The sequence below is a fragment of the Acomys russatus genome, chromosome X, assembly GCF_903995435.1.
Source record: "Acomys russatus chromosome X, mAcoRus1.1, whole genome shotgun sequence".
NCBI lineage: Eukaryota > Metazoa > Chordata > Mammalia > Rodentia > Muridae > Acomys > Acomys russatus.
In genome coordinates, this window is record NC_067169.1 from 41,420,020 (window position 1) to 41,564,198 (window position 144,179).

Consider the following 144,179-nt stretch of genomic DNA (forward strand, 5'->3'; position numbering starts at 1 on the left):
GGTATCCTGGGAGATATTTACATGTGAACAGATGCCTCTGGAAGTTAAATGAAGTGTAGAAATTTCACAGCATGCTGTAGTAGAAAAGCTAAATTAATAAAATGATCACATCTCCAGTTGTATGTTATATGAATATTTTACATATTTTTAACATTTTTTTCAGAAGTAAAAGACAGGAGAAAGTGTCAATTTTGGATAAGCATTATCAGAAAAAGTACCAACCCAAGCAAAGATACTTAATTTTAGTACCAAAGAAGACATACTACACATACTTAGATAACAAGAACAGGAATAATGGATAGCTATCCAAAAACATTTGTGTGAGCATTGTCTGTCAGATAGTAGTAAAATGTGGAGGATATGCCACAAAACATTTTCCGCTCATTTTGAGGTAAGCTTTCATACATACACTTAAGGGGAATGATAGTATAATGTTTGCTAACATCAGGCACTTCTTGGACTGTACTATGTTAAAAAAAAATCTGGGATTCCACCCATTCTTCTGATCTGTTTTCAGATAAGTGGTGCCATTTGAAAAATCTAGTCTTACCCCTATGATACTGACCTGCTGTATTGTCTCTAGTTTATAATACCTTGGATAGAATTTAATCCTATACTATTGGTTAACTTTAAATGCTCTAATTAGCCATTCACAATTTAGATAATTAGCATTTGAATGGTCTACTTAGAGTATGATTTTCTAATTAGTGTATGTTTTGGCATCTTTGTCTGAAAACAACAGAAAAAGTTGAATAATTTGCATATTACCAACTGGACATTATTTTTCTTGGTGAGATAATATTTTAATATAGACATGGGAAAATGAAAATGGATAGGCATCCTGTTCTTCTATAATCAAAAGAAATGGATTAGTCTCTTCCTAGGAGTGTTTGGCCAAGTGGAAGTGTGCTAGCAGCCTTTGACAATCTATGGTCTTTTCCCCAAATTTGTTCAACGTGGCCACCAGAGTGCAGTTTCTATGCATCATGTGAATCTTGCATGCATCCTCCTTGTGAAGGAAACTAAAAAGAGACAGAACTGGAACTTGCTGAATTTGTATGGGCAAGCCATATCTGATTGTTACTAAATGTTTGCATGTCTGGAAGAATTTAGTGACACAAGTTTTGTAGCAAGGCCTGAGAATCTAACTGAAAATGGACAAACAGGAAAAAAAAAAAAACACTCTGACTTAATCTAATGTTTTCTAATGCACACAAGAGTTCTTGTAGAAAAAAAAAGAAGTAAGGATGCAGTGAGAACTGAGATTTTATATACCTTTTAAAGCTAGAAATGACAAATGTTTGGAAAAGCAACAAGACAAAGAGATTTGGGCTAAGAGAAAAAAGTGTGAACAATTAGCTAGAAAACATATGAAGGAAACAAATGGAAGATAAGAGGTTTTATTTTTTCATAGGTTTGTTTGTGCAGTTCTATTTCAGCTCTATCTCCCAGTCTCGAGTCCCCTGAGATAAGTGTTCTTTTCCTGGTACTGAGGCAGGGCACTTTTCTTCACAGGAAATTTATTGACCTGCCTTTAGGTAGAAAGGGGTAGGTCAGACAGTCCTCCTTGTGTCGGGTGTTTCTCAAGTGCTTTCAGCTCAAAATAATCAATATACTAGAGCAAGATATTTGGGGCCAGAATGTTCTGACCTCCCTCAGAGACTGCTTTAATTGTTCTATGCCACCTGCAAGTGAAGATGCAGAAGAGGAAAGGCTGGTATAATCTTGCCATTTTTAACCATCTTCAGATTTTCCTTTATCACTCATAGGTTCATATAAACTTCATCTAAAACAACAAAGAATAAAAACCTAGGGAAAAGAGTAACATAAAATCATCTAATAAAAATCAAGGTGGTGCCTGGCATGGTGACACGCGCCTGTAATCCTAGCACTCAACGAGGCAGAGACAGGCGGAGATCTCTAAATTTAAGGCCAGCCTGGTCTAAAACTTGATTCCAGAACAACCAAGGCCACACAGAAAAACCCTGTCTCTAAAAACAAACAAATAAACAAAAACCATAGTAGTAAGTAATGGCTTCCCACCTCCTGCAACAATATGTAACAGTTAAGAAAAACCCACTAAATGAGTTGTGAGTTGTGACAATGCCCTCATTAGTGCACATGCTTTACTTAGATGCTGTTACTTCGATGTTTACTTAGATACTTAGATCACTACCTCTTTAGTGATGATAATGGATTGAGTAACTATATTAATTTTAGGATCTTCTGAAACACAATACCACTAATTGGTGATGTAAACTAACAGCAAGTTATTATCTCACAGTTCCAGAGGCCCATGATTTAAAAATTGAAGAATCACCATGGCAGTGTCCCTGTGGAAGCCTGTCACTCATAATACTTCTTTGCCTCCACCACTTTCTGTTTTGAAGCAATACATGACACTACTTTGTATGATAGAAACATTCCTCCAATCCAATCTTATATCTTTCTTTTGTATCTGAGTGTGGTGCTATAGGCTCCTTCACTTTGTATATATGCTACCAATATTTTCCTTATAAATACACTGCTCATAATGGATTAGGATTCACACTAATGACTTAGGTTCATACTAATGGATTATGGCTCACACTATTTTATGACATCTTTATACCTACAAAGATCTTACTTTCAAACATGGCTGCATTCACAGGTACTGGAGGTAAAAGTCAAAACGTTTCCTTTTAGGAAACAAAAATCTTGACTACAGTTTCCCTCCCTTGTTTGATAGCAGTCTCCCCTTACCATGATCCCTCAACCACTCCTCCTCCATTTCTCGTCAGAAAAGGACAGGCCTGCCAGGGATATTATCCAAGCCTAACACACCAAGTTGAAGTAAGATTAGACATGTTCTCTTGTATTAAGACTGAATGGGGCAACCCAAGATGAGTAAAATGGTCCCAAAGAGACAACATGTAGAGTTCAGATGACAACATTTTTTAAATTAAAAGTTTTTGTGGGAAAGACTAAGCTTTGTCACAGGTGGAAGCAGTCTTCGCGGGCTTTATCCTTGGGCACCCCATGAATACCTTGTGACAGACTGAATGGAGCCATCCTGGGCCTGGAATTCAGGAAGCAGACCTGGGGACTCCACCTGGACTATTGTCTTTCTGATCGATCCTCAATGGGAGAAGGAGACCGCCCTTCCCAGGTGACACAGGCAGGCAGGGAGGAGAGCAGCAGCAGGTTCAGACCAGGCTTGAGCGCACATGGATCAGCGAACAGGCTGGACCAGCACACAGGCCAGAGACACCTAAGAACCCGTCCTGTCGAACAGATACCGGAAGGTTCACTCTTTTTTCCCTTTAACCTTTTTTCCCTCTTGTGTAACTGTTAATAAACAGAGCCTACAAGTTTTTTCATTCATTGTGAATATTTTGGATTTGTGAGTACCTAGTGTTGTCTCATGCACATTGCAAAATGATTCAAGCCAGACAGTTTCTTCATTGCCTATTCTCATGTCCTACACATTGTATAACATCTTTTCTGACAGTGCCTTAGCATACTTTAGCATACTTTTACTGCAAAGGGATAGGGAGTAAATATTCTAAGTATCCTCTGTCTCAATTACTCCATTATAGACAGTACATGGACAAATAGGGATGATTGTGTCTCAATCATATGTTATTCATAAAAAAATGGTACCATATGTTTTGGACCCAAGGGCCAAAATTTGGTGATGATTTCTCTGGCCATAAAAATGCTATAATTCTAGAAATGGAGGAGATTATTGGCATATGGAAAGATTAATTATTTCTTTAAGCTCTATGCAGAATTGTGCCTTCCACCACAATATGTACATTGAAATCTCATGTTACTAGCTTAGAGGGGACTGAATGTGGAGACTGCTCTTTAAATTGGTAAAGTGAAATTGGTTAGTCTCTGATCTTCTAAGGCTATACTTCTTAGAATAAGAAGATATTAGAAGAGAAACCACAAAAAGAACCTTGTGAATATGAAGAAATGTTAGAAGGAAGACCTTCTGTTAGTTGAGAAGAGATAACCTCAAAGAAACTCACTCTAATGATGCATGGACCTTGGATTTATAGCCTCTAAACTATAAACAAATATCTGTTGTTCAGATCATCTACTATATGGTATTTTATCATGGAAGCACTATCACATTGAAATATTTAATGTGTTATAAACTTAAATTTGACCTGATAATAGTTACACCTCATATGAAATATTAACTATAGGTTAAATTTTATATTCTCACATTGTAATCATGGCTTTTACTACTTTTCTTTGAATATTTTTATCATTAGTTTATAATTTCATTCTTTCTATTACCATAATAAAATTATTAAACTTACATTGCTATCTTTTTCAGTACACATCTTCTATGGTTTGTTTCTCCACGTTGCTTTCCATTTTAAAGAAGTTTGTGTACATATTGATCTTACTTATATCATATTTGTCTTAGAGAAAACCACCACATTATATGCCAAAATTGTATATAATTATTTTTGTCAGTTATTTTTGTTCTCTGTATCTAAAATAATATTGTACTGAGGACTAGAAAGTTGGCTCGGTGGTTAAAGACATTGGCTGCTCTTTTAGGTTATCTGGCTTTTATTTCCACCACTCACAAGGCTGCTCAAATGGCATTTGTAGCTCCAGTTCCAAGGGATTTAATGTACCTGTCTGGTCTTCATGTTGCCCTCAAATGGTGCACTGACATACTTACAAGTAAAGTATTCATACACATAAACATAAAATAATTTAAATAAAAACAATTACTACTTTGTCTCACAAGTATTAGCTGCTTTTCAAATAATTTTTCTTGGACTTTTCACATATAGCATATCATCAAAAATGATAATAATTGTAACTACAAGGTTTTTTTATAGTTTCTTTGTAATGGTGATAGCTCCTATAAAATTAAATTTAAAAAGAGCAAGAGTTGATCCTGAATTTAGTGTGAATTTCTGTGGTTTGTCCTAATTGTTTTGTATGATGAGCTGAGATATATACAATAAATATGAACACATCAATTGAATAGTAGGTGATGTCTTAGGTTTTTTCATGTTTTTCAGAAAACACTAAATAGAAAATTCCTGAATGTTTGTTTAATCCTTTCATTATAGTAGAGTGTTGAGGTAGAGAGTTACTGTTTTCTCTACTTAGAGAACACTAAATTTCCCCACTATCTTTACTGTTAAGCTCAACTGTTAGAATGAACTGGATATATATCAATGGAATATAATCATAAATGACATTCATCACTCATAACCCAAAGCAAATAAGACACAAGAACCCAATTTATTTCTGTTTACTCACTGGACAGCTAAATATAGAGGTCTAGAAATGTATCCCATGAATGTCCCAGATGTAAACACTTTTTAAAAGCTAAGATTTCTGGGTTCTTGCCTGACACATAGACTTAGAAAGTAAAATGTGTATATGAAAATTAACAATGTTCAAAGGATGTATAAAAGCAACAATTTTTCTAAGCAACACAATATGTAATGTGTGTCAAAAGTCCACAGCTGATGATCTCATAAGTCTTAGGGTAGATCCTGCTATTGTTATTTTGCCAAATGGTCAGGATGTGGAATTGCCTTATACAAATTAATACTCATAGAACTGAGAAGCTTTCAACCTTGATCAGAGAAGTTTCTTTTTGTAGGGGACATCAGTCAATGGAGAGATGCATAACTGATGAAACTATGAGAAAAAGAGACTGATTGTTCAGCCTTAAATCTATATTAATCCTGACAACACCAAGGTTTAGAGAACACTGTAGAAAAAGCAGACAGAAAGAATAAAAGAGCTGTAGAATAAGGAATACTGTGAAATGTTATCTTCCAAGCAGGACATGGCTATATCAATCATAGACTCACTGCAGCTATGGTTTGCTATATAAAACCTACTCCATGCCAGGTCAGCTAAAATCCTGCCATAGATGGTGTAGATGATCTCTAAGCCTTACCTCATACTGAGGAGCTATTAGCAGTTGATTTTTGTTAGGAGAAAAAAAATCATTCTTTTTGTTTGTTTGTTTTGAGACTTGGTTTTCTGTGTAGCCCTGGCTGTCCTGGATTTTTTTTTGTAGATCATCTCACACCTGCCAGAATGGCTACTTTCAGAAACACAAATGGCAGTTCATGCTGGTGAAGATATGAAGCAAAAGGAAGACACCTCCACTGCTGGTGGAAGTACAAACTTGTAAAGGTACTTTATAAATCAATATGGCGGTTTATCATGGAAATCATTCTACTTCAAGACCCAACTATACCACTCTTGGGCATAGTCCCAAAGGATACTCCATTTAACACAAGGATACTTGCTCAACTATGTTGTTCATAGCTGCTTTATTCATAATTGCCAGAAACTGAAAACAACCTAGATGTCCCTCATCTGAAGAATTGTTAAAGAAAATGTGGTACATTTATACAATGGAGTATTACTCGGCTATTAAAAACAAGGATATCATGAAATTTGTAGAGAAAGGGATAGAACTAGAAAAAATCATCCTGAGAGGTAACTCAGACACAAAAAGACAGACAGGGTATGTATTCACTTATAAGTGGATATTAGCTGTAAAATAAAAGACAATCATACTACAGTTTACAGACCTAGAGATGCTAAGTAACAAGGAGGGCTACACAGACAAATGCTGTATCAAAAAAAGTATATATTCAGATCAACTTTCTCAATGGTGAGGGATATATGAACTAAAGTAAGATCTCTAATTATCCTAAGTGACAATAGGCTATATCAATTAATAGCCAGCCACTTCTTTAATGAAGTCAAGTAAAGTTTCAGGTATGCCAGCAATACCCCACCATCTACCCTGAACTTTCCAGGCCAGGGGTTGGGCTACCCTTCCCCCAGAGTCTCTTCCCTATATAATATTCTCCCTAACTCTCTTTTGCTCCTTTTGTGCATTTGGCCTCTTGGATGCTGTATTTACTCAGTTTGCTCCCTCTATCCCTTTTCCTCCCGCTCTTCCCACATGGTTCAAGGTAATGACCACTTTGGATTCTCCCAGATGTGTTTCCTCCACCATGTCTCTGGCTATGCTGTCCAACATATCTATAATAAACTTTCTCATCCACTATATCTAGAAGCAGTTATGCACTTTACTTTTTTACTTTCTTTTTTTTAATTCAGTACCCAAAACCACAAAACTCTAGCAAGAAAACCAGAGATTTATTGGACCTTACACAAAAACTTAAGCTGCAAAAGCAAATTAAAGTATCAAACTAAAAAGTTTGCTTTTATGTAACAAAGCCAAGTACCTATATAGAGTCTAATTAATTTTATTATCACAGATAAAAGAGGAAGAGCTAAGCTACTTCATCCTCAGAAGTTTAGGATCCAAGTGGGATAACATTAAGATTAGGGTATATATGTTTTGAGACAAAGACTACTGAGAGTCCACATAAGAAGTCCACATAAGAAGCAGAAGGTATGGATGAAATTTGTAAATTATCCTACATCTGCTAACCTAGGGAAGAGGAGGATTCTCACTTAAAGAAATATCTACACAGATGTGGTCAATCATTGACCTCCTAGGTGTATCTCATTTAATCCACGTATTTGTGACAGTGCCTATGTCATGAAAGTTCTAAGAAGACAGAATGAGCAAGGAAAGTAAACTATTTACCACAATGTGTAGTACCTAGGGCAAAATAGGTCCACAATGCTCCTATTTTTTTTCTATTACTGATATAGAAAGGTTGTCGTCAGTTATCCTGTGTCCATTTGACAATTTAACTCACTTGCCAAGCTTATGTATTTCATAACATGTCACGAAAATGTGTTTTTGTTTTGTGCTGCATAATAATGGGAAGTAAAAGTTGAACTTGGAATTAACTTCTTCCATTTGTCGAATATTTATTCCAGTAATGCCTGGCTTTAAAAGCTTCTTATATTAAAGGAAAAGGTAAATTCTAGAGGAATTTACTAAACTTATCAGAGAATGTGGTTGAAAAGGTTCTATTCTTTCTCAAGTTGTGTGGTTTTTTTTATTTTTTTTAAATTCTTTGTGAACAGAGCCTATGTATGTGTGAAGGTTATTAAGGAGCTTGCAAGAGTCAATTCTCTTTCTCTTCCTTGTGAGTTTCAAGGATGGACCAAATCAACTTTAGCCTCTGAACCATCTCCCTGGCCCCTTACGAGGATTATCACAGTGCATAGGACTGGTTTATGATTGGCAGGAACCTGGATATCTCAGATGTTGTTAGCAATGGTATAACATTGGAGTACAATAAAATTTCCAGGGCAAATATTGGTGTCAGCTTGTTTTCAATCCAATCAAATCAACCCACAGGAAAAGATGTACAATAATTTTGTTATATTTAAGTGGATTCTGCAATAAGCACTCCAGAAAAATGTTATTCTCATCTAACATAATTCTCTTGCATTTCGGTACATTTTGGTTTACTGCTGGATGCACTGAATCAAGATGCTGTACTCCAGAATTCATATGTTAAAAGCTAGTAATGCATCATTCTTTAAATGAAAGTACATTCAGTTGTGTAAGTCTACTATCTTTATTTTACTTCATAGAACCAGTTTCTTGAATTTTTCAGCCATCTAAGGGCTTTGATTTCTATTTGAATTGGGTTGCAAGTTGTCTAGGCATCAACAGCTTAATCCTACAGCTTAATTTCACCATTTTGTCGAATGTTTGTTCCTGAGGTCAAATAACTTAGAAAGAAAAGTAGCTTTTATGAAAAGTCTAATAAAAATCACAGGGAGAAATACTTAAGAAATTTGACTGGATTCAATTTGCTCCTTTTATTTGCATATCTTCTTTTTACCTCTAGCCCTCCTTAATAAAATTCATTTTCCTCTTCTGACAGATAAGAAATATTTGTGTTTGTGTGTGTGCACGTATTTTTATCAATTCTTATGTATTCCATAGGCACAATCTTCTTGTATAATTTCCAACATTTCTCCCTGCTTATATTTAAAACAAGGTTTTATAGATTAATACAAAGCCTCTGACTATCTTTAGAGATGCTCTTCTGCAGCTTTTGATTTGACTGTCATGGAAATAAATAAATATGTAACTCTGCTGGTGTAATAACTGCTATGAGGAAAAGAGTCTATTAACTCTCCTGGGCTTAGGAGATAGTTTCACTGTATGTAGGAGAGGATGAAAATGAAAGTGGGGAATTTCATAGGGACAACACTGAAATAATGAAGATATAAAAATAACTTCAGTGTGAAGTGACAATATCCATCCTATTTCAGCAAAATTGAAAATAAAATTACCAATGTATTTTTGAAGTCTAAGGATTTAATGATTAAAAGGAGTGTTATTAATATACCAACCCAAATGAAGACAAACCACTATCTTCTAAGTTTAAGTCAGTATCAAATTAATGTACATCTAAGTATATTATGATTGGACAAATGTCATTTAATGATCATATGACATTAAATTGGTGCTAATATAATATATTTAAGTAATTAAATGATTGGTCCTGGTAGTTGATATCTTTAATGCCAGCACATAGGAGGTAGAAATATGAAGATCTTTGTGAGTTAAGACTAGTCTGGTCTATGTAGTGAATTCCAGGTCAGCTGGAGCTGCCGAGTGAGGACCTGTTTCAAAAAACTTAAGTAAACATTTTATTCAAATAGATATTATCATAGAGAATATATATATATGTATATGTATATATATATATATAAACCAAACTAGTTTTACATCAATTATTTAAATGTTTGTATTTTCATTTAAAATCAAGAATTGGGTAACAATTAAGAAATCTTTAGAAATAGATAAATAGATTGGGAAGATTGCTCTGTGGCCAAGGCAGTTACTGCACAAGTGAAGGGATCACATCTTGGACACCTCGTACCCATTAAAATGGTGCAGCTGACCTTTAATTCCAGCCTTGGGTGGCAGAGAGAGAGAGAGAGAGAGAGAGAGAGAGAGAGAGAGAGAGAGAGAGAGAGAGAGAGAGAGAGAGAGAATTGAAATATTACTTGGTGGATTTTCCTTTGATGAGAAAGAAATGTCTTTCCCTATCTCTTTTGATTCATTTTGGTTGAAAGTCTATTTCATTAGATATTAGAATGGCTTACAGAAGCTGGCTTCTGGGGTCTGTTTTTTTTTGAAAAAAAATTTGCCAGCCCTCTGCTTTGAGGTAGTATCTATCTTTGTTGCTGAGGTGTATTTCTTCTATGCAACAGAATGATGCATATGTTTTTTCATCCATTCTGCTAGCCAGTATATTTTTATTGGGGAATTGAGTCCATTGATATTGAGAGATATTAATGAACTATGATAATTAATTTCTGTTAATTTAATATTGGGGATTTTAGTGTGTGTGCATGTTTTTGTGTGCTTCCCTTCTTTTGTTTTTGGTGGTGTGGACTTATTTATTTTCTCTGTTTTCTTGGGTGTAGGTAACCTCCTTTGGTTGAATTTCTCCTTCTAGTATTTTATGTACTTCTAGTGTTTTGCTTGGTCATGGAATATCTTGTTTTCTCCATCTATGGTGATTGAAAGTTTTTCTGAACATAGTACTCTTGGTTGACATCTGTGATCTCTTAGAGGCTGCAAGACATCTGTCTAGGCTCTTCTACTTTTGGAGTCTCTGTTGGGAAGTCGAGTATAATTCTGATAGGTCTACATTTGTAAATTACTTGACCTTTTTCCCTTGCAGCTTTTAATATTATTTCTTTGTTCTATAGCTTTTGTGTTTTGGTTACTATGTAGTAGAAGGATTTTTTTTTCTCATACAATTTAAGTGGTGTTCTGTAAGCTTCTTGTATGTTTATAGGCATTTATTTCTTTGAATTGGGAATTTTTCTTCTATGATTTTTTTGCAAATATTTTATGTTCCTTAAAGGTGGGATTCTTCACTTTCTTCTAGTCCTTTTATTCTTAGCTTAGGTCTTTTAATAGTATCTCAGATTTCATGGATGTTTTGTGTGAGGAATATTTTCCTTAATTAATATACCAACTCCTTGTATTGTATCTTCTTTTTTTTCTTAAAGATTTATTTATTTATTATTATGTGTACTATGCTCTGCCTGCTTGTATACCTGCAGGCCAGAAGACTTCAGTTCTCATTATAGATGGTTGTGAGCCACATGTTGTTGCTGGGAATTGAACTCGGGATCTTCAGAAGGGCAATCAGTGCCTTTAACCTCTGAGCCATCTCTCCAGCCCCCTCTGTTGTATCTTCTATGTCTGTACTTCTCTTTCCATCTCTTGTAACCTGTTGTTGATGACTACATCTATTGTTCCTTTTCTGTTCTCTAGGTTTTCCATCTCCAGGATTCCCTCAGTCTGTGCTTTCTTTTTGGCTTATGCTTCCATTTTCTGGTATTGAACATTTTTATTAATATACTTCATCTTTTAAATTGTACTTTCATGTATTTCTTTAAGAATTTTATTCACTTTCTCTTTAAATGCCTCTATCATCTTCATTAGTCTGGATTTAAGGTCATTTTATTTGTTTTGGTTCCGTTAGGATATCCAGGGCTTGCTGTAGTGGTATATCTGTGCTCTGAAGGTACCTTATTGCCCTACCTTTTGTTGATTGTGTTCTTACACTGTCTTTTAGCCATCCAGTTGTCACTTGATATTTCTGGTGGTGCAGGAATCAGGAAGTTGAGCCTAACCTGTATATTCCTAATATAACTGGCATCCTGTAGGCAGCCTTGTACTGGATATTCCTGATGCCTGGTGCAGGCCTGGATGTTCCTGAAGTATCAGGATTGGTTAAGGGGGCTGAAGTAGTGGCCTGACAATGGAGATCAGGGGAAATCATGCAGCTCAAGGTAGCTGGACATTTTTTTAATCACTTGTGCATTTGCCATAAAAAGATCTTTCTGGTTTTGGTCTGGGCCTGAGGAGAGTATGTGTCTGCCCCAGTCATAAATACAAAATTTTTGTTTTGCAACTTATCAGTGTTAGTTTTTGGGTTTTGACACCACAAGAAATGGACATCTAAATTAATTCCATTTTCTTGAACAAAGATGTGCAAGTATCTCTGAGTCGGGATAGAGAATCATTTGACTATACATTCAGGATAGTTGGGTCATCAGGTTTAAATTTTAAGGCTCATATTATCTATTATTCATCTATCATCTATCTATCTATCATCTATCATCTAATGTTGATTAGTGTTTTGTCTGCATGTATGGATGTATGTGCACAAGTACATGCTTGGTTCCCAGGGAAGTCAGAAGAGGTCCCAAAATCCTGAGGTTTAGGCTGCTATGTGGGTATTGGGAATCCAACCTCCGTTCTTGCCAAAATCATAAAGTGTTCTAACCTGCTAATTCATTGCTCTAGCATCCTTATTTTATTTTATTTCTTTGATAAGCTTCCACATAGATTCCAACAGTGACTATACCAGAATACACTCCCACCAGTAATGGGTTCCTCTTTACCACATTGTCACTAGCATCTGTTTGTATTTGTTTATTCATGGTAACCATTATGGCTGGGGTAAAAGTAAATTTCAAAGTGTTTTTAATTTTTATTTCTCTGCTGATGTTAAACACTTCGTTGTTATTTATTTATTTACTTATTTTACCTCTTTTATTCTTCATTTGAGAACTATCTCTTAAATTCATTAGTTCATTTATTGATTGGCAGTTTGGGTTCTTTTTGTAGTTTAATTTTTGCTGTAATACTTGTTTTTATTCCCTTAATTCCTCTTTGTAATTGCATAGTTTATTCTTCATGACCTGAATTTATACTGCTTTAGAGCTTGTGCTGACCTATGATATACAGTTAAAAGTCGTTGGTACCAGTCCTGAGATTAGGCTTCAAGAGCCGTCACGTATTTTCACTTGCCTTACTTTTTATATTAGTCATTCATGTAAGAACAAGCCCAAACTATGAAGCTGGAAAAGTGCATCAGCTACTAAAAGCACTACTTGCAGAATAACTAGGTTCAGTTTCCAGCACCAACATGGTGGATAACATGGGTCTGTGACTCTAGTTCCAGAGGATCAGACAACATCATGTAGTCTCTGTGGGTATTAAATACACATGATATATAAATATATATACAGTCAAAACGCCTATGCATATTTTTAATTAAGAAAAGGTATATACAGTCAGGCACAGTGGCACATGCCTGCAATCCTAGTACTCAGGGAGGCAGAGGCAGGCAGATATCTGTGAGTTTGAGGCCAGTCTGTTCTGCAAAGAGAGTCTGGGACAGCCAAGGCTACACAGACAAACGCTGTATCGAAAAATCAAAACAAAAATGTATATACTCAGACCAACTTTCTCATTGGTGAGGGATATATGAACTAAAGTAAGAGCTCTAATTATCCTAAGTGACAATAGGCTATATCAACTAGTAGATAGCCACTTTTTAAAATGAAGTCAGACTTGGTGTATGTCTAAACATTTTTATTAATTTATTCATATTACATATAAATAGTTATCCCCTCCCTTGTATCCTCCCATTCTTCTCTCCCTCCCATTTTCCCCTTACTCCCCTCCCTTATGACTGTGACTGAGGGGGACTTCCTCCCCCTGTATATGCTCAATTTTCATTGTAAGATTTCATGATTATAGGCCACCGAGGCTTGTTTGTATGAAGTGTTGTCTTTAGAGCTAACTGAGCATAGAAATAAGAAATTTAAACTTTTATCCTTATTTGGAACAGCCTTCCTTCCAACTTGATCTAAACATTTGTTCCTTGATGAAATTAACTGATAGGATCTCCTACCCAGCCTGGCAACTGTAGAGGTAGGTTTTGAAATACCCTTTTGAGAATGCCCAAAACAACTTTTTTTGTTGTTTTTTTCAGAGTGAAAAAGATGTTGGTTGATTGCCACTTCATATAATGGGCTGATTTAAATTGATGGAAGACATTAAGACAGTGGATCTGACTCAATATTTTCGTGACATCTTCAGAATTCTAAAAATATGGTAACATAATTCTTGAATGAGTAACAAAATCCAAGCACCACGGAACAGGAAATTTTCTTAGGACTCCGTAGTCACCATTTTTTCCTTAGAGACAGATTGGGATTTGACTATAAGTCTTTAGCTAACTTTAAAGATATGTGATAATTTAAAGCCTAATCGTCTGTGGCTTACCCTTCTTGAATTCAGCTTTTATGTCTTGGTCTTCTTACAGTCAAAGCTGATGAAATCTGTCTTCTCTGTGAATAATACATTTCAAATTATAGCAATGACAAATCCTGAATAGTACTTCCAAAGTAGGCAGAAATGCATTTTATCCAGCTTTCACCTCACAGTCAAAGAGAAATCTATTTTTTAATTAAACTCTACATTTATTCTTCTAAGATTGACAAAGCTCATCATTAGAGATTGAATATTTATTATGAAATTGTATCAATTTTTATAGTCTTTAAAACACCAAGTACACAGCACTGCACAGAAATATGTTTTGATGATAATTTAAACCCCATTGTTCTTTTTCTTAAATTTGAATTACATTCTAAATGGTATGCTAATTGTCTTAAAGAGTTCTTGGAGTTTCTAAAGGTACAGAACTTCAGTCTAAGTTGCAGCTGAAATACTAAGAAAATCACCTTCATTGTGAAACAACAATTCTTAGTATTTGAAGGTTTTCAGTAACCTTCCAGATGACAGAGAGTTCTGGTTCCTTCATTCTACCTTCCGAGATTATAATTTAGGATTTAGAGTATGTCTAGATTTTTCATATATAAACGGAGGCTAAGGTATGTCCTTCAAAAAGTTTTTTAAGCTATTCATACTGTTTTGATTTTCTAGGATACCTACCATAAAATGTAGTATGTGATAAATAGATAGGACCATTTTTAAGAACTGATTAATCATATGCTTTTCATAAAAAATTAAATCATCTTCTAGCTATTGTGGTAGATTCCCTAAAGGAACATAACTAATATAAGTCAGATCACCAACAATTTTATGAAGTTCAAATCCATGCTGATGTTTTTAAACATGGGGTCACAGCCTGTGCCCAAAACCAGGTTTGAGCATCCATCTTCATTAAGTCAGTTAAAACAGTCATATTAATATACAAAGCAGAAAAAAGAGATTTGTTTCATGTGGCTATACTGGGAAGAACAACAACAAGCACATGAACCTCCTAACTGTCCTGGGGGACCTGACATGGGATTAAAGATTAGAGGACCATGAATATCACATCTAATCAGAACTAGTCAAAGTGTGGTCCTATTTTGTCCCGTCCAGCATGACCAGTAATTACGGGGTCGTGAGGGGAGCCATACCTGTGGATGAGACGGGAAAGAAAGAGGAGAGACCAAGTAGCATTCCTATCAAGGTCCGTTTATTGAATCAAAAGCAAAAGCTTATATGGGGTGGAGGCAGGAACTAAGCAGTGGGGGGGGGGGGGGGCCGAGAATGTCTCTAGATGATACCATCAGGGGAACATCCTGTGGGTTTTTTCGGAGCAATTTCTATCTTATCTTAGCTAACTATCTCTCAGAAAGTCCTGAGCTAACCTGCTAAATAACATCTGCAGGGGATGAAAGGAGGAAGTTATGCAGAGGCTGAAAGAAGGAAGTTATCTAACCTGCTAAACATCTGCAGGAGCTGAAAGGAGGAAGTCAGCTAACCTGCTAAATATCTGCAGGGGCTGAAAGGAGGAAGTCAGCTTTGGAATGGGGCATCAGTAGTTTTCCATAGCCAGTAGACTCTTTTAACCTTCAATGACCCCAGGCTGGCTCCAAACATCTCGCCCTTCCTTATTAAGTAGAAGCAGAGTGAGAGAGAGAGAGGGAAAGAGAGGGAGGAGTAGAGGCCTAACCCCCCTCGAGATGGGCGTTGCATTAAGAGGTCAATGCGTGGCCATTTTTCAGGTCACACATGTCCCCAACCTCCCAGACGCGTTTGCAGGGGACAGGAAAAGGATAGTAACATCCTTTATGCGTGTCAGCCTGTATGCAGTCAGGCGTGCTCCTCAGGAATCTACTGAGCTGTCTGGCATGGTTCCCTGCAGTGCTTAGCCTCGCACCCTCTCAAATGAACAATCGACTCAAGCCTCAAGTCTCAGCTAGTTGAAGTCGAGGCCACTTTTAGCCGCATTATCAGGGGCGGCATGGTCATCCGCTTCGGGATCGAGTCATTCGAGCCTGTGGTAATGAACTTCCACATGGGTGGGTCCCTTTATGGCAGAGTCTATCTGGCATTTGACAAAGTCAGTAATATTTCTGAAATCCCACTGTCCAAAAGCTATTAGTAGCAAGAACCCTATAAGAGGTCCCAGCAGTGAAGGGAGGAGGGTAATCCGAAGAGGAGAAGCAGAAAACCAGTTTTTATACCAGGATTCAGCTCTATCTCACTCCTGCTTATGATATTCTAACCTTTCTCTCACCTTTTTCATGCTATCTTCTACGATCCCGGTTTTATCGGTATAGAAACAGCATTCTTCTTTGAGTGCTGCACATAATCCCCCTTGTTGTAAAAACAGCAAATCTAGCCCTCTCCTATTTTGCAGTACCACTTCTGCAAGGGAGGAAAGCAAATCCTTTAAAGCTGCCATAGCGACCTGTATTTCAGCAATATCCTTATCTATGGCTGCACTAAGCTGGTGATAGTTTTGATTGGAGATCACTAAAGAGGAAATGCCCTTCCCGGCTCCAACAGCCCGAGCCCCAGTAGAACCACGATGGTTGCGGCCATAATAGGCTCGCGTTTGATCCTGGATGGTGTACCCGGAGGAGTCCAGAATTTGAGAAATTTATCTGTAGAATAAACTGTTAATCGAGGAAGTAGCTGAACAAGCACACAGTAATCATATTGTTGTAGGAAGGGCTGTACCACAATAAACGGGGTTAGGCCAGTGGAACATGCCAAATAAGTATCATTTGGGGCTACCAGGTAGGTGGAGCCGCCACTGACCTCAAGGGTCTGATTACAAAAAGGGGAAATAATGGAGGGTAAATGCATCCTGGGTCCCCTGATGCAGAGCCCCATGCCTGAGACTTGGGCCAGGGTCGTGCCTTCCCTGGCTTTCGGGTTTCAGGGAACCAGGGAGGAGTCGTTAGTAACGGTAAGATCGCCAAGGATAGCAATGCCCTCATAAAAGGGGGGGGGGAGCATGGTAACATAACCAACAATCATCTGCAAGGTTGGGATGAACAGAGTGCAGGGCAGACCAGGATTCATTAGCCATGGTCAGGATAATATTAACAGAAGATGAGGGACCGGGAGGTATGGTGGGTTAAAACAGGGTGGTATGGGGTGTAACAGTGGCTGTTGGGTGGCGTGCACCCATAACAGACTGCTGGTTCTGTAAGACCTGATTTGGGCCAATAGCCACTGGTTTTAAATGGGGAATGGTCTTGAGTAGTTTAATTTTAAATGTGATGCCAGGATCATATCCAATTGTATATAACCTAAGTCTCCACTCTAGGCCTCGGTCCTCCCAGGTGGCCTTCCTTCCTTTGTCAGTAAAGGTAATCACAAGGGGATTACATCATTTACTACAGTCACGCGTGCCAGAGGGGTCCTTTCTTTTAACAGTTATATAATCCCAAGAAGATGAAGGTTTCTAATAGGTATCTCCCATGGTCTCACATCCTCAAGCGGCACAGTAAAAGTCACTAGAGAAGCCACATTTGTGACCAAGAGACACACCCGGGACACACATAAATGGGTATTAGTCCCAAAAAGCGCCTGGGCACTTGTCCATTACATCCTGGTTGGACACTCTTAGGCTGGAGATCCAATGGCTTATCTTGGGGCACATAATGGGAGGGGGTTCCCCAGGCCTCGCTGGCCCCCAATGCCAGCATACATAAGTCCACTTCCAAAGTAGACCAGAGTGTTTGATGAGTGGTAGAGGAAGAGGAGTTAACGATGTCCCCTGCCCCATTCATAATTACCCAGGTATAGTTGTACATCTGATATGAGGCAGACAAGGCTGTGCGTCCGAGGCAAGCCAGGAGCAGGAAAAGGCTGAATGAAGTCATATTTCTGTAACAAGGCACAATTAAAGCCTTTCCTCAGGGCGTTTTTCCCTGGGTGAATCAATCTGTTGAAGTAGGCGCTCAGGTAGCCAACGGGCATTCCCCTCCTTTGAGTCATAGACACCGGCATGTCCCTTTCCCCAAATAAGAATAGGGTTGGGACCCTGCCACTGGGAGGTGAATGGATCTTTCCATAAGGCTTGAGAATAAGTCTGATAGGTTGTAGAGTGCCACAAGCGATCCGCTGCTGATCTGTGATTTTTGTCTAGGGTAAGGAAATTTAGGACAAAAAGTGCATGGCACAGAAGTGTTTTGTTATTGCCCAATGTGGGGAAGAGTATTCCCCCTGTACCTTGTAATTTAAGCAGCATATTTTTAAGCGTTTGGTGAGCACGCTCAACAATTCCCTATCAGTGTGGGTTGTAGGGAATGCCAGTAATATGTTTGATGTTTAATTGGGCACAAAATTGTTTAAAATTGGAGCTGGTATACCCAGGTCCATTGTCTGTTTTGATAGTTCTGGGCTGTCCCATGACGGAGAGGCAAGTCAGTAAATGGTTGATGACATTTTTTGTGGTCTCTCCCATTTGAAGGGAGGCGTAAAGAAAACCACTATACATATCAACGGTAACATGGACATATTTTGGTTTTCCAAAGGAGGCGACATGGGTAATGTCCATTTGCCACAATTCACCTGGGACCAGTCCTTGAATGACCCCGGACTGGCTCCGAACACTATTTGTCAATAACCCATTATTGTCTGGGCTTCACATTCCTGCAGTAAGTTGGTCTGACATGTTATTTGAACTGTTATGTAGTCTCTTCCAGGGAAACAAGTGCTGCCTCTCGCTGGGTCCTCCTATTTTTCTCCCAGCATGTAATACATAAGAAATTCCCATTTCTTTGAGATTTACGATTTCAATAGTCTTATTGTCAGATTGCAAAACAGAAATGTGTGTTTAGAATATCTTCATTCCTGCCAGGTCAGTTCCTCTGTGAGACATCTAAAAGGGCTAGGAAGGTGCTACAAATCACATTTGTTTATATTTTTATTTCTCTTATAGCATATATGTCCAATGAGATAAAATATATTTAAGATTGCTTTTAAGCTCAAAGTTGCTTGCAAATGCAAGTATTATTTTTGAACACATAGATAGGGCCTTCAAAGCAATTTCTTTATCATAAATTTTTTGATATGTAGGTGTTGATATAGATAAGGTACAATTGGGATTGATGCAAGTAAGATATTAAATGGCAGTAATTTCTGAGAAATCTAACAGAATGTCTTTCTAAGTTAGGTGTCAGGGCAGATCTAACATAGCTGTGAAATGATAAGTAGCCTGAGGCAGTTACTTTTTTAAAATTCTGAAAGCATTACCCCATAGAGAATCCTTGATATCCTGCTATGGACTGGGTTACAAAGACTGAACTGTCAATGAAGAACCCAAAGAGAAAAAAGGTTATAACATGTGAAAAAAAGTGTGTAAGAACAAATTTCATACTAAGCGACTATCAGAAACCAAATATGAGATAACATACATGAATATTCTTTAAATATTATTAAGTACTAAAAAAAATCAGGGATGGTTACAAATGAAATTATTATTTTCAAATATTTCACTGGCAATATGGATTCATTTGCCTGTGCAACGCAAATGAGCTACTGCACCATAGATTGGCATTCTGTAAACTAATGCCTTTAGACTAATTTTTGTTTATTTAAAGTATGTATCACTGTAGTGTACTGAGGCTGATTGTTGATACCCACTTAAATTGTGTACAAACACCTAATTAATACTATGTTTTCACTGAATAGGGGTCAGAGGCAATTATAATGTATTTAGGATCATGACTCACATTTTCTTTTGGTCCTATCTTTATTTGGCCCGAGGAGACTACTTAGTGAAATCTTATCATATGGGTCAAACTCTCAAACTACTTCTAATTTTCAAAAATAATTTTCCTATTCTACTAAGCTGGAACTGTATCCTTTAAAATTCGTAATGCTATCAGAGTGTTAGCTTAGTTGTAACAAAGAAAATAAACATTTAGATGGTTGTTTGGTTTAAGGAAAATGGTTGCTTACATTTTTTTATAATTCCTTTTTTTTTTTACCCCTCATTACCTTCTTTTGTTCCCTCTACTATTGGAATTCTTATTTTGGGAAATTATTTCTTAAAACGGGTTGCATTATTTAATAGAAGACAGACAAAATGAGTGGAAATGACTATAATTTTAATATTAAGGCAGTTATAGTAAAAATAAGGAGATACAAACAATGACATAGAGAAGGCCACAAAAATATATTGAGCACATAGGATTACACAGTTTCTCTGTTTCATTTTTTAACTCATGGAGTATGTAGGAATGATGTGAATCTGGTTAATTGTGTCACTTATTAGCATATGAGAAGTAGGGCCCAATTTAACTTTTTTACATTTTCTCTAATTTCATTTACTCAGCCTATACCAGTGAGTTGCTGTCCTGTACCAAGATGTTACATGTTAGTATATAGTTGATATGCAGACAGATATTAATAGTTGGAATTTATAAGTAGACTGACACATTGGTACATTTTGTTGTTTACTCTGATGCAAGACGATATCAAAATGTATCTGAGACCTAAACCTAAAAACCACGACCATAAAATTCTTGGAAAAAATAGAAGTAAATCATTGTGATCTTGGATTAGGAAACAGTTTCTTAGCTATGATGTAAAACAGCAAAAATAAATAAATAAATAAATAAAAATTTAAAAAGGTAAAATAAATAGTTTTGGTGGGGAGTGTAGAGATTAGCCTTTGGAGGACCACAGAGAATGGCAAGTGACCCATCTGCTGTTCCTAAGACTTCTCAAGCAGTCCTGACTCATTCACTAGGGACTCTTAAATGGTGTTGATCTACTTGGGACTTGTAGCATGTTAGTGAAGTTTCAAAATGGATTCGAGGCTAGGGCAGTGACTCCTTCCTCTTTCTTTTTGGAAGTCTCCTAAGGTGACCTTCCGTCCCCCCCAACATCCCCCACATTCCTCAAAGCTACACCAAGCTGACTGATTGCTATTAATGCTTGAAGCTAGTAGGGGATAGTCTGATTGGCCTTTAACCTTTTAGAGGCCTTACACTGGATAATAAAGTTAGATCTGCATCTTTGAATCTGTCTCCAGAGTCTGATTCCTGGGGTTCTGTGTGGGCTCCATTGCCCTACACACACACACACACACACACACACACACACACACACACACACACACACATACAAACACAGTTCCTGATCTCGGTATATGGTAGTTTTAAAAATAAACACAGGAAACACCAGAAGTTTTGTCATGGCCATGTGTTATCCATGATTGAGAACTAGCATTTTAGTAAAGGTGTGGCAATATCCACTAACTCTGGGCTTTTCAATGTGTGTTGCCATTTACAAGACAGTGGCAAGCAGCATATAAACAGAGATTTGAAAGGTGCTTGGTCACTGAAGCTTGTCTTCGCTCACGCTCTGTGGAATCCCCAGTTTGTTACATGAAGAAGTCTATGCAAGTATTTTTGAAGCCAAATAAGCATGTGAAAGGAAGCTGAGATGAGCCATTAAAATGAAAGGGCACTAGAACTACCTTGACAACTACCAGCTACATGTAAACTCCACCATATGCTTCTTACTGTTAAAACTGCTTCAAGTTTAATACAAAGATAAGGCAAAATAACAAAAGTCATAACTTCCCTGAAGACCCATTGACCTGTAAAATATATATGGCTGTTGTTATGAGCCACTAAAATATTTGGTCAAAAGTACAAAATCTAACCAGATAGTCTAGTTGGCTTTCTTTTGCTGGGATAAATACACTCTCACCAAAAGCAACTTCAGGAAGGAAATGGTTAATTTGGTATACACTTTCAGGTCATAATCCATCATTGAAGGATGTCAGGATGAGAGCTTAAGAAGGAACTTGAAACAGAAGTCATGAAGGAAGGTTGCTTACTGGCTCTTCCTCAGCTAGCTGTCTTCCACCACCTATGCAAACCTGCTTAGGGATAGCTTTGCTCACAGTGAGCAAGGTGTGTCCATTTGAATAATAAGTCAGGAATATTTCTCATAGATATGACCACAGGTCAGTCTGATCTAAATAACTCCTTAATGGAGGTTTCCTCTTCCCTGGTGACACTAAGTCATATCAAGTTGACAATGAAAATTATTCAGTACACCAATGTTATCCACATACAAAAAATAAAATTAAATTGGATTGAAACTTAGAGAGATTTGCCTGCCTCTGCCTCCCAAGTGCTGTGATTAAAAAGTGCACATCATTCCTAGCCCTAGAGAAATACATTGAAGAAAAAGCACTGCAACAGGGAATAATCTAATAAGATATTGGATATCTCAGTGGATCCAGGCTATGAATGTTTCTTCCTAGATGACAAATGGAGCAGGAAGAATCTTTAAGGAACTACAGAGAAGACAAGAAGACTTATCTCATCCTATGGTAAACCAGTTAACAACTTACAGTGAATACAATCCAACAAAGAATGATAGCTTTTTCTAATAATTTACACTGTAGCTCTACTCTTGGGAGAGTTTAGATAGTCCTTGTCTGTCACTGACAACCCTACCTTCTAATAGGCCACCAGTGAGTCATAGTAAGTTTTACAATTGTTACATTAAAGGTTAAACATAATTGGTGGTAGTTTAACTTTCTTACCCACTACAGCAGATTCTGTTATAAGTTTAGATGTAATAGTTTTTTGAGTTCATGATTTTAGCACTTATTTAGTACCTAAAAGGGTAATTCCAAGTTGATTTGAATAAAAATCTTAATGGGTCCATAAAATGTCATGAAGAAAAATGTCACCTAGGAGAATCACAGTACAATGAATTAAATGTGCATAGTTAATTTTCATTATTTTATTTATGAAGAATCTTTCTCTTAGGAACATAAAATTTGGTGGAGGTTTTATCTTTGTCTGCTTTAGTCACTATCTTGGTGTCACTGTTTTGACCATACAAATTTCATAAGCAGTGTAGGATTGATTTGGATGAGAAAGGAAAAAATGGTCTGTCTTTGTGCCCCTCGCACTTGTAAGTCGATATGGCATTTTTGTTATATAGGGTTATTTCATTACTATCTTCATCAGGTGAGGTAGTGACTGCTCCTTCAAAATCACTACTTTCTGTTTTTCATACTTGTGTAGTATTTTTTATAACTACTTAATTGTTTAAGTGTATGAAATGGCTGTTGATTTTGATTACTTTGTAATTTAATTTAGTCAAATAAAATCAGATTAATTTTATTTATGTTCTCTCATAAGTTTTTATGTCAAGGTTCTATAAGTTGAAACTATGATTATCTAGTGTTTCTGGTTCAATAGACTCTATGGGTGGAGAGTTGAACTCCATTCAACTAAATGGAGTTCTCTGGCTCTTTGTCTTGTATAACACATGATAATAATCTGCACTAGTAACTAGTTTTTAGCCATATGACTTGTTATGGCAATAGACTGTAGCAGATACCACACAAGCAAAATGTGAATGTACTTTGGAATTATGACCTATACATGCACTGCTGCTATTGTCATGAAAATAATTTGGTCCAACAGCAACTATCCATCTAACCCGAACCCCATAATGGATTACCCCCAAACTTAACCAAAATCTTCGATCAAAACCCATAAACTTCCAGTCTGAAGGGAAAGTACACTTGACAATTTATAAATATGTGAATGAGGGAAGAAGATGCTTAATAAGTCTCTAAGGTTTGTGTATTAGTTTGTGTATTAGTCTTGTTGCTGCATTTAAGAAAAAAAAACACATAATCAAGGCAACTTATAAAAAGTTCCCAGTTTTCTGTCTTACAGTTACATAGGGATAAGCATCCATAATGATTGAGTTGTATAATTGTCCATGGACAGCATGGCAGCAGGATTAGAAAACTGAGAGCTTACATCCTCAGGTAACACATGAAACAAAACCAGTGAGTTGGAAGTAGGGAGAGGCTCTATTGTAGTCTTTTATTTTTCAAAACATACTTTAGGGTTCTTAACGCTTCAACCCCACTTCTTACCCACCAACCAGAGGAAGGATAGAAAGAATGTTAATAGGAAAAAGGTTCTGTGGACCTGTTTAGACATAGTTCCTTGGGCCAGTTCCACTCTGTGTTGTCAGCATACCAGCATTCTAGTGCAATAGCAAACACCAAATTGCAACAGGAATCCATAGCAATGGCACAATGCAGCAGAAACAGCAAGGGTACACTGAATCAGCATGAGTCAGCGGAAACATCCAGAATCAACCCAGTACCATGAGAAGCTGTCTAGAACTTTTCTCTCTGCAAAGTTAAGACTAGCTGGGTCTTGAGGTAGCCCTATTCCCAGTATTCTGAGAAAGTGCCAGGTTGATTTCCAAAGTGTTCCTACAAGTTTACACTACCACAAGCAATGAAGGAGTGTTCCCTTTTCTCCAGATCCTTACCAGCATGTGCTGTCACTTGACTTTTTGATCTTGGCCATTCTGATGGGTGGATGATGGACTCTCAGGGTCGTTTTGATTTGCATTTCTCTGATGACTAAGGACCTTGAGCATTTCTTTAAGTGTTTCTCAGCCATTAGATGTTCCTCTGTTGAGAATTCTCTGTTTAAATCTGAGTTTCATTTCTCAATTGGGTTATTTGGTTTGGTGGTGTTTAATTTCTTCAATTCTATATATATATATTGGATATTAGACCTTTGTCAGATGAAAGGTTGATGAAGATCTTTTCCCAGTCTGTAGGCTGTTGCTTTGTTCTCTTGACAGTGTCTCCTGCCTTACAGAAGCTTCTTAGCCTCATGAGGTCCCATTTATTAATTGAGTGAGTTATCATATTGAGTGAGTTAACCCAGACTCAGAGAGACTCACATGGCATATACTCACTTATAATTGGACACTAGCCCAAAAGGGATGCCACATGAAAGTCTTCATTTACCAGGAGATTGGGATAGATGTGGGGACCTCCTATTGGGACACTAGGTGAGAGGAGTATGAGAGAATAGGGAAATAGAAGCATCCAGAGGGTCCTCGAAACTTACAAGAAGAACATCATGATGGGAAGATCTGGACCCAGGAGGGTCTGTTCAAACTACTGCACCAACCAAGGACAATACATGCAGTAAAATATTGAACCCCTACTCAGATCTAGCCAAGAGACAAGAGGTCCCCTTTTGTCACAGACCTAGGGCATGGGAATAGGGTGAAAGAGGGAAGGAGGGAGGAACAGGAGGAGACAAGCAAGGGGAGAAAATTTTATATATATTCTGAATAGATTAATAAAAAATAAAAATTTAAAAAAGAAAAGTAAATGGTTTCTTACTACAAAAGACCAGTGAAGTGTTGTATGGTGGATTAGCAATGTAACAGTGTTCTGTAACTATCTGTTGGGGTTATATTTATATTCTTTCTAAGCATCATGTGCCCTTTCACAAGACAGTTTGGAGAAAAACATCACATGACAAAACTGAGTTTTTATAGAAACCAGAAATTTTCACTTTACTATATATTTCCAAATCCTGCTTAGTGACACAGTTTCTACACCAAGGTCACACCTTCAAAAAGCAAATTGTATACTTGTAACATATAATGGTTCAGAATATGTTTTACCATTCCAAAAGAGAGGCATAGGATACAGTGAGGAAATTCTGGACCAATGCAATATCAGAACCCAGCAGCGCAAACACAAAATTCTGTAGCCCTATGTCCAGTGTCAAAGGGTTTTGATGGCTCTGTCTCATCAGTTTTTCTGCCTGTAACATACATATATACATCTCTTTGGCTGGTACCAATCTCTGCATGCAGAGCATGACAGATATTCCACAGTTCTGACATCTCCAAAGTCTTGGGTGGGGAGTCTCCACTACAACCCATGATTTGCTTTCACAGCTTCATACAATGGCATCTCAGAGTCTTCTTCACACAGCATTCCACCTGTTGACTGACCTCAGTGGATCTATGAAACCATAAAAGAAGACTATATATAACCCTGCTCCAGTTAAAGTATTATTGCTGTGATGAATCTCCATGAACAAAAATCAAGTTTTGGAGGAATGGGTTTATATGGCTTAAACTTCCAAATCATTGTTCATCATTTAAGTAAGCCAAAATAGGAAAACAAAACAGGGCAGAAACTTGGAGGTAGGAGTTCATGCAGAGACCATGGAGGAGTGCTGCTTACTGGCTTTCTCTTCATGCTTTGTTCAGCCTACTTTCTTATAGAAACCAGTACTAAGAGCCAAGAGATGGCCTCATTTCTATTTGCCTGGGCCCTCTTCCATCAATCACTAATTATGAAAATGCTCTACAGGGGTGCCTCCAGCCTGATCTTATGGACGTTTTTTCTCAATACAGGTTCCCTTCGCTTAGATGAGGATAGCTTGTACAATATGCACATAAAATTAACCATCACAAATTCCAAAGCTATCAACGCATGTTAATATATCACCAAGTTCCACTCCCAGCTTGGGATGGGTCCTCACTTGCTTGAATCACCTTAGCAGCAAATTTCATTTGCAATTGCTTTCATGGAGAAGAAAATATCTTAGGCCTTTTCCTAGCATAAATCTTTCCCTGAGCCCACCCTTCCCTTTCTTCCCCCACAGATCACACCTCTCCTAAATGGACCTACTCTCCTTAACAATTACAACACTTGGTCCGGCACAGCCCTTGGCTCTAATAGTTTAATATAATAGCAGATTAATACAGCTATATACTTACTTGTTGTATACAAACTGTGCACCTTTGAAAAGCACATTATAACAAGAAGTTAAATTCTACCTCCTCAATTCCAAACAAAAATATGGACACAAAATAAGCAATAATTTTAAAATAAACTGCTGAAATCTGAGCCTCAACCATACTGAACTCTTCAGCAACATATCTATTTGTGCTTTGAAATTCCTTTGGGATTCTTGATATATTTATACACTGAACTACCAATTAGGCTTAAAGAGAACGCTTACTAATATGGAAAGAAAAAATATGCTCAAATACACTGAAGGCAATTGTTCTTATTGTCTAGAATATGAAACATTAGTAAACTTAGATTTTTTTTTATCTTCTGCAGACCTGATTTCCTTCTATAATTGAATAGAAGGAGAAATGCTTCGATAGCATTTTATTTGAGACTTTAGGCAAAATATGACACTGGAATGTCTATGTATTTTTAAAAAGCATGAAATCATCAAACATGAGTACATTTTCCATAGATATGGTGAAATAACTGTTTCATGGTGTCCAGTTAAGTATATGCTTAGCAACACAAATCAAATCATTTTATTTTTGTCAAGCTTATAAGACAGGCCAGATCTCTTGCCATCTGAATTTGTATTTCACTTCCTGCGGGTGAGGTTGACACATTTCCATACAAATGTACGATGACAGAATGCCTACTTTGAAATTATACTACATCACTAAAACTGGAATTATAACTCATTATATAAAATAGACTGAATATCTTGTGCCAATGTGTATTCATGGAGAAGATGTTGACACCATGAGACATTTATTTTAACCAGATTCTCTTTGAGAAAGCTGATCATGTATCCATGCTGTGAATTATTGAAGACTGAGAGCAACAGAAAGAAAAAGCCAAGAACAGTACTTGATATAATATACACATTTTTGTATTTAGTCTGCTTTTGTATGTATTTTGCTGTGTCTGCAACTAATGGCCTGTAGTGATTTTCCTACATTGGCCTCCTAAGCAGCTGAGACTTCATGTGCATGTCACTATACCCAGATCAAGCACAAACATATATTAGAAAATGATTGTCTATAAATATCAAATCACTTCTCTTAGTGTTTCTGTGACACAAAGAGAAAGATAGAATGAGTAAATGAGACAACAGTGTAGGAATCCCTGAGACAAAAGATGTAATGTTACAGGAAGAAGTCCAGTCCAGAGGAGAGGTATTGAGAATATAAAAACAGAACAGAAGTAGTATGCATGGTATGTGAATCACAACCATAGCAGATCCATACACTAGAGAATATTGAAGCCTTGCTATATAGATGCACAAAAGTTAGCCTGGTATAAAGAGCAGCAAAAATAAAAAGTTCTTGCCTCAAATAGATGGAGGTATGACACCTGAGGATACTTTCTGACCTCTACACACGTACGCCAAGACACATGTACAAGCCATATTAAACTGCATACATGCATAGATAATGTACATAATAAAACCACAACACACACAGACACACAGTCAGGGGGCAGAGATACCCAACCAGACTCTGATTGCCTTTGAATTGTAATCAGTCACATTCAAGAAGCCTTTCTTCATGTCTGAGATAGAATCTGCTTTTCTACCTTCCCTGAATCTCCTTACAAGTATGTAAACCTTTATTTATCCTTTGAACAAGCTAAAAGAAAGTCTAACTGATCTGATGATGCATCTCAGATTATCTGCAGATAGAAAAAAATTGTTTTGTTGTTACTGATAATAAAACTAAACCCTCAAATGATACTTTAATAAATGAAGTTTCAAGAAAGAGTTTCATAGAAATTTATTGTCACTGCTGAAAAATAATAAAGAGCTACCAAATGTATGACTTAGTAATTGCTGTCCTTATTAATGTTATTTGTATCTCCATATAACTATGGAGATAATAACTCAGTGCTTTAATCTTACTATCTAAGACTGTGAGTTTTTCTTGGATGAGATGCCAGAGAAATAAAATTTTGAGGAAACCTGTTTATATACAGAAAACAAATTTCTCTCTATTCTTATTTATTTGTCTATTAAATATACACAATTAATAGTGCCATTAGCCTATTACCTTTTATCCTTAATGAAATAATAAATTGTTTTAAATTAGAATAGATATTATAATTGTAAATATTAAATATTCTATCATGGTTGCCTTGTAGGATCACTGATTTTTAAAAAGTATTCAAGATAAATGAGGCTACCACAACCACTAATAGTAAGATGAGTATTGATGTGGTCAGTTTGCACTAATCATTTTCAAACTGATGAATAATAAAAAATTATAATGTTCACTAGTTCATAAGAACCCTTCTATCATAAAGGCTTGAAATTCTATGAGAAAATAGTTTCTAAAAAGCATTTGGCTGTATTCCTATTCATTGAAGCATTGAACTCATAATACCATAAAACAATTAGTCAGACTATAAATTAACTAAGGAGCTTTACTCCCACTTTACTGTGTTTAATTCCAGAAACTGGCTCTAAAAAATAAGAGACTTGTTATCAGGGATCATAGAATAAATGGATCCTTGAACATTTTATTCCTCTATGGGGTATGTATAATTCCAACAACACTCTCAGTTCTTATTAATCATCTAGTTGCATTATTTTTGTCATAAAATAAAAACATAATTTGAGTAAAAGGTAAGCATCCACTTTGAAAGGATATTATAGACAAATATACTAGCCCACAGTGATTATATAGTTATGAAAATTATGAAATATAAGGAATGAGTACAATTTCATCATTATGTTTTTTTGGCAGTGTTGAGGATGGAACCCAGAGACTTGGTACATCTTTGAGGTAAGCACCCTACACTTAGGTATATTTCTACCTATAAAAGTAAGTTTTTATGTCCAAAGTATTTACAGTTCAACACTTACATATTAGAATAAAATACTTCCAAATTAATAAATTTTTCCTGAATATGGAGTAGATTCAAGCATATACTTCATAAATAGAAGAAATATAGGTCAAATTTGTTACATTATGATTCATAATACAATTTTTGCAGTTTTAACAGTGTTATTATTAATTTTATTCCTTCTCAAGTTGCTGATGGGCTTGAAGACCAGATAGTCTAGTTTTACAATTAAGCTTAGTTGTTTAGGACTTAAGATATTTTTAGGTCTAGATAGATATGTTCAGCTGATAATGATGATATATGATAGATACTGGTTTACATTCAGAATTTTAGACTCATCAAGAAAATTTCTAAATTAACTTGAGTTAATAATGGCTTGTATTCCTTTCAGTAAATATTTTTTCATACAATTCATTTTGTAAAACTCAAAATTATTACATCATACTATGTCTCTATTTTATTTAAATATAGAAGATGAAAGGGGGATTTTTCTAGAACAAATGGTAATGTGTTCATGTTTCTTCCTTGCAATAATTTTGGTCCATAGCAGTTTCCACCATTTTATTCCTAATATTGAGGGAGAATGTGTTACAATAGTATTCTGTTTAGTAATGAACAAGAGTTGGTGAAGATCTTTTTTCAGTCTGTAGGCTACCATTTTGTTTTATTCACAGTGTCCTTTGTTTGACAGAGTAAGGGGATGAAGACTATCCGGAAGAAATCTGATAGTCTGTGGTCGGGTGGTAGGAGAGGAGGGCCCCTTCCCCTGTCAGAGGACTAGGGGAGGGAAACAAACAGGCTGGTAGGGGAGGGAGGGAGTGTGGAAATGGGGGGGATACAAGTGAGCAGTAACAACTGATATGAAATGTGAATAAATTATAAAAATTAAAAATAATAAAAGTATAGAAAAATTAACAAGAAAGAATGTCTGGCAATTTTTTTCAGTATTAATAGAGATTTGTTCTGGGGTCTGAGAGTTTGAGGAAAGCCAATTTTGAATAGACTTCTACAATAACCCGCCAAAGGAGAAATAATTTTCCTGACTCTATTTTACTACTTTGTTATGTCAAGTAAAAACAACATGAGTTTCCTCCCTAGAATTGCTTGATCATATATCTTCATTTGTATTTTTCTGTTTTGTTTATAAAGTTCAAATGCTCTTACCCACTAATCCATTTCTCTAGCCCTTACATCAATGGTAAGTTTATTCTGACATTTGTCAAAGTATTTATAATTTTCAAAAATCCTGATTAGCATTAAAAATTTTAAAGTTTGGTCACCTTGCTTTTAAAATACTTCTCATCATTTTAATTTACATTTTAAGTGGAAAAGTTATGTATCTCTTTATTCTTCATTACTTACATTCTTATGAATTATCTGACAATTTATTTTGTCCATTATTCTATAGTAACACCCTTTTCTTATTGGTTTATATTGTGCTGAAATAATTTATGTGTAACTTGTCATGTATGCTTTAAAATTTTTCATTTATGTTGTTGAGAATAAATATTGTAAATATAGCAAGTGTTATGTATTAACTATATAACTTCTAGTAATTGTGCTTTAATTGGGTTATTGTTGTATGTGCACAATAAAGTATAAAAATCATATTTTCAGAAAATAAAAAATTAACTTGTAAAATTGTTAGTTGATACATAAATATTTTTTATATTTTATTAATTTATTCACATTACATTCAATTGTTATCACATCCCTTGTATCTTTCCATTCCTCCCTCCATCCCATTTTCCCCTTACCCCCCTCCCCTATGACTGTGACTGAGGGGGACCTCCTCCCTCTGTATATGCTCATAGGGTATCAAGGCTCTTCTCGGTAACCTGCTATCCTTCCTCTGAGTGCCACCGGGCCTCCCCATCCAGAGGACATGGTCAAATATGGGGCACCAGAGTTCCTGTGAAAGTCAGACCTCATTCTCCACTCAAAGGTGGAGAATGTCCTGCCCATTGGCTAGAGCTGGATCTTGAAGAACCCCTATTCCCATTTTTCTGAGAAAGCACCAGATAGATTTCCAAAGTCGTTGTACCAGTTTGCATTCCCACCAGCAATGAAGGAGTGTTATTCTCTCTCCACATCTTCACCAGCATGTGGTGTCACTTGAATTTTTGGTTTTAGCCATTCTGATGGGTGTAAGATGGAATCTCAGTGTCGTTTTGATTTACATTTCTCTGATGACAATTGAGGCTGAGCATTTCTTTAAGTGTTTCTCAACCATTTAATATTCCTCTGTTGAATATTCTCTGTTTAGTTCTGAGCCCCATTTCTTAATTGGGTTATTTGGTTTGGTGGTGTTTAACTTCTAGAGATCTTTATATATTTTGGATATTAGACCTTTGTCAGATGTAGGATTGGTGAAGATCTTTTCCCAGTCTGTAGACTGTTGCTTTGTTCTGTTGACAGTGTCTCCTGCCTTAGAGAAGCTTCTCAGCCACATGAGGTACCATTTGTTAATTTTTGACCTTAAGGCCTGGGCTGTTGTTGTTCTGTTCAGGAAGTTGTCCCCTGTGCCAGTGTGTTCCAGGCTCTTCCCCATTTTTCCTGTAACTGACTTAATGTCTCTGGTTTTTACACAAATCATAAATGCTGGCAAGGAACTATGTGATGCATTTCACAGTAATATACAATATATTCTTTAAATTGGGTTAAACATGTTTTTCTCATTTATAATTTATGACAATTTATTTTCCAAATACTATCATGTTTAAAATTTCTTTCAAAAGGTTATGTGATGATATTGCCAATTTTTTCCTCAAAAATTTTATTATCTGTGTGTAATTATTGAAGGGGCTAGAGAAATGCCTCAATGAGCACTTGCTATAATTCCAAAAGACCCAAGGTTTGGTGGCTCACTGATGCCTCAGATGCAGACACACGCAATCTTATGCATACTCACAGGCAAAGACAAACACAGATACACATAATTAACAGGGAATAAAATCTTTTTAAAGAAAAAATATTCATTTATTCATAAATTGAGTTGTCACTTTATTATATGTTATGTCTCATAATTCTTTTTCAGGCAGCACCTGAAACAAAGTAAATACTCATCAAGAATATTGTTCAATAACTGAAGAAACTTTGTAAAGTAGTCCTACAAAACCTGTTGCTGTTTTATCAGGTATAAGAATGCATTTAAGGATGACTATATAAACACCTTACTATATAAAATGTCATGTATGGATTCCTAACTAAAAATAGTATTTATTTCAATATACTTGCATGTCTAATACTGTCCTCTTTTAATGCTGCTTCATAAGAGTGTGCTTTTTAAGTTTATTTCCCCATTTTTTATTTTGTTTTATTCACTTAATACATTTATATTCTTTTGTTGCTTCTGTATCTTGCATCTCATGCATCTTAAATATCTTCAAATCCATAAGACTCTCAATATAGAATAAATACATAGAGAATATCTCGGTTTGTAAGTCCTGTGTTTCTTTACAGACTGAATTGTAAAATTCAGGTAAGAAATTGACTCAAAATCTGTCAGATCCAGCTTAACATTATGACGGATTTTCAAGCTAAACACAAACTTCACTGAAAGTTTGCATTTTTAGAAACTTCTTCAAATTCTTTAAAATATCATATATTCATATGAGATTTACTGCAGAATTCCATTCACTTAGTTTTGTTATTACTTAAATATTGTTATTGCTACTTCATTTAAGAGAGCTGCAAAATATAGTAGAGTTATACAATAGTATTTTTCATGTCATGTCTTATTTTGGAGCCTCAACAGCAACTCACAAAACAAGTAGAAACAACACTAGACAGAATTCACTAAAGCACTAAGTTCCTCCCAGAAAAGAAAATTTAAAGAACAGAGATTTTTCCAGCATGGTGGTGCATGCCTTTAATCGCGGCATGCAAGAGGCAGAGGCAGGTGGATCACTGTGAGTTCAAGGCCATCCTGGTCTACAAGGCAAGTCTAGAACAGCCAAGACTACACAAAAAATCTTGTCTCAAAAAACAAAAACAACAACAACAACAGCAGCAACAACAAAAGACTTCAAACTACTTTTCATGCCATAGATTTCATTACAATAATAGTCTCAGAAAAGTATAAAAGCAATAGTGACTCAAGTATTTAGAATTTTTTAAGGGATAAGTTGGCATTGTGACTGGTTTTATGTACATTATAAATTTAATCCTAAGTATCAGTCAGAGATATCACAAGAATTACATTTTACTTTATATTTTTAAATAAGAATGGTTTAATGGAAGAATAATGTAAGGAACATGTAAAGTCCTGAGTGAAGGTATGTTATTGACATAACCATGCCAAGGACTCTGATACCTCACATGCATGGGAGTGGTGGAGTGTTCCTTGAGTGAGGCTCAGAGGGATAGAAAAACCTTAAAGTCTTAGTGCAGATATTGATTGTTGTGTGAGAGATGTTCACTGTATGTGTTCCCACCTCTGCCCCTTGATATTTGAATATTTACCACTGAACACTGCTTCCTTACACAGGTGCTATTGAGATTAACTAAGCCTACCTCTTTGTTCAGCTGCGTACCTGCTTCCTTGTTTATCTGTATGTAACAACCTTGCTTCCTGTTCAGATGTCGGCAATAACCTCACCTCCCTGTCTAACTATGCAAAAGAAGAACATTAAGTTTTTGAGGCACTGAATCTTTTCCATTAGAGAACCCAGTCCAACTGATTCCAGCTTTTCTATCAGTGAGTCTGTCTGTCTTTTCGTTGTTCCCTTATTTTCCTCTTATGTCAGTCTCTGGAGACATGGAAGGTATGGCAAGTTGTGCCTGAGCAGGAACAGAGACCGTAGAGACGACCATAGATGGCAGACTCACATCAGTCAGCTGGGGGAACACTCCTAAGAAAATTATGCTTATATGTGTAAAGGAATAAAGAAATGAAAGAAATAATGACAAAGAAACAGATGATGGAATAGAGGAAGACATTTCAATTTGTCTGATGTAAAATATTAGAAAAAAGAGTCTAGAGATAGTTATATATAAGTACTTTATTTGTGGATGTATTAGATATTTTATTGTATTTTGTAAGAAATAAAATGGATCAGCTGTAAACTTATTTCAGAAGAATAATCAATCACCCAAATTATTTTCAGGATGCGTCAATAGTAAAATATTTCAATCAACTATTTTCAGCTCAATTATTATTGTAAAGCACTTGAAGGCTAAGGACACTATTTTTTATTTAAATTTTTATGAAATATTTTTTATTCATAGTTCTGCTTGCTGTAGGTATTCTAGTGTATATATCTGTAATAATATAAATATATATGTAAAAATTATAAGTACTTTAAATGAGATCCGAAAGAGATGTGATAGGCCATGATCATATGGTGGGTGAGGAGGTCCACTTCTGTCACAGGACTATGGGAGGGGAACAGGGTGAAAGAGGGAGGGAGGGGGAATGGGAAGATACAAGTTAGTGGATAACAGTAAGGATGTATCTGAGTAAATTATTTAAAAATAAAAACTTAAAAATGGAAAAAAGAAACATTAAATAAAATAATAAATGAGATCTCATTTTAAAAAGAGAGAAATTTTGGGGACAAGAAGAATCTAGAGATAGGTAGTTAAACATCAGAGCTTTGGGTGAGATTTGGGTGAAATTGTGGAAGCTGAGTAGAACATTGCAACTTCATTGGCCCTTGGGCCATGCTGAGTAGACATGCCTTTTGTTTTCATAGAAGTTTGTGATGAAGTTGTTACTCAGAAAATATTTAAGAGGATCCAAGATGGCGGCGAGCAGTGTGGACTGCGTTTGGAGGCTCCAGTGAACAATTCAGGGAATTGCACAGATTTCTGAGCCAGGAACACCGAGGTCCGAACATCAGGGCAGCGGGAGTGCTCCACGGTTCGGAGGGACCAGGGTGCGGAGGACCTGCGTGCCTCTGCACACAGGAGGAGCATGGATTTTCTTTGATCGGAGCGGCAGCGGCAGAGGCAGCAGCACCAGCGGCACCAGCAGCGGTGGCTGAGGTTTGCAGCTCATAGCCTTCCGGTGGAGGTGATTGGTGTGGTGGCTGGTGGGAGTTGCTGCGGGAGAGGGGACTCGGGGCAGGGTTTGGGTCGCGTGGAGCCTTCGGACCCAGACTGGACTCAGTGGACAGCTCGGCCCCAGAGTCCCGGGTACTGGCTCAGCCCAGCAAGCAATTCTGCCTGAGGCACTAACTCAGCTTCGGCCACAGGTCCCCTGCTGTGGCGCAGGCTTAGTTGAGCACGCAGCTCCACACTAGGCACCACCTCAGCTCAGCCGCAGCTCCCCTGTGGTGACACAGTCTGGGCGGACCACTTGGTTCCACCACTGGTGATAACTCAGAGCAGCCGCAGTTCTCCTGCTGCGGCGCAGGCTGGACAGAGTGCTCGGTTCCACCAGTTCTAAGACTCTGGTTGGACACAGTGTGCAGTTTGAATTCAGAATTCCTGGCTGAGATTGGTGGTCAGTTCAGGCCCTGAGTCAATAACTGACCACAGCACGCACTTTGGGCCAAAAGGCCCTAGCTGAGCTTGGTGCGTAGTCCCAGCCCAAAAATTCTGGCTGGACCCTGTGTGCATTTTGGGCCAAAAATCCCTAGCTGAGCTTGGCAGACGGTTCAGGCCTTGAGAATCTAGCTGAGTTCAGCCCGTGGTTCAGGCCCAGTGTTCCTGGCTGGACTTGGCAGGGAACACAGAAGGCTGTGTATACCTTGTTCTGACCCAACGCTCATTAAGAGACCCAGAACAATTGCAGGATCCACAGCACAGGGGGGCTGAAGATCACTGGCTGTGAGAGACCAGAACAACAGGGCTAACCTCCTAACATCCACACCAGTGAAGCTTTGAGCTCACAGCCTAGGGAAATCGTGAGAAAACAAGTGAATCTATCGTCAGACACCCTCCATCCAACTCTGGAAGCTACCCAACAAAAACAAAGATGGCAAGATGTCTAAAGGGCAACGAAAAAGCATACGCAAAAAAACCCAAAACAACATGGCGTCTCCAGTTTCCAGCTATCCCAAAGAAAAAAACCCAGAGAACTCAAATACAATGTAAATACAAGAAAATGACCTCAAATCCTTAGTAATGAGGATGATAATGGAGGAAACAAATAAAATTTGTAATCAAATGCAGGAAGATGCAGACAAACAGGTGAGAGACATAAAAGAAGCACATAGAGTGGAACTGGAAAAATTGCAGGAAAATGCAAACAACCAGATGAAAGAAATAAATAAAACGGTTCAAGCTCTGAAGACCTATAAAAAGGCAATGGAAGAAACTCAGGAATATACAAAAAAATCAGATGAAAGAAATCAAAAAATCAGTTCAAGATCTGAAAATGAAAATGGATTCAATGATAAACACACAGACAGAAGAAAAACGAGAACGTGAGACCTCAGAGAAGAAGGCAAGCAACACAGAGGTGAGATTTTCTAACAGAATCCAAGAGATGGAAGAACGAATCTCAGGGCTAGAAGATACAATCACAGATATTGAATCAACCATTAAAGAAAATGCCAAATCTGGAAAACTCCTGACACAAAACATCCAAGAAATTAAGGACACCATGAAAAGAAGAAATCTGAGGATAATAGGCATTGAAGAAAGAGAAGACATCAGACTCCAGGGCCCAGAAACTATACTCAACAAAATCATAGAAGAAAATTTCCCCAATCTAAAGAAAGAAATGCCTATAAACATACAAGAGGCCTACAGAACACCAAATAGAATTGACCAGAAAAGAAAAACTGCCCGCCACATAATAATCAAAACACAAAACATACAGAACAAAGAAAAAATATTAAAAGCTGCAAGGGAAAAGGGCCAAATAACATTTAATGGTAAACCTATCAGAATTACACCCGACTTCTCAGCAGAGACCATAAAAGCCAGAAGGGCCTGGACAGAGATCCTGCAAACCCTAAGAGACCACAGATGCCAGGCCAGACTACTTTACTCAGCAAAATTATCAATAACCATTGATGGAGAAAACAAAATATTCCATGACAAAAACAAATTCAAACAGTACCTATCCACAAATCCAACTTTACAGAAGGTACTAGAAGGAAAACTCCATCCCAAAGGGTCAAGCTACAACCAAAACTACCCAGGAAATAGATAACTATCCCATGACAAAAACACAACTACACAAACGCTGGACTGGAAACAACATCAAAATTAAGACTCTTAACAGTCATTGGTCATTAATATCTCTCAACATCAATGGCCTCAATTCTCCAATAAAAAGACACAGACTAACTGAATGGGTACATAAACAAGATCCAACATTCTTCTGCATTCAAGAAACACATCTCACCCATAATGAAAGGCATTACCTCAGGGTAAAAGGTTGGAAAAAAATATTCCAAGCAAATGGTCACAAGAAGCAAGCAGGCGTAGCCATTTTAGTATCGAACAAAATAGACTTTCAACCAAAATTAATCAAAAGGGATGAGGAAGGACACTTCATTCTCATCAAAGGTAAAGTCAACCAAGATGACATCACAATTCTGAACATTTATGCTCCCAATACAAGGGCACCCACATTTGTAAAAGATCTCCTAAAAAGCTTAAACCACACATCGATCCCCACACAATAATAGTGGGAGACTTCAACACCCCACTCTCACTGAAGGATAAGTCATTGAAACAGAAACTAAGCCGAGAAATAACATCATTAACCAATGCCATGGATCAAATGGATCTAACAGATATCTATAGAACCTTTCACCCAAACAAGAAAGAATACACCTTCTTCTCTGCACCCCATGGAAACTTCTCCGAAATTGATCACATCGTAGGTCACAAAGCAAGCCTCAATAGATACAAGAGGATTGAAATACCTTGTATCCTTTCAGATCACCATGCTCTTAGGCTGCAATTCAACAACAACAGAAATAACAAAAAGCCTACACGTACATGGAAACTAAACAACTCTCTGCTAAATGACACCTGGGTCAGGGAAGAAATAAAGAGAGAAATCAAGGAGTTTCTGAAATTCAATGAAAATGAAGAAACAACATACCCAAATTTGTGGGATACATTGAAAGCAGTACTAAGAGGGAAATTCATAGCACTAAGTGCCTTTAAAAAGAAATTGGAAACATCGCATATAAGCATCTTAACAACACAACTGGAAGCCCTAGAAAAAAAAGAAACAGAAACACCCAAGAGGAGTAGACGCCTGGAAATAATCAAACTCAGGGCTGAAATTAACAAATTAGAAACTAAGAAAACAGTCCAAAGAATCAACAAAACCAAAAGCTGGTTCTTTGAGAAAATCAACAAGATAGACAGACCATTAGCCAAACTAACTAAAAGGCAGAGAGACAGTATTGAAATCAACAAAATCAGAAATGAAAAGGGAGACATAACAACAGACACTGAAGAAACTCAAAGAATCATAAGATCCTAATTTGAAGGCATATACGCCACAAAATTTGAAAATCTAAGGGAAATGGATGAATTTCTTGATCAATTTCACTTTCCAAAGTTGAATGAAGAACAGATAAACAAGCTAAATAGTCCCATTTCCCCTACAGAAATAGAAGTAATCGTCGATGGTCTCCCTACCAAAAAAAGCCCAGGGCCAGATGGTTTCAGTGCAGAATTCTACCAGACCTTCAAGGGCGAGCTAATACCGATATTCTTCAAGCCACTCCAAAAGATAGAAATGGATGGAATATTACCAAATTCATCCTATGAGGCCGTAGTCTCATTGATACCTAAACCTCACAAAGACTCAACAAAGAAAGAGAATTTCAGACCAATTTCTCTTATGAACATAGACGCAAAAATACTAAATAAAATACTTGCAAAACAAATACAGGAACACATCAAAGATATCATTCATCATGACCAAGTAGGCTTCATTCCAGGCATGCAGGGATGGTTTAATATATGGAAATCCATCTATGTAATCCACCATATAAACAAACTGAAAATAAAAAACCACATGATCATCTCTTTGGATGCAGAGAAAGCATTTGATAAAATTCAACACCCATTCATGTTTAAAGTTTTAGAGAGATCGGGGATACAAGGCACTTTCCTCAACATAATAAAGGCTATATACAGCAAGCCAATAGCCAAAATCAAAGTAAATTGTGAGATACTCAAGGAAAGTCCTCTAAAATCGGGAACAAGGCAAGGCTGCCCACTCTCTCCATATCTCTTCAATATAGTACTCGAAGTTCTAGCCAGAGCAATAAGACAACAAAAGGAGATCAAGGATATCCAAATAGGAAAGGAGGAAGTCAAATTATCCCTATTTGCAGATGATATGATAGTGTACATAAGTGACCCTCAAAACTCCACCAGAGAACTCCTAAAGCTGATAAACACCTTCAGCAAATTGGCTGGATACAAAATTAACTCAAAAAAGTCTGTAGCCTTCCTATACACAAATGACAAACTTGCAGAGGAAGAAATTAGGAAAACCACACCCTTCACATTAGCCACAAGCAAAATAAAATATCTAGGAGTTACCCTAACTAAGCACGTGAAGGACTTGTATGAAAAAAATTTCAAAACTCTGAAGAAAGAGATTGAAGATGTGGGAAGGGGTTTAAAGTTTACCTCCTGTATTGTCCTTGGCTGGTGCCTTAGTTTGAGTGGGACCCCTGGGCCCAAATCTGCCTTTCATATTGTTCTACTTGTAGATTTCTAGGACCCTCTGTATCCTTTTATTTTGCTATTCTCCCATGCGTCTCTCATTTAGAGTCCCAATAGGATGCCTTCCCCTCTGTCCCAGTTTCCTGGTAAGTGAAGGCTTTCGTGGGACATGCCCCTTGGGCTAGTATGCAGATATAAGTGAGTATATACCATTTGATTCTTTCTGCTTCTGGGTTAACTCACTCATTATGATCATTTCTAGCTCAATCCATTTATCCACAAATTTCGGGAATTCCTTGTTTTTAATAGCTGAGTAGTATTCCATAGTGTATATGTACCACAGTTTCTTTATCCACTCTTCTACTGAGGGACACTTAGGCTGTTTCCATGTTCTGGCTATTATGAATAAGGCTGCTATGAACATGGTTGAGCAAATTTTCTTGTTGTGTGCTGGAGCATCTTCTGGGTATATTCCAAGGAGTGGGATAGCTGGGTCTTGAAAGAATTTCATGAAATTAAAATTGACATCAGGATTGGTTTTGTTTTCATAGTTCAATAGCCAAAGTCAGATGTGGAAGTGATTTTTCACACTAAAATGTGTGCTCTTGTCCTGGAGAATGTAGGTCAGTTTACAGCAGCTGCTTCACATATATTAGGTCCTTGTTTCCACCCATAGCACCTCAAAGAATTGACTCTCTGGTGCTTTCTGACATCTCAGTTATATCAGTTTCATTTTATAAGAAATAGCTTGTGCTTAAGGAAAATATTAAGTGATCTTTGTTCATATATATATAATATAGTATATTTCTAAAACGGATATTGCATTTCTATAAGCAGTATACAAATGATTGCAGTTAAATCAGCGACTGTTTCATCAGAATAAATCCTAATCTTAGTGATTTTCATTTAAAATTTTGTGTATGTGTATGTGTGTGGGCACATGCATGCTACAGCATGTGTGTGGAGATCAGAGGATAACTTGCAGAGTTGGTTCTTTCCTTCTACCATGTGGTTCTGAAGGATAGATGGCTGGTTGCCAAACTTGGCAGCAGGCACCTTTATCCACTGAGCCATCTTGCTGGCCCTATTTTCATCCTCTTTGTCATCTAAGTTGTGAAGTACTCTTCTATATAGGTCTAGGACAAATGCATCCTTTTTCAAAATCTATTTCTGTGTGTATAACCCAGGTTAGGAACACGAAGGAGGGAATCAAGATGGCAGGAACTAATTGTTCTGAGGAAATGTTGGGTTACTTGATGAGTAAACTCTTACTAAAGCACTTGATTAGTAAGCCCGATAAGTTTCAATAATCATCAAGGCAAAAGTTCTGAGAGAAAAGTTTTGTTCACTTTAATAATTATAGAAATAAAAAGAGTAAGCAGATACTTACAGCTTGTTTCAGGAAGGCTTCATGGAAACTGTGATTCTAAAAGGATACCCTCTGACTCATGAGAATCATCCCGGGCAGGCAGAGCAAGATGAGAAGAAAAAAAATTACCTAGGGAAAAGATTAAGAAAGGAAGTATGTTTAGTCATAGAGCAAGGGGGAGGAGAGTATCAGAGGCCTAGAGGAAGCAAGAGAAGCATTGCTAATGGGAGGAAGGGATGAAAGAGCTGGAAGATGAGGGCTGGTCTGGATTCCTTTGAAAGGCAATGAGAGGAGGTTAAGTGATTTGCTAAAGGTCTCCTACTGAGTCACTGGCACCAGTGCTTCCATCCCTCCTATTTTGGGTCTTCTCTTTAGCTTCTTGTCTCTACACTGAAATAGACGTCCTATGTGATTTTCTCTCATTGCAAATCTTTTATACTTTAACTCAAAAAGCCATGTTTAGAGGGCTGTGTAGGTGGTTGTTTTTAATGTTGAATTTTTTCCCCTTCTTTGGGAAAACTGCTGGTATAGAAAGCTTCCTTGACTCAGTATTGAGACAAAGACAAATGTGTTATTCTTCTGAGACTCAAAATGAAAGTTTGCTTTGAAGTAGGATACTAGAATACATATGAGAGAATCTCAGGTTTTGTCATAAAAACTGGCATCGGAGCATTCTTTGCCCTCTCAGAGAGAATGACAATCTAATGGGGCCAAATGCAGACTGAGAGAATAGGTTTATTTTTCTTTAATCACTGACACAACTGTGGTCAGAAAAGCACAAATGTTAGAGCTACAGTGTCAAATCAGAATCTGGAAGATACAGAAAATAATCACAAAATAATTCATGTATGTTTCAAGAATTCAAAATACTATTACCTACTGATAAGAGTATATTATTAGTAAGTGTTCCTAGTTCTTAACACCAATCTATTGATTTCATCATGACATCTTTGACATATAAAAGTTAGACTGAGCAGAATCTTCCTATCTTTAGAATGCTGCTGCTTAAACCCATCCATCTGGAGCCTGATGTTTGAAGCAGTTATTTCTAGAAGTCGCTGTGGATGCAATTCAAAACAATATAACACACACACAAAAAAAACATTAAAAATGAAAACAAACACATTTTTAGATTTTTTTCTTCATAAATAATACTTCTCTTAATTAATTTTACTGACTTGGATTATTAACAGTTGCTCAAAGAAAAATAGTAGATATAAGCTACAAAATCATATGAAAGCGAGGTCAGCCCCCTGCTGCTGCATACCACATAATGTTCCCTTCATGGTCAGGTGGCACTGCGCTGGCAGTTTCCTAGAAGCATGGGACAGCAAGACCGGGCGCTAACTTAGATGAATCAGATCTATATCTAGTTATTGAGAAACCTAAAGACAGGAGGTCTTCTGGAGAATTTTCCGAGAAGTCACCGGAAGGGAGGGTCAGGAGAGGTTTTTGTCAAGCAAAACAGAGGAGGTCCAAATGGCCATATTTGCTGAAAGTGCCCCCCATCACAGTTCTCATGCCAAAACAGTGTGGGGCTGATCAAGGATCTCGCCTTCCACCTGTGCTTGATAGGTTTCAGGTGGTCAAGAGGCATTCCTTATCCAGACTAGTGACTCTGGTAGTAGTAGAATCTAGTAGTGAACTAAAGCTATTTCTTTTCCCAAGATCAACAAGACTTAACCATGGAAGTGCAAGTTGCAGCCCATATCCACTTGATTGTTTCCCCAGTCCTTAATGTCAACAGGGCTCAATACAGAGCTAAGATTTTGTCTTTATCCAGCATCCAAGAAAATGAATGGAATGGTCGAATGTGGGGATGGTTTTGAAATCTCTTTCAAAATAGTGAAGTGTGTAGAGAGTGAGCTTCTGGCCCCTCACAAAATGGTCTGAGTACATCCTCTACTCTTACATTGGATAGTAAAAGCAGGATCCAGTGGGAAACTGAGCTTATATCACACATAGCAAATAAGGTGGATGAGCTTGTGACCTATTTTTACCAATATCATCTCTACAGGACTAAGGTAGACGTTACATCTACACCACACTCTCATGAAATGAGACAGTTTTAATTATTTGTGACCACATGGCATTGGTGGGGTGCAGTAAGAAAAAGAACATGCACAGTGCACTGTTCTCATACTATACTGGAACAGGCGATTACTTTCTAAAAGAGGTGACTAAATAAGATTCAGTGTCTCATAATATCTACAATGTCTACAATATAATAAGAAATCCTTTGTCATGTTAATAGCCATGAAAATTGCAGCATGAATGAGAAAAAAAAGACAATCATCTTATAACACACCACCAAGATGAATCAGATCTTGGCATTATCTGACAAGGTTTCTAAAGCAACCATCATAAAAATAGAAAGTATAAAAAGGAGTCAAATCGACATTACAGAACTGAAATTACAAAAGAGCACTCAATAGGTGGGCTTAATGTTTGACTGCTGACGGTGGAGGATAGAGCCAGTGAATTTAAGGACAGCTTATTAGAATTTATCCAATCCAGAAATTTCTCAACTGTGAAACGAAAAGAAAGTCGGAAAGTTGAAAAAATAGAACAGAGCTCTGAAACAATAACAGAAATGTAAATTTCCGTTGTCAGAGTCTAGGAAGGAAAGAAGAAAGAAATCTTCTTTCCTTTTATCAGCAACTAATGGAACTACTAGTCAAAAATCAGCAAAGTTAACACAGAAATGAACAGTAGTGTCAACCAAAGACGTCTAATTGGCATACATGGCATAATACCTTTCTTAAGAGTAAAATAGAATCACCAAGAAAGACCATATCCTGAGATATATGTGAATGTATACCAACAAATTTCAAAGTACATCAATTGCATGAAGTATGGTTATATTGCATGGAAATACAGCAAAATATCTATTTTCTTGAGAGTATCATGCTTATAAGTTATGCATAAAAAAGAAGACCTCTCATGAATAATAATTAAAAATAGAATCTACTGCTTCTGAAAAAAAACAGTACATTAAAATGTGGAATGTGCTGGTTGGGATTACAAATGATGGTGGCACACACCTTTAATCCCACCACTTGGGAGGACGGAGACAGGCAGATCTCTGTGAATTTAAGGCCAGCCTAATCTACAGAGTGTGTTTCAGAACATCCAGTGATACAAAGAGAAACACAGTCTCAATAAAACAAAAAGAAAAAAAGTGGAACATAACTAGTCTTGTTAAGAGAGAAGTACCAAAAAAAAAAAAAAAAAAAAGAGAAAAATTTCAGATCATATTAAAGTGTTACTAGCATCAAAATAGAACCTTGTATTTAAGAGTAGAGGGTTAGTCAAAAAACCAAAATCATAGATAAAATAATAATAAAATATTTTGAGGAACCAGTATTTCAGGATAGCCCAGTAAGAAATTGAATAAGGTACCAATGTTATTACTTAGTAAAAAAAAATGCAGATGGACTCTCTAATGTATTACACTTCACTCCAATTAGAATGACTGATTTTGCTTTGTTTTCTTTAGAATCAAAGAAGAAAATAACTCGAAAAACTGGGGCACTGTTGATTTAGTGGTAGAAATATGAAACGACACAACTGTTTGGGGGAGAAGTCAACAATTAGCCAAATGTTAAATGTAGAATTTTATATGACCAAAATATTCCATGCTTGAGGATATGTTCAGAAGAAATGAAAATTTCTATTGGCAATAATATTCATAAATGAACTTCACAGCAACATTAATCACTGTGGCCAAATAGTTAAAGCATTTCAAATGCCTATCAACAGATTTAGAGCCATTATTTTAAGATTAGAATATTACTTAGACATGAAAATGATTAGTGATATATGCTATAATGTAAAATTTGAAAACATTAGTCTAAGTTAAAGAAGACAAACAGAGGTACTACATATTAATTCAACTTATTGAAAATGTTTAGAACAGCAAGGCTATAAAATTAAAAGTTATTTCCAGAAGTCAAAGAATAGGAATTTTTAATTAATTAATTTAATCTTTCACTTTACATCCTGGTGGTAGCTCCATCTCTGCTTAACTCTCAGTCCCACCCTTCCTCTCTCTCCTCCATCCCTCTCCTCTACTCCTCATAGAACCCCCTCTTCCCTGTACAGAAGGTTATGGATGGTTATGAGCCAATACCTAACTAGTGGGAGACCAATCTCAAGTCTTCTGAAAAAGAGACAAGTGGGCTCAACCACTGAAGCCACTCTCCAGGCCCAATATATGCTTTCTTTTTGAGGTGACAGAAATTCTCTCAAATTCATTATAGAGAGGGATGCTCAATTGTGTAAATACACTAAAAGCTATTGAAATATACCCTTTAATGATTTAGTTATATGGTATATAATTTTTGCCTCAATAAAACCACTAAAATAAAAGTAAATGGAACAATGATATAATTGACTGTTAGGTGGTTTCAAATATCTGAGTGTTTTTTTTTTCTTTTTAAAAACCATAATAAACTTCTCAACTGAATCCCACTAAAGCCATATCTTTCATAGCATTTGTCTTGAGTGTGTACCTGTACTGTGTTGATGGTGCAATAGTGGACACGAAATGAATTTAAAAAAACTTAACCTCAAGACCTATATAATCTAAGAGACTGTTTAGGAATTCCTTCAATTATTCAAATAAAGCCCCAATGTTAATGACAAAATTGTTATTAGGAAATGTACATAAGTCAACCATGTTGTGTTTGGGTTAAGCTCCTGTTCTGAAATGAAATGTCAAAAGTAAACTCTAGTTCTAGGCTTTTTGAATTAACTTTTTAGTTTGTGCCCACAGTCATTCTTCTTATTCTGATTATAGGCTGATTGCTAATACTTAAAACCATTTCCTTTGGGCAATAGTTGTGAAGTCAACTGTTCAGCTCTACTGTATTAACTTGGAAAGATCATTATTTCTAGCTGTAATTCTTGACTAGGCTAATAATGTTTTGAATTAATTGACTAGGTTACAAATGTGGAAGGATCTACTTAATGAATCTGACTGGGCAATTTTCTGTGACTCGTGTTGGCTCATTAAAAATACTGTGAAGAACATAATGATTGACAGAAAATCTTCCCTAATACAGCGTTTATTTTGGAGGCACATTACAGCTCACTGATGAATTTGGCAGCTTGACCTAATGTAAAGTGATTGAAGTTAACAACCACACAGCAAGAAACTAATGCCCATGCTGAGAGGTAGATATCTGAACAAATGCAGTAAATAATGTCTTGATAAATCACAACACTGTGTTTAAACTTTAAGTCATCTGAGTTACAAGAAAAGGAAACGATGCCCACATTTATTCATGATTCTTTACACTCACTCTCCACAACAAAAATATAACAAACAACAGCTCTCTGAAGACATCTGGTAGTAGCACAGTATGCTGTCAGCTCCAGCATCAGCCAGAGTTTATATCCTACTCCTATTACTCAGTAGCTTATCAATTTTAGACAAGCTTCTATTTCTCTGTGATTAATTTCCTCATTTAGGTACTGAGAATAAGAATAGAACTTTTCAGCTACCATCATGGCTCAAACTTGTAATACCAAACTATAGGGGGCTGAGATAAGATGACTGACATGAGTTCAAAGCAATCCTGGCCTACAGTATATGGTCTCACCTACTCTATGCAAAGAAAGAAATAGAATTTCTTACATAGGATAGTTTAAAAGTTACAATAAGAAAATACAGAGATGTTTAACATATTCCCTGCCATTTTGAAACATTATTTAACATTGGATAATTATTAGTAATATATATTACTTCCGTCATATGTTATATGTTAGATAAACAGCTAGATTTTCACAAAAAAATGAGGACCACACAAACACCATGTTTAGAACTGTGCTTCAAAAAGCATTAAAAAGCTTTTCAATTATACTTCATTGTGCTGGTTTAGTTTGTGTGTGTGTGTATGTGTGTGTGTGTGTTTGTTTGAGAATGTATGTGTCTGCAAGTGTGTGCATATGTACATGCACTACTACACACATGATACTGTACACATGTGGAAGTCAGGGGACAACTTGCAGAAGTTAGTTGCCTTTTTCCGTCACATGAATCCTAAGACTTAACTCAGGTACTGAGGTTTGGTGGCAAGGTGGCAAGTGCCTTAATCTGCTAAAGCATCTTATTGGCTCCTCATGATACTTTAAATTTTTTTATATAGTCTTAAAGGTGTCTAAAGGTGACCTCTCTATCTCTTTCTTTGAGGTCTGATCATTTTTTGTTACTTTTAAGGACTTAATCTTCCCTGAAGTCAGAAGTGGAACCTCTCAATGAGGACAGCTTGTGTCTCTTGGCAATGTGTTCTGGAGTTTTTCTTTGGCTTTCTTTATTCTCTTGGCCAAAAGTTTAACCAAAAGTTCTTCTGCCTCTCCCTTATTTTTTTCAGAGTGTTGTTCATATTACAGGATACCTGAAGTAACAAGAAACCATGTCTCTTGGATGCTCTGGGCTTGGACTTCATACTTTGTTTAATGCCTTTCTTACAACATATTGGTGGAAATTATCATCTTTAAAATGATTGAAAAGTGGGCCAGAATGCTGAAGAGGATGCTCCAATGTTATAGTTTTGGGTGACTGTTCAGGCAGCAAACTGTCTCTGTCTTCTTCTCATTTGGGAAGCTGCTACCCTGCACTCCCTGTATACTCAGGTAGTTAATTTTATTTGTTCTCAAGTCTCTGAAGGGGTTAAAGACCAGATAGTTTAGTTTTACAATTAAACTTAGTTGTTTAGGGTTTAAGATGTTTTTAGGTCTAGATAGATGTTTTAAGTTAATAATGATGAGATATGATAGGTATTGATTTACATTCTGAATTTTAGATGCACCAAAATAGGAAAGATGTTTTCTTCAAGGCTGTCAAATAGCCAAAACACCAAGAATGTAACATTTATATAATGCTTGATTGTATCATTGTTCTTCTTTTCTATAGATAGCTTATGGCGTATATGTATAATAATATAAATATATATGTAAAGAAAGAAAAATTGAAATAATAAAAAAGTAAAATCAAAATAAATAAATAAATAATTAAAAAGAAAAAAGATTGAGAATTTGTGGATTCTGCTAGCTCTTTTGGGCTGCAACAGGCAAGGCACAGTAGTATCTGTCAGTCCAGAAATAATCCTCTCCTTCTCCCTCTAACTCTCCCTCGTCCTCCAACTCTCCCCCCCCCCACACTCCCTTCTCCCTCTCCCTCTTTTCTAGTTCCATCCATTTGGTGCAAATTTTATGATGTTCTTGTTTTTAATAGCTGTGTAGTATTCCCTTGTGTGATTGTACCAGGTTTTCTTTATCCATTCTTTAGTCAGGGGACATATAGGTTGTTTCCAGTCTCTGGCTATTACAAATAAAGTTGATATGAACATAATTAAGCAAGAATCCTTGTGGTTTGGTTGAGAATTTTGGGAATATACGCCTAGGAGTTGTATAGCTAGGTCTTGAGGTAAAACTATTCCCAAATTGCTGAGAAACTGCCAAATCGATTTCCAGAGTGGGTGTACAAGTTTCCCCACCCATCAGCAAGAGAGAAGTGTTCCAAATCTTTGCCAGTATGTGCTGTCATTTGAGTTTTTGCCCTGAGCAATTATGATGAGTGTAAGGTAGAATTTCAGATTTGTTTTGATTCACATTTCTCTGATTACTAGGGACATTGAACATTTTTAAGTGCTTCTCAGCCATTAGTAACTCCTCCGTTGAGAATTCTGTTTAGTTCTTTACCTTCTTTTTAAAAATTATTTTGTTTGTTGGCATCTAGTTTCTTGAGCTCTTTATATATATTTTATATTAGCCCTTTGTCTGATGTAGGTTTGGTGAAGATCTTTTCCTATTCTGTAGGCTGTCACTTTGTCCTTTTGAATATGTAAGGACACATTCTTTTCAGAAGTTTTCAGTTTAATGAAATCCCATTTATTACTTTGATCTTGTTGTCTGAGCTGTTGGTGTTCTTTCCAGGAAGTTGCCTCCTGTGCCAATGAGTTCAAGGCTCTTCTTCACTTTCTCTTCTATTAGGTCTAGTATATACGGTTTTTTAAAAATATATTTTATTCATTTATTCATATTACATCTCAATTGTTATCCCATCCCTTGTATCCTCCCATTCCTCCCTCCCTCCTATTTTCCCCTTATTCCCCTCCCCTATGACCGTTCCTGAGGGGGATTTCCTCCCCCTGTATATGCTCATAGGGTGTCAAGTTTCTTCTTGGTAGCCATCAGGCCTCCCCATCCAGGGGACGTGGTCAAATATGGGGCACCAGAGTTCGTGTGAAAGCAGTGTGGACCGTGTTAGAAGCTCCAGTAAACCATTCAGGGAATTGCACGGAATTCTGAACCAGGAACACGAAGCTCTCCACCCCATTACAGCGGGAGTACTCCACAGTTCGAAAGGACCAAAATACAGAAAACCTGCGTACCCCTGGACATGGGAGGAGCACGGATTCTCTGGGACTAAAATTCATATATACGGTTTTATGTTGAGGTCTTTGAAGGACTGGGACCTGAGTTTTGTGCAGGGTGATAGCTATTGATTATTTGCATTCGTTAATGCAGACATCTAGTTAGACCAGCACATTTGTTGAAATTATTTCTTTTTCCGTTGTATAGTTTTGTCTTATTTTTCAAAATTCGTGTCTATTAGTGCATAGGGTTATTTGTGGGTCTTTTATTCAAGTGCAATGATCAACCTGTCTATTTTTATGCCAATATCATACTGTTTTCATTACTATTGCTATGTAGTACATCTTGAAATTAGGATGATGATACCTCCGTAAGTTGTTTTATTTTACAGGATTGTTTAGCTATCCTGTTTTGTTGTTGTTGTTGTTGTTATTCCATATGAAGTTAAGAACTGTTTTTTCAAGATCTGTAAAAAAATTGTATTGGAATTTTTATAAGAATTGCAGTGAATTTATAGATTGCTTTTCATAAAATGGTCTTTTTTGCCAGGAAAATCCTACTGATCCATGAACCATAGGAGATCTTTCTATCTCTGATACATTCACTTTCTTTCTTAAAAGACTTCAAATTTTTGTCATATAGGTCCTTCACTCACTTAGTTACACTAAGATATTTTATATTATTTCTGTCATTTGTGAAGGGTGTTGTTTCCCTAATTTCTTTCTCAGCCCGTTTATATTTGGGTAAAAGAGGGCTACTCATTTTTTTCAGTTAATTTAGTATCTAGCCACTTTACTGAAGGGATTTGTCTGTTACAAAAGTTCTCTGGAAATATTTTGGGGGTCACTTATGTATACTATCATACCATCTGCTAATAGCGATACTTTGACATTTTCCTGCTCAATTTTCTTTTCTTTTTTTTTTTCTGTAATCTTTTTTTTCTTAAAACAATTTTTTTTATTTTTATTAATTTATTCTTGTTACATCTCAATGTTTATCCCATCCCTTGTATCCTCCCATTCCTCCCCCCCCATTTTCCCATTATTCCCCTCCCCTATGACTGTTCCTGAGGGGGATTACGTCCCCCTGTATATTCTCATAGGGTATCAAGTCTCTTCTTGGCTACTTGCTGTCCTTCCTCTGAGTGCCACCAGGTCTCCCCCTCCAGGGGACATAAGAAACTGTGGTACATATACACTATGGAATACTACTCAGCTATTAAAAACAAGGAATTCCCAAAATTTGTGGATAAATGGATTGAGCTAGAAATGATCATAATGAGTGAGTTAACCCAGAAGCAGAAAGAATCAAATGGTATATACTCACTTATATCTGCATACTAGCCCAAGGGGCATGTCCCACGAAAGCCTTCACTTACCAGGAAACTGGGACAGAGGGGAAGGCATCCTATTGGGACTCTAAATGAGAGACGCATGGGAGAATAGCAAAATAAAAGGATACAGAGGGTCCTAGAAATCTACAAGTAGAACAATATGAAAGGCAGATTTGGGCCCAGGGGTCCCGCTCAAACTAAGGCACCAGCCAAGGACAATACAGGAGGTAAACTTTAAACCCCTTCCCAGATCTAGCCAATGGTCAGAATATTCTCTACAGTTGAGTGGAGAGTGTAATACGACTTTCTCACGTACTCTGGTGCCTCACATTTGTCCTGCTCAATTTTCAACCCCTTGTTATTGTTTAGTTTATTACTTTAGCCAGAATTTCAAGTACTATGTTGAATATCTATAGGAAGAGTGGACAGCCTTGTCTTGTCCCTGAGTTTAGTGGAATTTCTTTAAATTTCTCTGCATTTAATTTGATGTTGGCTATTGGTTTGCTGTATATTGCCTATATTACATATCTTTGATCTCTCCAAGACTTTTAACATTAAGGGTGTTATATTTCCTTAAAGGCTGTTTCATAAGATGATCATGTGGGTATTTTTTTCTTTGACTATTTATATGATGAATCATAAGAATTGATTTTCATGTATTAAGCCATCCCTACATCCCTGAGATGAAGCTTACCTGATCATGGTGTATTATGTTTTTATTGTGTTCTTGGATTCAGTTTGTGATTATTTTATTCAGTATTTTTGTTTCAATGTTCACAAGGGAAATAGGTCTGAAATTCTCTTTCTATGTTGTATCTTTATGTGGTTTACGTATCAGGATGATACCCGAAAGATGCTCCACCATACAACAAGGGCATTTGCTCAACTATGTTCAAAGCAATCTTATTTATAAAAGCCAGAATCTGGAAACAATCTAGATGCCCTTCCATGGAGTAATGAATATAGATGATATGGTACATTTACACAGTGGAATATTACTCAGCTATTAAAAACAAGGAAATTGCTAGGTGTGGTGGCTCACACCTATAATCCCAGCATTTGACAGGCAGAAGCAGCTAGATCTCTGTAAGTTCAAGGCCACCTTGGTCTACAAAGTGAGTCCAGGACAGCCAGGGCTACACAGAGAAACACTATCTTGGGGGGGGGGAGGAAAATCTGAAAATGTCAGGCAAATCGATGGAACTAGAAAAGATCATCCTGAATGAGATAACTAAGACCCAGAAAAACACACATGGTATATACTCACTCATAATTGGATACTAGCCCAACATAGATGTCCTCTGAGAGTCTCCCTTCAGTGGGGGATCTGGACAGATACTGGGACTCTCTGCTGGACTCTAGGTGAGAGTGGTATGGAAGACTAGACAGATGGAAGGACCCAGAGGATTCAGGAGCCGCACAAGGAGACCATCAAGGCAGCAAGATCTGGACTCAAGAGGGCCTACACAAACTGTTGTACCAACCAAGGACAGTGCATGCAGTAAATCTAGACCCCCTACTCAGATCTAGCAAATGTACAGCTCATTCTCCACAGTTGTGAGGAAAGCAGGGATTGCCTCTGACATGGACTCTGATTCCCCCAACTTGATCACTTCCCTTTGGTGGGGAGGCCCAGCGGCACACAGAAAAAGGGGAATGTGATAGGCTGTGATCATATGTTGGGGGAGGAGGGCCCCTTCTGTCAAAGGTCTAGGGGAAGGGAATAGGGCTGAAGAGGGAGGAAGGGTGCAAACAGAAAATACAAGTGAAGGTCTAATAACAATCGTGATATAATCTGAACAAATTATAATTGAAAAAAATACAGTAGTCTCAAAAAATGAGTTCAGTAATGTTCCTTGTTTTCTATTTTGTGGAATAATTTGAGTAGTTTTGGTATTACTTCTTCTTTGAAAGACTGGTAGAATTCTTTGCTTTTGGGGGAGGTGTGGATTCCTTTGCCATGGAGATTCCATCTTGTCCCTACATGCCATCTTAGGCCTCTCCCCAAGTTCTCCCTATTTATTGGAAAAATCTACAAATTTCCAGGAAAAGAACTACCTTAGGCCTCATCAGTGGACAGTGGAGAAGTAACATCCCCAGATGTTTTTACAGCCAGGCTTGACTAATCCCATTGTGCCACCCCATTCTTGTTAAAATTCCCTCTCCTTGCTGTAACTACAATAAAAAACCTGCCAAAATACAGTTCAGTACTCTTGCTACTGATCTGCTGCATTATTAAAGTTTGAGAGCCCTTGAGCTTGGACAATAAAGGCTCTTTGCTTTTGCATAGGACGCTGGACTCTTGGTGGTCTTTGGAAATTATATGATCTGGCCATAAGAGGAGGGGATAGAGACTTTTAATGGTTGCTTCTGTTTCTTTTGGGGCGTGGTTTATTTAAATTGTTTATCTGATCTTGATTTAACTTGGCTAAGTGCTATCTATCAAGAAAACACTCCATTTCATTTAGATTTTCCAATTTTACAGAATACAGGCTTTTGAAGTAAGACTTAAAGTTTTTTCCTTAGTGCCTCTTGTTTTGTTCTCTTTTCTTTTCCAGTTTTGTGAATTTGGATACTGTAACTCTGTCTTTTGGTTAATTTGTCGAAGGGTTTGTCTATCTTGTTTATTTTCTCAAAGAACCAGATCTTGGTTTTGTTGATTCTTGTATCATTCTCTTTGTTTCTAATGTATTAATACAATACTGAGTTTGATTATTTCCTGCCATCTACTCCTCTTGAGTTGGTTTGCTTCTTGTCATTCCACAGCTTTCAGGTGTGATTTTAAATTGACAATATGAGAGCTCTCCAGTTTCTTTATAAGAGCTTTTTGTGCTATGAACTTTACTCGTAGCACTGCATTTATTGTGTCCCATACATAAGTTTATGTATGTTGTATTTTCATTTTCATTAAATTCTAGAATATTTTTAATTTCTTTATTTCTTTTCTGATCCAGTCTTCACTGAGTAGAGAGTTGCTCAGTTTCCATGAGTTTGTAAAGTTTATGTTGTTGTTAAATTCCAGCTTAAATCCATGGTAGTCTGATAATATAGAATGGTTATTTCAATTTTTGTATCTATTGAAGATTGCTTTGTGACTGAGTATATAGTCAGTTTTGGAGAAGGCTCTGTGTGGTGTGAGAAAAAGGTATATTCTTTGGTGTTTATGTAAAATGTTCTGTAGATACCTGTGAAGTCCATTTTATTCATCATATAGGTTAGTTTCATTATTTCCCTGTTTAGTTTCTGTCTCTATGACCTATCCATAGTTAAGGGAAGGGTCTTGGGGTTTAGCGGGTCATTTAAGCTTTAGCAATATTTCTCTTATGACTGTGGATACTCTAGCATTTGGGGCATAGATATTTAGGACTGAGATATCATCTTAGTGGATTTTTCCTTTGATGAGTATGAAATGTCCTTCCCCATCTCTTTTGATTAATTTTGGTTGACAGTCTATTTTATTAGATATTAAAATGACTACTCCCGCTTTCATCTTGGGTTTGTTTACTTGAAAAAACTCTTTTCCAGCCCTTTACTTTGAGGTAATGTCTAGCTTTGATGATGCAGTATGTTTCTTGTATGCAACAGAATGATAGATCTTGTTTTCACATCCTTTCTATTAGCCTGTGTCTTTTTATTGGTGAAATGAGTCCATTGACTTCGAGAGATATTATTGACCAATGATTGTTAATTCCTATTGTTTTGAAAATGGTAGTGGTAGTATGTGTGTTTCCCTTCATTTATTTTTGCTGGTGTGAGTTTATTTATTTCTCATGTATTCTAGGGTATAATTAACTTCCTAGTGTTTGAGTTTTTCCTCTAGTAGCTTCGGTAGGACTGGATTTGTGGATATAAATTGTTTAATTTGGTTTTGTCATGGAATATCTTATTTGTTTCTACCATCTATTGTTATTAAAATTTTTGCTGGGAACAGTAGTCTGGGTAGACATCTGTGGTTTCTTAGAGTGTGAAAGAGATAGCTCCAGGACCTTCTGGCTTTTAGAATCTCTGTTGAGATGTCTGGTGTAATTCTAATAGGTCTGCCTTTATCTGTTACTTGGCCTTTTTTCCTCTCAGTTTACAATATTCTTTCCACGTTCTGTATATTTAGTGTTTTGATTATTGCATGTTGGAAGATTTTCTTTTCTGCTTCCATCTTTTTGGTTTTCTGTAAGCTTTTTGTATTTATTTATGTCTCTTTCTTTAGGTTGGGGAATTTTTCTTCTTGTTTTTGTTGAAAATATTATCTGGACCTTGGAGCTGGTATCTTCTCCTTCTATTCCTATTATTCTTAGGTTTTGTCTTTTCATAGTGTCCCAGATGACTTAGATGTTTTGTGTCAAAAGCTTTTTAGATTTAACATTCTCTTTAGCCTATGTATCCATTTCTTCAATAGCATCTTCTATGCCTGAGATTCTTTCTTTTATCTCTTGTATTTTATTGGTGATACTTGCATCTGTATTTCCTGTTCTGTTCCCTAGATTTTCCATCTCCAAGATTCCCTCTGTTTGTGTTTTCTTTATTCTTTCTATTTCCATTTTTATGTCTTGAAAAGTTTTATTAATTTTCTTCACCTATTTGAATGTACCATCTTGCATTGCTTTAGGGATTTATTATTTTCTTCTTTAAAGGTCTTTATCATTTTTATAAGATTGGACTTAAGTTACATTTTGGTGCTTCAGCTGTGTTAGGGTATTCACAACTTATTGCAGTAGGATAGCAGAGCATTGATGGTACAATGCTGCCCTGGCTCTTGTTGATCGTGTTCTTATCCTGACCTTAAATATCTAGTTGTCCCTGGTGTTGGTCAGAGGTTCCTGAAACCTCTAGGACTCCTTGAGGAGGCAGGGAGAGCCTGACAATAGACATCAGGGAACAGCATGCTACTCACCTCTGCTGCATGTGCCCGAGATGGACCCCACAGGTAGGGGTTTGATTGACAGTGGCCTAACCTGGTTGTTTCTGGGGCATGGCAGGCCTCCTCAGGCAGGCAAGCAGATCTGTGGGCCAGATGATGGAGCTCAGGTCACTGCCCACAGGTTATCTTCTTTGTCTTTCTACCTCCCTATATTATCCCCCCCTCTCTATATATATATATATTATACATACATACATATATGTTTATATATATATACATATATATGCCTATGTGTGGGTGTTCAAATGTGTGAAAATGCATGTGCATATGTGTTCAGGTGCTTTTGAAGGTCTAAGACTGATATCAAAAATCTTTCTTGGGGGCTCGAGAGATACCTCAGTGGTTAAGATCACTGCTTGCTCTTTCAGAGGTCCTGAGTTCAATTCCCAGCAACTAAATGGTGGCTTACAACCATCTATAAAATGATCTGATGCCCTCTTCTCGCATGCAGGTGTACACACAGATATAGCACTCATATACATAAAGTAAATATCCTTTAAAAACAGAAAAAAAGAAGAATCTTTCTTGATCAGTCCTCTACACTATTTCATGCACCATGGTCTCTAATTTAGATCTACAATACCATATATCCTGTGTAGCTACTGTGACTAGGTTATTGTTCTGATTCTAGAATTACAAGTCCACATATGTATTCTCCTTTGGGCAGCAAGTTGAGCCATAGTCTCCGACAATGCTATTTTAAGCCTAAATTAACCATTCTCTTATACAGCTCTGTCAGGCCACTGGAAAGTGGGTATGTATATTCCATTTATTTTTCTTTTAATTTTTAAATTTATTCTCTCATAGAATGTTCAAATATACATTCATTATTCATTTCAGTGTATAGTACTTCCTTGACTGCAGTTCCCTTTCACTAGTCTCCTCCTAGTACTGCCCCACCACCTACCTGCTGCCTCCCCATCCACTTCTCCTCCACATCTCTTCAGAAAAGGGCAAGCCTCCCAGGGGTATCAATCAAACATATCACATTAAGTTGCAACATGATTAGACATGCTCCTTCATATTAAGGCTGGATGAGGCAACACAGTAGGAGAACAAGGGTCCTAAACCAGGCAAAAGTGACAGAAACAGTACTAGCTCCCACAGTTAGGAGTCCCACAGAAGACAAAGCTACACAACCATAATATATATGCATAGGGCTGAAGTCAGACCCATGCAGTCTCTTGAGTTGTCATTTCAGACTGTCTCTATGATCGCTGTTTAGTTGGTTCTGTGGGTTTTTCTGTGGTGCCAAATACAATCCTTCCTCTCTCTCTTGCCTAGGATACACCTAGCACCAACTAATGCTTGGCTGAAAGCTTTAGAACAAAAAGGAGCAAATACTAGAAAGGAGTAGAATGTGGAAATAATCAAATTCAGGTCTGAAATCAGCAAAATAGAAACAAAGAAAACAATACAAAGAATCAATGAAACAGAGAGTTTTTTTTTTTTAAAGAAAATCAACAAAATAGACAAAAAAAAAAAAAAAAGACAGAGTAAATATCCCCATTAACAAAATCAGAAACAAAAAGGGTGACATAGCAACAGATATGAAGGGAATACAAAGAATAATTAGGTCATATTGTAAAACTTGTATTCCACAAAATTGTAAAATCTAAAAGATATGAACAATTTTCTTGATAGATACCACATATTATTTATTTATATCTAACAAACTATTACAAAATTTAATGTTTGAAAACACTATTTTAGTTGTTCCATGTCTTGAGAGTTAAGAACTCAGGAAAGACTTAATTAACAGCATCTTAGGCCACATGACTTCAATTAACCAGAGCCATAATAGGTTGGGTTAGTTATTCACATACGAACTACCTTATGGGTCCTTATCTCTTATTCTCCCACTTGTGAATCTCATTTTCCATAGTCTTTCCATGTAATCTGGTATGGATTGTGCAACAGCCTCAGAATATTTGAACTCATTGTGAGATGAATGGCACACCCTAGAGTAAGACACAAAAAGTAGTAAATGAATACTGTTTTTTTTTTTTTAATTTCCTTACACAGATCTCAATGTGACATTAAGGATTTTCTGTTGCTCAAAGCAGTCCACACCCTTGAATATAGATTTTACTGAAAGAAGACTAAATAATCTGTAGCTATTTTTGATCTATCACAGAATCATATAATCTTATAAATATATTTTAAAGAATCATCATTTATTGAGTCATTAGTGAAGAACTGATTTATGAAGTATCTTATGGTTATTTGTTAAATTAAATTAGATATTAAATGTCATATTTTATTTCACAAATCCTGAAAGTAAGTCTTATTTGGATTTGACTTCCTTCAGTAGTTTTCTTTTTTTTTTTATTAAAAACTTATACATCTATCTATCAACTTTTATTGAATGAAATAAAAACATATAAATCACTTATAATTATGGGTCCTGTACTGGTTCTCAGTTACATAAAAATGTCAGAAATAAGAAAGTAAACGTATTAGAATATGAAAATTTGTAAAAGGAAGAGAAATTGTATAGTTAAAATGTATATTCCTACTACAGATATCCATTATGATCTACTTAGTTAAAATGACTATTTTCATTCATGGCATAGCAAATTAAAGTAATTAATTTGTATTAACATAAAAGTTACTTAGAGACTTAAGTTATTTTTGTTATATGACATCTATTTCCAATTGAGTCAGAGCATATTTCATGAGTTTTTCACTAATACAAAATTTAAGTATAAAATTTGTCTTTCAAGATTTCTAAACTTTAAGATGGTATTAGCCTATACGCTTAATAGCACTAGAGTTTGTAGCTGACAAAGAGATTTTAATATCCTATTCTTTGACGTGAAGGGTTCCAAAGTGTCATCCTGTCAAGTTTCTACTCAGGAAATTAACCCAAGTGATGTCAGGCCCACGGCAGTCTACTGACCAATAAAAAAAGTGATGAGAATATCCTAAATTTGGTCACAGCCTTTTATGTCAAGAAAGTAATAATTGAAGTGGAATAATCTATTAGTGGCATTTGTGCCCATTCAAAACAAAAGAACTACATTCGTAAACTTTGCACACTATAGCAGTCAGGAAGAGGAATACGAATATCACTATATTGTGCTTTTTCAGATCATGATTGAGACAGTGGTGTGAAATATAAAAAGACAATCTAGGTAGCACCCAACAATCAACGTTGTTGTGAAAGGGAGAACAATTTTTTTTCTCAAAATGCCCTCATTTTTAACCCCTGTCTTACGAATGTGTTAGGATACACGGAAAAAGACAGTTTGTAAGTGTGACTAGGTTAAGGAAACTGAAATGGAGATATAGCCCTGAATTCTCTGGGTAATCACAAAACATCTTCACACAAGTCATGGGAAAATAAAACCAAAACCAGAAGGATATCCTGTATGAGAGTAAATGCCTAAAAGTTTCTTAGTGGAGTTATCTGCCTAGAATTCCACCGATGTACTAGAGGGTAATTTATTCAGAGTTGAAGAATCCAGCCTATGAGCATAACTCATTACTGGAACCCAAGGCTCAGAAGCAATACCTAAATGATACAGCAATTGCAGATTTTGATTTGTCTAGAAAGAATTGAATTTCCCTCACATTTCTAGTTTTTGGTGCCTTCTCTAAAGAGTCAGGTGAGTGTCTATAAAAGGATTGGCAGTTAAATATGTAGAATTGGTGAAGCCCTAAGTTCCCTTCAATTGGGTATTGTCAAAGAGTGACATGTTTATGTTTCAGAATATTATGATACAATTATTAAGAAGAAAAGAAAAAAGATCTGGTTAGTCTGAATTGTGAAAATCTCTAAGAAGCATTGTTTAAAGAAGAAAAAAGTGTGAAAAAATGACAGATACAACTTAAAATGATTACTATTAAAATGCAAATTTTATACATATTATAAAATCAAATTTTGACCCTATGCCATAACCCCAACATTACTGAACACTCTATTGTCAGAATAAATATCAATAATGAAGATGTTTATAATATTATCACATTGAGTAGCTAGCATCCACAGGAAAAGAAACTCTTGAATACCTTATATAAACATATCCCACCTAACAGAGCTGATGCTTTCTTCTGCTACTATCTGAAGAGATGTTTTGCGCCTTTTATGACTATCATAGTCTTGTGAGGACTTTGATATTTGCACAATGATTAAGCTCATATAAACTGAACATCCTTGATAATTCTTCAACATTTTCTTTTTAAATATATCCTGCATTTTTCCTGTGCAAATCATATATCTAGCTTCTTTCATTGAACATAACCTTGCTTTTTCTTTTTCTAAATAGACTAATTTTCTGGATTTTCTATTGACACTCAATGAACATGCAGATAAGTGAATAAAAATAACAAACTAAACTAATAACAATGTGTTTGTCATATGGGATTTGGGTCTTTCTGCAATATTTTATTTTTATTTTCCCATTTATTCAATTTTTTCCTCACATAATATATCCTGATTAAGATTTACCCTTCCTATAATCTAGCTCCTCTCTTCCTCCCCTCCCAATAAAAGCTGTGCCCTTTCTGTCTCTCATTAGAAAAAAACAGACTACTATGTGATAATAATAAAATAAAATAAGACAAAAGAAAAAGCAACACATCATAACAGGACAAAACCAAACCAAAACTAAGACAAAAACAAGGAAAAGAGCCTGAGAAACATAATATGAAAATGATACAGATGTAGAGAGTCACTCATTTGCACTCAGGAATCCCAAAACCCACTAAAATGGGAGCCATAATACATAATACATATGTAAATGACTTATAAGGTAAAAGGAGAAAATACATAAATAAAATAATACAAAAATAAAAATGATGAAAATTTAAAACATCCCTGACCTGACATTGTGAGGCAAGCAACCTTCCATGATGTCACTGACTTCCTTCCAATGCTTCCAATGATCCCACTGACATTCTGTTGGTCACCTACTGCTGGACATGCAGCTTACACTTAAGAGTAGTTTGTTTCCCCAGTGAGACTTCCTTGGAGATAATTAAATTTACATTTGGCAGTGATCATCAGTTGGAGATAGCTTCTGTGTTCGGGATAGTGGTATGTGTCTGCATTTCCTTTCAGCTCTTGTACCCCATCTGGCCTAGAGCCCTGGAGGCCCCATACATGCTGCCTCCATCTCTATGGATTTATACATGCCTTTATCCTGTTGACTTCAGGGCCTCAAGTTTCCTTGGTGTCCTCCATTTCTTCTGGCTCTTACAATTTTTCTGCCTTTTATTCCAAGGGTTGCTGAGTCCCAAGAGAAGGATTTGATGGTGATATCCCATATAGTGCTGAGTGTTCCAAGGACTCATTTTTTTCATAATTTCTGGCTGTATATCTCAGTATTTGTTCCAACCTGCTTCAGGAGGAAGCTTCTCTGATAATGTCTGAGCAAGATACTAATTTATGAATATAGTAGAATATCATTAGGACTCATTTTATTGTTATGCTTTGTTTTTGTTGTTTGGACAAGTAATCTTTAGTTTTTACCTAAGTCTTTGGGGTATCTAGTCTCAGAATTTTTGGTCACCCAAGCAGTGTTGGGTATAGGTTTCCCCTTATGAAGTGGGCCTTAGGGCCTTAAGTCCTTAAGTGGTTAGTCCCACAGATTTGTGTTCACTATAGCCCTAGTAGTTCTTGTTATACAGAACACCATTGTAGATCAACACATTTCAGGAAGGATAGATGTTTATATTTCTCCATTAGTAGCATGCAGAGTACTTTCTTGTATCAAACACTCTAGCATGAAGGGGTGAAGACTCTATGTAGACATCAACTGAATTCTCAATTCAATAAGTGCTGTAAATTTTGTATTTAGCAATGGGGCCTTGCTGTCAGTTTGTGGAAAGCAATCTATAGACTTGACAGTAGTATTTGTTGTTTTGGGGGTCTTATTGGGTTCCTTTGGCCAACAACTCAATTAGATATAAACCAATCCCACTACAGGAAGTTTCATTTGCTGACAAGAGATGTCCAGATAAGGCCCGCTCTCCCAGATAATTTGGCGATTTTATTTAAATTCCCATCATATATGTATATATTCTATGAAGCTTCTCTTGTATTAGATTTTGTTTATCACTCCTCTCCTCAAAGGGTCCTTAATTTTAGCTATCTCTCCTCGTACCCCCTTCCTTGTCCCTCTATCCTCTTCTCTTCCTCACTTAATACTTCCATTCCAGACTCAGAAAATCCATTCATAACTATCTATTCTACTACCTTTTATTAGGGAAATGTATCTGTTCCCCACATCTCTTCCTAACCTCTGTGGTTCTGTGGATTGTAGATTGGTTGGATTGGTTATCATTGACATAACAGCCAGTAGCTACATATGAGAGAATAAATACCATATGTGTGTTTCTGGATTAGGGTTACCTCACTTAGGATTTTTTTTTTCTTGTTCCAGCTACTTAACTGGGATTTTCCTAATTTCATTTTTTAATGGTTAAATGGTATTCAATTGTGTAAAGATATCGCATTTTTATCCATTCTTGGTAGAAGGACATCTAAGTTGTTTCTCATTTCTGGCTATTATGTTACAGCCATACTCTAACAGGTTGTGACTGAAGGATGCTGGGAGGCCAGGTCTGCTTTGTTGTGCTAAATAGGCACCTCAATAGCTTTTCTGAGTCTGACCCAACACTATCATTTGTTTCATTGAACTTAGCAATTGTGATGAATGTAAGCAGAAACCTCAAAGTAGTTTTGATTTATATTTCCTTGATGACTAAGGATGTTGAACATTTCTTTAACTGTTTCTCAGCAATTTGCATTTCCTCTATTGAAAATTTTCTCTTTAGATATATATATCTCATTTTAAAAATTGATTATTTATTTTTAAATATCTACTTTTTAAATTTTTCATTAAAATATGATACATATATATATACACATATATATGTATATGATCTAGCCCTCTATTGGATGTCTGGTTGGTAAAAATCTTTTCCATTCTGTAGACTACCAATTTGTCAGAATTATGGTGTCCTTTGCTTTGCAGAAGCTTTTCAGTTTCATGCTTATCTGATCTTGTTTCAACTTTTTGTAAATGATACCTTTTGAGAAATTTATTTCTTTTAGATTTTCCAATTTGATGGAGTATAGGTTTTTTAAGTATGTTCTTATGATTCTCAGAATTTCCTTGGTTGTCTGTGTTATTTTGTTTGTCCCTATTTTATTGATTTCTGCCCATAGTTTGTTTATTTTCTACTATCTACTTTTCTGAGCACTATTTCTTCCTTTTGTTCTAGAGATTCCACATGTGCTGTGAAGTTACTAATACAATGTTGGGAATTCCTGCAGCTATCACAGCAAGCAGTAAAATGAACCACTGGGAGGTGAGAATGAAAATTTAGTACAGCCAGACTTGGTCAGACATACTGAATCAAAAATTCTTGAGAGACTGATCTCATGGTTTAATTTTCCTGCACATTTATACACAGTAAAGCTTTAAGGGGAAAAGACTCCACATGACAGTTCTCATAATGAAGCATCAGGGATGACTACATCCAAATTCACTTGCAAAATACACTAAGAGAGCAAAGTTCCTGAGAACTTTATCATATGAATGAATACTATTGACTGGGAAATAGTGCTCAGGGCTAGGTCCTAGGGAGGAACAATGTAATGAGTATAAGGATGGAGTCTATTGAGGGAGCACACAAAGTACTTAGGATTTATTTCATATGGATGTGTTTTATTCACTGACAGAAAAAGCACAGGATTAGGGTCTAAATAATTCTCAGGATTTTCAGTTCACTTGGAGGCTGGCTCTTAATAGAATAACAAAGGATTACCAGGTTGGTTGGCCACTTTTACTCCAGCATTCCAAGTGATAAGGCAATATTCTTCCTTTTTTTGAAGAAAGCAGACATGTATGCATAACAATTCTGCTTTCTCCAATGCTTAGTCTACACTGTGTTTCTTACAATATGAGATGTCTCCATTTTTTCCCTGTGGGCATTTATTGCTATGAACATGCCTTTAGAACTTCTCTCATTTCATTGTGTCTCATAAGTTTGTGGATGCTTTGTATTTATTTTTATTCAATACTAGAAAGTCTCTAATTTCTCTATTTCTGTCTGGATCTATTTCTCACTCAGTTGTTGGATGTCTGTGACATTGTAAACTTGGTGTTGGTTTTGTTTTTGCTGATATCCAGCTTTAATGTTGCTGGTTGTCAGACCTGGGACAAGGGACTGAGGTGCCTATATAACATATCAAAGTGGACTTGGCCACCAGGTTCTCCTAGCAATTCTCAGTACTTGTCTGTTACCAGGTGTGGATGTCACACACTGAACTTTTCAACTCAGGGGCTGAGCTTCCCCTCTTCAGGAGTCTTTTCCCTTCTCTGCCTCTCTCTTTCCAATCTCTCCCTCTCCCCACCCCCTGCATCTTTCTCTCTCTCTTCTTGTGCACATTCCCTCTGCTCCCCTCCCCGTTTGTCTACCAGTCTACATGGTGATGTCCCCAATCTTCTTCTGTAAAAATCAAACTAATGCCATGTTCTGTCTGTCTTGTAACTAATGCCAGGGTCTGTATTTTCTGTGAGAACTTGTCCTCTAGGTGACCCTTCTCCCTGCATTCCGGGAATGGCCACGAACTGCTGTAAACTGCATCTGCCAACAGTTCCCAGAGACTCCACTCAATCTGTCTGAAGGTCAACATTCCTGTGACCTACAAATTCCCCTTGAGATTCAGCCTCCACCAAATCTGCATAAAGGTTGACAATTCTGTGACACATAACCCCCCTGCCCTGCTTATGGTTCTTCCTCTTTATAAACCCATTGCCCTTGAAGCTCTCCACCACTCTCTTATCCTGTTGTATCAGGAAGGATTGTGACCCGAGCTCGAGCCTGTAATACAGGGCCCTGTGTATGTTGCATCGGTATTGAGTGGTGGTCTTTTTGGGGGGTCTTATGATCTGGGTATTACACTTGTGTAAGACTGGCAAACCTGCCAGAGAGCAGCTCTCTCCAAATAAACCTGACTTTATACCTTTAATTCTGGTTGAATTGGCTTATTATGTCAGCGGGAGAAACCTATTAAATTCATGGTGGTGTGATAGGATGCAGGGAGTTATTTCAAATTTCTTGTATTTATGTTGACTTGCTTTGTGCTTTACCATGTAGTCAATTATGAGGAAGGTATCATAAACTGCAGAAAAAAAGTTATATTACTTTGTGTTTGGGTGAAATGTTCTTTAAATTATGCAAAATGTTTGGTCCATTGGTTTATAACCTCAGTTAGCTCCAGTATTTCTATGTTTGTTTTTTGTGTTGATGACCCATCTCTTGACAAGAGTGGGGCATTGAAGTCTCCCACTATCAGTGTATGAGTGTCAATATATGATGTAAACTGTACTAGTGTTTCTTTTACAGAATTAGATGCTGTTTGTGAAGAGGCCTGGTTAAATAAGTCTAGCTGACTCCATGGCAGGCTTCAGTTTCTTGTTAGCATGGAGCAGGCCTGAGCCTCTATTCCTTAGAAATGAGCTCATCAGTTTATGGAAATACCACAAGAAAATGGACATCAAATCAAGGACAGCAAGGACACCTGGCCTGAAGAAAATTAAGTTGTCTAGCTACCAGCTTGAAGAGCTTGTAACTCCTGACCACAGTCATGTAGTTTCAAGAAAATCTACCATTTTGGGCCTGTTTGAACCAGTTCAGAGAACCTCTAGCCCTGGACCAGAGCCCTAACCAATCCCAGATTTACTCATACCCTTGCTCTGATATATACCAATATAAGTAAAGATTACCTAATCAACTTTGGAACTTCCAATGATTACCTATAAGAAAGCCTACATGCTCATCTGGTCTTTTGCCATCTTACTTTGCACACGCAAGGACCTGAGTGCACTGGATCTCTGCAGAATAAAGGTTCTTTGCTTTGCATATGACTTCGGATGCCTGGTGGGTTTGCGGGTCCTGAAGATCAGGGCTTAACATTAGATAAATAGATATTAAGAATTGGTCTGTCTTGTTGGTGGATTTTTCCACATCTCTTCTCATTAGTTTGGTTTGTAGTCTACATTATCAGATATTAAAATGGCTACACCAGCTCACTTTTTAGATTATTTTGCTTATAAGTGAATATTTTTCCATCCTTTTATCTTGAGGTTATGTCTATCCTTATTGTTAAGGTGTGTTTCTTGAACTCAAGAGAAGTATGGATTCTGTTTTTGCATCCATTCTGTTACTCTGTGCCTTTTTTGGGGGGGGATTAAGACCATTGATATTGAGAAATATCAATGAGCCATGCTTGTTTGTTCTTGTTATTTTGTTCGTGGTGGTTATGGTAGTGGTACTGTAGTTTCTCCTCTTTTGATTTACTGGTTTGGGATTATTTATTCATTGTGTTTTCAACAGCACAGTTAGCCTCTTAGGTTGGAGTTTTCCTATAATGCTAGATTTGCAGATAGAGAGTGCTAATTTTTTTATTGATGTTTTATTTTCTCCATATATTCTAACTGAAAGTTTTGCTGGGTATACTAGTCTGGGATAGTATCTGTGATCTCTTTGAGTATCTAGAATATCTGTCTAGGTCCTTTTTGCTTTTAGATTGTCAAAATAGGAGAACCAGGGGTCATTGTAATAGGTCTGCTTTTATATGTTACTTAATCTTTACCTTGTATCTTTTAACATTCTTTCTTTCTTCCTTAATTTTAGTGTTTTGATTACTATGTGCTAGTGAGAATTTCCTTTGTTTCTTAGTTTATTTGATATTCTGTATGTTATCATATAAGAAGCTTCACAGGCCTGCCTCCAGGTAACTTAACAACTTCTGACATCATCAGAGGCTGTCTGCCACTAGGTGTTTGCAAGGGGCCCAGGATATAAAAGGACAAAACCCACTACCCACTGCTATCTTACTTTGACTGTCCTTCTTCTCTCTCCTACTCTGTTTCCCCCCACTGGGGCACTTTTTCTTCCCACTTCTTTCTACCTCACAATTCTATAATAAATATCCCCATATTATGTCAATTTATATCTGTTTTGTGCAATCTCATTTTTTATAATAATACTATATGCTTCTTGTATATTGATAGGGATCTCTTTGTTAAGGTTGAGGAAATTTTCTTCTATGGTTTTATGAGTTTTGGTATGGGTTTCCTATTTCTATCATTCTAATATTTGGTCTTTTCATAGTGTCCCAGATTTCCTGGATGTTTCAAGCCAGGAGTTTTTTATATGTACTATTTTCTTTGACTAAGATACATATTTTTAAATCATGTCTTTAATGCCTGAGATTCTTTCTCCTATATCTTTTATTCTGTTGGTGAAACTAGCCTCTCAGTTTTTAGTTCACATTCTTAAATTTTTCATTTCCAGATATTCTTCAGTTTGGGTTTTCTTTATTAATTATATTTCTACTTTATGGTCTAGATCAGTTTTATTCATTTTCCTTCATTGTGTTTTCAGAGATTTCTTTAATTAATTTCTTCATTTCCTCTTTAAGGATCTCTGTTAAGTTCTTATTGTTGTACTTCAGCTACATTGCGATTCTCAGGCCTTGCTGTGGTAGGGTAGAAAGGCTTTAGGGGAGACATATTATCTTGGCTGTTTTGATTATGTTTTATCCTGGTGTCTAGCTGTCCGAGTTTTAGAAGACTTTTATTCTTGGTGTGGGTATCTGTTACTGTCTTTTTTGGTGGGTGTTTCATTCCTTTTTTCTGTTGGCTTTTGTGGTTCTTAGGAGTATGTGGTGGCAGTGTGTTGCCTGATACAAAATTCTTCTGCGATCCTGCTAGGTATGGTCACTGGGGGTTTCTTGTAAAATGTGATTCTAGGTATTGTGGGCTAACTCTTAAAAATGGTGATCAGCTAAGGGTGTTCTAAGGGCTCCATAGGAGTTAGGAAAGAAGGATGTTCCACAAAAATCTGCTGAGTCCCCTGGGAATGGGGCAAGAGTGTGAGGAGAGACTAGAAGTATTCTGCTTTAGAGATGGGAATGAGACTAGGGTGTGAGATATAGAGAAGAGGAGAAGTGTATTTCTGAAGTTCTATCACTGGTTTCAAGGGCCTACTTGCTTCTCTGGCAGGCTTAGCTTAGGGGTTTCTCAGAAAATAATTGCTGGGATAATGGGATGAATGAGGAAAGCAGTTTAGAGGGAAGAATCTGTGTGATCCACTGGAGATGGGGGCAGAGAGGAAGAGAAGACTGCAACATGATTTGGAGTCTGGAAGAAAGTAATGAGTATGGAGAAGAAAGTTTGTAATGGAAAATATGTGTGTGATCCTCTGTTGTGGTAGGGGTAAAGGGAGGTTGAAGCAGGTAGTCTGTTACAAAATTAGTGATGAGACAGGTAGAATTAATTAAGAGAAGATGAAAAGATGAATACTACAGTTAGCCTACCTGTTTTCCAGACCAGATGAAATAGTTTATTTTCATAAGAGACTTTTATATAATTAAAAATAATTTCTATAAATAACATACAAACCATTAAACAAACAATATTATACTTTTGAAAAACTACATTGTCATTTGGCCCCATGTAAAGGGGCCATGTAAAGGCCCCATGTAAAGAATGGCAATACTGCTAATAAGATTTAATCTGTGTTTTGAGTTTTGAGCAAAGGTGCACAGTCAAGGAGTCAAGTATTAGTGACATTAGCCTTAACCCTTAACTAAAACTATACTCTCTTTGTTTTGCATTTAGTGAGGTAAACCACCATTTTCCCAAGTCTAATCAGGAAGAGAGATCCTTTATCGTATGGGATATAGTCTCTGATTTTCAAAGCCACAGGCACACACAAAACCACAAGAGCATGTACAAGTTGCTTAAGAGCTACTAGATGAATATTATATGACTTCATACTGGTGAAGATTAACTAGGAAGGACAAAATGAATGGAAAATTGGTATAAATGCACGTGACTCTTGGCATCAACTACAAAGCTACTCATGATTTTATCTGGTGCAAACTCAAAACTCAGTTTATACCAATAGGTGACATAACCTAGGCAACTTCAGCTAAGATATAACTCATTGATTAACAATTCATGACCAAAAAAATTCTCCATCATAAACATTTCTAAGTGATCCTCACTTATAAGGTGACTCTCTATTTACTGTGTTCTTTTGCTTTCTAAGCAAAAGCTTTTGGCTGATAGAGTGATATTCCTCTCTATAAGTACTTTTATTTTATAAGGACTAAAAGGGAAACAGCTAATTTGAAAAAGATGTCATTGTCATTAATACACGGAATTAACGGTTTCCTTTGAAAACTCAAATTAAAAAAAAAAAGAAAGAAAAAGAAAACTCAAATTTAGCAATTATCCCATAAAGAATTTTTTCCATTTTAAACTACTCTTTGTTTTGTAGAAATGGAAATGAAGAGACAATTGCTATAGAGAAGGTTCATTGGGGATATTAGACCCTTCTTTTCCTTGTCCATTCCTCCTTTTCTTTGTTTCTCCCTCATTTCTTCCCTTCCTTCCTCTCAACCTTTCTCTTTGTTCTCTTTTGTGCCAACAACAATGTAGGTCTATTCTATCACTCTACATTTTTCAGCATTTTCTATGGCTTTGGGATGAGTCTTCTTTAGATATGTTTTGAGGATAATAAGAAAAATTTTTATGTTTTGCAAGCTAAAGGAAGAGCAATGGTAGCATGAATGCCTTTAAAATAATAAGTAACTAGGATTTTCAGGCAAAATAATTAATAGTCCTAACAGGTTTGAGACAACTTGGTTCATGCAAGTATATTCTGCATTGTAGCTTTATATACATCATTGTATAATGTTTGTGCAATGTGTATTCAAATGCTGATTTCTGCACCCAATGATATGGTTGCAGTGCTGATATTGTCATTTCTATGCAGCATTTCCTGTCTCAATATTTTATAAAAATTGTTCTCCATGTTCTGATTCGTTAATAAAGAGCCTATAGCTGTATAGAAGAATTAAGGTGTGACTTCCAATCCCAGTGAGAGTGTCTCCAATGTAGAGAGTAAAAAGGGAGTCCTTATGATGAGAGGTCACCTTGAGAAAGACACCACAAGGCAGTGGCCATGAGGACACATATGGAACAGGAGAAGACAGGGCAAAACTATGATGGCAGGTATCAAGGACATATGGCTGGGAAATAGTCCAGGCCAGCATAGTCAGGTTAGAATACATGGGTCTTTTCCTAGCTATAGTGCTTAAAGCAAATATTAATAAATATAATAGGTCTCAATGTCATTATTTGGGAGCAAGCAAGGGTAATAGAAAAATCTGTTCTTTTAATTTTACAGAATATTAATCTTTGATCATGTGGAATATATACACAAATCTGATTTGATCTTCTTGTACTTGTTGTAAAAGCAAACCTCTTTACCTCTGTGAATTCATGAGTACCATTTATATTAAGGAATTAATGAACAGAAGAGCTCTTGTTGCTTGAAAAACTGGCAAGGAAGATGTATTTGTGTGGGACATTTTCAGAGAAATCAGTGAAAGGACTTTAGTGCTATGGCTGCTACAGAGGAAACAAAAGAAATGTTAATATATGTGTATAAAATTCACCTCAGGACTACCTGTTAACCCCACCAGATACCAAACTCTCACACTATCTTTGGTAGAGCTTCATGGTGATATTTAGATTCATAACTATATGTTATCTCCAAGAAAATAGTTTGTTTTAAATTTTTTGTAATTTATTCACATTACATCCCAACTTTTATCCCTGCACTATCTTCCCATTCCTATCCTTTCTCCTTTTTCTGCACTATTCCCCTCCCTAAACCTCTGACAGAGGGGGGTCTTCCTCCTCTACTGCCTCACCTCAACCTATCAGGTCTCATCAGGATAGCCTGCATCCTTTTCCTCTGTGTTTTCACAGGGCCTCTAAGCCAATGATCAAGGATCAAACTGCAGGTCCCAGAGTTCATGTCCCGCAACCTCGATCTCCCACCACTCCCATACTGAGAAGAATCTGTCCGTTGGCTACATCTGAACAGGGGTCTAGGTTCTCTGGTTGCAATGTTCTTGGTTGGTACATCAGTTTGTGCAGCCCCCCATGGGTGCAGATCAACCAGGCTTGATGCTTTCCTTTTAGAACTCCTGACTCCTCCAGGTACTTCCATCCCCCAATTCTTCCATTACAACTCTAAGCCCAGAGTCTAGATGTGAGTAGCAGTATCTGTCTCAATCCCTCTTACTCCTCTACCCTTACCCTGCCACTATGTGGAGTCTCTCAAGGGAAATCTATTTTGGGCTAATATGCCTGTCTTTCTGGGTCTGTTCTACTTCACTCAGTATCTTTTCTAGTTCCATCCATTTGCCTGCAAATTTCAAGATTTCCTTGTTTTTGATAGGTGAATGGTATTTTATTTTATAAACATAGCCCTGTTTCTTCATCCATTCTTTATTTGAGGGACATCTAGGTTGTTTCTAGATTCTGGCTATTACTACTAAAGCTACTATAAACATAGTTGAGCAAATTATGAGGAGCCATTTGTAAAGGCTCTCTGTCCATATGCATTGCTCTTGTGTTCTCTGCTCCAGCATAAGAATTACATAGATTGCCAAGACTGGGATTTAGCAAGATGTTCTGCCAAGTCCACACTCAAGGTCTTCAGACTATCAGAAAAAGTACATTGTGGCCTCAAGGCTAGGAGTCGATTGAGATTATACTGCTTTTCCCATGAGAATGCCTGTGCTATCTCCTGAGAGTGACCTTCTGCTTCGATTCCCCATGCCTGAGATGTATATAATTTGAACTGGTGAATAAAGCTGAGATTTCATTTGGTATTGCCTGCAGGCCCTCTGGAGTCTATTCTGTTTCTGGCTGTTTCTTGCCTCAATTTCTTATTTCTAATCTTTTGTTTCTCAGCCTCATTCCTTCATATAGGACTTGTTCAATATTGTCCAGAATGGACTCTGGCAGCAAATGTCCTTGTTTTCTGGTGGAGTATCTTCAGTTATAAGCCCAGGAGTGGTATAGCTGTAACTTGAGGTAATGGTATTCCCAAATTTCTGAGAAAGCACCAGATTGATTTTCAAAGTGGTTGTACAAATTTGCACCCCCACAACCAATGGAGGAATGTGCTTCCCTTTCTCCACATCCTCTCCAGAATCTGCTGTCTCTTGAGTTTTTATCTTAGCCACTCTAATAGGCATAAACTGTAATCTCAGAGTCATTTTGATTTGCATTTCCCTGATGCCTAAGTATGGTGAGCATGTTAAAAATATTTCTCAGAAAATCAATGCTCCTCTGTTGAGAATTCTGCTTAGCTCTCTACCCCATTTTTAACTGGGTTATTTGGTTTGGTAGTGATTAATTTCTTGAGTTCTTTATATATTTTGGATAGTAGTCCTTTGTCAGACGTGGAGTTGGTTAAGATCATTTCCCAGTCTGTAGGCTATTTTCAGTATCATGAGGTCCCATTAATTAACTGTTGATCTTAGAACCTGAGCTGTTGGTTTTCTGTTCAGGAAGTTATCTCCTGTGCCAAGGAGTTCAAGTATCTTCCCCCAAATTCTCCTAACAGATATATCGTGTCTGGTTTGATGTTGAGGTCTTTAATCCATTTGACTTTAGTTTGTTGTAAGGTGATGAATATGGATCTATTTGCATTTTTCTACATGTAAACATCCAGTTAGGCCAGTACCATTTGTTGGAGATGTTATTTTTTTTTTATTGTATGTTTTTTGCTTCTTTGTCAAAAATCAAGTGTCCATAGCCATGTGGGTTTATTTCTGGGCCTTGGATTGTATTCCATTGATCAACAAGTCTATTTCTATGCCAGAACTATGATTTTTTTTTAATTTCTGTTCCTCTATAGTACAGGTTGAGATCAGGGATAGAGATTCCTCTGGAAGATCTTTCACTATTTAGGATTGTTTCATCTATTCTGGGTTTTTTGCTTTTCCATATGAAGTTGAAAATTGATATTTCTAGGTCTATAAAGAATTCTGTAGATATTTCTGTAGGGGTTGTAGTGACTTTGCAGGTTGTTTTGATAAAATGAACATTTTTACTAGGTTGATTCTCTTGATCAATAAGCATGGGAGATCTTTCCAGTTTCTGATATCTTCTTCAATTTCTCTCTTTAGAGACTGGAAGTTTTTTCATACAAGTTTTTCACTTGCTTGTTTGGAGTTACACCAAGATACTTTATAATTTTTGTGACTTCTGTGAAGTGTGTAGTTTCCCTAATTTCTTTCACAGGCCATTTGTCACTTGTATACAAGAGGGCTACTGAATTTTTGAGTTGATTTTATATCCAGCCAGTTTGCTGAAGGTGTTTGTCAGTTGTAGGAGCTTCTTGGTAGAATTTTGGGGTGTCAGTAATATAAACTATCATATCTGTGAAGAGTGATACTTTGACTTCTTCTTTTTCTATTTGTATTCCCTTGATCACCTTTAGTTGTCCTATTGCTCTGGTTAAGATTTCAAGTAGTATATTGAAGAGATCAGGAGAGAGAGAGACAGCCTTGTCTTGTCCCTGATTTCAGTGGAATTGATTTAATTTTCTCTCCATTTCGATTGATCTTGGCTCTAAGCTTGTTGTATATTGCTTTTTACAATGTTTAGTTATATGCCTTGCATCTATGATCTCTCCAAGACTTTTAGAATGTTGAATTTTGTCAAATGCCTTTTCAGCATCCAAGAAGATGATAATTTGGTTTATTTTTTTCTTTCGGTTTGTTTATATGATAGATTACAATGATGGATTTCCATATACAGAATCACTCCTTCATGTTTTGGATTAAGTCTATGTGGTCATGCAAGTAATTGAGTATTTTTGCATCAATATTCATAAGAGAAATTGGTCTGAAATTCTCTTTCTTTGTTGAGTCTTTAGGATCAAAGTGACTCTGACCTCATCTATGAGTTTGGTAATGTTCCTCCTGCTTTTCTTTCGCTGAATAGTGTGAAGAAAATTGGTATTAGTTCTTCTTTGAGGGTCTGGTAGAATTCTGCACTTAATCCATCTGTTCCTGGGCTATTTTTTAAATTGGAGATATAAGACTATTTAATTTGTTTACCTGTTCTTGATTCAACTTTGGTAATTGGTAGCTATCAAGAAAATCTTTGCTGAGCCGGGCATGGTGGTGCACGCTTTTAATCCCAGCACTCGGGAGGCAGAGGCAGGCAGATCGCTGTGAGTTCGAGGCCAGCCTGGTCTACAAACTGAGTCCAGGATGGCCAAAGCTACACAGAGAAACCCTGTCTCGAAAAATAAAAAAGAAAAAAGAAAAAGAAAAGAGAAGAAAAGAAAATCTTTGCTGTGAGTTTGAGGCCAGCCTGGTCTACAAAAGCTAGTCCAGGACATCTAGGGCTACAGAGAAACCCTGTCTCAAAAAACAAAAACAAACAAACAAAAAACAAAAAGAAAAAAAAGAAAGAAAAAAGGAAGGAAAGAAAAGCTTCCATTTCATTTAGATTTTTGAATGTTGTTCCATATATAGCACTTTGAAGTAAGACCTATTGATTCTTTGGATTTCCTTGGTGTCTGTTACCCTTTTTATTTCTGACTTTTAATTAGCTTGCCTAAGGGTTTGTCCATCTTGTAGATCTTCACAAAGACCCAGCTCTTGGTTTTGTTGATTCTTTGAATTATTCTCTTTATTACTAATTTGTTAATTTCAGTCCTCAGTTGGATTATTTCCAGCCATCTACTCCTCTTGTGTGTGTCTTATTATCGTTCTAGATCTTTTAGGTGTGTTGTTAAGTTCTTTATGTGTTGTCAAATTTCTTTATGATGGCAATTAGTGCTATGAAATTTCCTCTTAGCACTGTTTTCATTGTGTCCAATATACGTGGGCATGTTTTACTTTTATTTTCCTTGAATTCCAGAAAGTCTTCAATTTCTTTCTTAAATTGCATGCCTGACCCAGATGTCATTGAGTAGGAAGTTGTCCAGTTTCCATGAGATTGTAGGCTTTCTGTTGTTTTTATTGTTGTTGAGTTCCAGTTTTGATCCGTGGTGGTATGATAAGATGCAAAGGGTTATTTCCATTTTCTTGTATGTGCTGAGGTTTGATTTGTTACCAAATATATGGTCTATTTTGGAGAAGGCTCCTTGAGATGCTGACATAAATGTATATTCTTTTGTGTTTGGGTGAAATGTTCTATAGATATGTTAGGTCCATTTGACTCATGGCATCTATTATTTTCATTATTTCTCCATTTAGTTTCACTCTTGATGATCTGTCTATTGGGGAGAGTGGGGTGTTGAAGTCTCTCACTATTAATGTATGCAGTTCAACGTGTTATTTAAGCTTTAGTAATGCTTCATTTGTGAAGGTGAGTGCTCCTGCATTTAGGGCATTGATGTTCAGAATTGAGACATCATCTTAGTGTATTTTTCCTTTGATAAATATGAGGTGTCCTACTCCATCTCTTTGATTAGTTTTGGTTGAAAGAGTTTTTTCTTAAATCCTAGAATGGCTACTCCAGCCTGCTTCTTGGATTCGTTTTCTTGGAATATCTTTTTCTTGCCCTTTATTGTCAGGTAGTATCTATGTTTATTGCTAAGGTGTGTTTCTTGTGTGTAGCAGAATGATGGGTCCTGTTTATTCATCCACTCTATTAGTCTGTCTCTTTTTAATGAGAAGTTAAGGCCATAGATGTTGAGAGATATTAATGACCAGTAGTTGTTGGTTTCTTTTTTAATTTTTTTATGTTGTTGGTGGTAGAATGTGTGTGTGTTTCTTTTCTTTTGGTTTTACAGATTTGGAGTTTTTATTTCCTTGCTTTCCTGGGTGTATTTAGTCTTTTTGGGTTGGATTTCCCCTTCTAGTATCTTCTATAGACTTGGATTTGTGGATAGATACTGTTTAAACTTGGTTTTGTCTTGGAATATCTTGTCTTCTATATTTATGGTGACTGAAAGTGTCAGTTGCCATCTGTGGTCTCTTAGTGTTTTCATGACATCCAACCAAGCCCTTCTGGCTCTCAGCATCTATGTTGAGAATCCAGATGTAATTTTGATAGATTTGCCTTCATATGTGACTTGGCCTTTTTCTAGTAATACTTTTAATATTCTTTCTTTGTTCTATACATTTAATAGTTTGATTACTTTGCCTAGAGAGGATTTTCTTTGTTGGTCCAATCTATTTGGAGTTCTGTAGGCATCTCATCTGTTCATTGGCATTTTTTCTTTAAGTTAGGGAGGTTTTCTATGATTTTTTTCTGGGTCTTAGAGCTGGGAGTATTCATTTTCTTATATTCCTATTAATCTGAAATCTGGCATTTTCATAGTATTCCAGGTTTCTTGCATGTTCTATGTCAGGGGATTTTTAGATTTAACATTTTCTTTTACTGTTGTATTGATTTCTTCAATCACATCTTCTACCCCTGAGATTCTCTCTTCCATCTCTTCTATTCAGTTTGATGTTGCTTATGTCTGTAGCTCCTGTTTTCTTCCCTAACTTTTCCATTTCCAGTATTGTCTCAGGTTGTGTTTTCTTCATTGTTTCTATCTCAATTTTTATGTCTTGATTCCTTTCATTCATTTCCTTCTCCTGCTTGATTGTAGTTTCCTGTCTTTCTCTAAATTCTTAAGCAATTTCTTTGATTCTTTCACCTCTTTCTTTGTATATTCCTGTCCTAGTTTAAGTGATTTATTTTCCTCCTTTAAGGCCTCTATCATTTTCATAACCTCAGATTTGAAATATTTCTCTTATATATCAGGTATAATATTACTGCTTAATGTGGTAGGACTGCTAGTTTCTGGCGATGACAAATGGCCCTGGAAATTGTTGATTGTATTCTTACACTAACCTCTTCCTATTATAATGTGACTGGTGTTAGTAGAATGGTAAGAAATTTTGGGGGTACATTAGACAATGGGGCTTTGATGCCCCTCCCTACTCATCTCTGCTGAGTTCACTGTCTCTGTTGGCTCATTGTGACCCAATTAGGCCAGGCAGCTGGAGAGCAGACAAAAAGATCTCTAAGCAGAGAGCTATTCCAATGGCCCCACAGGCCTCCTTAGGACAGAGGATAAGAAGACTTTCTTCTTGCACCCATCTCATCTTTTCTAGGTTCACTGTCTCAGGTGAACCAGGCATCTGGGGAGTAGGTGGAAAGGTCTCTGAGCAAAAAGTTGCTCCAGTCTTCCCACAAGCCTCCTCAGGGTAGAGGACAATGGGAACTTTATGGTATCAAAGTCTAGATTAAAGTATTATTTTTTGTATTTTCTCTATCTTTTCATTACAGATAAAACTCTTAACAATTTCAAGTAGTCTATGAATATTCAGACTAGGAAAACAAAAAGTTAAAGGTTCTAGAGTTACACAATAATGAGAAAAAGTGGCCATCCCTTGAAATCATATACACACAGGCAACACTAAGTAAACTAATCAGGTTATACACATACACACACACACATGCATATATATGCATTTATATATGTGTGTATATTTGTATGTGGTGTATATGTGTGTGTGTAACAATAATAATCAAAGAATAAAGGGCATCAATTTGAAAGGAAGTAGAAGATTATGTTAGTGTTTGAAAGCAGGAAAAGGATAGTGGGAAGTGACATAATTACATTTTGATTGAAAATTTAAAATTAAAACGAAGAAACAAAAAGAGAATTACAGGATGAAAATGTAGAAAGTGTGAAGGTCAATGACTGTGGACATTGGTTCTTGACATTTAAAGAATCTTCTTTCTTTTTTTGAGATTTGGTCTTACCATATATTTCTGCTTGCTTGGAACTCACTGGGTAGACAAGGATGGCTTGAAACTTACAGAGACATACTTAATTCTACCTCTAATTAAAAGAACAAGATTTTCTATCATTTAGAGAAATGACTCAGCAGCTAAAGGCACTTACTACTCTTACAGAGGATGAGGGATTGAACCACATAACCCATAGGACAGAAAACAACTGTCTGTAACACCAGTTTATGAAATTTTGACACTATCTACTGACTTTTGAGAGTATTGAAATGGATTCATGTGGTGCACACATTTACACATAGACAAAGTACTTTTACGCATGAAATAAAAATATAAACGAAACATACAAAAACTTCTATAGTCAAAATTTTGATGCATTTTAGTGGTATTAATGTCTATAGAGAAATATTTAGTGCTCTGATTATCTCACTACATATTGCATATATGTATCATATTGTCATAAAGATTTGTGAATCCTGGCCTCTATCTTCCAGAAACCATGATATAGTTGATCTAGGTTCTGGATCTGGCAGTAACTCATCTTGCACGGGTTTTGGCAGCTCAAAACTGAGTTGAGCATCATTTGAGTTCTTATCTATTTAGATATCACCATGACTGGTTAAGAAAAAGGGTCAGCCATAAATATTTACCTGCTAGCTGGTCTGCAACTCAATATTTGTGAAATCCCATGTAGAATGCAACATCCTACCAAGTGCATGTGGCATTTATATTTCCCAAATAGTATGATTGCTATTATATTTGTATTTTTTTAGTCCTTCAATTTGTGATTATCAATATTTCCAAGAGCCTGTTTTTAAAATCAAAGAAAGGCATAAAAATCAGCTTTTAAAGCTGAAAAAAATCAAATGTTAAAATTGAATCCAAATCCAAGGAAAGGAATGTTAGATTACAAACACAAGCATGTTATTATAAAAGAACTATTTAATTTAACTCTTTACTAAATATTTCTAGTCTTCAAATGTCTATATATTTTAAGATTAAGAAGAAATATAAAGAAGTTCTTGAACTTCTTATGCAACTGTGTTGTGATTAGCTTAGAATAAAGTAAACAAGCAAATATCTGGATGTGATGAGGAACTAGGGTTATCATAGTGGAAACGAAGAAAGGTATAGTGTGAAGTAGATGAAAGTGAAGAAAATCATTATAAAATTACATTTGATAAAGGCATATTACAACAATTAGAAATTGTAATTTGATCATTGAAAATGTTTTAAATCAATATAGTGTTAAGAATATTGATTATGTTGTATTGTTTTAAAATACATTTTTCTACAGTAAAAGGAATTAAGTTTCCTTGGTGAAGTTCCTGATTCACAGTCTGGGCCAGGTGAAATTTATATGAAACTAGGACACTTTGTTGTGCCAGTTTGCAAGAATGCAATTTAAAGGGCATGGGAACATTTTGAAAGGATGTAGAATATAAATAGACATTTCTGTAGGAAAAAATTAAATCATACATAAGTATCTGAAAAGATACTCAATCTTATTAATTGATAGAGGAATGCAAATCAAAAGCACAATAAGATACCCCTTCATTCAAAGACACTAGGATCATTATAATTTAAACACTGAAAGATAGCAAATGTTGGTGATCATGTTGAGAAACTGAGATTCACCTATATCATTTGTGGGATTATAAAATGCCACAGCTGCTTTAGAAAACTTTCTGGTGGCTTGCCAAAAATGTTAAGCATAGAGCTACCATCTTACCCAGGAACTTAACTCACAGGCAAACAGCCAAAAGAACTAGGAACAAATATTCGGAGAAAAAAATGTATATCAGAATGTTCATGGTGGACTTATTCATAATTATCTAAAACCCGTAATCAACCCACATGCCCATCAACAGATGCATCAATAAAGAAACTGTGATCTAACCAGTACAATATAATATTATTCTCTTGTAAAAAGGGATGAATTACTGATATATGCTGAAGCATGAATAAACCTTGAAAATTATGTGAAGTGAAAGGAGACAGAAATAAAAGGACACATATTGTATGAATATATTATATGAAATATTCATAATAGGAAAATCCATGAGATAGGAAATAGATTATTGTTTGCCATGGGCTAGAAAAACTGGTTGATGCGGAGCAACTATTTAAAGAGTTGAGGGATTTTTCTCTGAGGGGATGGAAATGTTCTGTAGTGGTAATTGTTGCCTGACATTGTGAATATACTAAAACTCACAACATTATACAGCTAAAAACAGTTAAAATGTGTATTCTCAACTGGATGTCTATCATTGTTTTCCAGGTTAGAGTATATGTTAAAGCACAAATTATCTTTCCTGATAATATTGGAATAAAACAAATGACAAAAGAAACTGAAAAATTCACACAAACATAGAAACCGATCCACATATTTCTGAAAAAGCATTGGTCTAATAGATAAATGAAAGTTAATATTTTCTGTGACACATGCTCATAACAGCAGAAAATGCCAAAACTTACATGATACAGTGAAAGCAATTCTAACAGGAAACTTTATAGAAGTTACTGTCTACATCACAAAAGATATATCTAAAATAACCTAACACTGCACTTTACAGAGCCAGAAAAGGAAGAAAACTGAGGCCAAATTTAGTAGAAGGAAGAAAATAGTCCAAATCAGTTTGTATATACATGAAATAGAGATTATATAATAATAGGGAACTACCTGAATAAGAAATAAAGAAAAATCCTCTTGATAATTGCAGGAAAACAAAAGAAAAAAGCTTTGGAATTAATAGAAACAAAGAGTCATAGGTTCTCTGTTAAAAACAACAGTGCTAATGGAAAGATACAAATGAAGCATAACAACCGAGATGTAATCTGAATAAATTATTTAAATAAAAACAAACAAACCAAAACCTCAAGAGTGCTGTACATACTACCACTTGCTTATAATCCTAGCATCTAGGGAAGGCTGAGGCAGAATGGTGATAGGAAGCTTGAGGTTAGCCTATGTGATACAGAGACTCTTGTTTCATCATGGGCCACCATGGGCTACAGAGTTAGATCCTATATCTAATAATAACAAAAATAAACAACAAATCATAAAACACTAATGAAAGATACTGAAGCAGCCACAGATAAAACATCCTGTGTTCATGGATGGACTAGTTATATTGTTAAGTGGTCATAAAGCCTAAAGCAATCTACAGAGTCAGTGGAATCTAGCTTAAAATACTAAAAACAGTCTTCACAGAAATAGGAGGAAAAACTAATAAAACTCATATAGAATGGTGAGATTCCAAATAGGGCTGGCAACATTGCTCAGCAGGTAAAAGAACTTGCTTCAAATCCATAAAACATGAGTCTAATCCCTAGTACCCAAAACAAAAGGACCCCCTTTGACTTCCTACGCACATAGCAGTGCACACATATCAACTCTCACACAAAAATAATTGCAATAAAAGATTTAAAAGACAGCAAAAAGCTAAAACGATGTCTTGGTAAAATGAATGAAGTTGGAAACAATTTACTATGTGATTTCAACTATGTTAATACCATGAGTAAAGATATAGAGGTAGTGCACATCTTCAGTAAAACAGGATTTCCTAGGCTAATAGACACAGACACACACACAAATATACCTACTCCTCCAGCACACACACACACACACACACACACACACACACACACACACACACACAAATACACACACACACACAAACATACACATTCAGAATGAGTGAACAATGACAGAAGGGATGGGAAGCAAGTGCTTTTTAGAAAAACACAACTAAAGTAAAGGACTGAGTTTATTCAGAGGGCAAAGTGCTTGTTGCTCAAGCATGGCACAAATGACCTGTTGATTCTTAAAAATGCTATATAAATACACAACAAGTTGATTTTGTATCCAGCCACTTTGCTGAGGGTGTTTATAAGCTATAGTAGTTTCTTCATAGAAGTTTTGGGGTCACTTATATATATTATCATATCATCTATGAATAGTGATAGTTTGACTTCTTCCTTTCCAATTTGTATCCCCTTGCTCTCCTTTAGTTGTCTTATTGTTCCAGCTAGGACTTCAAGCACTATACTGAAGAAATAGGGAGAGAATGAACAGACAGCTTTGTCTTGTCACTGATTTAAGTAGAATTGATTTAAGTTTTTCTCCATTTAGTTTGACTTTGGCTATAAGCTTGTTGTATATTGCCTTTACGATGCTTAGGTATGTGCCTGTATCCCTGCTCTCTCCAGGACTTTTAACATGAATGGGTATTGGATTTTGTCAAATACTTTTTCAGCATCTAAGGAGATGATCATGTGGTTTTTCTTCTTTCAGTTTGTTTATATGATGAATTACATTGATGGATTTCTATATATTAAACTACCTCTGCATGACTGGGATGAAGCCTGCTTGGTCATGGTGAATGAAATTTTTGATGTGTTCTTGAATTTTGTTTGCAAATATTTTATTAAGTATGTTTGCATCAATGTTTATAAGAGAAATTGGTCTGAAATTCTTTGTTGATTCTTTCTATGGTTTAGGTTTCAAGATGACTGTGGCCTCATAGAATGAGATTGGTAATGTTCCTTTTACAAAATAGTTTGAAGAGACTCAGTACTAGCTCTTCTTCGAAGGTCTGGTAGAATTCAGAACTGAAAATATCTGGCCCTGGGCTTTTTTTTTGGTTTGGAGGATTTTGATGACTGGTTCTATAACTGCAGGAGATATAGGACTGTTTAATTTGTTTACCTTATCTTGATTCAATTTTTGTATTTGGTAGCCATCAAGAAAATTGTCCATTTCATTTAGGTTTTCAATTTTTGTGGCACATAGGTTTTTGAAGTAAGACTTGATAATTCTTTGGCTTTCCTCAGTGTCTGTTCTTATGTCTCCCTTTTCATTTCTGATTTTGTTGATTTGAATACTCTCCCTCTGTCTTTTAGCTAGTTTGCCTAAAGGTTTGACAATCCTGTAAATTTTCTCAAATAAGCAGCTCCTGGTTTTGTTGATTCTTTGAATTTTTTGTTGTTGTTTCCAATTTATTGATTTCAGCCCCAAGTTTGATAATTTCTAGCCATCTACTCCTCTTGGCTGTGTCTGATTCTTTTAGTTCTAGAGCTTTCAGGTGTGCTTTTAAATTGATAGTACTGGATCTCTCCAGTTTCTTGATAAAGGCACTTAGTGCTATGTACTTTCCTCTTAGCACTGCTTTCATTGTGTCCCATAAGTTTGGGCATGTTTTGCCTTCAGTTTCATTGAATTCTAAGAAGATTTTATTTCTTTTTTTATTTCGTTCCTTACCCAGAGGTCATTTAGTATGATGTTGTTCAATTTCCATGAATTTGTAGGCATTCTGTTATTGATTTCCAGCTTTAATTCATGATGGTCTGATAAAATGCAAGGGATTATTTTGATTTTCTTATATCAGTTGAGGTTTGTTTTGTGACCAAGTATGTGGTCAATTTTGGAGAAGGTTTCATGAGGTGCTGTAAAGAAGTTGTATTCTTTTATGTTTGGGTGAAATGTTCTGTAGATATCAATTATGTCCATTAGCTTTATGATATCTAGTTATTTCATCATTTCCTTGTTTAGTTTCTGTCTTGATTATCTGTCTATTGGGGAGAGAGGGGTGTTGAAGTCTTCCAATATAATGTATGGGGTTCAATGTGTGATTTAAGCTTTAGTAACATTTCTTTTACGAATGTGGGTGCTACTACATTTGGGGCATAGATGTCCAGGATTGAGACATCATTTTGGTGTATTTTTCCTTTGATTAGTATAAAGTGTCCTTCCTCATCTCTTTTGATTAGTTTTGGTTGAAAGTCTATTTTATTAGGTACTAGAATGGCTACTCCAGCTTGTTTCTTGGGTCCATTTGCCTGGAATACAGTTTTCCAACCCTTACTTTGAAGTAATGTCTGTCTTTATTGCTAACGTGTATTTCTCATATGCCAGGACTATTATTAAATCTGGAAGTTCTCAACATATAGAAACTGAACCACAAATGCTATTCCTAGCTTGTTTAACCATTTCCCCAAATTTTATTTGGGCTCCTACAAAGGTATTATTTGTCCCAAAATCAAGTGGAAGAAACCTTAAGAGAAGGACACCCCATTTCCCTAAACAAGGGTTGGGTAGGTTTTTGGTTTCTTTCTTGGGATGTTTATTTTCTTTTCTTTTTAATTATATTTTATTTTTTTAGATGTTTGTTTTCAATGGCAGTTGGTTACAAGATATTATTGGTCTTATTTAGAGAGAAAACAAGGTTGTACTCGAGGATGTCTGTCTTTTCCTTTATCTTCCATTCTTAGGTTTATAGATAGGGGTTGAAACAAAAGAAGGGGGATTATAGAAATATATAGGGATGAAAAGCAAAAAGTAGATTAGTGAATCTACTCATCAACTTAGTGCCTTAATTGTTACTCACAAGGTTATTTTTAATTCACTGCTATAGAATTTTGTATATAGATGGAAATAAGTTTAATTTTAGATACACTGATGTAGAATTCAAATATAAGACAATTCTTCACACACACACTATATATATATATATATTTGTACTCTAATATGCAGTATTGTACATATACACTTCAATTATAGTACAAGGTCTACTTCAAATACTTTGAAAGATCTATTGTAGGCTGTTTAGGATAAATAAGTTATACAAGTGAATTATTAGTTGATGAAATCATGGTCATATCAATTACTAATCTATTTTTATCACAAGAATGTACATCCTAGGTATAAGAGATAGGTATGATTCTATAGTAAGATAAGGAAAATAGTTAGATAAGGTCTTCAAAAACCTCAGAGACATATAAAATATGGAATTTAAAGATGTTTTATTATTTTTAAGATGTATTGACAATGAGACAGGATAACTCATGGCAATGCCCAGCCTACCTCAAAGAAGATAATGAGCATCAAAGAACCTACTTATGCAGATGGCTTCAAATGTGGCAAACAAGCCACTGGACAAAATGTCCACATTTCTAGTACAAAAAGAATTCTGTCTAAAAATGGGCAAGGTTGGATGCAGGCAGAGTCAATGGCCAAATTCTGCCAAGACAGGGTAAGAAAGTCCTTAATAGTTCCTGCCTCACAAATATGTCTGTCAGATGTATTGGGCTAGGAGGCTGAAGATTATGCTCCAATGTTATAGTTTTGGGTGACTGTTCAGGCAGTAAACTGCCTCTGCCATCTTCTCATTTGGAAAGCTACTAACCTGCACTCCCTGTATGCTCAGGTAATTAATATTTATTCCTTCTCCAGTCTCTGATGGAGTTGAAGACCAGATATTTAGTTTTACAATTAAGCTTAGTTGTTTAGGAGTTAAGATGGTTTTAGGTCTAGAAAGATGTTTTAAGTTGATAATGATGAGATATGATAGATATTGATTTACATTCATAATTTTACATGCACCAAGATAGGAAAGATGTTTACTTCAAGGCTGCCAAATACAAATAATCAAAACACAATAAAAGTAACCTATATATGATTCCTGATTGTTTTCTTTTTCTTCTTGCTTTAGGTAGTTTATTGAATATATGTGTAATAATATGAATGTACATGTAAAAAATAAAAATAAAAATAAATTTAGAAGAATACACAATGAGAGAAATACCATCATGACAATAAGTTTTGTTAGAAATGATAGATGTTTACATGCAAATGAGAATTAACCCCTTAGTTCACATTATATATAAACATTAACTTAAAACTCATCAAAATCTTAAGTATAATACATAAAGCTATGAAACTCATAGAAGAATACATGAAACCCTCCTTCTGACAAAATCTTAACAAATAACTTTGGATACAACCCAAAAAACTGAGAACAGAAGTATAAAAATAGGATTATGTCAAAATAAAAGTGTTTGCACACTATAGGGATTTAACCTACACAGTAAGAGACAATATTTATAAACTGGATTTTTGATGAGAGAGAATAATCTAAAACATATGAAGAACTCAACTCAATAACAGAAAATGAATATGTGCATTAATGAATGGGTGAAAGACCTGAATAGACAGTTTTCAAAGAAATACACACAAATAAATGGCCCATATGTATAAAAAATGTTTCAATATTACTAATCACTGGGGACTGCAAATTAAAATCATAAGGAAGTAATTATCTCACTTAAAAGTAACTATTCCATTTGCAGTAGATAGAAATTAATATTGAGACCCACAGCTGTTACAGAGAATAAGAGATAGTACATTGCTCAGCCTTAAGTAGTAAATCTATGCCACATCCCTTGTACCCAAGGCTCAGGGATTGCAGAAGGTGGGTCAGAAATGTTGTAAGATCCAGGGGTAGTGCATATCTTGAGTGAAAGAGAATTTGCTAGGCATTACAATACATGCTACATCCATGCAGCACAGGCTGGAGAAGTTCATGAAGTCCCATCCTCCAGCTGAGAAACTATTAGGCAATTGATGGCTGCTAGGGAAGATAGACTCAGTTGTCTTCAGGACATCAGGCTGTGTTTAGCTACATGTGATCCAGTAGCTTTTCCTATAATCATTAATCTGCAGGCTGCACTAAATGGGCTCCATGTTTTGATTTGTTTGGTTTCTTTGTTTTATGTTAACATGAAATTAGAAGAAAAAAGTGGTTATGTGAGATAAGGGAGGTACTGGAGAAGAAAGAACCCATTTTTTCTCTCCAGAGTAGATTTGATCAAAACAATGTATGAAATTCTCAAATAATGAAAATGTTTATTAAATAAAGACAAAAATAATGTTGTTTAACATATAGAAAAATGTCACACTCTGTTGATATGAACATAACTCCTCAAATCATATAAAACTATGGTGATGTTTCAAAATATTAAAACAAGAATTACTATGTGATAAAGCAATCTCAGTATTGGGTATGCACATAGGATATGTGATCTGTTAGACCAAAGAAAAAGTTGTACTTCTGTAGTCACTGAAGCATTCTTACAGTAACCAAGGTATCAAATCAACCTAAGAGTCCACCACCAGTTGTGTAGATTTAGCAATGTGGTACATTTTCATAAAGGAATAATATTTAACCACAAGATAAAAGCCAATAACTTTTTCATGCTTTATGTTTAAAATAGATATATAAATTTGTTAGTGATGGCTGATGTTGTTAGCTATATGTGACAAGTTGAAACTCCAAAATCTGAACATGAGAAATGCCAATCATCATCTCCCAACATTCTATAAACATGAACATTTTATCAGAACTCAAATCAATACAACTCTCAAGATTAAACCTGGATGATTATTTTGGACATTTTCCTATGAATCATTATTATACTCTATCAGTCAAATTTTCATTTAAGATATAAAATATATCCATCTCTACTTATAATTACCAAGCTAAAATGGTTAAATATTAGTAAGTAAGATTACAATATACAAATTATAAGCCATACAATAAGTCATATATAAATATATATTTTGGCACTTTGTGTGTATGAGATGTGTGAATGATGTGTGTTTGAGTACGGATGGGTGCAAGTGTGCCACAGGGTTCATGTGGAGGGCATAGCACAATTTTCAGTACCTGGTTCATTACTTCCCGTTTCCACCTAGAATATGAGGCAAAGTCTCTATTGATGTTTTGCTTCAGGCTAGCTGGCTGGTGAGCTTCTGCCTCACATTTTTTTTTTCCTGAAAGGGTTCTGGGATTACTGATGAACACTACTATGTCTGGCTCTTTATCTGGGTTCTTGGTACCAAATTTTAGTCATCACTTTACCCACTGAGTCATCTCCTTTGTTAAATTTTACTACTTTGAAACCTATGAGAACTTCAGTTTCCTCATTAGTAAAGCAGAATAATACTTATATTGAAATATTTGAGAAAAGAATGAGGAAATAAGACACTTAAAACTATTATGATAGAACTATTCTTTCTCTCCAAAATCACATAATACTTATTCTTGAAAGTGATGGCATTAAAGGTGGGGCCACTTTGGGAAGTCATGAGGTCTCATTTTTCATGAATAAAAAGTACTGGGAGCACTATATGAGGCTTACATTTGTTCTTCTACTTTTGGGCTATATGAGGAAACAAGTTCATCTCATTAAGTAAACAGCAAATAAAAAATGTATCTACAGAGAGACAGCCTTTGGATGCACAGTAAATTTGCCATCATCTTGACCTTGGACACTCCAGCCTTCAACGTGGTGAGAAATGTCTGTTCTCTATTAAATCACTTAGATGGGAATAAAGATGTGACTGAGAGATAGAGTGCTGCCTAGAAGACATATGGTCCTGGGCTTGATCTCTAGCACCAATAAATAAATAACTCATCCACCTTAAGGTGTTTTATTTTTTGACACAAATGGACTGAGGCAGCACGTAGCCAAATTAGGCAATCTTGTCTTGTATTTGTTAAGCTGAACACTATATTGCAGACATTGTAAGGCCTGTTGTTTACTTATGACAAAGTAGAGTCCTTAAATTGCTCAGGGCAAATAGGAAGGGACCAGACAAAGCCTCAGGATTAAAGCAGTCACAGGCCTTCTGGGAAGGCATAAGATACTGTTCAGGCAAATAATGAATAGATAGATGCTGAGCAAAGGAGCAGCTGTCCTATTCTATCCATTCATATCTACTGTTTCCCTGTGGAACATGAACAGAGCTCATCTCGGAGGACCTAATCTTCCTGGATGGAGCTTTCCCCTTTTTAGAACAGATAGCACAATCAGTTTTGATCTCTAGGGACTCTTATTAACTAGCATTGCTCTGCTGCTTCTCAAATTTCTGACCTAATTTTAGTCTACAGTAGTGATTTTCAGCCTTGCTTTCACACAATAATCATCAGGGGAGATTTCAGAAATTGTGATGCCTGGGCTTTACCACAGAACAATTAAATCAGCATCTCTGGAGATGGGATTCCAGACACTAGTATTAAAAAAACTGCTAAGTGAATCTAATATGCATCATATGTAGAAACCCATTGACTTAACAACTCATATCATAAAATTGTGATCTAAGAGACCATTTAGCCTCAAAATTGTACCTGTTAGAAGTGAAGAATTCCAGCGTAGTCTTAGTCTACTCCACCAGGATGAACAATTTAACAAGACACTTAATGGATTTGTATTAGAAAAACACAAGTGTAGAACAATTGTTCTCAAGTGCACCTGCAAGTCAATATTAAAAGATTGTATGTCTTAGTAGATTGTAGAGGACAGAAAAAAACAGTAGGCTAATAAACCAGTAAAGGACATCTAAGGAAAATGGCATATATAGGGCAAGAAGGACACAACATATTGGCTAATTCAAATATTCCAAATCGTATCTAAATATGTTATATGTTTAATAGAATCATCTTTAATGGTCATTTGTCACTTTCAATTTGATGTAACAAGCCTGGAAAAAGTTCCCCCAGGAGTATGTACTTCCTAGTGTGCAGGCCTTTGTATAGTTCCACTCTATAACTGCATCAAGTCAAATTTAGTGTGATAAATAGAATAATGAGAAAGTAATGAATCTGTTTTGGGGGTTGGAGCTAGGTAAGAAAAGTTACTGAAGGAACAAATTTAGCAAGAAAGTCAGCCATTCTACTGTAAGATCAAAGAAAACTTGGTGTAGAGGGGAGCTTCTCCATCCCACAATAGTTAGGGCCAAACTTCAGGTGACATGAGATAGACATCTTAGAAGTAGACTTTCCAGTTTCAGCTAAGCTATCCTTTGGCTACAGTTCCAGCAAATATTTATTTGTAATTGTAGGAGAAAGAAGTCTCAATGAGAACCATTATCAATGCAAGAGCATAATAATCATATGTTTTTCACTATTAAAATTTTAAATCACCTCTATAGTATTCAAAAGAGTATAGACATTCAAAAAAGCCTTGGGAGATTATTAACTAAAATGTACTGGCCTGGAAGCTGCCTGTGAAACCTAAACAAAAACAGAGAGAATTTTCAGTTTAGGATGGGGAGAGATATTCCCTCCTGAATTCTTTTGCATGTCAACCACAACAGCAATCTCAGTTCTTGTGCTCTCAAAGGAAAAGAACTCACACTTGGGACTGGGCAAAGAAAGCAATTAGTCAAGGATTAAGGCAGTAGTTTAAAAAGCTAGGTCCTAACATAAAGACATACTATAGAGTATGGAGTATAGAGTAAGGTGGACACAGTGTTGAGGTAACAGAATGGGCTGCCTCTATTTATCAAGTTCTAATCTAGTTATTTCTCCTTCACTTTTCCATCAGTGGGGGGCCCTGGGTTGGTCCCTCTCCTAGAATATGCAAAGATTTTCTTAGAAGTCCTTCCTGAACCATGTTTCACTCTGTTATAATTAGATACAATGGATAAATGATATATGAAAAGATTATTAAGTGAAGGGGGAAAGACAGTTTGCAAATAATTGTTTAATGCCAGGACAGGGAAGGAAGGTGGGCTTCCTAGAAGCAAGTCAGCTCAGACCAGTTTCATTGTTTTTCCGTAGTGTCACTTCCTTCATTTTATTTGGTCAGCATGGTTAAGTCACAACCTTCTTCAAAGCCCATTTGTTTATTTTCTGCAGTTTTTCCAACCTCGCTTGTTAACATTAATATTCACTTTAACCCCAGCATTGGTACAATAACACAGGGTTCTAATATCTCTAGGGCATTGTCTTTATTCAAAATATAAATTGGCTTATCTTCTAGAAATATATGGCTTCTTTTGGAGAAGATCATAACTTATCTCTTCCTGATTTGAGGTAAGGGCTAACTATGTAGTTCAGGTTAGCCCTGCACTTGACATTTTCTTGTTTCAGTCACTCAAATGATAGGTTTAGAAGCATGTGTCCCTATCATCAGCTATACATTTGTTCATAAGAAATTCCCCAAAATCTTTAAAAAATTGCACCATATAGTCAACGGGAAACCATGAAGTTAAAACAATGCATTTGATTCTCACACGTCTGTAGGTAGGAAACAAACTTTAAAAATTACCGAGCTGCAAACATAGACTACTGTTTATAGAAAAGAAGGGATGGCTAAGATGGTGAAACCAAATACCCAGAAAATAGAGCCAATAATCATCCCCAGATGACAGTTTTGAGGCCTACTCAAGGAACTATGAACATGTTGATTGTATTTCAGAAGTGCTACAGATAAGTGTCTCTTATATGCTTTCTTTACCCCCTATAGTATAATTGTCTTATTATTCCATTCAACCATTGTGTATTGAGTGTGTAGGGAGGAGATCACCATTTTTATTAGTTTACAGGTTTGTAAACTACAAGAAATTTTATAGAGGATACAAACTAGAGAAACTACACCCTTGATGCCATCTATGGCATTGGAATATTATGCATATAGTAATATAAAACTAATTAATATTATATACATATATTCTATACATTTAAATGTATATTACACAAAGGAGGTAAAATAGAGAATTTACTGCAGAAGATAAATGTTATAAATAAAGCTACACATACAGTGGCATGTAAGCAATCACATGCATATGAACATGCATTCATGAACTCCCAAATAAGCATATACGACTATCACAGGGCTGGAGAAATGGATCAGTGCATAAATGCTTGCTGTGTAGGTGGGAGCACCTGGGTTTGGTCTTGTGCACTCATGTAAATGCAGGTGAGTGTAATCACTACCTGTAATCCCAACATTCTGAAGAAAGATACAGATGATCCTTGAGGCTAATTGGCTAACTAGACCAGCTAAATCAGGAAGCTCTGTAACCAAGGAACGAACCTACCTTAATATGTAAGATGAAAAGCAATCAAGAACGACATCCTGTATAAATTTCTGGTCTCCACATTCACACACACATACATGAACACAGACTTGCATGGGCACACATGTGAACAGACATACCTATATTACATACAAGCACACCAATGAGAAAATAACCAAGCATTTGTGAATATTTCATATGTTCTCCTTACAGTGAAATTATTATTCTCACCACAAACAGGTGAAAAAGGGAGTAAATAAAAACATTAATATCTGGAAGCTTATAGTTTCTTCAACAAAGTACATTATAAATTGTTCAGTATCAGGCAGTTCAAATATCAGGAAGCAAACTCAAATGAGACTATAGGAGACTTCCTGGTGATTAGATAAAAGGCAAAATGCCTCAGAAACTTGTAGAACAGGTTTCATCTGCCAAGAAGTGTTATTCCGTTTGCTTCTGGCAGAAGGGACATATGATTCCATTGACTTGCAGTTGCATAACAAGGCCCGTGCTTGCCTGCAGGCTCCCTCAGTCCCTATTTACAAGTAGTACTTGACATATTTTTCAAACTTCTCACTAATGTCCCAGGCCTTCTCACCTCTCCAGTCTTCCTCCAGATACCTGCTTGTATACTTTATAATGGCAAGGCTTTCTCCCAAGTTACTGTTAGTCTCTCTGTCTCTGTCTCTGTCTTTGTCTCTGTCTCTGTCTCTGTCTCTCTCTCTGTCTCTGTCTCTCTCTCCTTCTCCCCTTCCTCCTCTTCCTCCTCCTCCTTTTTCTCCTTCCTCCTTTTGCAGATGCCATGGTCTATTTGTTTCACTTTTCTCTACTTTGGACTCTTCCAAGATTGTAGGTATTATCTCTCTCTTATGCACAGTAAAAAAGCTTTCCTCTATCCATACCATGGAGCAGTCATTTCAGTTGTAATAAAGGGTGTTACTAAATTTTCTCCTCATTACTTAAATGTAATCATACAAAAAAGTTGGAATTATTTTAAAATGGTTACTATCATGATATTCTTTAGAGAAAAAGGCACATATGTAATTAAAAATGATTCAAATGATTTTGTCTTTTAGAGAATGCAAGAATGGAATAAATAAAGGTATTATTTTTATAAAGAAACATCTAAGCAGACTAGGTGACAGTATCAGAATATGAAAGCGACACTGAAGCTTTCCTTCAATAATTTAGTGATGATTATATAGATGAAAGGAAATGTAGGCAAGCTTTTTTGTTTGTTTCTTTTCCACAGAGGGCAGGACATGTGGGAAAGTGGTAGAAACTGGAGCAGCTGAAATTTGGGTCATAAATTAGAAAGCATTGCCTGGATGTAAGAAATGTGAAATAGGGAATATGTTGTTAATATACATTTTTGTATCTAATAAAATTTAAAGGAACATTTATATAACCTTTTTAAAAATTAGAAATATCGGCACTTAGTTCTATAAATTTGGAATTTTATCAAATGTATATAGTTTATAAAGAATGTATTGAGAAAAACAATGTTAAAGATGGTGTTGGTTATTTCATGTTTTTTTTTTAATGTGTACCCTGCATCCATATATCCTGACCTCTTTGTAGAAAATGTGGATTAGTTTCATGATGCCTGGTATAGTTGAAAGCAAAGTTTGTCTAATCAAAATCCCCCTTCGTCATTATCTAGCTTGTGACTTTGTTTCAATTATTTAGATTATCATATTAATTTCCTTACATATAAACTACAGCATACATCTACCTTGTTCCTTCAACAATTTGCTGTGGAAACCAGGAAACAAAGAATGTTCCATGCATGACATACTGGGTTTCATGTATAATATAGCATATTTATAAAATGAAAACTGCTTGTGTTCTGCCATGCAATTATCAAATGTGGTCTAAAATGTTAACTACATATTCTTCCGAATCTGTAAATGTCTTATTGTATAATCTCACACCTAATTTTTGACTTCCAACTTTCATGATGTTTGGAGTGGAAATTAGAGCCATAGACATTCTAGCCAAGTGCTGCACTATTGAGCTTTGTTCAGTTCTCAGAATAAAATCTATATGCTAATATAAGACATATTTTAAACTGTTAAAATATGATCGTTTATTTTACTGTCAATGTACTTTAGAGGAAGTCAAATACAGTCTGACACTAGGATAATAATACAAGAGTTAAAGTATTAACTAAAGGTTTGGACTGATCTACCACATTTAAAAAATGTCTTCCCATTTATATAGTGACGTTGATTTATAATTTCCATTATATTTCAAAAGTCTTGGCCATTGTACTTATTGTCACAGTCTTCTCTAGTGTTGAAAAGATGTCATTTTTAAGAGAGTCTTCAGATCCTAAAAAGATTTACTTTGCTTAATTTATAGCTATTGGTCTTCCCTCTAACTCCATGACTAATACTGACTAAAATTATTGCTTCCTCTACAACATACCACTAAATATTTGGAGATTCCTGTCATGTATCTTTAAGGTTCCAAGAAAAAAAACCCTACTTTCTTCAAAAGTATCCTGAATAAAGGTAGTTTCCAATTGTTTTTGGATAGTATCCAAGATTTATTCTGAAGAACAATGTTTAGAATGGGATGTGATCCTCCATGTATGTTCAGGTAATCATACTTCCTCTCCTTTGAGTTGGATGATAAATACATGTGGTTGTCTATATTTTAGCATTGAAGAAATAAATGCAGTATAACAAACAATTTTTATTTCATGTCACAAATTCTACTTATTTTGTCTTTCTTAAATAATTATATAAAGTATAAATTGTTTACTTCATTATGTTTCTGTTCCAACTGTGTATGGAGTTAGCTCAAGGTCCTACTTTCAAAGAGGTGCAATGCATGGAAAACTGATATTTGTAAATATTTCTTCCTGATGTATTTCCATAAGACCTTACATGGAAGTTAAAACACTGTCAACATTCTATCTCTGACATCAAGATATATGCAGTGAAACTTGTAACTTTATTTCAAACAGTATTTTCCAAGCACTACCATGGTATTTAGTAACTTATTCCGGCTTGGTCACCAATTCCCACTAAAACAAACCCAACAGCAAAAAACTGCACTGCGTGGTCTGCACCCCATTTCACTTTTCAAAACTTTGCCGCTTTCCTGGTGGCCTATGGGCACCTAGAACACCAGGTATGATGACTCTGCCCCAAGAACTTGCCACCAATTCCTGTGAAAGCAAACCCAACAGTACCCCATACTCTGCATTCCATTTTCTGGCCAACAACACTAGCTGTATTCCTGGAAGCCACAGAAACACCAGGGAAATGAAGCCACACAAGTAATAGAAACTCCAGAGAAAACTTTACTACCCCAAACCCTAGAGGCCACACAGGCCACAAAACCCAGCAGAGACACCCTACTGGGCCTGAAGTCTTGCTGTTCACCAGAACCCTATGCCCTTAGGTCAGAAGACCAAAAGGAAACAGAAACCAAAGGAAAAAAAATCTCAAACCCACCAATCCTACAAAGATAAACTCAGAAATCAACAGCTGAACCTATAATAACCACAAAAGCAAGATAGTCAGAGGACAGTGTAAGAAAAACAATGAGCAACAACATGAGCAGTATGGCATCACCAGAGCCCAGCTATCCAACTACCATAAGCCCTAGGTATCCTAACACAGCTGAAGCAGAAGAAAACAACCTTAATCTCAATCTTATGAAGATAATGCGGCATTTAATGAGGAAATGAATAAACCCCTCAAAAAACTACAGGAAAATACAATCAAACAGGTAAAGGAAATAAATAAAACTGTTCAATACCTGAAAATGGAAATAGCAGCAATAAAGAAAACACATTTTGAGAGATCTTGGAGATGGAAAAACCTATGGAAGAGAAGAAGAACTATAGATGCAAGCATTATCAACAGATTACAAGAGATGGAAAAAATAATATCAGATGTAGCTGATATGATAGAAGAAATTGATACATTAGTCAAAGAAAATATTACCTCTAAAAAGTTTTTGACACAAAACATACTTGAAGTTTTGGACAGTATAAAAAAGACCAAACAACACAAAAGGAATAGAAGAGGATTACCAGCTAAAAGGTCCAAAAGATATTTTCAACAAAATCATAGAAGAAATTTTCCCAACCTAAAGAACGATGTTATAAACATATAAGAAGCTTGAAGAATATCAAGTAGAGTGAAGCAGAAAAGAAAATCATCTTGCCACATAATCAAAACACTAAATATATAGTACAAATGAAGAATATTAAAAGCTGCAAGGGAGCTGGAGAGATGGCTCAGAGGTTAAGAGCATTGGCTGTTCTCCCAAAGGTCATGATTTCAATTCCCAGCAACCACATGGTGGCTCACAACCATGTATAAATATATCTAGTGCCCTTTTCTGGCCTGCTGGCTCACATGCAGACAGAATACTGTAAAATAATAAATATTTTTAAAACAGCAAAAATAAAAAGCTACAAGAGAAAAAGGTCAAGTAACATATAATGGCAGACTTGTTGGAATTACACTCAACTTTTCATGGGCATGGGCATGTTCTGATGTCCTACAGAGACCACAGCAATAAGTCCCGAATACTATTCCCAGCAAAACTTTCAATTACCATAGAGGGAGAAAACAAGATTTCCATGAGAAAACCATATTTAAACAATATCTATTCACAAACTCATCCTTACAAAAGATACTAGAAGAAAAATTTCAATCCAAGGAGGTTAACAACATCCAAGAAAACACAGGAAATAAATATTTCCACACTAACAAAACCAAAAGAAAGGAAGCCCCCCTCCACACACACACACATACACACACACAGAGAGAGAGAGAGAGAGAGAGAGAGAGAGAGAGAGAGAGAGAGAGAGAGAGAGAGAGAGAGAGAGAGAGAGAGAGAGAGAGAACCATCAACATCAAAATAACAATATTTGGTCATTAATATCTCTCAATATCAATGGACTCAATTCCCCAATAGATAGACACAGGCTAACAGAATGGGTGCAAAAACAGGATCTATCATTCTGCTGCATTCAAGGAACACACATCTGTATCATAGAGATATTATCTCAGAGTAAAAGACAGGAAAAAGATTTTCCAAGCAAACTGACAAAAGAAGCAAACAAGAAACGCTGCCAAATTTATTATCTGAGACCATAGTCACCCTGATACCTAAACCACACAAAGAAAGAGAATTTCAGACCAATTTACCTTATGAACATTGATGCTAAAATACTCAATAAAATACTCATAAGCCAGATCCAAGAACACATCAAGAACATCATCTACCATGTTCGAGTAGACTTCATCCTAGAGATACAAAGATATGCAACCTGATATCAATCAAAGTAATCTACCATATTTACATACTGAAAAGGAAAAAACATGCAAGTGACATCTTACTAGATGTTGAAAAAAAAACCTTTGACAAAATCCAACACCCCTTTATGATAAAATCTTGGGGAGATCAGGGTAGAAGACACATAACTAAACACAATAAATGCATTATATAGCAAGATGATAGCCAACATCAAACATCAAATTCAATAGGGAGAAACATTTTGGAGGCATTCCAAAAATCAAGAAAAGTGAAAACTTTCCATTCAATATGGTGGTTGAAATTTAAGCAAGATCAATAACACAACTAAAGAATATCAAGGAGATACATAATGGAAAGGAGGAAGTCCAAGTATCTCTATTTAAAGGTGATATAAAAGTATACATAAGTGACCCCAAATATTCTACCAGGGGACTCCTAGAGCTGATAAACACCTTTAGCAAGGTGGCTGGATACAAAATTAAGTTAAAAACATAATAGTCCTCCTATATACAAACAGTAAATGGGCTGAGAATGAAAGTAAGGAGATAACGTCCTTTACAACAGAAATAAATAATATAAAATACCTTGATGTAAATCTAATCAAACAAGCAAATGAGATATATGACAAGAACTTCAAGTTTCTGAAGAAAAAAATTGAAGAAGATATCAGAAGATGAGATGATCTTTCATTTACATGGATCAGTAGTGTTAGCATAGTAAAAATGGCCATCTTACAGAAAGCATCCTACAGATTCAATACAATTCCTATCAAAATTCAATATAATCCTCAACTTCACATGAAAACAAAACAAAACAAAAAGAATCCAGTATAGGTAAAACAATCCTGTACAATAAAACAACTTCTGAACGTATAACTATCCCTTATGTCAAGCTGTCCTGCCAAGCAATAGGAATAAAAAATTGCATGATATTTTCATAAAATAAGACATGATGATCACTGGAATTGAAGACAGAGAAGTAAACTCACACATATATGTACACTCGAGTTTTGACAAATGAGACAAACCTATACAATAGAGAAAAAAGAAAGGATCGTCAACAATTGGTACTGGATGTCTGCATGTAGAAGAATGCAATACATATCCATATCTATTACCTGATCAAAATTCAAGTCTAAGTGAATCAAAGCCTTCAATACAAAACCAGATATACTATATCTGAAAGCAGATAAAGTGGGGGAATAGCCTTGAATGCATTGGCACAGAGAACAACTTCTCAACAGCTCAGGCTCAAAGATCAACTCCTAACAGCAGGAGCAGGGCTGTCTCTGACTGTTTTGCCTGCCTTGGACTCCCTACTTCTAACTAGGCTGACTTGTCTAGCCACAACAGGAAAAGATTTACCTAATCCCACTGCAACTTGATATGAGGTCTCCACTTTGCTGATGAAAAACTAGGAAGGGGGAATGAAGGGAGGTGAGGTGTGAGGGAGCTATAGGAAGGAGAGGCGGGAGAGGAAGTTGTAATCAACATATAAAATAAATGAATAAATTATCAAAAAACCTGTTTGTCTTTATATACAATTAAAATTTATAAAATCTACAAATAAATGTGTATTGTCTGTGTATTATTCAAGTCTATTGTCAAAGCAGATTTTGTGGGAAAATCATGATAGATCCTGTATATTGTGATGACTTCAAGAAATGATTTCATTTACGCATAGTCTCTCAACCAATGCGAATATACATTAACTATGTTTTTACTTATTATATTCCTTTATTTTGCATATACAATACATGTATGCCTGCAAAAACAATAAATGAATTTAAAGGTGAGCAGGAAAGGTATATGGGAAAGTTTGCAGGAAGGAAACAAAGGGATAAATTGTATAATTAAAATATAATTTAAGATAAAAAAATACAAAGAATATAGCCAAATACCAAACTAGAATGATAAAAGTAATATTTATAAAACAGTACTTATATCCATGTTAAAGATTCATATTGATTTATAGTAAATTAGATAAGTTTAAAATGACAAAATAAATTAATGCCATCACCATTTCTATAACTTTATGAAGGGATGCTTATAAAATATTAAACTCCAGTTATAAAATTTATTTTTTTTAAATATATAATCCATTTATTATATTATCCACTATTATATTTATTATATATTATCCAATACTTTTAGCATTGAATTTTTGTTATTATAATTTTAACCAAGTTTAGAAATTATAGGGGTGGGAAACAACAAAAATTTCATTTTATGACACTAAAAATATTTTCAAAAACTTAACAGTTTTAAAAGGATGAAAATTCATACAATTATAAATACCACCTAATTGATTAAATATTTTATTAATCTAAAGCACTGCATAGGTTTAAAGTATCACAAAATTTTTTGGCCAGTTGCAAAACTTCATTCATATATCTTTGTTGACATAATGTTTTTGATAATTCTTTGAGAAATTCATACTGTGTATTTTTCTTTTTTAAATTTTTTTATTATTAATTTATTCATGTTACATCTCAATGGTTATCCCATCCCTTGTATCCTCTCATTCTTCCCTCTCTCCCCTTTTCCCCTTATTCCCCTCCCCTATGACTGTTCCTGAGGGGGATTACCTCCCCCTGTATATGCTCATAGGGTATCAAGTCTCTTCTTGGTAATCTGCTATCCTTCCTCTGAGTGTTACCAGGTCTCCCCCTCCAGGGGACAAGGTCAAATATGAGGCACCCGAGTCCAGAGGGTCCTAGAAACCTACAAGTAGAACATTATGATAGGCAGATTTGGGCCCAGGGGTCCCGCTCAAACTAAGGCACCAGCCAAGGACAATACAGGTGGTAAACTTTAAACCCCTACCCAGATCTAGCCAATGGACAGAACATTCACCACAGTTGAATGGAGAGCGGGATATGACTCTCATACTGTGTATTTTTCATTGTTATTTGTTTGTTTGTCGTTTTAAGACAGGGTGTGTAACCTTGGCTGTCCTGGACTCACTTTGTAGACCAGGCTGGCGTTGAACTCACAGAGATCTATTTGCCTTTTCCTCTATGAGTGCTGGATTAAAGGCATGCACCACTACTGTCAGCTCATACTGAGTATTTTTAACTTTTTTTGGGAGGGGGCAGAATTTCATACAATATATTTTGATCCTATTCATTTACTTCTCCTAACTACTCCAAAATCTTCCCAAATTCTTTATGTTCTTTTTTTCCCCATTCTTTGAATTGAAAAAAAATTATATTCTGATATGCTGTCTCTTTCTCCCAGAGCCTTTTAACTTTACTACCTACTCATCCCCATGCCCTTTCTTCATCTTTCTTTAGAAATCAAACAAATATATAATCAATCAAGCAAAAAATTTAAAAAAAGAATAAAAAAACTTCACACACAAACAAAACTCATAAAAACTCCAAATCAGAAACTAAAATATAAAAGAAAAAGACCAGTAAAGCAAATATCTCCCAAACAACGCACCGTAAGATAAAAAGTCTACAAAATATCATTGGTTTCATTTTCCATTGACTATCTACTGCTAACCATGGGGCCTAACCTCAAGTTTGATTAGTATACCCAAGAAGATCACTGTGATGAAACACCATGACAAAAAAGCAAGTTGTGGAGAAAAAAGCTTATTTGTTTTATATGTACACAGTACTGTTCATCATCAAAGCAAGTCAAAATAAAAACTCAAGCAGAGTAGGAGCTGATGCAGAGCCCACAAAGGTGTGCTGCTTTGCTGCCTTGCCCAATATGACTTGCTCAGCCTGTTTTCTTATAGAACCCATGGACATCAGCCCAAGGGTGCCCCACACACAATAGGTTGGGTCCTCCCACATCAATAACTAATTGAGAAAATGTTCTACAGCTGGATATTATGTGGTAATTTTCTTAAGATTTTCTCTCAGATAATTTGAGCTTGTGTCAAATTGATATAGAACTGTAAAGCACAAACATCATAGGAGAAAATTATTTTTTCTTTTGCAAGTAGGTATCATATCAATTAGAGATGGGATCTTCTGTTTACTTCCACCTCTCAGCACTGAGTCTATTCACTGTGCCTTGAAACTGCAGATCTGTGTATTCTATCACATTCTCAGTGAGATCAATCCTGTTGTGTCTGGAAGACAGTCCTTCCTTGGAATCATCTGTCCCCTCTGGATTTTGAAACTTTTCTGCATCCTTTTCTGCATAGTTCCCTTATCTTTGAAAGGAAATATTTGATGAATACTTCCTGTTTAAGATTGAGTGTGCCAAAATGTCTCATTAGCTACACAATGTGCAGTTGTGGGTCTCTGTGTTAATATGTATCTCCTGCAAGAATAAACTTCTCTGATGATAGCTGAGCAAGGCACTCATCTATGGATATGGAAGAATTTCATTAGTGGTCATCTTATTTCTTAAGCAGAACAAGTGTTTGATTTAGTGGTTCTCAACCTTCCTAATGCTGTGACCCTTTAAAATACAGTTACCCATGTTGCGGTGACCCCCAACCATAAAATTATTTCATTGCTACTTCATAAGTGTTATTTTGCTACTGTTATGAATAGTAATATAAATAACTAATATGCTGTATATCTGATATACAACTAATGCAAAAGGGCCATTTGACATCCAAAGCAATTTTGACACATAGGTTGAGAACTGTTGCCCTGGAAACATAGCCTATTCACTCTGATGTTTTTAGATGTCAGAGCAGAGTTAGGCATGGGTTCTATCTCACTGAGTGGGCATTAACACTGTAACCCTAAGGGTGTCATCATGGCATGTATACTTCAGCAGGAACCGAGAGTCTTCTAAATGAATTTAAGACCTACTAACAAACAGGAAAATCATACCTGGTCCTGGAAACCTCCTCTACATCCTCTATTTTACTAAACCAGCATAATCCCTAGAAACAATGTACAAATACTTGTCCACAGATAAGTAGTAGTCCTCACCCCTCAGCAGGAAAACTTCTCTTTGCAACAGATGGAAACCACTGCAAAAAAAACCCCCACATACAACCAAATGTCAGGCTCTGCTAGTTAAGGTCCAAGTCCATCTTCTCTGGATAGCTGGTTCTGCATTCAGTCTATGAATAATAGATTCCCTTTCTCAGTGGAGCCCTCACTCCACCTGATCTAACGATTCCAGATTTTTGTAATGGATGTCACATAGACCTAAAAGAAAATACAGACCTGATCTTTCCTGATAATAAGCTCAAGAAATACCCCACCCTAAGACACAATCATAGCCTCCAACAAATGGCCTTTAATTATACCTTGGTGCCATTCCCTCACACATAAGATAACTAAGTACTATCTTTCTTCCTGTGAAAATGCTCTGTGTTACTGAAGCACCGTATCACTGTATGTAGATGAGGTATCGTGACACTTTTAGCCTTAGGGAATCAGATACATTTGTGCTCCCTGTCCAGAGTATACAAATTGCTAATCCAAAAGTAAAGCTGGCTTGACTTCTCACTCCACCATGACTGCCTGAGACTCCATTTACTGTAGGGGGGAACTGCTGCGGGATGCCCAGTGATCAGGCAGCAATTGCAGAACTGCCTGTCTAGTTGCTGGGGCCTGCCTAACCACTGCCTGTAGCTGGATGCTATCCATTGGGGAAGCACTCAATGGGTCTGAGTCTCTCTATCTGCCAGCATGTTTTGGGGGTCTGCATCCTTACTGCAGTAGCGGAATCAAAGAGCTAATGGTGACATGGGAACTCATTTTGCTCCTTCCCCAGAGAGGCTGGGGACCTTGCTCTGTCCCCAAGAAACAAGCCTCAAGCCTAAAGCACTCTAGCTACCCATGAGAGAGCAAGAGAACCTCTGATCTTGAGGTAAACCCTTTTTCTTTTTTCTTTTGCCTTTATTATACCAGTGGCCATATTCTGCCCACAAATTCAATATTTTATTGTGCAGAATCTATAATATTGTATAAGACCATTGACATATTTTTTATTTTTACACATGAGTAAAATAAATTACATACAGCAGGAAGAACTATGACACAATCAGAAATTATATAAATGTTACATCCATAGTGATTTGGCTATTTGTATTTGTCAAACTTGAAGTAAACATCTTTCCTATCTTTTGAGGTCTAAATTTCTGAGTGGAGATTATTATCAATCATATCTCATCTCTTGATCTAAAAACATCTTAACCCCTAACCTACTAATCTTAATTATATGACTAAACTATCTAGTCTTTCAAACCCATCAGAGACTTGAGAAGGGCTAAAACTTAAATACCTAAGTGAACCTGGAGTGCAAGTTAGCAGCTTCCAAAATGAAAAAAATGACCCACCAGTCACCCAATACTCTCATGAAGGTTGGAGTAGCCTTCTGTCCCAAAATATCTGACAGACATATTTGCGAGGCAGGAACTATTTAAGACTTCCTTACCCTGTCTTGGCAGTTTGGCCATTGACTCTACCTGCATCTAAATTAGCACATTTTTAGGGAGAATTCTGTGTGTGGCAGAAACAAGGACATTTTGCCCAGTGGCTGGTTTGCCATATTTGAGGCCAATTCCATAAATATGTTTTGACGCTCATCCTCTTCTTTGAGGCAGGCTTCGTGTTGCCAGGAGTTAACTTGTCTAGCTGTCAGTGAATTTTGAAAATAATAAAAACACCTTTAAATGCCATATTCTGTAGGTCTCTGAAGTTTTTGAAGACCTTATTTAACTATTTTACCCCATTAATATCTATAGAATCATAACTATCTATTAGACCTAGAATATATATTCTTGTGATAAAATTAGACTAGATTTTCACATGAGTATGATTTGCATCAATATACAAAACTCAATACCACTGAATTAAAAAATAGCCTTATTTGTGAGTAACAATTAGGGCCTTGAGATGAAAAGTATATTGAATAGTCTACCATTTTCTCTAACTTCCATTTATATTTTATATCTCCCTTTCTTTCTTTTCAGCATCTATCTCCTTACCTACAAAAGATAGATAAAGGAAAAGAGACACATCCCTGAGTCAAATCTAGTTTCCTTTCTGTAAAAGACCAATAGTATTTATAACCAACTCCCTATGAAAATAAGCATTTGTAGACCAAGAGAGTAAATAGAAACCTATCCAACTCCCCTTAGAGGAAGTGAGACGTCATTCTCTTAAGGTTTCTTCAGGCTGATTTAGGGCTAATAATACCTTGAAGGAGTCCCCCAAAATGGTGAAAATTCTTAAGCCAGCCAGGGGTATCATTTGTGGTCCAGTTTCTAAGTGTTGAAAAATTTCAGGCTTAATCAAAGTCCTGTGTGGGACAGCCTGAAATGCTGGACCAATTCTGATGGGTGACAGCAACTGAGGTGCCTGGGGCTGGAACCTGTAGGATGCAGGATGTCAGCATGTAGCATGCTGAGAAGGATGAATCCTGTCAGGTCTGATCCAGTGTCAGTGTCCCATTCTTTTGTTCTGAAAACATAATTTCTCACAAGCATTATACAGTTCTAACATTATAATTGTATGAGGTGTAGAGGATGTACAAAGCAATTAAGGCTCATATGAGCAGAAGTAAGACATCTGAAAATCTTCCTTCATTCCATATTAAAATGTCTCTAATAATAAGTCATAGAGAATCTGTGATCAACATGAAGCCTTGTCTATGCATAGACATTGGAGAGATTCCATATTACCAACTTAACAATGCACCTGAAAGCTCTAGAACAAAAAGAAGTAGGCTAACCTAAGAGGAGTAGAAGGCTGGAAACCATCAAACTCAAGGCTGAAATCAATAAAATAGAAACAAAGAAGACAATTCAAAGAATCAATAAAACCAGGAGCTGGTTTTTTTTTTTTTTTTTTTTTTTTTTTTTTTTTTTTTTTTTTGAAAATTAACAAGGTAGACAGACCCTCAGCCAAACTAACTAAAACCACAAAGGGAAAGTAATCAAATCAACTAAATCAGAAAAGAAAGGGAGAAACAACAACAGACAGTGAAGAAATCCAAGAAATCATTAGGATTCAAAAGCCTATATTCCCAAAAAATTGAAAACCTAAATGAAATGGACAATTTCCTTGATAAATATCTACTACCCAAAATTGAACCAAGATCAGGTAAACAAATTAAATAGTCCTATATCTCTTAAGGAAATGGAGGAAGTCATCAAAAGTCTCCCAACTAAAAAGAGCCCAGGGCCTGATGGATTCAGTGCAGAATTCTATGAGACCTTCAAAAATGAGCTAATACCAATTCTCTTTAAACTCTCCCACAAAATACCATGTCCTCTGGAGGGGGAGACCTGATGGCACTCAGAGGAAGGACAGCAGGTTACCAAGAAGAGATTTGATACCCTATGAGCATATACAGGGGGAGGTAATCCCCCTCAGGAACAGTCATAGGGGAGGGGAATAAAGGAAAAATGGGAAGGAGGTAAGAATTGGAGGATACAAGGGATGGGATAACCATTGAGATGTAACAAGAATAAATTAATAAAAATAAATAAATAAATAAATTAATTAATTAATTAATTAAAACAAAAACAAAATAGAAACAGAAAGAACATTACCAAACTCATTCTATGAGGCCACTGCCAAATTGATACATAAACTTCATATGGAGTTAGCTTCAAATGTGGCAAAATGTCCTTATTTCTGCCACAAACAGAATTCTGCCTAAAAATGAGCAAGCTTAGATACAGGCAGAGTCAATGGTGATACTCTGCCACAACAGGGTAAGTGAGTCCTCAATAGTTCCTGCCTCACAAATATGTCTGTCAGAGATATTGTCCTAGAAGGCCACTCCAACCTTATTGAGACTCTTCAGGCAGTAAATTGTGTCAGTAATTTCTTCATATTGGAAACTGCTAGCCTGCAGTTCTGGTTTACTCAGGTAATTAAATTATTACTTCTAAAGTTCCTAATGGGCTTGAAGACCAGATAGTTTAGTCTTACAATTAAGTTTAGTTGGTTAGGAGTTAAGATGTTTGTTGATCAAGATAGATGTTTTAAGTTGCTTAAGACCAGATATGAGAGATATTAGTTTTCACTCAGAAATTTAGACCCAACAAGACAGGAAAGATGCTTTCTTCAAGTTTGACAAATAAAAATAACCAAATCACTATATGAATGTAACATTTATATAATTCTTGATTGTCTTGTGGTTCTTCCTGCTGTACACAGTTTATTTTATTCATGTGAAATAATATAAATGTACGTATTAAAAAAGAAATATAATAAAAAACAAACAAAAACATAAAAAATTGGCGAATAAGATAGTATCTCTCTTACCAAAGCAAATATGACAAAGTAATATATAGTCAAAACAAACAGCAAACTGGTAAAATTTGAGAGAACTCTCCACTACACTTAAGTCCTTTGCTCTTAGCCGTACTCACTGCCTGATATTTGGGGACTATGACACTCCTGCATATAGTGTAAGAGCAGAAGATCAGACAAATCCTGAAATCCTGGCTAAAAAGATACTGTTTTAACTTTACTGAAAAGACAAATAATTTTTCAAATTATTTTTCACACAATAACTCTTCTTCATCTACTTCAATATATCCCTCATTTTTGTCTGTGCATTTTTGCCTAAGACTTTGTGTGTGTTTGTGTGTGTGTGTGTGTGTGTGTGTGTGTGTGTATGTGTGTGTGTGTAGACAGTAAATTGTTAAGTCATATTTTTTAATTCAACGAGCTAGTCTTTGTATTTTAATTGAGGAATTAAGACAATTTGCATGCAGGGTTATTACTGAAAAGTGTGCACAAATTCTTGTCATTTGTTGTTTGCTTTGTGGTTATTTTGAATAGTCCAGTTAATTTTCCTCCTCTTTTCATCATCAAGGCTTGATGCTTTATTGATTTTTTTCTAATTGACATTTGGTTATTTTCTTTTCTAATAGGATTTATTCTTTCCTGAGCTTCCATGACCGTGTCTCCCCTATTCTTTGGTTTGTAGAATGTATTCAAGTATCTTTTGTAATAACGATTTAGTGATATTGATTCCTTTATTTTTTCTTATTGTGATGATTAATATTATTAATCAACCTGATAGAATCTAGACACAAATAACAGGGAAGGTTTTATGCATGTTTGTAAGGGATTATCTACATAAGATTAATTGAGTTGAAATGATTCACTCTAAATTTGGGCAATACTATTCCATGGGCATGAATAATATTCACTGGAGTATGGGTAATGTTTAGGTAGGAAAATGCATCCCCACAGCAACTTTTAACTGACAATAGTCTCTCAGGGAAGTATAATACCTTATCAGCCCCTTCTCATCAATGATGAAATGTTACTGAGCCAGATCTTTTGCAGGACTTGTGCTTTTGGTAGTGCTAGAGGTAGAACAAAGATAACCCATGTTATACAAGTTTTCTGCCACTAAACTGCATATCCAGCTTATTTTAGGTACTTTTAAAGTAAAGTTGTTTCTTTTGAGGACTTATAAGAATGATTGTTGAGCTGATTATACAAAGCAGGTACATAAGGCAAGCTTGAAATTAATAGAAGTATTGGGGACCAAGACCTTATAGAAGAAGTTGAAGCCACAGTAGACTGGCAGGGCTGAAAGTGATTTCAGGAAGGAAAAGAATGACGAGGGGTGCTTGAAGCAAGAGGAGCTTTTGGTGCTCCTAAAAACAAAGCTCAAAGGAAAGCCAGAGGTTAGAAAAGAACCCAACCTTTTTTTTTTTTTTTTTTTTTTTTTTTTTTTTTTTTTTTGCACTTCACCTTTCCAACATTTTGTCCCAAATCCTGAATTTCCTTCAGTTTGAATGAATGAAATGAAGAGAATATAGTTCCTTGAATTGTGCTAAAGGGCAAAGATAATGCTTATAATCCCAGAATTTGACAGACTGAGAAAGAATTTTCATGAGTTTGAGTCTTGAATGTGCTATAGAGAAAGAGTTTCACTCAAACACCACTCTTACTTTGGCAAAAGACAAAATTAGATTAGGAGGAATGTAAAAGCAAATGCCAAAATAAGTTGCAGAGAGAACTCTGTCACAGGTCAGATATTCAATTACATGTAATAAATAATTACATCTTATACCCATCAGAATGGTTAAAATAAAACAATTCAGATGGCAAGACATGCTGGTGGGGATATAGAAACAGGGGAACACTCCTCCATTGCTCCACCACACAACAAGGACATTTATTTCATTCTGTTCATAGCAACTTTATTCCTTGTAGCCAGAATCTGGAAACAGTTGTTCCTCAACCAAAGAATGGATAAAGTCATTTGCACAATGGAATACTACACAGCTATTAAAAAGAAAGAAACCTTGAAATTTGCAGGGAATGGGTGGAACGAGAAAAGATCATCCCGAGTAAGGTAACCCTGTCCCAGAAAAACGCACATGATATATATTCACTTTTAGGTAGATATTGACATATAATGTAGTATAACCATACTACAATCCACAGACCTAAAGGAGCCAAATAATGAGAATTGTAGGTTCAATTTTCTTAGCAAATATATTTTATTATTAACTTATTAACCGAAAGTACCTCACTTATAAGCTGACTTACCTAAACAGTAGGAAAAGAAGGTTAAAGATAATGAAACCATAAGTATATCAGTTCCAAGGAACAATTCTCTTGGCGTAATCAGCAGGATTTCTTCTGATGGAACCTAGAGCAACCAGAACTCGAAACCTCAGCAGGAGCCCGGAGCCCCGAAGCCTTCCCTTGAGCAGTTCTCTCTAATAGCATTTTGAAGTGGAGCAATGAACAGGCAAAACTATCCCAAGTTTACAAAGGCCCTGCCTCCTGTTTTTGGCTCACATTTATAACTCTCTCAGAATTTGTTCAAGGATGTTTTTCAGCCGGTTAACAACCAATCTCCCCCACATGGTGGTGTGACTTCTAAGGGGACAAACATCACCTGCTCTCTCACAAGTCTTTTCCTCATCCCCCACTTGTGAGCTAAACAAAAAACATGTTTATCTCTCCTTCAGAGGACCACAGGGAGTATGCTTAATTATCATTCAGAAGGGTGACTAAAATGACACTTGAAGTGCTTGAAGAGAAGGAACAGGACAGAAGCTTACTATAGAGGTCTCTGAAGGACTCCACAAAGCAGGGGATCTAAGCAGATGCTGAGACTCACAGACAAACTTAGGGCAGAATGCAAAGAGACTTAGGGAAGAGTTGGGGGATAGAAGCACCTGAAGGGGACAGAAATTCAAGAAAGAGACCAATGTAGCCAACTAATCTGAGCCCAGGGGGACCGACAGAGACAGATACACCAACTAAGGACCATCCATGGAGAGGACCTAGATGCTCTGCTCAGGTTTAGTCCATAGGCAGGCAGCACAGTCTCCACATGAGCCACATAATATGAGGAGTAGGGCCTGCCTTTGACATGAACCCTGTTGCCCAGTCATTGATCACTCACCCCTGGCAGGGTGACCATGCCAGCCCACAGAGGAAGAGGATGCAGGAAGTCTTGATGAGACTTGATAGGCTGGGGTCAGATAGTAAGGGAGGATGGCTCCCCCTTTCTGAGGACTATGGGAAGAAAGGAAGGTGAGAAAGGGAGGAGAGGGAGGCGTTATGAGACCAGGAGAAGAGGGAGGGGCTACAATTGAGATATAAAGTGAATAAATTAAAAGTAAACAAACTTAAACAAAAAATAAATATATTTTTCTAAAAGACCGTTTAATAGTTTTACTCTGTAATGCTATTTCTGCAATCCATTTCATAATGTTTATAGAATTTTTAAACCATTACTATATAAACTTCATTTTATTTTAATAGCAGTAGTCCATTTTTGTATGGATATTTATTATATGTAATATCAGAATTGAAGATGTCCCTACAAATGTTTGCCTGTACAATTAGTTTTAGTATAATTATTGTGGGTAAAGAGTTAAGACAGAGTCTCATTCTGTAGCCCATGTTTGCCTCAAACTTGCATTAATCCTCCTGTTTCAGCTTCCTGAATGTGTGTCTTACAGATGTGAGAACCAAACTCAGATTACATTTTAGGATACATTTCTAAAAGCAGTTTTTTTGATATTATATATACACCTTTAAATTTTTGATAGATCTTTGAACATGACTTTCAAACATTTGTAGTAATTTCTGTTTACATTATGATGCTCCAAAAGGTTTTCAATATGACATACTGTCATTAGTATTCAAACTGGTAAATATAAATATGTGTGTCTGTTAGGGTCTGTGTTAATGGTAATGGCTAGGTCTCTCTTCCTACATCTTTCCTTGTGTACAAATGTGTCTACATTATTATTTCTATGGCTGTAATTATATGTATGTATCTATAAATGCATTGGCTCTCACTTTTCATAAATTCTTTAGTTAAATGTGTGCCTACTTGCCAAAATTTATTTATTTATATCACCCAGATAAATACTTTTAGCACTTTATTTTTAATCGTGGACATATGCTAAGTGATTAAAATTTTTTTCTGTTACTTAATAATCATGTATCCAGCCAACATGGAACAAAGTGGCACAATTCTCTTATTTCACTTATGAAATTTATATATTAAAGAAGGAACCTTTTCATGGTCAATGTAGTGCATCACGTCTTTTTACAATATAGTAATTTTACTAATTATTTGGAAATATCATACAATGCACCCCATTACAATAGTGTCCTATTCCTTCCAGATTCACATGTGTGTGTGTGTGTGTGTGTGTGTGTGTGTGTGTGTGTGTGTGTGTGTGTGTGTATGTGTGGGGTTCAGAGGTCATCACTAGATATACTCTTTTCTGTTCTCCACTGTTTTATTTTTTAAGATAGACAGAGTCTATCACTGAATTTGAAGCTCACTAAAATGGTAGATATATCACCAGTAAGATTCAGGGATCTGAATTTTCCTGCCTGGATATTCTTGCCAGGAGTTTAAGACTACAGGCATATGCCACTAGTCCTTGTATTTTAAATGTGTTCTGAGGATCTAAACTCAGGTCCTTATAGCTGAGCAACAAGAACTTTACCTACTGAGACAACCCCCATATCATCAGTCTTATTTTTTCTAAAAAGCCCCCTTTCCCCTTCCCTACTGTCCTTGTTCTCTCATAGCTCATGTTATAATTTGAACAGTTTATGAGAGTTTCACCTTTCACATTTGAAAGTATTAAGACCAGATATATTGTAGATTCCTTAACTTTTAGATTTGTAGAGTCCTGTTCTTATAATTTAGTTACCATTTTTGGCAGCAATGCTACATATACAATATTCTGTGTTAATTTGTGAATGAAGTCAGTGGCATGTCTTGACACGTTTAATGCTCTGTTCACCCCAAAACAGAGGTTGCTAATCTTTCCTTACTATACTTGGTTACATTACCTGATTTTAAGTGTTTGGGCTGGTTCTGGAAGAGGAGAAATTTAAAGTCACCCTGTATATAACTTCATTGACATTTAGATGCATACTTCAACAAGTATGTTGTAGCTTTCTTTCTTTTTTATTTCATGCTTCAAGTTGTTACACACCTGGTAAATGGCATTTAGCTTAGCAATTATACAGAGGGTGGATAAAAGTGAAAGAAAAACATGTAACTAAATTTGTCTAAAGATAAATCACAAAACTCACTGGCTTCCTTTTACCCATGACCTCAAAAATATATTGTTCACAAGAATTTATTTTAACTTGTGAAATATTGTTCTGCCTTTTAAGAAATGTAAACTTTTTTTCTGGAAAATAACTGGAAATATCAATATATTGTAACATGTTGATAGAACAAGTAATAACATATTTGTATATACTGAAGCAAACTTGAAGCAAGTTTAAGGCATTGTTCTTCATAATTTAGTTTTAAATTAAGTGGACAAATTACTATTGTTGCGTTTTTATTTATTTCAATAAGCTTATTATGATGTAATTTTTCATAATGCTGACAATTCATCACATGTGAGGAAGGTTTAGTGGTTGCATCGATTCTGGTTTTCATATAATAGAGGCTTATAACTGTTGGATTTAGTGAATGAAAGGAGAAATCATATCATGAAAGTATCACAGCATATGTTTTTACCAAATTAAGAGTTTGTTTATAACACTTTGGTTAAATAATTTCAGGCTTAATGCACAAGAGATTGAATATACCATGGAAAAGGAGTAGATTATATATAAGAATGGTTTTTTGACCATAGTTGCTATATCAAGCCACTCAGGAAATTAAATTCCAACCTTTCTAACAATTTACTCTCAATGATTGGGTTTGCTCAGGAGCTATGAATTTCTCTAATTTTTGTTCTCACTTACAACTTGATAATTTTTTTTAATTCTTGCCAAATTTTGTCAAATAACCAAGTATCTTAGGTATCACTATTCTACTTAATCCAGCTCCAGGTTCTCTAGAAAACTATATCCAGTCATTTTTTATATATATGAAAACCCCCTTTTTATGCCACTCAAAAGCTTTTCCCATTCCCTGCCTGTATGAGGATTTACAAATTAAATTCTTCTTATCTTTCTGTTTCACTTCCTGGTCTCTCTTTCAACTGACACAAGGATGATAACAATGAGTAGCAACTATGACAGCCTTAATACTACCTGTTCTTGAATTTGCTCTCACCAAACAAATCAATCAACTTCCTTTCAATTTTGCCTTATCAAATTCTCAGGACATGGATAGAATAAAGCCAAATTCTTGCCACAATGTCATAGAAATGTTTCCTTGCCTCCTTCATGAGTGTTCTTAATCCTCTCTGCAATTCCATGAGCTCTGCCTTACCTTTCCATGTTCTCTCATAAGACTTGTTTTTCCACCAGAATGACCTATTAAACTCATCTTACAGTAAACAAGGGTGTTTATAGCCTCAGTGTTCTAAGCCCTTTCACATTCTCCATGAAAACCAGTTCCAGAACCTAAAAACCACATAATCAGAAGGAAAAGATATATTTTTCTTCACATGAAAATGTAACAGCAACAACCATACTTTGGGTACCAACATTTTATAATAGTTTTTTTAAATGCTGCTACAAAATACCTGATAAAGAACAATGTAATGAAGAGAAGTATTTATTTAAGCTTACAGTTCAAGGAAATGCATTCCTTCATGGTAGAGAAAGTATGGCAGCAGGAGCCACAGGTGACTGCTCACATCATTTTCATAATTAATAGGCAGAAAGTAATATTAAAAACTTGCATGCAGCTCTATTTCTTTATTTTATATAGTTCAGATCTTAGCCCATAGAATTGTACACCCACATTTATAGTTTTCTTTACTTAAAAAATAGAAAATGATGATTTATTTACAATTCTTACAAATATGTTTGATTACACTTTGTTTATAGAATATAATTTTTAAAATTTATTGCGAGAGAAGACTTCCTTATAAGGAACAAAAGGAGCAACAGTAATTGAATGCCTCTTATGTTTTGTTATTGCATTTTCTTGTGTCACTGTACTTTTTCACAACTTTTGTAGAGGAAATGTGAAAAATACACTTCAAGATACATATAATATTGAAAAAGACTGAATTAGGGGTTAGTCTTAATTTATTATTATTAGTGTGTTCACTAAACATTAAATTAAGAAGATAATCAGTTGCTATGAGTGTGTTTGCACCTTAGTAAACTATGTATATGGAGACTTATGAATAAATGAATTACACAAAATATCTCTTATAAATTTTTAGATTTAATTCAAGCAAATTGGCATGCCATCCAAATCTCTCAGTATTACTGAAGAAAAATTGAAAAAAATCTATATCACATTTTCTTGAGTGGCATGATAATTCCTTCTTCAGGGGTATCTAACTAAACTTTTAAGAGCCCTGTACACATAATTATCATACACATACCTACTCCATACAAATCAAAGTTTTAAATATGCTTTATGGAACATAAAACTAGAAGCATGACAGGTCCTAATTTTATTAGTCTTGTAAGCATAATTCTCACAAGTCTTTTTATTAGTGCAGTAAAGTTATTGTAACATTATGTGGGCCATTGAAAAAACCTCAAGAACAAAAAATCTCAAGAGATAATAGTGCTTATGCATGTTGCAGTAGACAAGAAGCATATTTTACTGGTTAACTAATTACATACATAGGGTTCATTTTTTCAAATGAAAAAACCCAAGTAATAAATAATTAAGGAAGAATAAACTAAAAAATATAATTCTAGTTAAATCTTTGAATCATTTCAATGTTAAGCACTGCTGTTTTCAGTATTTCTTATTGTATGCATTAGTTTTCTCTTTTATATATCTTCCAAGAAAATCAAGTAAACTCAAAATCTATTAATGTTATGTTGTCCATATATAGAAGTATTATAGTAGTTACAAACACCCCAAAATAAAAAGGATAATTTTTTCTCTTTAGCAACTAATAGCTGTTATGAGGAAATCTGGTTCACTGTAGGAGATATGTGTGAAGAAAATAAATGAGTAAAAATTTATTATTACACACATTTACAGGCATGATACCACACTGTGTACAAGAAAGATGTTGATATATGCATCAAAATGAAGCATAATGAATAGGTTATGATTATTGATCCTTTACCTAGAAAGACCTAACTATACTTTACTCTTGAACTTATCATATTACAGTTGTGTCCCAACTGAGAAAATGCTCAGTCCTCAGGCAAAATTAATGTTTTCACACTTATTGTGTCATTATATTCTTAGGTAATAAATTTTAAATGTAATTTTTATAATATGTAGTTATTTTTCAAGAAGAATTATCTATTATTGATATTGTAATTATTTGAGGACTAGTATTTGAAGTTGGTTTTGAAGTTTTTATTAGATTTATACAAAATGTACATTAAAGGAAAGAAAAAGGCAGGAACCCATGGTTCCCAAGTAGTTAAAAGTTTATAGTTGAAGGAATATGAAATGTGATAAATGGTTGTTCCATGATAGCTTACTTTGACATAATATGTTAGTTTACAAAATACTTTTAGTGCCATAATTATATTGAAGTGTATTTATTCGAAGGTTTTATGAAGGGACAACTGTCATCTATATTAAATTGATTAACAGAAAAAATAAGTCCCCATATGCAACAACAGTGTTAGTTCAACTCAGCACTGTTCTGTGTATACAGTTAAATTTTCAGTTGTAAAGAGCTAGGCTGGAGAATTGGAGTCTTAGGCTAGCCTGGGCTCCACAGAAAGTCTCTGCCTCATAAGTCAAATAAAATGAGTTTATGTCCATTTAATTTACTCCTTAAACAGAACTACACTTTTCTTAATGAATTAACTTGAAGTAGATGTTTGCAGAAAAGTTTTGACAAGGCCAGATTTTCAAATTATTTTTTGAGATAATAATATATTTGCATTATTTCCCCTTTCCCTTTCATCCCTCCAAGCTCTCTTATATAACCATCTTTTTCATTTGTGGCTTCTTTTTCATTAATTGTTGTTATATACACATATGTATACACATATGATTCATATACTCTTGGTATTCCGTAATTGTCTGAGTTCTTTGTGAAGAATTGAGGCCTCATACACTTTCTCTGATCTCTATTAACATGTTAGCATTTCTCTTGGCCTTGGCCTTGTTCAGCTCATGCTTAGGCTATCATGTTAATGAAATGCTAGGATTGCAGCTTCTGACTGTACTAAGAGACACAGTCTCCTAGCAAATCTCCATTCTTCTGGTTGTTAAAATCTTCTGTTCTATCTTATGGAATGAGCCCTGAGCCTTAGGTATGGGAGTTGTGCTGTAGAAATATCAGTAGGCTAGTTTACACAACTCTTCATTTTGTCTGGTTATAGTTTTCTTTCACGGTCTATGTCCATTGCAAAGAGAAGTTTTCTTGATGAAGGATCAGCACTGCACTTATCTGTCAGTATAAGGACAAATATTAATGATGTAGGTAAGAATGACACTGGTTTCATAAAGTGGTTGTTGTAGGTTTTCTTCCAAGATCCATGAATTTATTAGCTCTGGATAGTTGCTTAGATTTTCAGTACTAGGCATTAAAGACTTTTGCTATTGTCCTTGGCTGTCTCTCAGATATGGGAAGTAAGTCTTTATTGAAAGGATAATATGCACTTAAACACAGAGCTGAGAGGTCCCTGAGTTAGAACTGACCTGAAAGCCTACTTTCTTTTTTTAAAAAATTATTTATTTATTTATTCACTTTATATCCTGGTCATAACTCCCTTCTTCCTCGCCTCCCAGACCCACCGTGTTTCTCCTTCCATTCCCCTATTTCTCGGAAAAGGGGCACCCCCTCATCCATCCACCCACCACAGATCATCAAGTTGCATCAGGAATGAGCTCATTCTCTTCACATGTGATTTGGTAAGGCAGTCCCATCAGGGGAGAGTGATTAAAAAGCAGGCAGGCCTCTCTTTCACATTACCAGAAAGTACCACACCAGCTTTGAAAGGAGAATGGTAAATAACTGTCATACACAGCTATGACACCCCCAAACTACCGCAATAAGCAGAACTGCATATTAACCCTAAATGGTGCAGTAGTGACTTTAACAATAACAGCTCTCTATATAAAATGTTGTTTTGACTGACAGTGCATATTTTAATTGAATTGGTAAGTGAAAGATAATTGCTAATAAGTAACGTCAATAAAAACTGATAATTTTTGAGAGGAAAATTTAATTATAAGAAACTTTTAGAACAGAGATATACTCCATGATCTTCATGGCAAGATCGATACATTAGTAACAGAAACTTTGTTGAATAAATGATATTTGTTGTAAGGTCTATTAAAGTGATCTTATATGAGGAGAGCAAGAGTGTACTACTGAGAACAAAAATGAAAGGAATGTGATTGAAAATGTATATGGTGAATAGGAGAAGAAATTGATAAGGTGAATGCAGCAATCACAAGATTATAAAGTAGCTGAATACCTCTTACAGAGAAAAGTTTTCCGAGTTTCTAAATAATAAAGTAACCCCCTTTTACTTTGATAGTCAGATAATTGAGTTGAGAAATGTATGCTCTAGAATGTGTTAAATATGTTTTCTTGTATTTGACTCTCTATTAGGAGAACTACATGAAAGAGATGAATCTCAAGTAGCTTATCTTCAAGTCACATGTGGGAATCCTTTCTTCTATACTATTTGTTAACTCAGGGCTTCAGGTGCCTTTTTACTTCCTGTTTTTCCTACTTTCCTCTTATGGAAGTATTGATCAAGAACAATGGATAAAGAAACCATGGTACATTTTCAATATGGAATACTACTCAGCTATTAAAAACCAAAGGAAATCTTGAAATTTGCAGGCAAGTGGATGGAACTAGAAATGATCATCCTGAGTGACATAACCCAGACCCAGAATGACACACATAGTATATACTCACTCGTAATTGGATATTAGCCCAACATGGATGTCCTCTGAGAGTCTTCACTCAGGGGGTGATCAGGACGGATGCTAAGACTTGCTATTAGACTCCAGGTGAGAGGGGTATGGAAGAATGGGGAGATAGAAGGACTCAAGAGTCCAGAAACCCCACAAAGGGATCACTAAGGCTGACAGATCTGGACCCAGGGGTCCTGCACAAACTGCTGTACCAACCAAGGAGAAGGCATGGAGTAAACCTAGACCCCCTGTTCAGGTATAGATAATGGACAGGTCATTCTCCACAGTTGTGTGGACTGGGAACTGACGCTGACATGAACTCTGGTGCCCCCTATTTGACCACTTCCCCTTGGTGGGGAGGCCTGGTGACACTCAGTGGAAGGGGAAGCAGGCTATGCAGGTGAGCACTGATGGGCTGTGGTCATATACTGGGGGAGGAGGTCCCCTTCTGTCACAGGTCTAGGGGAGGGGAATAGGTTGAAAGAGGGAGAGAGAGGGAAACAGGAAGATGCAAGTGAGGGGATAACAATCAGGATGTAATTTGAATAAATTATTTTTTAAAAAAGAGCCATGTCTACTTAAGTAGAAACCTACTTTTCCTGAAAAGTATCCAGAATAATAGGTTATCAATTACTTAGCTCCCCTCTGGTCCTCAGATACCTACTTGCCATATGGTTTTATAGTTATTAGAGTCTAAGTCACTGTCTTTTAAAAACACTTATTTTATGTATTAAATTGAGGGGGCTCATGTGCCATCATGCTTGGATGTTAGAGGACAACTCTAGGGAATCTGGCTTTCCCCTGTGGGTACTATGCCCAGGAATCAGATGTAGATCCCATGTTACCAGGATTGGTGTCAACCACCTTTACCAGCTGGAACATCCTGCAGAGGCCTTAAGTCCAGTAAGCTTTGTGGGGAACTTTACAATCCTCTTTAAATCTTTCTCCTTTCCTTTTGAATCTGCTGTGGCAATGACAGCTTCAAAACTTCTCTCAGATTTTGAGGAAAATCTGATTATCATTCATCTAGATTTTTATTATTGTAGGTCATTTATAACAGTGTGAATTAAATTTATTCTCTGGGAATTCTCATTTACAATTTTCTGCAAGGAGAATGCTTTGAAATGAGAAACACATCAGGCTTATGATTATATACAGGGTATTGTTCTGTTTCTTACAAATGTTTGGAAAATACATAATCACAGGGGCTACTATACTTTATTATGAGAAACATAATTAAAATTATATAGCACAATCACTGTCCTTGTTCTGTATGGAAAAGGACTGCTGGTTTGAAAATAAAATAGACATCAAACATTTCCTCTTGCTTGCTTTATATAACACAGAGGCTTTAAATAATACATCACTTTATTTAAAATCTATTTACATGGTAATTGCCACTGTATAATGTATGAAAGATCACTTCACTGTGTTAAAATCTGGTTTGAAATGTGGGCTTGACATATATTTCATTATTTTTAAAAGCCTCTTAAATTACCTTTTGTGTATTTCAAAACCACATATAGCTATTTTTAGAAAAAAATAATAATGAACTTTAGCTGTTGTTAACCTGTTTCTCGATCTTTTGCTTTCTAGATCCTGTTGCATTTCTGAAATGCCATTCTGCTTCTGCAAAAAAAATGTAGGCAGCAACAACAGATTTAAATACCACCTAAGAGGAAGTTATTTTTTAAATCTATTTTGAATTTCTTCTGTGATAAAGCAGAACTTAGAACTATTGCTTTGAACACAGTATTATATCTAAAGAAAAATAATTTCTCCAATGAGCCTTTCTAAGCATCACTAATCACAAAACTGTTCTCTAGTATTGCCAGAAAAGGCGACCACTGATGATTTCTCAAGAGCTGAGAACACTTGATCCCTTACTTTGCTTTATATTCTACTGCTGTCTTCTAGTTTTCTCCTTTAGAGTCATCAATAACTTTTAGTATAGGACTTTCCTGTATTTATCTCCTGCTACCTCTAATGCAAGCTCTCTAGTATGCTATGAACAGGTATCTTGCAGGTAGGAATAAGTACCTCTCCAATAATTTCATGAGTCTGATTGAGAGTAAAAAACAGCATTCTGTTTTGAAACACTAATAATAGAACTGAGAAATTCGTGTGTCTTCCTTAAAATTGACAAACTTTCTTTCTAGTCATACCAGAGCAATACTGTTTTTTTTTTTTAATGTGTCACTGGAAAACACTAGTTTAAGGTAACTCATATCTACATATCAAAATCTAAATTGTGTTTGGAATTCAGCCTTCTGATTTGAAGCTCATGCTTCAGGAGGTAATTCTCACCCTGTGTGGTGAACTTATATTTTCCCAATAAAACTGGGCAACGTCAATTCCTTTGCCATTACATTTGATTCAGAAATTCAGATTTACACTATTCTAGAGATGTTTTGGGAAAAAAAGTGCATAAAACCCGAAAGCTAGAAATTAATGAAAAAGGTTTTACAATTTCGCAGCTGTGAGTCACTTTGTGATACAAAAAAGCAAACTATTAATTGGGAACAGTGAATCACATGAGATATACATTGCTGAGAGGCTGCTTGGAAAAACATGTGCTAGCTAGGCATTGATACAGGTTTTCTGGTGCCTACAAATTATAGACTTAAGTGTTGGTAAGAACTAGGTTATTTCTAATATTTAAGGTCATGATAAATATGGCATTTGCCCTCAAAAGATCAATAAAACATTATTTCTATTCAAATTATTCTTCAGCAATGATGCATATTTATGGGGTACTTTGTTTCATTCTTAGAAAACTTTAGAGAACTTGGGTTGTCTTGACAAGGTAACATTGTACCTATTCCACGCAGAAAGTTACTATAGTATCTCACTCTTTTGAAAGGCAGCTACCATATAATAGACATGGCATCTCCATGTTTAGAATGATGAGAGAAGGACAAAATATGTGGAAAGGTCTTATCTGATGGGAAGCCACTTAAAGACCAATAAAAATGGAGTAGCTGTAAAAGTGATTGAAGAAAAATTTTGTAAAGAATCTTTTAGTATAAAGTCTACTTATTGATATTTTATGGATATGAGGCAAACTACTTTCTTATATTTCTTATCACAATCAAAATCATAAGAGAAAAAAATGGCTACCCTTATCTAAGAGGTACTAACCTAGTTTGTTGCATAACATAAATGACCACCATATTTAGAAAATATTTTTATAATTAAAATGAATATTCAATCAAAGAGTTTCATTTGGAATGACAGAATATTTATCTAAATTTTTATTGAATTTTTAATTTTTTAATGGTTTCCATCTTGATTATGATTTCCCATCCCTTAACTCATCCCAGATAACACCTGATTCTTCACCAAACCAAATTCACACCCTTCCGTTCTCTCTTTCATTAGTATATAAACAAGTATCTAAAAATAATATTATATAAAAAAACAAAACAGAATAGGACAAAACAAACAAAAAGCAGAATAGAAAAAGACCAAATAAAATGTTTAAGAATCACATATAGACACAGTGACACACATGTTCCCAAACAGAGAAATTAAAGCTGTTATTTGGAAATTGACAGAGAAAGGTTTTAAAAAGGAGAAATGCATTTGTAAGAATGGTGCTGCCTTGATGTGAAGTTGATTGATACTCTCGCTGCAATTGGCATCTTCTTTTCCAGGAATTAGTTGTACTTAAGCAATGATGGTCCTGCAGTTAGAGATTAGGAAAACTCATTAACATTGGTCCTGTGCCTTTTTCCAGTGGGTGGCTTATGTATCATTGCACTCCTAGAACATGTTTACCCTTTCCTATACATTTTATTTGTTTTATTTTGAGTTGTTTTTTCTGCTGCTTGTTTTCTTTGCCTTGTACAACAGGATCTCAAAAAGGCTGGCCTCCAGTTTGTGAAACCAAAGCTGCCCATGGACTCCTGACCTTGTTTCTACCTCCCAAGTGTGCATCACCACAGCTAGTTTCTATGTTTCTGATTAATTCATTGTTTAACATTTATTTTCATGTTTGCTCATTGTTATAATTTCAAACTTTTATTTATAAAAGATCAAGAAGCTACATTACATACAGAAATAATGTTTAAAAAACTAAAATCTCAAACATCAACACTCAAACAATGATCATTTAAAAACTAATCCCAGAAAATAGGGATTGCATTTCTCCCCAAATCTCCCAAAGAGATTGTTTTACATATTTTTGCTCCCTTATATGTCATTATCAATATTATGTTGACAGTATTTTTGTTGCTCAAAAAAGTCTTAATTGGCCAAAACACTAGGTAGGCTGCCCACAAACCTTGGCCACTCTTTCTGTTCTCTCAAGACCCAAGTCTCAGGGTTGCCCCTAGAGCTGCAACAGAATGCCAGCTGCAGCCCCGCCTACTACTCCAAGTCCATGTCTTCTGTGGACTCCACAAGCACGCCCCTTGTCTCTTCAGCCCCCTCATCAGTGTGTCTCAGCCACCAACTTTGATGGACACCACCTTCTCAACTCCAGGCCAACTTGCCAGAAAATCAGCCTACAATTCAGGCAGGTACCTCTTGCTCAACCATAGGTCACGCTTGCTGGAAGACCACGTAGGCTGTCTGCAGACCTTTTCCACTCTTCCTGCTCTGGAAGATACAACCCTCATGCTTGGCCCTAATGCAGCAACAGAACACCAGTAGCAGTCTTCTCTCCCACATGTATACATCATCAGTGGATCCTATAGACCATCCTACCTCCTGGATTCTCTGCTTTGTGCTTTATTCCACCCTCAACTGGGGGTTGATAGGTAGGTTACCCACAGAAGGACGTTTTCCACTCTCACAGTTCCCTCCAATCCTACACTCAGGGTTACCCCTGGTGCAGCAACAGAGCATCTCTCTTTAGAACCCCCTTCCTCTGGCCTCCAAAGCCATCAAGGATTTCTCATGAACATACCAGCTGAGCAGATCAGTCCAGCCAGCATACTCTGATAGTGTAGAGAGGGAACAGAAACCAAAAAACCAAAACAACCGCCTTACAAAGACAACCCTGGAATTCAGCAGCTAGACCTATAATCACTCCATATCCAGTTGCCTAGATTCCTTCGTAAGGACACAATCAACAACAGCCAGGGCATTGTGTCTCTACCAGATCCCAGCCATCCTCCCACAGTAGGCCCTGAGGATTCTAACATAGCTGAAACACAAGAAAAAGACACGAAAGCCAACTATATGAAAATAATAAAGTCCTTATAGAGAAAATGTTGAAATGTGGAACAAAAAATGGAGAAAATGTATAAATCTCTTAAAGAAAGACATAAAAATTTGTTGAAGGAAATAAAACTACTCAAGATATGAAAACGGAAATAGAAATGATAAGGAAAATACAAATAGAGGAAATTCTAAAAAAATAAAACAATCTAAGTAACTAAACAGGAAATACAAAGGCAACCTTCATCAACAAATGAAAGAGATAAAAGAGAATCTTAGACATAGAAGTAGGAAATACAATAGAAGAAATTGATACAGAACTAAAATAATGTTAAATCTGTAAATTTCCTGACGTATCTGGGACACTATAGAAAGGCCAAATCTAAGAATAATAGAAATAGAAGAAGGAGAAAATTCCACTCTCAAAGGCCCAGAAAATATTTTCAACAAAATCATAAAAGAAAATTTCCCTAAACTAAAATAGGTATTTATAAAGATACAAGAAGCATACAGAGAGGGGATTCCAAGATGGCGCCGACCATTAAGCCACGTACCTGATCTACTCCGAGGAGACCAGAGACATAAGTGGAGCAACAGATTGCTGGACTTTTAGAACTGTAGGTGAGTGGGGCCCCAAAAGCCACAGACCAAACAGGGGGCCTACCCCCTGGGACAAGCAACATCCCGGAGGTGCTAAACGCACTCCCTAAACTCTGAAATGGAATCCACATGCAAACTGCAGTCTTCTCTGTTTGGGGAGGGGATTTTCCAGAGTCCCCAGCCAGAGGAGTCTCAGTGAAGAGGGTGAATCTGCCCTAGGATTCCTCCTTCCACACCACCCCAAAACTGTGGAGGTCACTCGCCTAGGCCGAGTGGAAACACAGGTAGCAGGACCCAACAGAGACAGCTAAAGTGGGACTGCAGCTCGCTGGCCATCCGGGGCCCAACCTAACACCAATCACAGCGGACTGAGCCTGCAAACAGCGGCAGTGAGAAATCAGCTTGGACTGCTTCCACAGACCTATCGGGAGACATGGGTCTTGCCTAGAGCTATAGCTGAACTTCTTTTTTTTTTTTTTTTTCAGTTTTTTTTTAATTTTTATTTTTTAAAATTTTTTATTATTAATTTATTCTTGTCACATCTCAATGGTTATCCCATCCCTTGTATCCTCCCATTCCTCCCTCGCCCCCCCCCATTTTCCCCTTACTCCCCTCCCCTATGACTGTTCCTGAAAGGGATTACCTCCCCCTGTATATGCTCATAGGGTATCAAGTCTCTTCTCGGTAACCTGCTGTCCTTCCTCTGAGTGCCACCAGGTTTCCCCCTCCAGGATAGCTGAACTTCTTAGCCCTGTGGGAAGACCTGGTTCCGCGGGCTTCCGCTAGAGCTCTGCAAGCCTATTGTTCCTACCCAGCCGCAAGGCACTGGCCCTGCGCTCCCTGCTCCCCGAACGAGAGAGCCCAGCTGGGCTGGCCCTGCGCTCCCTGCTCCCCGAACGAGAAAACCTAGCTGGGGATCCTGGCCTGAGCAAGGCAGACACTCTCACATTATTGGAAGACAAGACGTGGGTGGGTCGTGTTTGAAGTGTCTAATTGCTGACCTAGAGCATGAGTGGACCAACATAGCACTGCGGGAAGATCTGGTTCTGCGGGTGACCGCCAGAGCTCTGCAACCCTAGTTTTACTAACCACCCAGCCACAAGGCACTGGCACTGCGCTCCCTGCTCCCTGAACGAGAAAGCCCAGCTGGGCTGGCCCTGCGCTCCCTGCTCCCCGAATGAGAGAGCCCAGCTGGGGATTCTGGCCCGAGCAAGGCAGGCACTCTCACTTTATTGGGAGACGAAAAGAGGGTCTTGCTTGCAGTGTCTAATTGCTGACCAAGAACGACCTTGGTCCCTCCAGGCATATAGTTCTGGGAGAGGTTGGGCACTGCTACAGGGTATAGAGACAGAGCTAAAAGACAACTACACCCCCAGAAGATCTGATCTACCTGGGGTCTTGACTACAAAACCACAGGGAGGACAGGCAGCTGGGATCAACCTACTCAACCAGAACGTTTGTGTGCGGACCTTATTCTAGGTCCCAAAACTGCTGATCTGAATTACAACAGTAAAGTCCAAACAGATATCTACTTTGGCTGGCTCAGCCTGGAGCCCATGGTGCAGAGAAAAATCACCAGGAGTGAAACCAGATCACCTACCTGTTCCACAGAAATACTCCCTGATCCCCACAGGCAAGAGCACCTGACCTATAATCAGTCATCAATTAACCACTCTCAACCAGCAAAGGTCACTACAAAATACCTTCCAACATCAGAGCCATCAAAATGACAAGAGGACAGCAAAAGAATGCTATCAAAAACCAAAACAGTTTGGCATCTCCGGATTCCAACATTCCCAATGAAAACAAACTAACAGCCATGGATAGGCAAGAAAATGACCTCAGGTCCTTAGTAAAGAAGATGATAATGGAAGAAACAAATAAAATCTGTAAACAAATGCAGGAGGAGGCAAACAAGAGGGCTGAAGAGTTAAAAGAGTCATATAAAGAGGCGCTTGAAGAATTTCAGAAAAATATAAATAACCAGATGATGGAAATCATTAAAACAGTCCAATACATGAAGGTAAAAATGGAAGCTATGATGCAGGAACACAAAGAAGAAAAACGTGATCAAGAGGCATCAGAGAAGAAAGCAAGCATCTCAGAGGTGGCCTTATCTAACAGATTGCAAGAAATGGAAGAACGAATATCGGGACTTGAAGATACAATCGCAGAACTGGAAACAACCGTTCAGGGAAATGCTAAATCTGAAAAATTCCTGACACAGACCATACAAAAATTAAAAGACAACATGAAAAGACGAAACTTGAGAATAATTGGGATAGAGGAAAGAGAAGATAGCTGACTCCACAGCCCAGAACATATCTTTAATCAGATAATGGAAGAAAATTTCCCCAATTTGAAGAAGGAGATGCATACGAGCATACAAGAGGCCTACAGAACACCAAATAGAATAGACCTGAAAAGAAAATCTTCCCACCACATAATAATAACAACACAAAATATACAGAACAAGGAAAAAATATTGAAAGCAACAAGAGAAAAAGGCCGAGTAACATATGAAGGCAAACCTATCAGAATTACTCCTGACTTCTCAGCAGAGACCATGAAAGCCAGAAGGGCCTGGACAGAGGTGCTGCAAACCCTAAGATAACACAGATACCAGGCAAGACTACTATATCCAGCAAAATTATCAATAAGCATTGATGGAGAAGACAAGATATTCCATGACAAAAACAAATTCAAACAGTACCTAGCCACAAATCCAGCTTTACAGGAGTTACTAGAAGGAAAACTCCACCCCAACGGGTCAAACTACAACCATAACTACATAGGAAATAGGTAACTATACCATTGCAAAATCACAACCTCACAAAATCTTGACTGTTACAAATACCAAAAATGAAGGGACTTACCAATCACTGGTCATTAATATCTCTCAACGTCAATGGTCTCAATTCTCCAATAAAAAGACACAGACTAACGGAGTGCATGCATAAACATGACCCAACATTCTTCTGCATTCAAGAAACACACCTCAACCACAAGGACAGACATTGCCTCAGAGTAAAAGGTTGGGGAAAAATATTCCAAGCAAATGGTCACAAGAAATAAGCTGGGGTAGCCATTCTAATATCTAATAAAATAGACTTTCAACCAAAATTAATCAAAAGAGATGAGGATGGACACTTCGTAATCATCAAAGGCAAAGTCAACCAAGAAGACATCACGATTTTGAACATATATGCTCCGAATACAAGGGCTCCCACATTTGTAAAAGACTTATTAACAAAGCTTGCCCCACTCATCGATACCCACACATTAATAGTGGGAGATTTCAACACCCCACTTTCACTCAAGGATAGGTCTTTGATTCAAAAACTAAACCGGGAAATAACCTCATTAACCAATGTCATGAAGCAAATGGATCTAACAGATATCTACAGAACTTTCCACCCAAACGCTAAGGAGTATACCTTTTTCTCAGCACCCCATGGAACATTCTCTAAAATTGATGACATAGTTGGTCATGAAGCAAACCTCAACAGATACAAGAAGATTGAAATAATACCTTGTATCTTATCAGATCACCATGGTCTAAGGCTGGACTTCAACAGCAACAGAAATAACAAAAAGCATTATAACACATGGAAACTAAACAACTTTCTACTTAATGACACATGAGTCAGGAAAGAAATAAGGGAAGAAATAAAAGACGTCCTGAAATTCAATGAAAATGATGGAACAACATACCCAAATTTGTGGGACACATTGAAAGCAGTGCTAAGAGGAAAATTCATAGCACTAACCGCCTTCAAAAAGAAAAAGGAATCAGCCCACATAAGCAGTCTAACAATACATCTGGAAGCTCTAGAAAAAAAAAATAAGCAGAAACACCCAAGAGGAGTAGATGCCTAGAAATAATCAAACTCAGGGCTGAATCAATAAATTAGAAACAAAGAGAACAATCCAAAGAATCAACAAAACCAAGAGCTGGTTCTTTGAGAAAATTAACAAGATAGACAAACTGTTAGCCAATCTAACTAAAAGACAGAGAAACACTATCCAAATTAACAAAATCAGAAATGAAAAGGGAGACATAACAACAGACACCGAAGAAATACAAAGAATCATAAGAACCTACTTTAAAGGCATTTATGCCACAAAATTCAAAAATCAAGGGAAATGGACAAATTTCTTGACCGATTCCATTTGCCAAAATTGAACCAAGTCCAGATAAACAAATTAAATAGCCCTATTTCGCCTATAGAAATAGAAGCAACCATTGATAGTCTCCCAACCAAAAAAGCCCAGGGCGAGATGGTTTCAGAGCAGAATTCTACCAGTCCTTCAAAGAGGAGCCAATACTGATACTATTCAAGTTATTCCGAAAGATAGAAATGGATGGAATATTACCAAATTCCTTCTATGAGGCCACAGTCACATTGATACCTAAACCTCAGAAAGACCCAACAAAAAAAGAGTATTTCAGACCAATTTCTCTTATGAACACTGATGCAAAAATACTCAACAAAATACTCGCAAAGCGAATACAACAACACATCAAAGACAACATTCACCATGACCAGGTAGGATTCATTCCAGGCATGCAGGGATGGTTTAACATATGGAAATCCATCAATGTAATCCATAATATAAACAAACTGAAAGAGAAAAACCACATGATCATCTCTTTAGATGCAGAAAAAGCATTTGACAAAATCCAACACCCATTTATGTTTAAAGTTCTGGAGAGATCGGGAATACAAGGCACTTATCTAAACATAATAAAGGCTATATACAGCAACCCAATAGCCAACATTAAATTAAATGGAGAGATACTCAAGGAAATCCCTCTAAAGTCAGGAACCAGACAAGGCTGATCTCTGTCCCCATATCTCTTCAATATAGTTCTTGAAGTTCTAGCCAGAGCAATAAGACAGAAAAAGGAGATCAAGAGGATCCAAATGGGAAAGGAAGAAGTCAAATTATCCCTATTTGCAGATGATATGATAGTGTATATGTGACCCCCAAAATTACAACAGACAACTCCTACAGCTGATAAACACCTTCAGCAAATTGGCAGGATACAAAATAAACTCAAAAAAGTCAGTAGCTTTCCCATATACAAATGTCAAACAGGCAGAGGAAGAAATTAGGAAAACCACACCCTTCACGATAGCCACAAACAATATAAAATATCTAGGAGTAACTCTAACCAAGCAAGTGAAAGAGTTAATTGGAAAAAACTTCAAACCTCTGAAGAACGAGATTGAAGATGACATGAGAAGATGGAGGGATTTACCTTGTTCGTGAATCGGGAGAATCAACAGAGTAAAAATGGCCATCTTACCAAAAGCAATTTACAGATTCAACGCAATCCCTATCAAAATACCTACAAATTATTTTGAAGATATTGAAAGATCAATTCTCAAATTCATATGGAGAAATAAAAAACCCAGTATAGCAAAAACAATCCTATACAACAAAAGATCCTCCATAGGAATCTCCATACCTGATCTCAAGCTGTACTATAGAGCAACAGTAATTAAAACAGCATGGTACTAGCAAAGCAATAGACTGGTGGAATAATGGAATTGAATTGAAGACCCAAAGATGAATCCATACACATTTGCTCACTTGATTTTTGACAAAGAAGCCAAATCTATTCAATGGAAAAATGATAGCATCTTCAACAAATGGTGCTGGTCTAACTGGATGTCTACATGTAGAAAAATGCAATTAGACCCCTATTTGTCACCATGCACAAAACTCAAGTCCAAGTGGATTAAAGACCTCAACTTAAAACCAGAGACATTATTTTAGTTAGAGGAAAAAGTGGGGAAGAGCCTAGAACACATAGGCACAGGAGACAACTTCCTGAACAGTACACCAACAGCCCAGGCCTTAATGTCGACAATTAATAAATGGGACCTCATGAGGCTGAAAAGTTTCTGTAAGGCAGGAGACACTGTCAAGAGAACAAAGCGGCAGCCTACAGAATGGGAAAAGATCTTCACCAACCCTTCATCTGACAAAGGTTTAGTATCCAAAATATATAAAGAACTCAAGAAATTAAACACCACCAAACCAAACAACCCAATTGAGAAATGGGGCTTGGAACTTAACAGATAATTCTCAACAGAGGAATATCAAATGGCCGAGAAACACTTAAAGAAATGCTCATCTTCGTAAGTCATCAGAGAAATGCAAATCAAAACGACACTGAGATTCCATCTTACACCCATCAGAATGGCTAAGATCAAAAACTCAAATGACACCACATGTTGACGAGGATCTGGAGAGAGAGGCACACTCCTTCATTGCTGGTGGGAATGCAAACTAGTACAACCACTTTGGAAATCTATCTGGCACTTTCTCAGATAAATGGGAATAGGGCTTCCTCAAGACCCAGCCATCCCACTCCTTGGAATACACCCAGAAAATGCCCTACCACACAATAGGGACATATGCTCAGCCATGTTCATAGCTGCTTTATACATAATAGCCAGAACATGGAAACAGCCTAAGTGTACCTCAGTAGAAGAATTGACTAAGAAACTGTGGTACATTTACACTATGGAATACTACTCAGCTAGTAAAAACAAGGAATTCCTGAAATTTGTGAACAAATGGATTGATCTAGAAATTATCATAATGAGTGAGTTCACCCAGAAGCAAAAAAGAGACAAACAGTATATACTCACTTATATCAAAACAGTAGTACAAGGGATACCTACCATGAAAATCCTTTCTTACCAAGAAAGTGGGTCAGAGGAGAGGACATCCTATTGAGACTCTAGGCGAGAGTAGCATGGAAGAATAGGGAAATAGTAGGACCCACAGGGTCCTGGAAACCTACAAGAAGAACTTTATGACAGGCAGATCTGGGTCCTGGTGTCCTCCTCAAACTAAGGCACCAGCCAAGGAGAATATAGGCAGTAAGCTTCGAACCCTTACCAAGACCTAGCCGACGCACAGGATATTCTCCCCCGTTGAGTGGAGAGTGAGATCTGACTCTCACACGAACTCTGGTGCCCCTTTTCTGACCACGTCCCCTGGATGGGGAGACCTGGTGGCACTCAGAGGAAGAATAGCAAGTTACCAAGAAGAGACTTGATATTCTAAGAGCATATATAGGGGGAGGAGGTCTCCCTCAATCACAGACATAGGGGAGGGGAGAAGGGGAGAAGTGGGAGGGAGGGAAGAATGGGAGGTAACAGGGGAAGGGCTAACAACCGAGATGTAATATGAATAAATTTTTAATAAAAAATAAGAAGCATTACAGAACACCAAATAGATTGAAACAGAAAATCAAATACCTCTACCACAGTCAAAACAGTAAACACACAGAACAAAAAATAATATTAAAATATTTAAGGGAAAGAGAGCAAGTAACATATAAAAAGAGACATATTAGAATTACACAGAACTTCTCAATAGACATCTTAAAAGCCAGGAGGGCCTAGATAGATGTCCTTCCAACTCTTAAGAGACCTGAGATGTCATCCTAGACTACTATATCCACCAAAACTTTCAATCACTGTAAGTGGAGAAAACAAGATACTCCATAATAAAGTCAAATATAAACAAAACAATATATACCTAAAATCCAGTCCTACACAATGTAATAGGAAGAAAAATCCAAGCCAAGGTTGTTAACTACACCCAAGAAAATGGGAGAAATAATTACTCTCACACCACCAAATCAAAAGAAGGGAAACACACATACACAAGGGAGAAGAGAGGAGAGAAAAGAGGAGGGAGAGAGAGAGAGAGAGAGAGAGAGAGAGAGAGAGAGAGAGAGAGAGAGAGAGAGAGAGAGAGACAGACAGACAGACAGTACAGTACAGTTCAGTGCAGTTCATTACAGTTCAGTTGAGCTCATGCAGTTCAGTTCATTCAGAGGGATTAAAGGTGTGTTTTCAAATTAGAGGAATTAAAGATGTATACTAAGGACATGTTTATATTCCAGCCAGATTATACAGACCTAGGTCTTTGAATGTGAACCCTTGCCTGAGTAGTCACATTGCTGTATTAAAACTCCTCTACAAATAATTTTTTCTGATTGCAATTGAATTGAGTCACTTGTAATAGTTTATTATAGAAAAATAAATTAAAAAGTATTGAGGTTTTCATCAGTGAAATCTGGAAACATTTCTGGTAGTTTGATAGACTTGTTTTATCGCTGCAAATAAATTCCAAATAAATTATTTGATCCTTTTGATTCTAACATTTTCTCTTATGCTTAATATGGTAACTTAATTCATATGACATAAAATTGATATATGGATTAAATTATGCCACACATGTGAAGTGTCTGGTAAGCATTTACATTAAATAAATACAATTTTTTCTTCATAATAAATAGTTATTTCCATAACATGTAAAATATTTTTCTCATATTTAAGAGACTTGTGTATATTCATGTTAATCTAGGAAGATATACTCATCTACACAATAGTGACATGGTTGCTATGGAGGTAGCAAACCACTTTCTCACATAATTTAAGAACTGACTCAGAGGAGGAAAGTCTTGCTGAGCACTTAAATCTCTAGCAAAGAACTGTGTCATCTATGAAATTTGTAAAACTTCCTGGTCATGCCATAGACTTTTTTCAAACTGAAAATAAATTATTTGAGCTCTTTTACTTAGTATGATATAGACATTAAGAATAATATGCTATCATTTTGTTAAATGGACATAGTATCAAACTGCTTTTTAAATACTTATCTCTATACTCATATATTCAGGCAGCACTTAGACTTAAATAGATACTTTATTATTGTACTGCACAGTAGTTAATACAGTGACTCTCAAATAGTTAAAGGGTAAAGAATATATGTATGTATATGGGACACTCAAACACAGAGGGACCACACCTTGGAGAACATCATGAAAGAAGGAGCAAAAAGATTCTAAAAGGTAGAATTTTTGTAAGAGTGCTGTGAAACAATGTCTTCTGTACATGGCTTGGCCATTTCACTCATGAAATGAGAATTGCTATTGTTGCCTACACAATACCTACACAAGATCAAACCATTCACCATTCCAGAATGGAGGAGGAAGGAGCTATCTCATGAATTCTCATTCTTAACTTAGGAAATATTGATAGTTGATGGCTGATTAGAAAAGAAGGGGAAACAAGAACCACTTTCACTCAGAGGTATGTTCCATGGTAGGTTGACCATGTTCCAGTGGACAGCCTCATACCCACATACACATTGACAACAATAGCTTGACTAAGTGGGAAAAACAAATAGTTAAAGACATATAAGTATGTGAGAAACATGGGTGCATTTACGAAGAACTGGGATAGTAGGGGATGGGTGAGTATTATTGAAATTCAATTTAAATATGTGTAAATGTCTCCAAGTACTTATACAGTTATATATACACACACATATATGTTCACACTCACTTTTACTAGGACTGTACTATTTATAAAAAATACTAGAAATAACAATTTGAAATTCCTTATAACTAAAGAAATTATACTTTTTCTTAGAAGCAATGAGATGGTATTATAGACTCTTTTTCCATAATCTGACTTCGACATAGAATGTTATTCCTGAAAAAGGCAAATGATGCTTTGTAATGGCTAGGTTAATCATATCTATGAGCTAAAATGAGATGCATATCTCAGAACATTCCAAGTTAATTTGTTCATTATATTCTGTCTTTATTTTTATTTGGGGGGTGTAGCTTTTTTGTGAATTCATTCATAATTTTTATTCCTGGGTTAAGATCTGGCATTCTGTGGATAAAGAAAGAGGCATGATGGCATGGTCTTATAAGAATTCTTAAAGTGTGGCTTTTTATAGATGAGTAATTTGAAGCAGAAAGAAGCAAAATGACTTACTTGCCTGAGATAAAACAATGACTCAGGTTCCTAGCAGGAATAGAACATGAGCTCTGGATTTAAGATTGTTCAATTTTATTACAATAAATTACTCCTTTTCTTTTACTTTCTTTGGTAATGTAAAATATACATTGACACTTGAGTGAGAAGATTTATTTTTTGATTTTTGTTCTCTGTATGCATTTCACTGCATAATTACCTTGTGAAGCTTGCTCTTCAAGACCGCACTGTTCTTTACTTCTGTCTAAGAGCTGCTAATTTTCTAAATTTTGTTTCACATGTTAAGCTTTGCTATACTTTGATCACTGTGTTTTCCCCCCTTTGGTGTTCATATGCTCTTATGCATAAAGGAAAAGAAATGGAACAGAAATGTGTTAACAAGGAATACAATCCCAGTGATGAAACCTCCTGATTAGGACTAAAGAATCTTTCATAATATCATCTTTCATTGACAAAAATATGAGTCAACAAAGTGCTCTAATAGTGATGAATAAGGTTTATGTGCTAATACAACATCCATTTTGAAGCACGTGGATCAAGAATTAACTTGAAAATTCCTTTTATTTAAGAATTACATTCATATGGTGATAGTTGCATGATTACTCTATTGGGCTTTGGTAAAGCCAATCATAAACTTGGAAAATGTTGATTATTTAGATACAATGTTAATGAAGATCACATAGAATTACTATACTAACAGAATAAACCCGACTTGATTAAACTACCTTTTACACACTGTTTTTTAATATTATTATTTTATGCAGAATTATAGTATTTACAGTCTATATTTTTGCACTTACATTAAGAAACCTTGATATTGATAATATCAGTCTTAGTAAATTAAAATTTCAAAGGCTTAGTAAATTAAAATTCCAAATTTTCTACAATTAAAAGTTATTACAAAAAATGATGTTATTTCTTCTCCAGAAACTCAGAACTCAATTATAAAATCAGCTAATCCTAATGTCCACTTTGGATAATAAAGTTTAAATTATATGAGTAATTCTATTAATAGTAAATAGTCTATATAAGTTTTTTACATTTAAAATTTTTAAAATTATGTAATTTTTTTACATTTACATAGAATTGAATACATTGTAGAATTGACATATAATTGAACATATTATGCAATTATAAATTTTTAAATTCTTTCCCCATTTCAGATTTATTAAGATGTCATATATAATTTTACAGATAATTGCTTCTATTTTTCTTGTTCTAACTTGTAATATATGAAAAATATTTTTAACATTTCTGCAGCTTAGAATTTCTATATCATTATATTTTAATGATTTCTTCAACAAAATTTCATACTTTAATTATATTTTTATTTTTAATAATTTTACTTTTTTAAAATTAATTTATTCTTGTTGCATCTCAATGGTTATCCCATCCCCTGTATCCTCCCATTCTTCCCTCCCTCCCATTTTCCCCTTATTCCCCTCCCCTATGACTGTTCCTGAGGGGAATTTCCTCCCCCTGTATATGCTCATAGGGTATCAAGTCTCTTCTTGGTAACCTGCTATCCTTTCTCTGAGTGCCACCAGGTCTCCCCCTCAAGGGGACATGGTCAAATATGAGGCACCAGAGTTCCTGTGAAAGTCATACCCCACTCTCCACTCAACTGTGGAGAATGTTCTGTCCCATTGGCTAGATCTGGGTAGGAGTTTAAAGTTTACCATATAGTTTCATCTGGTCTTTTTGTGTTTCTTATTACTTTTCACGATGTTCTTCTCTCCTCTCCTTTCTTCTCTCCTTTCTTATTCTCTTTCTCTCTTCTATTCTCTTTTGCTCTTTTCCCCTTTTTTCCTTCATATTATTTTCTTTACTCTGTGATATTAGAGACTGAATCCAAGGTCTTATAATGGTCAGAACTATAATCTAAATGGAAGCACAATTGTAGGTACAACTTCAGTGTACAGATAGGATTTTAACTTGGGTTTGCTTTCTTTTAAAATTAAACTTCAAGTGTGTATTTTGAACATCTTTTGATTTATTTGAATTTTATTTCTTCATAAGAAGTACATGTTTATACTATAAGTGAACTCTCTTTCTAGAGTTTTATAGCTTTTCACTCACCATTGGATCTTTTTCTTCACATAAGAGCTTTACTTTTGTTTATTTGGGGTGGTATGGTTCGTGTAATTTACCCTTCCCCAACACCTTCCAGATCCTCCACATCTCCCTATCCACCCAAGCTTTATATTCTCATTCCCCACCCCCCTCTCTGTCTCTCTCCCTCCTTCCCTCTCTCCTCCCACCCTTTCTCACTCTTTGTTGCTCTCCCTATCCCTCTCTCCTGTGTGTGTATGTGTGTGAAGGAAAGAGTATGTCTGTCTCAAAAACAAAAACAACATAAAATGAAAATGAACATCAAAATAGACAATACAAACACCAAGAGGACAAATAATAACAAAACTAAAAGCACAGAAAAACCTATGGATTTGATTTTGTGTTGATGACAAGTCAAAATGAAAATCACAAAGAAATCCATGGATTTGGTTTTGTGTTTGCCAAGTACTCCTAGGCCTACCCTAGAGTGTTGTTGATAAAACTAATGACACTTTATTGAGAAAAACTTTTTATGGAAATACCTTGTTATGGAAGGTATTAATTACTGATAGCTGTTTGGTTACAGGTAAGGCTTTGTGTCTAATTGCCTTTCTCAATGCTGGGATTTTGTATATTTGAACTTTTATAGATCTTATGCATGTTGTCACAGTCTCTGTGAGTTCATATGTGCATCAATAATATTGTACCTGAATGGTGCTGTTTCTTTGGAGTTATCCACCACCTCTGTTCTTTACAAATATTGTACCTCCTCTTGAGGGTAGGGTTTTGATAAAGAAAACAAATTTAGGGCTGAATGCTCCAGTGTCTCTCACTTTGTACATTGTCCAGTTGTGGTTCTCTATTAAACTGCATCTACTGCAACAATAAGTTTCTCTGATAAGGCATGAGTGGTTCTCTGGTCTATGTGTGCAGAAATATGTCTTGTAACTTTATTTCTATGTTTCTTTAGCAGAATAATAATAAGAATTTTTCTCTAAAGCTCATGACCTACCTTATTTATGGTTCTTGGCAACTTTAGCAGTGTCATATATGGATTCTATCTCATGAAATGGACCTAAAATCCAATCCTCAGAAGTGCTTGGTTATTTCCCTAAGATTTGTGCCACTATCGCACCAGTATATATTGTAGGCAGGTCAGTGTTGTATGGCACATGATAATGTAACTGGGGATTTTGATGATTAAATTTCTCCTTCAGTAGTGTACAAAGTATTTTATAGCCCAATCAGTAGGAATAAAGATTCTAGTTGGTCACAAGTTCCATTTCTACATGTATGATGGCATAAGTAAATTGTGTCTGCAACAATAGGGCCTTAACATTAGATTATAAAGAAGAAGCAATAGCCTTGTCAATAGCATATTGTATTTGGTTGACCATATAAGAGTCCTTTGTTTAATGATGCAATAAAATGTAACTCTTTCCTGACACTGGAGGTTTTATTTGGTGTCATAAGATGTGTAGTTAAAGCATTTTGTAGCCCATTATATAGTGACTCTATTTAAATTCCTTTCATATAGGTGTATAATTTAGGAAGCTACTACAATAGTAAATTTACATATGGACTCTTCTAAAAAGCTGTCAGTGTTATTTGTCTCTCCCCTTATTCTTTCCTTTGCCCTGCCCTCTCATCACATTCACATAATCCTCCTATTTTAGTATCTCCTTTATATTTCCAGTATACTATATTCTATTATCCCCTCTATGGAAGATTCTCTCCTCCCATCTTATGAAAAAAGAAGCAATATTTGTCTTTTGGGATCTCAGTTACCTCACTCAGGATTGTTGAGTAAGTCCATAAATTTACCTGAACATTTCACAGTCTCACTGTTTTTAACAGATGAATCATATTCCAGTGTGAAAATATGACACATTCAGAATATCTGTTCATGAGTTGGACATCTAGGCACTTTACAGTTTCTGACAATAATAAATGAAGCAGCAATATACAAAGATATACAAGTTATCTCTGCACTAAAATAGAGATTCCATCGTGTATATTCCAAAGAATAATTGCTGGATATTATGGTAGATAAATTTTCAGCATTTTTAGGAACTCCCACACTTATTTCCATAGTGGCTGTACAAGTTTGCTCTCTGATAATTAATCAATAAGTAGCTCTTTTTATAGTGGGTTTTTAAAATTGATTTATTCATTTATGTATGTAAATGCTCTATTTGTATGTATGCCTGCATGACATCAGAGGACATCAAATTCCATTATAGACATTGGTGAGCCACCATGTGGTTGCTGGGAACTGAACTCACAAACTGCGGAAGAGCAACCAGTCTCCCTCAGCTGCTAGCCAACTTTCTAGCCATGAATAATAGTTTCTTACTTCCTTACCAGCAGGGGTTGTCTTTTTAAAAAAAATATTCTTAACTATTTTAACTGGGATATGATGAAATGTCAAAGTGGTTTTAATTTCAATTTCCTTGATGAGGAAAATTTTTGAATATTAAAAAAATTTTTATCTTCAATTTTTATTATATTATAATTTATTCATATGACATCATGATTGTAAGTCCCTCGCTCTTGCTCTTATATTTCTGTTCCCACCCTCTCTTCCTCTTCTGCCTATTTTTCTCCCCTAGACCTCTGACAGGTGGGGACCTCCTCTTCCATCATCTGACCACAGCCTATCATGTCTCATCAGGATAGACTGCATCCATTTCCTCTGTGTTCCAATGGGGCCTCTCCCCTAAATGGTAGTGATCAAATTGGAGGCACCAGAGTTCATGTCTGAGGCAGTCTGCACTCTTCCCCCTTCCTCATGTGAAGAATGAAATGTCTATCAGTGAGATCTGAACACTGGGTCTAGAGTCTATGCTTGCAAAGTCATTGGTTGGTAGATCATTTTATGTGGTCCTGCCCCATGGGTCCAGCTTCTGTCTTAATAGTCTTCTTGTGGAGCTCAAACCCACCCCGATCCTTCCATCTCCCAACTCTTCCATACAACTTGCAATACTTAGCCCAGTGTACAGTGGAGTCCCAGTATCTGTTACTTATAATAGTCAGAATCTGGAAACCACCTAGATGTCCCTCCACTGAAGAATGGATAAAGAAGCTGTGGTACATTTACACAATGGAATACTGTTCTGCTATCAAAAACAAGGAAACCTTGAAATTTGCAGGCAAATTAGTGGAACCAGAAGTGATCATCCTGAATGAGGTAACCCAGATCCAGAAAGACATGCATGGTATATACTCACTTATAAATGGATATTAGCCCAACATAATTTTTTTTATCATTTGAAACCACCTGTTTTAAATGAATCTCATCTTAAAATTGGGTCATTTTCATGATATTCTGATTTTATTTCTTTATATAATCTGATGCCAACATTGTATCATACCTATAATTGGTGAAGATAGATTCTCGTTCTATAGACTGTTGCTTTCATTAATTCATGGTGTTCTTTGTTATTTATATGCGTTTAAGCCCCATGAGTCTCATTTATTAATTGTTGATCTTAGTGCCTGTGCTATTGGTATTATGTTTAGAAAAGCTTCCTTCGCTAATGACTACAAAGCCATTCCCTACTTTGTATTTATCCAGTTCAGTGTATCAGGATTAATGTTGAGGTGTTTGATCCACATGGAGTAGAGTTTTGTTCAGGGTTATAAGTGTGAATGTATTTTTATTCTTCTACCTGCCACCATCCAGTTTAGCCAAAACCTTTTGTTGAAGATGCTGTCTTTTTTTCCAATCTGTATTTTTTTTCCTATATGAATTTTCAATAAAAAATTTCTGGTGTCCAGTCCTGTGTGGACTTTTGACTGGGTCTTCAATTTGATTATATTGGTGAATGTATCTGTTTTTATGCCAGTGCCATGGTATTTTTATTATTGTCCCTCTGTAGCACAATTTGAGATGGTTGATGATGACTCTAGTAGCTCTTTTATTATTCGGGATTGCTTTACCTGTCCTGGGGATTTGGGATTTCAATAGGAAGCTGAGAGCTAGTTTTTTCTACTTTATGTGAAGAATTGTATTATAATTTTGATGCTGAATGGATTAAATCTGTAGATTGCATGGCCGCGCTCACAATATTATTTCAATCACTCACAAAATTAAAGATCTTTGCATTTTCTGGTTTTTTCTTCAAATTATTTCTTCGGTGTTTTGAATTTTTATGATAAAAGTCTTTCACTTGTTCAGAGTTTTAAAAAATTAATTTTGAAGCAGTTTGTGAATGGTTCCTTTTTCCTGATTTTTTTCCTTCGGAATGCTGGTCATTTGTATATAGGAAAGGCACTGATTATTATGTCTTTATTTTATATCCTGCTTCTTTCCAGTATGTTTACCAGGTATAGAAGTCTCCTGGTGGAGTCATTAGGGCTTTTATATATAATATCTTATCACTTACAAATACAGTTATGTTGACTTCCTCCTTTTTATGGGATTCTCCTTGATCTCTCTCAGTTGTCTTATTCCTCTAGCCAAGACTTCAAGTACTACATTGGATAGGAATGGAAAGTGTAAAAGTCATTGTCTTTTTCCTGATTTTAGTAAAAATTCTTTGAGTTTATGTTTAGGATAATGTTCACTGTGCACTTGATTTAAATAACCTTTATTATTTTAAAGCATTTACTTGTATCCTCCAAGTTTCTCAATGATGGTTATTATTAAGGGATGTTCAGTTTTGACAATTTTGTCTGCATCTAATGAGGCAATCAAGTGGGTCTTTTTTCTATTATTTTGTCTATCTATGTGGTGAATTTAATTTATTGATTTATGTATCTTGAAGCATCCCCACATCTCTAAGATAAATTTGATCATGTTGGTTAATCTTTTGATATGTTCTTGAATTTACTATGTGAACATTTTATTGGGAATCCCTAATAACAGCATCTTAGTTTGTTTTCTACTGTTGTGAAGAGACACTATTACCAAAGCAAATTATAAAAGAAAGCATTTAATATCGGGGCTTCTTTAGAGTTTCAGAAGGTAAGTCAATGATCATCACAATGGGGAATATGGCAGCAGACAGTTAGGCAAGCATGGTGTTGCAGTAGTAGCTGGGAGTTTACATCTTTGAGGCAAAAACTATAAATCAAAGAGAGGACTAACTTAGAATTACATGACTTTTGGAAACCTCCAAGCTCATGCCAGTGACACACCTCTTTCAACAATACCACAATTCTAATGAGAACACACCTTCTAATCTTTCCCAAACTGTTTCATGAACTGTGGATCTAGTGTTAGAATATATAAACCTCAGAGGTCTGTTCTCATTTAAACCAGCACAAACACCTAGCCAATTGTACAAGCACAGCCTATCTAGCCAACATTTATTTTTGTTGTATTTCTTTGCATTTTTTTCTATTAAGAAATTAATCCTGAAAAAACTTATTTCCATTCTTGCAGGGGAGATATACACCACAGCCACACTGAATGTTGAAAGTAGGATTTAAACTCTTATGCCCAGTTAAGTGAATATCCTATCTCATTCTTTCTTGTCCACAATAACGGTTTTTATACAGATTTTGTTTTAAAAGTTAAAGTTATTAGTAGTGTTCTATGTGGTATAGTGTTTTTTCTGAGAATTTAATCACTTAAGAAATAATCAAAGATGGTTCTTCCTAGATTCTTTTTATACAGTTCATGCACAATAGAAAAGGTGTTTGTTTAGAGGTTGCTTAAAGCATGATTGTGAACATTTTTCTTTTCAAGACCTATGAGAAATTTCTGATTTTGGAAAGACACCTAGTATATGTTATTTTATTAAAGTATCAGAATGGGCTCAGGAATATTGAAAACACTTTATTATTTTAAAATCATAATTTTTTTGGAGACAGAGTCTCTCTGTGTTATCCTTGGCTATACTGAACTCACTTTGTAGCCCAAGCTGGCCTCGAACTCACAGCGATCCACCTGCTTCTGCCTCCTGATTGCTGGGATTAAAGGCATGCGCCTCCACACCTGGTTTAAACTCATATTTTTAAAATTGAGTTCCCTGGAGTTTATAGTCCTATAATGTAAACATGTGGCTTTATTGAAATAATATTGTCCCAGGATTTAATTCAGTGGACAATATGTCGATAAAATCAAATTATCATGAACATAGTATTCAATTAAATAACTAGAATGTGTGCTTCAGATGAGGTAGAATGGGTCATGTCCTTGAAAACAGGTTTGTCTTTTATAATCTTACTATCTTATCTATTCACTTATGAGGCTTGCTATATATCAGCATTCTGATTTAAAAAAAATATTTTATTAGCCCATACATATTACATCTCAGTTGTTATCTCATCCCTTGTATCCTCCCATTCCTCCCTCCCTTCCACTTTCCCCGTAGTCCCCTCCCCTATGTCTGTGACTGAGAGGGGGCCTCCTCCCCCTGCATAGCATTCTGAGTTTTTAAAGTATAGTTTTACTTATTTACGTACTTAACTTACTTATTTACTTACTTACTTATTTAATCTGTTGGTTCCTGGGATTATACTCAGGTCCTCCGGCTTGGTAGCAAGTGCCTTTACCTGCTGAGACACAATGGTAGCCCAATATTTTGGCACTTTAATATTCACATTTATATATTAATTTTCTAAAGAGCAGGTGAAAGAAATAGTTGATAAGGTCTTTGATAGTAACATTTTTTTAAAAAAAAATAAGAATTAGATGAGTGCTTTACTGCTTTGCAAATATTTTCTCTACAATTTAATTTTTTCAGGTCTGATCATTTATTGTACTCTGACATAGATGTAGAAGTTCTCTTTGAGAAGAATCTAGTCTCTTGGCTATTTCTACTGTTTTTCTTTGGCTTTCTTCATTCTTTTGGCCTAAAATTTAATGTATTCTATAGACTTCTCCTTGTTTTCCTTAGGGTGTTGTTTCTTCAGAGCATAAGTTTGATATTTGTGTTTCCGGACATATGGAACAACAAAATTCCAAATCTTGGATTTTCCCCCCTGAGATTCTTACCTTCTTCCTTTAAGGGCTTTCTCAGAAAATATTCATGAACATAATCTTTTTGATGGATGAAATGTTTGTGGATTCTGCTAGCTCTTTTGGGTCCCAACTGATGAGGCACAGTAGTATCTGTCAGTATTCTTCTCCTTTAAAAAAATGACCAAGTTGAGAACTCTCAGATTGGCATCTACAATGCATCCACAAGAACAGACTTGGACTTCCTCTCTCCAGTTCTTTGTGGTCTATAACAATACTGCCCCTTACTCAACAGTAGACACACTCTTCCATGGATTAACTGCCTAGAAGACTCCATAAGAGAGAGTTAATATTAATTTTTAGAGCATTTCCTTCTCAAAATTATGCCCAAACTAGCAATGAACTTAAAATTGGTATAATATGGTCTCACTGAAAATAACACTTAATGTAGTTTTTGGAAATTTAATAATCAAGTGTGTGTATATCAATATCCTTCCAATTGGCATCAGTGAAATACAGCAAGGTCTGTTTATTTTCAACAACTATTAAAAGTTTTTAAAAAGAGCTTTTGCAGAAGAGAATCACCAAAAAATTGTTGAACCATAGGTAATTTATTTTTCAAGTCCCATAAGAAATAAAGAAGTAATCATAAGATAAGTCAGAATTTTTTTAAGGAGTTGATAAGTTCTTGGGATGGGATGAAATTCAAGTTGCAATATGCCTCAAACTTTGTGCAAGTCTGTGTGTGTGTGTGTGTGTGTGTGTGTGTGTGTGTGTGTGTGTGTGTGTACGCATGTGTGCGCCTTTCTCTTGGCAGAAATTACTGGAGTGCTGGGAATCCAGGAAAACAATATAGGATGAGAAAACTCATGCATCAATTTGCTTCTTCTCAGAATTTTCTTAGGCAGCTATTGTGATTTAAATAAATGAGCATCTGAAACTTCTCCTCTATTCAACATTATTAGACAAAGAATGAGCAGAGCAAAGCAGAGATTCATTAGTCTCAAAGCTGAGCTATGGTGACAATTTATAAGCCCGTTTTGAAGGTATTAGCATTGTAACAAAGAATTTTTATTCTGTTTCATTTCACTTTTTCAAGTTCAATAGAAATAGAGAATAAAGTTTTTGAATGGGCCAAAGGGATTATTACAAGGTAATGAAAGATGCATTTATCCTTGAAATTCCCGGATGATTTTTTTTAGGAACCATGCTAACTAAATTGTAGAGTATGATGAAGAATATTGTATCTCGTGAAAACTCATTTATAAAATCTGAGGCTCCTTCAGTATGACTGATTCTCTATTCATTTGAGAGCCTTTGAACTTTCTTTAAACTGCTCTTATCCATTTTTTAAGCAAATAAAATGCAGTTTCTGAAGATGAAGGTCTAGTAATCAATATAAATTTAGATATTATTTCAAAAGCATTTAAACTAATAAAGTAATATTTGTTTTAAAATTGTAAAAAGAGAAAAATTAATCTCACACTATTAGATACAAATTTTACTCTACCAAAATTTCTTTTGGGGGCATGCAGTTTAAATTTATTTTGAAATGATATCTTGTTTTAAAACATGCAAATTGTTTTATTATGAAATAATAGAGTAAGCTTTTCTAAACTTTTTTTCCTGTAGTGACAAGTACTATTTTTTCTACAAAGTTCTACAAAGTTTGGTTTAGAAACAAAAAACCAGGTTTATTACCCCCAGAACAGCTATTCATTTCAGCATATTCATTGACTTTCTCTTCCATATATATATTTTTAAATTATAAACAAAATGTGCTCACATTTTACAATAGCCATTCATTTAAAAATACTGTAGAATACCTACTCTATACCAGGTTCTTGGCTATATTCTGTGTAAAGTGTGCTGCACATGTAAAATTTCTATTTTAATGCATCTTAAATTATTTTAGAGACTTGATTATAGTGGTAGGAATGGTTTGGGAAGCTGGAAAATAAAATTAACGACAATTTAAATTAAGGAATGAATCAAGTTGAAGGAGATGGCACACACTTTGAAGACAAAAACATCGACTACAAAGTAAACAGATAATTGTAATAATAGTTATATTTGTTAGGTATTTATGATCAAGCACTTCTCTCCTTACCCTTGCATTGATTAGAAAATTTCAACAACTTTATGCATGATACCATTACTACCTTTGTTTTACATTCATGGGGATTATTATTCAAATTATTAAACTGGCTCTTCCATGATGAACAAGAAAAGATGTTAAGACCCGAGAGATGGCTCAGTAATAATAATAATAATAATAAACCCTGTTGTTGAAGAGTGCTAAGTTTGGTTTCTAGACACTGCATTAGATGACTCACAAGTGCTTCTACATCTAACTGTAGGAGATCTGATATGCTATACATTCTGGTGACACTTGCCCTCACATGTCCATATCCACCCACCTCCCAACACACATAGTTAAAACACAAATAAATGCTAAAAAAAGAAAAGATCTGAATATGTAGCTTCACATATAAAATGTGTTTTAAATCACTGTACTCATATGTGAGTGTGTGTGTGTGTGTGTGTGTGTGTGTGTGTGTGTGTGTGTGTGTGTGTGTGTAGGCCAGAAGATAGAGTCAGGAGTCATTTCTGAGGTACTATCTACTATTTTTTTAAGAAAGGTATCTTCACTGGCCTAGGATTCTAGGTTGGCAGTTTAAGGGGCCACAGGTATCTGCCTCTCTAGCATTGGGCTTAAAAATGTTCACAATGCCTGATAAATTTTGGTTTGTGTGTTTTGAGACAGGGTCTTATTATGTGGCCCTGACTGTCCTGGAATAATCTATTTACATTAGGCTGGCCTTGAACT